This window comes from Melanerpes formicivorus, unplaced genomic scaffold (genome assembly GCF_026170545.1).
Source record: "Melanerpes formicivorus ecotype bairdi unplaced genomic scaffold, bMelFor1.0.p_v2 SCAF_38, whole genome shotgun sequence".
Taxonomy (NCBI): Eukaryota; Metazoa; Chordata; class Aves; order Piciformes; family Picidae; genus Melanerpes; species Melanerpes formicivorus.
In genome coordinates, this window is record NW_027142390.1 from 4941797 (window position 1) to 5061626 (window position 119830).

Consider the following 119830-nt stretch of genomic DNA (forward strand, 5'->3'; position numbering starts at 1 on the left):
GTGCTGAATCAGGAAAGCATTCACCCTGACAAAAGCCAAATCCCCCTCCTAGGGGCAAGCAGGAAAAGGAGTCCCTGCAGTGGTCTCTGGCCTGAGGACAAAAGGTTCCTTGGACTATAGACAAGCAGGTTAGCGCCGCCATGGATTACAGAAACAGCTGTGGGCAGCGGGGATTAGCCACCACCTGTGTGAGGAAGGCTCCAGCCCTGGGACCAGGAGAACACAGGCTTTGTGCTACCTGTCTGCCCAAGCTTGACCCTCAGAGTGTTTTCTTCATATTCAACTCACACTCTCAAAGGCAAAGTGCCTAGGCTAGGATGAGCCAGACTTGCCTGGGCCTAGGCTTGGACAACTTCAATCTCTTTTCATTTGAAGTGACCAATAGCCTCTTTGGTTCTGGGTTCTAGGAAATTACTTGGCACCAGTGGGTACACTGAGGTGGTGCAATCCCCAGGCACAGAGCTGCTCTTCATGCTTTGCTAAGCAACACCTCCTACACTAACATGTGCTTCATTCTCCAGGTGCCTGCCATGGGGCAGCTGACCTTCAAGAAAGGCTTCTGTCCTGTGGGGAAGCTGCTACACGTTTCTTAGCGCTCTGTAACCCCCCACCGGAGGTGTGTCCCCGCAGTGCCCCAGAAATCCCACCCCTTTATCCCTTCGGGGCTCAAGCTTTGTCCTCAGCCATCGCACAGACCCATCCTCCGGTAGGGGAACTGCCAAGCTGAAAACAGTCGCAGTTTTGAAACATTTTAGCAAGCTCGATGGAAAAGCTTCTGAAGAGACTAACAATCTTACCTTCCTAGCAGAGGTTGAGTAACACCTAGCAAATCCTGCCTAAGGCTTCATGCACCGAACACCAGGGTGGAAGCAAAGCACTGCCAGGCTTTGTGCTAGTCGTGTAACGCTTGTCCTGTGCATGGGATCAACAGGGTTCCCCTGGAGCAGAGCTCAAACTTGTAATTACCATTAACATTTAAGCATCCATGCAATGAACCCCAATGAAATCAGTGTAAATGGTTCTAATGTTGCAACCAGAGTGGTCCTTGAGAGATTTGCATGTGTAGATGCAAGCATGTTGTGGTGTGTGCAATAGTTCTCTTTGCCAGAGAGTTTTTGGGTTTGGACAAATCTGAGTGTCATTCACAGGATGGCAAGAGCTGGGAAGAACAAGAGCTCCTGTTGAAACATTAAACAACAAAAAAAGACTTATTGTGAGGGCAACTGAACACTGGAACTGGCTGCCCAGGAAGGTTGTGGAGTCTCCATCCTCGAGACTTGGTGAAATGTGGTGCCAATCAACCTGCTTGAGCTGACTCTGCTTTGAGCCAGGTGGTTGAACTCGGTGGTCTCCAGAGGCTCCTCACAACCTCGACTGTTCTATGATTTTTAAGTAGCAGTGGAAGGTGACAGAGTAAACATATACATCTACTTCCACCCAACTTAAGTATCACAGTATCACAGTATCACAGTATAACTAAGGTTGGAAGAGACCTCGAGGATCATCGAGTCCAACCTGTCACCACAGACCCATAATTAAACCTTGGCACCAAGTGCCACGTCCAATCTCCTCTTGAACACCTCCAGGGATGGTGACTCCACCACCTCCCTGGGCAGCACATTCCAACGACTAATGACTCTCTCTGTGAAGAACTTTCTCCTCACCTCAAGCCTAAACCTCCCCTGGCACAGCTTGAGACTGTGTCCTCTTGTTCAGGTGCTGGTTGCCTGGGAGAAGAGACCAATCCCTTCCTGGCTACAACCACCCTTCAGGTAGTTGTAGAGGGCAATGAGGTCACCCCTGAGCCTCCTCTTCTCCAGGCTAAACAATCCCAGCTCCCTCAGCCTCTCCTCATAGGGCTGTGCTCAAGGCCTCTCCCCAGCCTTGTTGCCCTTCTCTGGACACCTTCAAGTGTTTTGATGTCCTTCTTAAACTGAGGGCCCCAGAACTGGACACAGGACTCAAGGTGTGACCTAACCAGTGCAGAGTACAGGGGCACAATAACTTCCCTGCTCCTGCTGGCCACACTATTCCTAATGCAGGCCAGGATGCCATTGGCCTTCTTGGCCACCTGGGCACACTGCTGGCTCATGTTTAAGTAGATGCCCTCTAGAGAAAACTTGGTGAAAACAAGAATGTTGGGCAAAATTTTAAGCAGCTGAAGAACTCATCTTGAAGTGATACTTCTGACCCTGCTGACAATGGGCTCGTCTCTGCTGTTTTCATTATCATCTTCAAACATTAAAGATACTTTAGGTGTTTGGAGCTGCTCTCTGCTACGATAAGATAGGCACAGCAACAGAAGCTCAAATTTTGATGGAGGATGTGAAGAAATTGCTCTTTTCAATTCCTTTTTGAGAATGTCTTTAATGATTTTATTAATCATATCAGGTCAGATTGGGGACTCACCTTCCCTAGCACTGTTCCTGCTGACTGTCCTGGGTGGCTGCTTGGGGGAGAGATGGTATGTGACCCTTCCCTCAGGCTCCTGAAAACCAGCAGTTTAGGATATCAGTGGGCTAGGAGAAGAGGATTTAGCTTCTAACCTTCAGGACATGAGGTTTGCCATGGGAACTCACCAGCCAGATGCAATAGCACTGAGCCTCCAATCCCTTGTGAGCTGAAGGCAAGGTGACACCCTGCTACCCACTGCACATGAAAAGCTGCTTCTTTTTGCTTCTTCCATTCAGTCAAGAGAAAAAGACAGTGGTGGTGACCTGAATTATGGCACTTGTGGTTTTTCCTGTCGCTGACAATAACTAGGGGCATCATTAGTTTCCAGGCAACTGATTTTGTGGCTTTCCAGGGGCCTCTGGCAGTGGGATTTCTCACTGAGGACCCGGGTTTCTTCCCTCTGTAAGCATTACACTTTCACCCAAATCACACAGACTCCACTCTCCTGGTTGCAGGTTTTTTTTTTCCCCTGCTTGGCTTTGATTTTCAGATCCTCAACAGTATTTTTGTAGTATCAGCCAACATAGGCTCTCTGCTCATGGAACCCCCCAAAGGGGGTAGATCTGCAAGGAGCAGCAACACCAAGTGAAGATGGCAGAGATTAATGAATTGGGTTGATGAAGACAGCAGAAGAAGACACAGTGACAAGGTATAGCCCCACACAAGAGTATCTAAGCTTGGTGCTTCTCCTAGCCTAGACTGATTAGACTAAATGAGAAAGACAACAAATAAAGATCATCACACACCTTTAACAGACCTTCCTCTCTTTAAACCCAACAAAGCTGCTCAAAAGAGATTTGACTGAAGTCAGACAGAGTCCTCATCTCAGGTCACTGTGCTACTGCAGCAGGACCTAAGTAAAGCAACAGCCATGATGCTGCTAAACAGCACAGCTTATCCCCTGCCCAAATCTGGGCTCTCTCTCTGATGAGCCTGCAGCTTCTGGAAAGGAACAAAGCTAAAATACTGGCTTTAGCAAATGTGGCTGAGCAAAGCTCAGCATTTCTAGGAATAAGGGAAATCAAAATTTCCAGACTGCACTGTAGAAGTGGTCCCCAGTGCCCTCTGGCCCTAAAATGTAGAAATGTGGATAGGCTTCTTTTAGACTTAAAGACTTGACATTTTGGAACCAGCACGGTGGGCATTTTAAACCTGGACCTAGAGTTTTGTTCTCTAAATTGCAAAACTCCAGAAGAGAAGGAGAACTTACAGGTTTCTAGGGATAGCAAAGGTCTACTGTTTCCTCTTGGAAAGCCAGTCCCAGCAGGGGCATTGTTCACACCAGTCAGGGCACAATCCCACAGCATCTGAACCTGGCAGGCAGAGCTGAGTGCTGGCGACAAGGGCTACAGACAGGCCAAAGCAAAATGATGAACCAACCCCAGGGTCCATCCACAGAGTCTTGCCAAGAGCACAGAGACAGAACTAGAAACAAGGCTACAACATGGGTCTGAAGTCTATACAGGAGGCAGTGCCAGAGACATTATTAGGAATGAAGGGTGGCTGTAGCCAGGAGGGGATTGGTCTCTTCTCCCAGGCAACCAGCACCAGAACAAGAGGACACAGTCTCAAGATGCACCAGGGGAAGTTTAGGCTGAAGGTGAGGAGAAAGTTCTTCACAGAGAGAGTTGTTAGCCATTGGAATGTGCTGCCCAGGGAGGTGGTGGAGTCACCATCCCTGAAGGTGTTCAAGAGGGGATTGGATGTGGCACTTGGTGCCATGGTTTAGTCATGAGGTCTGTGGTGAGAGGTTGGACTCGATGATCCTTGAGGTCTCTTCCAACCTTGATGATGCTGTGATTCTGTGAATGGATACACCTATGTCAAAGCTCAGGCAAGAACTGTGGGTTCAGGTCTGAGCTTAAATGGTGCTGTCGGAGCAGAGTGTGGGGCAGAGCACAGCCTAAGTGAAGTTGGTTGGGGCCACCAAGATTTATTAGTGCCCTCAGGGCCCTGACAATATGAGATTCACGGCCTCACTGGGAGCAACAGAAATGCCTTAATCCCCTGCAAAACCCAACAGGTAGATCCTGCTCATACCAAAAATCACCTGAATTTTTCCTCATATCTTCTTGTATATCACTTGCATCGTGGTTAGGCAAGGAACTGGAGCCAGGAATCAGAGTGCTTAGATCAACCCCAGGGATGCAGCAAATGTACCAGACATGCCCAACATGAAATGGGATCTAACAGCGAAGAGGAGAGGGAAGGTAGTGGGGATCCATTATTCATGAAGGCAACTGGAGTACAACACAGCTTCCACAGACCCATGCAGTGTTGGATAAGGTTACTACAGAAACAAGGGCTGGTAATGGTACGCCAAACCTCTGCTGCTTGGGTGCAGAAAGCAAAGAGGTGTTGAGTTCTTCCCTTCCCATAACATCCTTCCCATAACACTCTCCTGGGGTATATGACAGCAGAAATAAGTTCCCTTGGGAATCTCTACTCGAGAAAGACTTGTGATGCCTGTATAGCACAGGGGGAGTGTGAGAAGCAGCTCCTCAGAAAGGCAGCAGACAAGGGAGACAACTGTAGCAGAAAAGCAAAGGAATCACGGACACGAATCAGATGGCCACAGGCATCTATCTGCTCAGCCAGCCTCAGAGGATGGGGTCCAAGAGCTTTGGTGCGAGTTCCTGGATGGATGTATCGAGAATTCCTGCCTCCCTCTGCATATCACCTGCTCCCTTCTCCTCTCACCAAGGTTGATCCTGATTTCCCCAGGAAACCTGTCTGGGCTTGGCACTTGTCTCGAATTACAGCTTGTGTTTGCTAGGCTCTACAGTTTCCCACAAAACAATGATTCCTGTTACATCTCCTAGACCTCCTTCCTTCTATTTTACTGCTTGCTGCTTTCTCTCTTTCTTCCCCTGACTCTGTTGGCCAGGCTGGCTGCAGGACACCTCATACACCGGACAGGAGAGCAAGGAGCTGTGTAACAATGACTGCCGCAACACAGAGGATGCAGCCCAGCAGCTGTCCTGAGGAATAAACATCTCTGGCTGTTTGAGGAGGAGACTGGGCTCTGGTTTTGCACCACTTGGGTTGGGAACATCCTGAGAGCATTTGCTACAAAGAGGCTCATGAGAAAACGGAGCTTAAACAGAGCCTGACTAATCGATTTGCAAAGAAAAAGGCTGTAGCCTTTAGAGCTTGTTTCCCCTAGAGTGGTGTCACCTGCAGTACTACTTAGACTAAGTATGAGCCACATTCAGCCCGCTTTTCAGGCAGCTGTTGGTGACTAGTATCTGCATCACCATAGCTGCTAGAACTTGATCAGGGCTGTGGAGCAAGGAGAGGGATTCCTTCCTGGGCAGTTGGTGGTGTGTATGCATAACACAGGTGTTAGGCAGGACAAACAGTTAGGTGTTTGCTCAGACTGGTGTATTCCTGCTTGCCTTTTGGGTCTGTTTGGTGTGTAGGGGAGAGGAGTGTCTGTTAAAAATACAATCAGATGTTGAATGTGAATATGGAACTGGACTATCATCCAGGGGAAAAACAATCCACCACTCACTACAATGTTTTTGCTTTGCCTTGAGCAGAATCAGACCTGAAATCCTGGAGCTGGTCAAAAATGAAGTATTTCTTGTGCAAGACAGAAATGTGTGCAGGCATGCAAAGCAAAGGAGATCTCTCAAGTTAGCAGGTGAGGAGGCAGCACTAGTTGTAAGCCCATGCTAGCAGTGTGGTGGCCCTGGGACTGCAGCACACTTTTAGGGGCCAGGACAGACTGCATCAGACCCTTGTGCAAAAAGAGCTCTCACTCAGCTGAGGAAGTCTCTGCAGGATCAGACCTTGTTGGTGCTGCAGGAGGTGCTAATGCCAAATCAGTGCATGGCATCACCATACTGTGCCCAGAGGGACATGTAGCTCAAGCATGCTGGCTTGGAACGTGTCCCAGGTATAGTATGGAGGCTGCCAGGCACTGCAGCCAGAAACACTTAGTGCTCACCTGGAATATGTTGTATGATATATATTTAGAAAGCCCTTTTTTCTTCCTTCCCACCCCCCCAGCCCCCCCTCCCCATTGTTTTAAATGACATTCAGCTTTTCTGATTTTCCTCCTGGTGGCTGGCCACATGGCTTTGAAACAAAAACCAACAACCAAAAACCCCAAACCATCAACCACACACAAAAAAAGCCACCACCCAGCAGTGTGTGGGCCCTGTGTCTGCCTGTGAGGCAGGTCCCATCTGGCTGTAATTACTAGCTTCACATCAGCAGAAGAGTGCAATATTTAAACACAAACGTTCAATGTTTGCATAGCAAACCTCAGGATGGAAAGCTCTTGCTAATCAGCCTGCAGGAGAGGAGGTGGGCATGCTGCAGGTGAGCACTGAGGTGGCGTGGGTTTGCAGCAAGACCTTGTGGCTCTTCGTGGATATAGAGGGAAGAGAAACGCTGAGGCTGGGAGCCTAGGAGGGCCTTTGTGCCTCAGTCCAGGTAGCTCCACACAGCCTTGCAATCCTTATTTGTTGCTTGGACAGAAAGGAGCTGCAGGCAGAAGAGATCCAGCTGCAGACTGCAAGCCATGCAGATGTGGTGCAGTACAATGCAGCTGACCCCTCACAAGCTGGCCCTCTCCTCCTATTCAATACTTGTGAGGGGGTGATCAAAATTTGAAAGATGGTAGACTGAAATCAGCACAGGCTCCCTGCCCACAGCAGTAGCCAGGAGGGAGGACAACAGGGTCTGGTGGATGTCAGCAGCTCAGTGACCAGCTATCCCCAGAGAGGAGCGCAAGCTCTGCGATGTTCCTTGAGTGCCCAAGCTCACAGAAACAGACAATGTACTGGACTGGCCCCTAAACAGTAAAACTCAGGGCACAGTAACCATTACCTACTACAGTGTGGACCTTATGTCTGCCAGAGATGCTGGCTGATGGTAAGTCCCAGACCTTCCAAGAGGCCTTCTCCTACGCACAGGGGATGCCAATCTCATCTCTCTTGTCTGGGATCTCTCCCCACTTTCCTGTCAATCCTTTGGTGAAGGAAAACAAGAAGCTAATACTTCACTCTGCTCCAAATGGGACAGTGAGTGAGAAAACAGCTTGCTCTGTTTCCAGGCACCTCAGTAAGGTGGCAGAGACACATGAGCTGCCAGCAGCATTAGGATGCAAGGATGGCCTGGCACACCTGGCCAAACGGCAGTCCTGGAGCTGCTGGTCCATGTGTCACCTTCTGCAGGTGTGAGGTCCCAAGCATCCTGGTTGTCTCAGGCAGCACCACTGAAGGGCAGGTGTTCACACCCTGCACAGCTCGGGGGGCACCACCCACCACCCTGTGCCTGCCACACAGGGGGTGCTGGAAAAACCAGGGAGCTTCTGGGGGAAGCAGGAGGGAGCAGGGGACCAGAAGAAGCTGTGCTGCTCCACTTCTGCCACCGCTGCATTCTGCACAGCCTACTTCAGCCAGCCTCGAGCTGCTCTGTTCCCACCACAGTCTGTGGCCCAAAGAAACACCGCATGGCACTGCCTTGTTTCACACTGCCTGTGGCCTGCAGAAGACCACATGGCAGTGCCCTGCTTCACACTGCCTGTGGCCTGCAGAAGACCACATGGCAGTGCCCTGTCCCCTGCCACAGCTCCTTGCAGCATGTGCACCTGCTGCCAAGAAACTTGGAACTGCTCTTGTGACAGGTCCACGATTTCAAGCCAGGGAAATGGTGATATCCCTTCTCTCTGATGTGTATTTTCCAAGTGCTTTTCCTCCCCTTTTTCCCTCTGCTCCAGTCCAATCTAATAAGTCCAGTTCAGCAGCCCTTTGGTGTCATTTCTCCTAGAATGGAATGGAATGGAATGGAATGGAATGGAATGGAATGGAATGGAATGGAATGGAATGGAATGGAATAGAATAGAATAGAATAGAATAGAATAGAATAGAATAGAATAGAATAGAATAGAATAGAATAGAATAGAATAGAATAGAATAGAATAGAATAGAATAGAATAGAATTAACCAGGTTGGAAGAGACCTTTGAGATCATCAGGTCCAACCTACCATCCAACACCATCTGGTCAACTAAACCATGGCACCAAGCACCCCATCCAGTCTCTTCCTAAACACCTCCAGGGATGGTGACTCCACCACCTCCCCAGGCAGCCCATTCCAATGGCAAATCAATCTCTCTATGAAGAATTTCTTCCTAACATCCAGCCTAAACCTCCCCTGGTGCAGCTTGAGACTGTGTCCCCTTGTTCTGGTGCTTGTTGCCTGGGAGAAGAGACCAACATCTGCCTGGCTACAACCTCCCTTCAGGTAGCTGTAGAGAGCAATAAGGTCACCCCTGAGCCTCCTCTTCTCCAGGCTAAGCAACCCCAGCTCCCTCAGCCTCTCCTCACAGGGCTGTGCTCCAGACCCCTCCCCAGCTTTGTTGCCCTTCTCTGGACACCTTCCAGCAAGTCAACCTCCTTCCTAAACTGAGGGGCCCAGAACTGGACACAGGACTCAAGGTGTGGCCTAACCAGTGGGTATTATTTGAACCTTAGCACAACCTTGCTCACCCCCTGCTGACCAGGGTTGGTACAGGATAACCAGGTTGTGACAGTAGGGTAAACAGCACCCTCACTTTGCTTTCCTGATGGGGAAGAGAAGTCATAGCTGGAGATGGCCTTCATTCATGATACCAATGTGTGATTGTCTCTTCCCAAGCTTTTCCAGCCAGGGCTCAACCTGCCTCAGCTTGCTGTTTTGTATTAGCAGAAAGCTAGGGCAGATGTAGGATAATAAATGCCTCCTCAATGTCCCAGGGGGGCTGGGGGCCTTTTCCCTGCAGCTTGTGCACCCAAGGTGAGCCAGCCCTACTGTCGTCACTGCCTCTGCCAAGCATCGCTCATCGCAGCAAACTTTCAAGCTGCATCCTGACAGACCAAAATAAATCAATCAATAAATAAATCGTCCATCTCGTCTACTGGATTCTGCAGTTTATTTCCTCGGCGCTGATGAAAAATAGTTGGATGCTCAGTAGCTTCATGAGGCTAATTATGATAAACGGCCCCATCGCTGCTAATATCCGGCCATTAATTCCCAGATGGAGCTGCAGAAAATGTCAGGAATGGAAATGTCAGCTCTCTAAAAGGACCTGGCAGGTATTGAAATGGGGACTGGAGCATCAGCAGAGGAAGGAGCAGGGGGAGAGCTGGGAGTCAGCGGGCTGACTCTAGACATTTGGAAGCTATAATTCTCCTGACTTGATTGCCCATTTTCCCCCATTTGTCAAGCAGTGCCATGACCACGGTTGCCTTTGGATTTTGTCTACTCTGAGCTCTGCTCCCAGCACAGAGGCAAAAGATATAATAATAATAATAATAACAATAATAATAATAATAATAATAATAATAATAATAATAACTATAATAATAATAACTATAATAATAATAATAATAAACAACCAGGTTGGAAGAGACCTTCAAGATCATCGCGTCCAACCCATCAACCAATCCAACCCACCTAAACAACTAACCCATGGCACCAAGCACCCCATCAAGTCTCCTCCTGAACACCTCCAATGATGGTGACTCCACCACCTCCTTGGGTAGCCCATTCCAATGGGCAATCACTCTCTCTGTATAGAACTTCTTCCTAACATCCAACCTAAACCTCCCCTGGCGCAGCCTGAGACTGAGACTGTGACTGGCACTTACTAAGTGGGTGACACTTCCTTTGGGCTCTAGAAGAAGCTAAACCATAGGCTTCAGAAATCTCCTCCCTCCTGAGAGCAGTGTCACTCTGCTCTGCCTTTACACCAAGAAGGGGGCAGGCAGGCTGACTTGCCATGGAGGGTCACACTCAAACTCTGCTTTCATCCACCTCTGGGTTACATTATTTGTCTTCACATTCATATTGACGTTTCTACAATAATCAATTGCACACAAAAAAATCAGGTGGAAAACCAGCAGAAAACACTTGGGATTCTTGCTTTCCACCAACAGTCTTTAATGTTTTCTCTGTGTATGAGAGGGTTCTTTACAGGGCACATTCAGTGCTGAATCAGAAGGTACTTCAGGAGTAGATGAATCAGCCAGATAAATGATATGAATGCCCAGATAGTAAGAGCGCTGTGTTATTGATGGCAGGAAGTCAGGCTGACACCTGGTTCAATAAATCAGCTCATGAACAAGTGTCAAGAAGGTATGTTTTGAAGCCATTCTAAATGAAAAAAAAAGAAGTGTTGGGTTGTGCTCTTGTATGGAGAGGCACCGCTCTGACATGGTGGTGTGCTCGAATGTCTGCTTCTGATGGTGTTACGCTCCTCCTAAGGCCTGTTGCTCTCTTCAGCCCACCAGCTCAGGAGCTCAGGCCTGGCTCTGCACAGCTTCTGAAACGCTGCTGTTCAGGTGAGGAGGCATCCCAGCTTTTGGCACGTTTTTTCTAGTGGGAAAAAAAATCTGAACAAGTTGGGGATTCCTTGATCAAATGCCAGTTGGCTTAAAGAAAGGCTTTTCACAGGAATCTGTTACTGTTTGTCAGCAAAGGATGGAAATGTTGCTGAAACCCAGATGATTTCAGTGCTTACCTGCTAAGACGAGATATAGCACTGAACCTGATAGATCTGGTCCAGACCACAGATTTGAACCAGAGCACCTCACACCACCCAGGAAACCAGCAGCAGAACAAGGGGACACAGTCTCAACCTGCGCCAGGGGAGGTTTAGACTCGAGGTGAGGAGAAAGTTCTTCACCGAGCGAGTGGTTCGTCATTGGAATGTGCTGCCCAGGGAGGTGGTGGAGTCACCGTCCCTGGAGGTGTTCAAGAGGGGATTGGACGTGGCACTTGGTGCCATGGTCTAGTCATGGGGTCTGTGTTTATAGGTTGGACTTGATGATCCTCGAGGTCTCTTCCAACCTTAGTTATACTGTGATACTGTGATACCCAGTAAGTGCCTTTGTGGCAGGGAGCCACAGTGTCTCCACCTCTGCCATGGAAAGTTTAATGTTCCTCTGGAAGCTTCAGGGGCAATTTCCAGCCCTTCTGAAAGTGTGCATGTCATTTCTCCTTATCCTGCAGACACAGAACCGAGCACCCCCCTGAGCTCCCTTGAGCACTCAGAACTAATTGGCTGAGGACCTCAATCCCTCCATGTTGTCTAGGAACTCCTGAGTTGTAAGACCGCTCGTAGCTCTTCAGAAGTGGCTTTGCAGTTCTTTTGGGATCGTTTTCGCCGGGGGCGGGTGATGAATTTCCTAGAAGAGAGCAGGCTCTATCTATAGCCTCCTGAGTGCTGTGCTTTGCATGTCTGAGGAGTGTTTATACGTGAATCTCTGAAATTTCTGAAGAGTGTCAGGAAATGTCGCCTCTCCGGCTACATCCTCCCTGGTACAGGCTGGGCATATTGGCATCCTCGTGAGGCAGACCCTGGCACTCTCAACCCGGGATGACTCGTGTCCTGGCTGTCAAGCACAAGAAGGAGGCTACAGCCACCTCCCTTCACGCTCCTGGGAGACAGTGGTTAGACTGATAGCTCCATTTTGATGCTTTCACCTAGGAAGATGGGGCAGTGCCTGCGCCATAATTGCTGGGGGAGCTACAGAGCTCTAAGCCTCCTGTGCATGTTCTGACAAATGACCTGTCAACATGTCAGTTCAGGCTGCTTGAAATCTGGCCATTTATCTGACTGGGGCTTCTGAGGAATTTAAGGGCCTAACCCCAGAGGATTTGGGAGACAGAGGGTGGGATATGTGAGAGCACCTCTGCCACTAACTCTCTGAAATCAAGGTCCCTGTAAAATACATAAAGACTTCTTGGAAAAAGCTCACTAGTGGCTGACCTGCAGTCCTATGGAGAAGATGGCAGCACTGCATTTGAGACAGTTTTGGCCAAATCTGCTGATCCAGTTGTGCAAAAAACACCTACTGCAAGCTTCTCTGCCCACCACTGCTGACATGCCATCATTGAGGCTTCCTTAGCTTCTCCATCAGTACCAATCCCTACCCACCCAGGTTTGGGCCTAGCAATCCTCACTGGCATCTTCCTACTTCTGGCCAGCCCCATGCTCTCTACATGGTTTCTTTGGAGAAGGAGCCTCTGCCTGCAAATTCCTTGGGGAAGCTTTCTGGCTGGGTTCACAGTATCACTTAGGTTGAAAGGACCTTGAGGATCATCGAGTCCAACCTATCAACACAGACCCCATGACTAGACCATGGGTTGATGGTGCAATCCTGAATGTGAAGGAATGCACCTTGGGAAGATGATTTACTGCAGCATGGTGGTGGAGACAAGGGAGAAAGCTAGCCAACCAAAATGTCACTGTATCAAGGTCAAAGTCCCATTCATTTTTTGAGGCTCCAACGAAAACTCTGGTTGGAAAACACAGAACTTGATGCTGGCTGCTATGAGCTGCTCTTCTGGTCTCAGCCTGCCTGAATTCAGGATAACAGACTTGCATTGAGAAAGGTATTAAAACTAGCAGGAATATAAGATGAACCTGAATGGATATTGCTTCCCCAGAATCAAATTACCTCTTCAGAAGAAAGGTGCAGGCAACAGGAAGCCAGATCTTGTCCTAACTCTTCCTGCTTTATGACTTTCTGGTGGTTTTCCATTTTGGGGATCAATCTAAGGAGTTTCTGTCAAGTGTACTGTTAACATTGTCAACATGTGGTGTTTTACTCTAGATGAATGCTGTATCTTGTGTGTGGGAACACATGTAGGTGTAGAGACAGAGAAATCTAGGCCCTTATTCTCCAGTGGCCTTGTGCTTTGAGGATCATTTGCGCCTTCAGCAAAATGTGTGGGTACGGAAACACTGCTAAATCTGAAGGGGCTTGCCACCCACGTTGAGTAGGTGCAAGTGATGAGACAAAACAACCAGCACATCATCTCTGAGGGCCACAGAAGTTGGTATCTGGGGTATTTTATTATCCCTCCTATAACTAGAGGAAGGCCTTTCTCTGCAGAAGTGAGGTTTGTTGTGATATGCTGCCTCGGCAATAGTGTTTTCTGAGCCATTGTTTTGTAACAGATTTAAGAGAGCCAAAGGGATGAAAGTGGAGGTTGGGGGAAAGGACTCTAACAGCTCATGGACAATACAAGAGAAAAGCTGGGCTCTTCTGCTAGAAAAGAGCTCCAGAGACATAATGAATCATTAGCAGCCTTCATGTATTTCCCCTTTCCAGTGCCAGCTCACATCCTAGCACTTGCTGAAACTGGCTTGGTTCTCATGTAGGGTACCTGGGTGAGAAAAGAGCTCTCTCCTTTACTGTGGGTCTGCTTATGCTTTCACCACACCAAGTGACCTAGCTGGTTGGATAGGGAGAGCAGTGTTTTCCTAAAACAGCCTTGCACTAGGGAAAATCCTGGGTCAGTCACTGATCAGCCTGCTTCAGCAGCAGTTCAGCAAGCTCTTCTTGGAGAACTCTTTTTCTTGGGAACTCAGCGTCACCCACAAGTACAGGTGGATCTCTGACCTCAAAAGAGCTCATGGCAGAAAAAGAGCTGGAAGAAATACAGCACTAAACCTCTTGTCCTGGCCCAGCTGGGCACAGCATCTCTGCTTGGACTGATATGAGAATGAGACAGCACAGAGATGTTCAGCTGGGCCAACTGCCACCACTGCCACTTTGAACCTGCCTTTTGCAAGTGATTAGGTCTGGCCATCCTGGGCCAAAGGAACACCCGTGGAAGCAGGACATGGTGCAACAACTGGAAGTGAGTTTCTGAGGAACCAGAAAGTTCTTTTGAAGTCAGGTCAGGAAATTAATTAGTCACGACAGCACATGGGTGGAGAGTGAGGTGGCTCACACACCTGTCTGCTTTCTGTTCTGGCCTGGTGGGTTTGTGAAGGCCCAGCCAGTCGAAACAGCTCAGCTTTCATCTCTTGTCTCGCTGAAGCATTTTGTACCGAACTTTGAAAGCCCTCCCCTAGGGGTCTTTTGTACCCAACTTTGCAAGACCTCCCCTAGGGGCCTTCCCAACAGGACTCAGTGCCCACTTTCCTTCTATAGGTCGTAGGACATGGTGGTGGTCATGGGTTGCTTTTCCCGCTTTGAAAGCCTGATCAGAAATGAAGCACAACTAACTGCAGGGGCAGCAAGAGCCAGGAGAAATGGATGGATATTTTTCCCATCCAAAGGGTGAAGGGTCTTTGCCATTGCTTCCTCCTGGCCAGAGGAACTATCTGGGATGTGACTCCAGGGAACTCTAGCAAGCTTGATACCAAACCTAATTGAGGCAAGCCAGCACATGCTCTATTCTTAATGGGGCATCAAGGCTTGCAGTATGGCAGAGAACCTACCCTGGAGTTTCTCCAGCAGCAGGGCTGGGGGCAGTCCAGTGTGGGGTGGCCAAATCAGAGAACACCTTGGCAGGAGGATGAGCATTGCAGAGAGAGAGCTTTCTTACCAGGAGCTTTCTTCCTTGAGGCTTTCTTTGCCACAGCCTTCGCTTCTTTGCTTAAACCTCACTTAGCCTTGCTTGCAAATTTTCAGATGTCACAAGTGCCTCTTCCACCCTTGACTCCCAGGCCCTTTGTACCCAGTGCCATCTTGGCTGATGGGGTGCCAGGGTGGGTGTCCAGGGATGGAAGTGGAACAAGTGCACATCACCTGGGTTTTACTGCCTCCCTGTGGCATGCCCCACACCCCCTCCCCCCAACCCTGGTGCCACCCTGCCTGACCTTCTGCCCTCATACAAGGCCACCCTTTGGACCAGCCTGCTGGCTGCTTTGTCCTCAGAAAGCCTTGCAAAACTCTGGTCCTCTAGCCCTGCTCTCTAGGACTTGCACTTTTCCCAGGCACAGAGGTCTACAGCAGCAGGGCTGGCACTCTGCTGACCTGGACAGGGTCAGCAGGCTTAGGAGGTGAAGGGGCTGTGAGCAGCCCCTGCCCATCCTGCTGCTGCAGGAGCCTCTGCTCTGATCTCCTGCTTCATCCTTTCCACTTCCTCTGCCCTTTGCCCTCTCTCACACTACATCTCTTTTATTTATTCTCCTAAAATCCTTTCATCTCTGCTTCTTCTGCCTCTCTCCCAAAATAATTCAGACCGGTTCTTCCTCACTCGTCCATGGGGCTAGCACTGCTCATCCCTTCCCCACTATTCCCTCCCCTAGGGGCCTTCCCAACAGGACTCAGTGCCCACTTTCCTTCTATAGGTCATAGGACATGGTGGTGGTCATGCATCTCCATGTGACACGACCCCCTAGGTGTGACTGCTCACATGGGTACATAAACTTGGTCATAGATAAGCTCCATGGTGGCCCTGGGGTGATGGTAGTGGCTAAGTGATGATTCTGTGGTGGCTGTGAGGTAGCAATGGGGACTCTGTGGTGGCTCCGAGGAGGCAATATAAGTTTGATAGTGGCTGTGAGATACAAACAAGGGCTTTGTGGTGTCCCTGTGGTGAGAGGTCTGTGATGGCAGTGGAAGGCTTAGTGGTGGTGTCTCTGAGGTGGCACTGGGGGCACTGTGGTGTCCCTCAGTGGCACTGGGGACTCTAGTGCCCCTGAGGTGATAGTACAGGAGCTCCGTGATGTCTGTGAGGCGGTAGTTGGAGCTTTGTGGTTGTAACCTGCCGGCGAGGCCGGCCCCACCCCTCGCCCCCCCCGCCAGGGAAGTGCCGCCGCCCGGCCCGCGCTGCCCCGCGCCTCCTCGGACCAGCACAAGTGCCCGCGGAGGGGGCGCCACTGCCTGCGGCCGTGCGGTTGTGCCCGCCCCCTCCTCCCGCAGCAACGACGCCGGCGTCGATTGCCGGCAGCCGGACCGGCTGGTGCGTGCTGCCCGCCGGGAAGGGCCAGGCCGGGGACTTCCCGGCGGTCCGCCGCTCCTTCGGCCGGGAACGGGACCGGGGCCTCGAGGTCTGAGGGGCTGGAACGGGGTGGAGGGAAGGAAGCCTGGGCCTGCAGGGCAAGAGGAGCCGTTGCGGTGGATGGGTGGGTGCGCAGGTGGACGGACGTCAGGGACAGGCGGCTGTGAGTGTGAGAGTGTGCCCCTGCGGACTGCCAGGACACTGGAAATGTCCGGCAGGGGTTTGGGTGCCTTAGGCACCATCAGAGACGCGGTGTCCTCCGGGGCACGGGGAGTTGCTGCCCCTGTCCTTGTGGCGAGAGGCGCAATTAGCACAAGCAGTTACTGCCCCGGGTTGCTCTTCCCGCGCCCCCATAGCAAAGGAGGCTGCCGTGCCTCTGTTGCTGCTTCATAACAGAAACTAAACAGGGTTGGGAGTCGCAGCCTAAGTACTTTCACCAAGCTGGGGGCAGGAGTTGATGTGCTGGAGGGTAGAGAGGCTCTGCAGAGAGACCTCGACAGGCTGGGCAGATGGGCAGAGTCCAAGGGCAGGAGATTGAACACATCCAAGTGCCGGGTTCTGCACATTGGCCACAACAACCCCATGCAGAGCTACAGGCTGGGGTCAGAGTGGCTGAGAGCAGCCAGGCAGAGAGGGACCTGGGGGTGCTGGTCGATGGTAGGCTGAACATGAGCCTGCAGTGTGCCCAGGCAGCCAAGAGGGCCAATGGCATCCTGGCCTGCATCAGGAACAGTGTGGCCAGCAGGAGCAGGGAGGTCATTCTGCCCCTGCACACTGCACTGGTTAGGCCACACCTTGAGTCCTGTGTCCAGTTCTGGGCCCCTCAGTTTAGGAAGGAGGTTGACTTGCTGGAACGAGTCCAGAGAAGAGCAACAAAGTTGGTGAGGGGCTTGGAACACAGCCCTGTGAGGAGAGGCTGAGGGAGCTGGGATTGCTTAGCCTGGAGAAGAGGAGACTCAGGGGTGACCTTATTGCTGTCTATAACTCCCTAAAGGGAGGTTGTAGACAGGCAGAGGTTGGTCTCTTCTCCCAGGCAGCCAGCACCAGAACAAGAGGACACAGTCTCAGGCTGCGCCAGGGGAGGTTCAGGTTGGATGTTAGGAAGAAGTTCTATACAGAGAGAGTGATTGCCCATTGGAATGGGCTGCCCAGGGAGGTGGTGGAGTCGCCGTCATTGAAGGTGTTCAGGAGGAGACTTGATGGGGTGCTTGGTGCCATGGGTTAGCTGTTTGGGTGGGTTGGATTGGTTGATGGGTTGGACACGATGATCTTGAAGGTCTCTTCCAACCTGGTTTGGTTTATTCTAATACTTGGTGTGGCACCCAGCCTCCGAACGTGCAGTGCAGCGCTGTCCTTAACCGCTGGCCATCAGTCCCGCTTGTGCCCTGTCCGTGTCCTCACCTTCGAGCAGTGGCTGTGTGGCGCTTTCCCGTGGAGCAAGGAACGTGTTTAAAAACCTGGAGGAAAATCTACTGTAAAGCCAAAGCAAATTGTTGGGAGGGAGCAAGCTGCTATAAAACTCGACATTACTTTCCACTCGCTTTTTAAAGTAGCAGAGATTTGAAGTAGTTTCATAGTTTCACTCAGGGTTGGAAGGGACCACACAGATCATCTAGTTCCAACCCCCCTGCCATGGGCAGGGACACCCCACACTAGATCAGGCTGGACAGAGCCTCATCCAGCCTGGCCTTAAACACCCCCAGGGACAGGGCCTCGACCATCTCCCTGGACAACCCATTCCAGGGTCTCACCACTCTCATGGTGAAGAACCTCCTCCTCACATCCATCCTGAATCTCCCCACCTCCAGCTTCATTCCATTCCCCCTAGTCCTATCACTACCTGAGATCCTGAGAAGTCCCTCCCCAGCCTTCCTGTAGGCCCCCTTCAGATACTGGAAGGCCACAATTAGGTCACCTCAGAGCCTTCTCTTCTGCAGACTGAACAGCCCCAACTCCTTCAGTCTGTCTTCATAGGAGAGGTGCTCCAGCCCTCTGATCATCCCTGTGGCCCTTCTCTGGACACCTTCCAGCACCTCCATATCCCTCTTGTAATAGGGGCTCCAGAACTGCAGGCAGTACTCCAGGTGGGGTCTCACCAGGGCTGAGTAGAGGGGGAGAATCACCTCCCTTGCCCTGCTGGCCACACTTCTCCTGATGCAGCCCAGGATCTGATTGGCTTTGCGGGCTGCAAGTGCACACTGAGAGCTCCTGTTGAGCTTCTCGTCCACCAGCACCCCCAAGTCTCTCTCCTCAGGGCTACTTTCCAGCCAGTCACTGCCCAGCCTGTATTTGTACCTGGGATTGCCTCGACCCAGATGCAGGACCCTGCACTTGCTCTTATATATGGGATAAGGTTTGAAGCAGTTTGTTGAAAGCTCATCACCTCGTCTGAGCTTATATGGCTTAAATGACAGGAAAAAAGAGGCAGTTTTACATGTTGGTGTCTGGATGGTGTAGCAACTGGGGTTCTGACTAACCCCAGGTAAATAGATTCCAAATAAATGACTGCTAGATTTCAATCTGTGGTTTTGCTCAGGGGGTAGATTATTTTTAAAGTATTTGTCTCTCTCTTTTTTTTTTTCTGTTGCAATTTTTAGCTGTTTTGAACTTTATTTGAAGGGAAAGAGTCCATTTTGTCAAGCTTTGGATCAAAGAATCCCAAGCAGAGGCAACAGATCAAAAAAATAACACCTCATACCAGACATTGAGCAAGACACGTGGGAGTCTTAACTTCTTGGATATGTAAAGCTTGGATTTACTGAGAAATTGTAATTATAGTTTTGCCACAATGACACACAGATGCTGCAGCTAATGTTGTGTCAGCAGTGCCATTAGAATATGCTCTCGTTGTGAATAGTTCCATTTAGCGCAGTGTAACGTATCTGATCTATCTAGGAAACGTGTTTTTCAGGTGTGAGAGAGCATGACTGAGCTGCTGGAAAGACAGGCGTTTCAGCAGTTGTGAAAATGATTCTCCAAGCTCATCGTAGCCAAAGCTAGCGTGGCGCGGTGCCAGGCTGCTGTTGAAGAGCTGGGAGATGCTCCCAGCTACAGAGGGTTAGCAGGAAGTGATGGGTTATTGAGGTGGGCAGAGGATCTGCTCTCAGGAAGGCATCTCAGGAAGGCTGCTTAGCCTGGAGAGGAGGAGACTCAGGGGTGACCTTAGTGCTCTCTGCAACTACCTGAAGGGGGGTTGTAAACAGGCAGAGGTTGGTCTCTTCTTCCAGGCAGCCAGCACCAGAACAAGAGGACACAGTCTCAGGCTGCGCCAGGGGAAGTTCAGGCTGGAGGTCAGGAGGAAGTTTTACACAGAGAGAGTGATTGCCCATTGGAATGGGCTGCCTGGGGAGGTGGTGGAGTCGCCATCCCTGGAAGTGTTCAGGAGGAGACTTGACAGGGTGCTTGGTTGCATGGGTTAGTTGATTAGGTGGTGTTGGGTGATAGGTTGGACGTGATGATCTTGACAGTCTCTTCCAACCTGGTTTATTCTATTCTATTCTATTCTATTCTATTCTATTCTATTCTATTCTATTCTATTCTATTCTATTCTATTCTATTCTATTCTATTCTATTCTATTCTATTATTTTCTTGAGGTGAGCTGAATTCCTTTTTTCCCCCCCACCTTGTCAAAATGGAGCTCCACACCTGAGGAAAGTGCTCTAAGTAGGAAAGGATTGAAGGCTGCAAATATGGCATATAGACAATATGGGGAGATTCAGGCTAGATGTGAGGAGGAGGTTCTTCACCATGAGAGTGGTGAAACCCTGGAATGAGTTGTCCAGGGAGGTGGTTGGGGCCCCATCCCTGGGGGTGTTTAAGACCAGGCTGGATGAGGCTCTGGGCAGCCTGATGTAGTGTGGGGTGTCCCTGCCCATGGCAGGGGTTTGGAACTAGATGATCCTTGTGGTCCCTTCCAACCCTGAATGATACTATGAATGATACTACGATACAACTTCCTGCCCATGGCCACAGCAGCCAGAGTATGACATTAACAGGGCTCTGGGCAGTTCGACTATTTTTCTTCATGATCCCTCAGGCACCCAGGAAATCCTTGAGTGTGGACTGTTTCACACCATCAGCAGTTGCTCTGGCACAGCTGGCTGAGAGCTCAGGCTGCTGTCACATGCTTGCTGCAAGATGAAAATTGTTCCTTTACCCAAGCAGCAACAGCCTCAGCAATCCACACCAAGCTCTGCTGCACAGGGATGAGGGTCTGGTGTCACCCTTAAAGGGAGGGTGGGGAGGAGAGCCCTGGAGACTGTATGCTGCTCTTCATTTTGCAGAGTGTGGGAATGCAGAAGGTGCCATTGGCAGAGCTGGAGTCTGGGCAGGAGTGAACCACTTTGCAATAAACCCATTTGCTGTGCTGAATAAGAGAGAGAAAGTCTCCCTTCTTGTCTTTTAGACAACCTGGAGACCTTTCCTGAGAGCTGGATGGGAGCACAAAGCCACCTGGAGCGAGCTTCCCACCACACTCTGGGAAACTTTGCTGGACACCTGGTGACATCCCAGCAGCTGGGGTAGCAGAAGAGTGGGATTCCCTTTGTGCTTAGCAGTTCTCCCATCTCTCTATCAGCTTCAGCCTGCTCAGCCAAGCAGGTTTACTCATCTGTCTGGGGAGTTGCTGGAAAACTTTGTGGGCCTGGTTTTATTCTTTATTTGGGGTGGTATGTGTCAGGCTTTTTTGCAGTTACAAACACCACACCCTCCTTCTGTGCAGCTGGGAGAGTGTGACAGATGGGTGTTCTTGAGCTGGACACTGAGTAGGGGGTTGTTTTATTTTGAGATAAGTGCTCAGGAGGGACTTTATGGAGGTGTGAGTGAATACAGAGGGAGCAAAACAGCCAAGAATTAGGCCTGCTGTGGGCAGAGTTGGTACACACACTTCCCCCATCTTGGGAACTCAGCCATCATTGGCAGCAGCCACATTGTTTTGGATCTAGGCAGAGATTGCTAGTCCTGATAAATTGGGAGTGGGCTCGATCCCTCACCCTGATGAAGGTTCAGATGAGCTTGCATCCTGGACTTTGCATTTTTTGAATTGGATGGGTTTAGGGTTCTGTTTCCAAGAAGTAAAATTAACATCAAGTCACATCTCCACCTCACCCCTGCTCCCAGGATGCTCAGGTGAAACATCAGGAGGGCCAACACAGGGCTGTTCCACCTTGCTGCCGTTCTCTATGCCGGTGCAGCAGGCACGGAAGAGTCCAGCGGTGATTCATCAGGAATCCTTGGATCTTGGCTGATACCAATCAATCCTGCTGGGCTGCTAAAATAGATATGGCCAGAGCATAAAATAGCTAATAAAAACAAAATCCTCCATGGAAAATTCATTCTTCAGGGTATGAGGTTTCAGTTGGCATGCCAAAGAGAAGCTGAGAGCAAAAAAGATTGGAGATCTTTTGAGCTTGAAGAAGGGGAGGGGGTGTTATTGATCTTGCCTCCCAGGTCTCTCCAATCTGTTTGCTTACTCTGTTTCACTTAAAGGATTCGCATCATGGTAACTTTGATTTATTATCTGATTTCTTTTCTGATTCAACCTCTCAAAATTGTGCACTGGCTTGAACCTGCAGTAATAACCCAGCACAGTTATTCCCTTTTACCTCCGGCAGGCATGTAATGCTTTCTCTGCTGCCTGTACCTGATTCATTCTTGCAGACAGGCAGCAAGGTGAAAGGTAGAAAAAATTGCCCTCTCTGATCAAGAGTGCAGGATGGGCAGAGTTTTCACTCTATTCAAGGGCAGAGCAGAGAAGGCATGACAGGAGAGGATGCTGTGTTGTCTTCTCCACATCAGGATGAAAGTCCAAACGGGTACCGTGCCACCTGTGACCTGCAAGACTTGGCAAAGTCTTTCTATTGCTTACCTATGGCAAGCTGGAAGACTCCTGTGTAGCACCCTGTGGCAGAAGCTCAGCTTCCAGAAGTGAGCAAGACAGACAAATGGGTCCTAGCAAGGGTGCAGCACACAAACTTAGTGAAGTAGGGCTGAATGAGGAGCCTTGGCCTAACTCTGAGCAGGAATTGACGAGTAAGCTGTATTGCACTTGGAGTAGCCTTGAGAGACACAGTGGAGAGCTTTGACTCACAGTTTATAGGAATAATCTTTCTGGGTGGGTGTGTATCGTTGCATCAGTGCAGGCTGGAGGGGCTTGTGTCACTGTGGCTGTACTAATTAGTTGCAGTAGTCATCTCTGTGTTTAGACAAGCCTAAGATCAAGAGCTACATTATGATCATGCCAGAAGTCCGAGGGCTGCTCATAATTAGTCTCTCTCAGTGCACAGAGGTTTTTATAAAATAAGATGTACAGCTGTAATATTTGCCTGGACTTGTGTCTCCCAAGGTGGAAGGGTAGAAGTTATTTGTAAGCTGAGATCACCAGCAAAAATCTCCCCTGCAGGAGGAGAGAGAAGGGAGCTCCTGGCTATATTTTAATATTCGTTAGGCAGTGCTTAAACATTTCCCCTGAATTATTTAAATGAAAGAGTCAGACTTTACACCTGGGACTAGCTTGTTGGTATCTAAGCTATAGACTGCTCCCACTGGAATGAAGCATGATGAGGATTTAAGGGATTTGGGTACAGCAAGTGTAGCACTTCTGTTGTAGTCCCAGTATACTCAAATACTCCTGGCAGCCTTTTGTATGCTGCCACGGATCTGGGAAGCCCCTGCTGCTTCAGGAAAGCAGTTTTCAAAGCATATGCTGCTGGTTTTCCCTCTCCAAAACCCATTTGGAATAACAAAGTGCTCTCTTTCCCCAGGGTTAGTGCGACATTGAGTCAGCCACCTGAGACCAATAGGCCCCAGGGCCCTTCGTACCAAAGCAGGGTGTCACACCTACGTTGTAACCCACTCATCTTCTTAGCAAGTCAATGATACCCAGCCTGGTGGGAAGGTGTGGAGGGGTGCCAAAAATAGAGTAACAGGCTCAATGTCTTTCCACTCTAGCAGGCTAAGGGTTGCATCACAGCATTACTCTCCTGAGAAGATGGACAAAACAAAGGATTTGAAGACTTCTCTGGGTAGGAGCCCAAACCATCCCAATACCACCAGTGAGGCTTTGTCCCAGGACTGCAGTTCAGGGACAAGAAGCTGCAACCAGGAGCAAGAAAGAGGCTCAGCCTTTAGACAAGAGACATCTTGCTCTGGTGGCTTCGCTTCAGGAGCCTCTGACACCTCGGAGGTAAGTGCAAAGGATAAATCTTTTTTTCTACTGCTGTCCTTCTGCCACAGAAGGACTTGTGTTCAAACTGGTTTGAAGACATACAGCTTTCATCCCAGGTCCTAGCCCTTCATTTTGGTCAGAGGCCTTTGTGCAAGACCATTACCCTTACAAAGTGAAGCCCTAAGGCTCTTCCTGATCATAGATATGCTGCCTTCCTCAGTAGCCAGTGCTGTCATTGTCATGATGTTGCCCAGGTTTAGGATGCCAGCATGGCAAGGCTGGCGTGAAGTGGTGACTGCAGAAGATATTTGGAAGTAGACCCCTAATAACTGCCTAATTAGCCCCCAGAACACATCTTAAGCTGACATTGGGCTGCTAACATTGGGCTGCAGTCTGCTGACAAATTTCCTGTCTGTGCACTGGGCTGAAGTTTTCAGATATTTGTGTCTGTCTCTCTGAGCCTTTTCTGACCATTACTCACAGTCTCAGTTGTCCCTAAAGCTCTGGTAAAATGGGTCTCAATTTAGGCTCTTTCTCTCTCATAACCCACCCTCCCACTGTGCTGCAACTGTGCTTTGTTATCTCTGAGACTTCTCTCACATGCTGCATTTCAGGAGGAGTATCCTCGCCCCCGTGTGCACTCTTCGTTGCTGGATCAGGCGTACGTGTGGGGCAACTGCCCTGATGGTAAGTGTGCCTTCGTGACCTGGCAGGAAATGGGGCCATAAGTCTTCAGGCTGCTTAGAGTGAGCATGCTGGGAGCTAGGCTGGTGACACTAGGTTAATACTCTGCTTTCATTCCCCTCTCAGTACCCAGGAATGGTACTGAGCTGCTTGAACATCCCATGAAAAGTGAATTTCATTTAGAGGTGGGGCAAAGTGATCTGAGGAGGTGCTGAAACCGTGCTTCCTTTTCTCCCAGGTATATCCACTCCCCCCAGGACTCCAGGGTGGACAGCAGTGTTGCCTATGGGATTTTTGATCCCATGGGCCATATGCACTGAATTTCTTTGTGTTATCATTGCCTACAGAGTCAGCAACGCCCCAGGGCCTAGGTGCCCAAAATCACAGTCTTCTCTCTTTTTGTCGTTCTGCTTCCAACTGCAGCCCACAGTGGCTTGTTCTCCCTAGATGCAAATGGTCTTTGTGTATACAGAGCTGCTGGTCCCACTTGCTTACAAGAAGTGGGTCTGTATTTTATCATGGGTGCTCAAATATAGGGACAGAGTATGGCTGAAAGGTTTGCCAACACTCTTCTGGCCGCTGTAGCACTCTTGGGGATATGGATCATAGGCTGGCAGCAGGTGGGGAGAAAGCGTGTGTGAAAGGATTTTAGTCTTGGAGAAAGATGGTGTCTATATATACCACCTTCCTGTGCTCAGAAGTGGCATTTATTTTCCTGAGTGAGGACAAATGACTGCATCCTCAAGTGAATCTTGACAAGCTAGACTCATCCTTAACAAGTGGAGACAGATCTCTATTTATGATCTGCTGCTTTTTCAGGGGGAAGAAGCTATCAAGCTGGAAATGTGAATGCAAATGAAACACTAAGTATTGACATAAATGGTTGAAAGTGCACAAAGTGCCATGATGGATGGTGTCATGGATTTTGTGACAATGAAGTGACAAAATTGGGGCAGCTGTGCTGCCTGACAACAAATATAAATCAGGGCCATTCTGTAAAGACCCCAAGCGAGAGATATGCAGGAGGCTAAGGAGCTGCATTTTAGGGATTCCTAGAAATTATCATGAGCATGCATGTTGGTATGGACACTGCAAATAGGTAAGGTCATTTTTATTCCTCCATTCTTAAGAGAGTGGTGGAGACAGAGAGAGAAGGGAGCCACTTCAGCAGCCATTTCCTTTAGACCCTAAGCAGGCAGTACATAGCTACAAGGGTTGAGGCAGAGGTCATTTAAGGAAGGCAAAAGAGTGACCTCTTAGAGGAGCCTTTCCATACTTGATCATCCTGAAACATGTCTGCCTTCAGCATGATTGGCTGTTCTGCACAACTGCCTTGAAATCAAGGGGTTGCATCCATGACACAAGCAGAAGCATGTGGGCCGTGATGGGGAGGTCAATTCAAAGCTTGATGTCCAAAATACTCACTTACAAGCCAGAACTTTGAAGTTTCTCCTTGGGAGAGTGTGAAAGTTCATCAAATGAAATGCTTTCACTCCACTAAAATCTATTTTTAGCTCAATGCTTGGCTCTGTCTAGGGAATAGTGCTCTTTAAAGCTTGCATGCAATTACTTAATTTAGGTTAAGCTTCAAATTCCCAGTTTGCTGCTGTTCTATTATTTGCAGCTTGTTTAGCAATATAAACAGTTTGGTTTATTTATGGGGTAAATGACATGGTTTAATTTCAGGCAGTTCTTTGGAATGTATACTTTTTGCTCAGTGCAGATTTGAGTAATTTTTCTTTTCCTTGCACCACTGCTGATGTGAGTGGGAGGTTCTTTTGAGCCAAAACTGAGGAGGGTTTTGTCCCCAGTACGGTGTTAATAGGGACTTCAGCACATAAATGTGACCTGAGTAGCTTGTTCTTTCCAGCAGTATTCAGAAGTCCTTTATCACCATCTTGGCCAAGTTCCTCCCAGCTATGACTGACTCTTGGTCTCAGGATACCCCAGGGTGGCAGGGGAGCCCCACCCCTTTCTGAGAGTGAAGGAAGCTGTGCACTGGAGAAAGTAATTTAACCATGGTCATGTAGAGAGTCTGTAGTGAAGCTGGGAGCAGAACAGCTGCTTGGAGCCAGGGCAGTGCCCTACCTCCCAATGGCATCCTGGCCTGCATCAAGAACAGTGTGGCCAGCAGGAGCAGGGAGGTCATTCTGCCCCTGTACACTGCACTGGTTAGGCCACACCTCGAGTACTGTGTCCAGTTCTGGGCCCCTCAGTTTAGGAAGGAGGTTGACTTGCTGGAACGAGTCCAGAGAAGAGCAACAAAGTTGGTGAGGGGCTTGGAACACAAGCCCTATGAGGAGAGGCTGAGGGAGCTGGGGTTGCTCAGCCTGGAGAAGAGGAGACTCAGGGGTGACCTTATCATTCTCTACAACTACCTGAAGGGGGGTTGTAGACAGGCGGATGATGGTCTCTTCTCCCAGGCAGTCAGCACCAGAACAAGAGGACACAGTCTCAGGCTGCACCAGGGGAGGTTCAGGCTGGAGGTCAGGAGGAAGTTTTACACAGAGAGAGTGATTGCCCATTGGAATGGGCTGCCCAGGGAGGTGGTGGAGTCAGCATCACTGGAGGTGTTCAGGAGGAGACTTGACAGGGTGCTTGGTGCCATGGGTTAGTTGATTAGGTGGTGTTGGATGATAGGTTGGACACGATGATCTTGAAGGTCTCTTCCAACCTGGTTTATTCTATTCTATTCTAATTCTCAGTGGGGGCTTCTGAGCCATCATTTTGATACTGGAAAACTGTAATGATATATTTCAGCAGGAAAAAATATCTTACTTAATGTTTCCCATTTGATGTCTGCTTGATTTCACTCACAAATCTAGTGAAGTGACTTCTGCAGGCAACCCAGGAGACAGCACAGTCCTCCTGTGTGTGTGAACGTAAAGCAAAGTGATGTCTGGATGGTTCAGATCTGTGCTTCTCTTTGCCTCTTAGTCACAAGCTTCAAGATGCCTGAGGACTTTCTAAGCATCCTGGATAAGCAAATGATTGGACCAACCACTAGGAAGATCAAGAAGTCACATTTCCCAGCGCAATCCTTTCTGCCCAAAGTGCAGATTCCCTCCCAAAGGCTTCCAGGGCAGCTCCCTCGGGCGATTGAAGTAGACAGGTGAGAAACCAGCAAGTGCTTAGAGACATTTTTACTGCATGGCCACAGCAGGTTCGGGTGCTGATTTTTGCTTTCAAGATGTGAGATGTCAAAAATCTTTAGGGAAATGCTAACCTGTAAGGCAATGCTCTTCCAAGCAGGCTGTATGTATCACAGTATCACCGAGGTTGGAAGAGACTTCAAAGATCGAGTCCAACCTGTCACCACAGACCTCATAGTATCATAGTATCATTCAGGGTTGGAAGGGACCACAAGGATCATCTAGTTCCAACCATGGCACCAAGTGCCACATCCAATCCCCCCTTGAACACCTCCAGGGATGGTGACTCCACCACCTCCCTGGGCAGCACATTCCAATGACGAATGACTCGCTCGGTGAAGAACTTTCTCCTCACCTCCAGCCTAAACTTCCCCTGGTGCAGCTTGAGACTGTGTCCTCTTGTTCTGGTGCTGGTTGCTAGAGGGAAGAGACCAACTCCCTCCTGTCTACAACCACCCTTCAGGTAGTTGTGGAGGGCAATGAGGTCGCCCCTGAGCCTCCTCTTCTCCAGGCTAAACAACCCCAGCTCCCTCAGCCTCTCCTCAGGGCTTGTGCTCAAGGCCTCTCCCCAGCCTCACTGCCCTTCTCTGGACATGTTCCAGTGTCTCGATGTCCTATCACAGAGAGTCCACAAGACAGCTCAGAAGACAATATATTTTTTAAAATAGTGTTTATTTAGGTTTTTTTTCTCATCCTTTTCATTCTCTGTTTGTTGTCTATGCTCTGTTATGTCCATGATATACTGGCACTGTAGTGTGTGTGTATAATTCATCAATTGGACTAGGTGATCCCTTCCAACCCAACTGTTCAGTTCTGTAGATGAAGTACATGCATAAGGAATGTGCTCCAAAACTTTTTACTGGTGGGGGTCCACCGTCAAAAAGTGGAGTTACAGACATGGGAACTCTTCTAGGTGCAGTAAGTGGTTATTTCCCCCTCTGATCAAAACAGGAAAAGACAGCTATACCTCTCCTTTGATATTGCTGAGCTCTTAGCCAGCAAGGGGATAGACTCCAATGAGCTGATGCCAAGGCACCATGACCCTGACAGCATGCCAACTATTGGGGAGAGGAAAGATCCTGTCTTTCCCATCTACCTCCCATTAAAGGTAAGAGAGCATGTTTGGCACTTGTGATCTTTGTCAGTGCTTATACCACAGGATGTTTCTGAGAACTGCAGGACACTTAACCATCAATTGTACAACTGATAAAACAAGGAAATGCTAGGTTTGGGCTCTGAAGGATCTCTACCAGATGCTGAACATCTCCTGCAGGGTGCCCACAGCTTCCATTAGAACTAATAATCCTTGAGGGTGCTCACTGTCATTTGTGTGCCCAAAGAAAAGGTGTTGTCTCTTATTTCCTTCTGGATGCAGCAGACAGCAATATTAATGTGTGAGACCTCTTCAGGTGGTGTATCAGCTCTGCAGGAAATGGCTAGAGGTACAGATTACTGTCTGGGAGAAGACTGTTGGTCAAAGATCAGCACAGCTTTGACACTTGGACTGTTTTCCCTTTTCATAGTGCATTTAGGAATTGTGCATTCATTTCCCTCCCATGAAGTTTTGTATCAGGTATTCTGCCTGAAGGAAGAGGCCATTTCACCCACGTTCTGGCTTTTCAGGTGTTTGATGATACGGAGTATGACTGTCGGACTCCAGAAGAGTGGATCTCGCTAGGACTGGAGCCAGGATCTCAGGATAGAAAGCCATTGCCTGGAAAAGCACTTTTACCTACAGATGATGTGCTGGGACACGGTAAAGCTTGAATGAGTTACTGCTCCAGCAAGACAATGCCTACAATCCCAGGCCCATTCAGCAGAAGGGAGCATGTAGATTCTGACACAGGCATCTCTGAGCAGCAGAAAAGCAATTAACTCCTTCTGACCAGGCTCAGGCAGACAGAGCCAGCCCAGGGATCTTGGCAGCTGTCGGTTCTGCCCTGAATGGACTATTTACACTTTTTAGAAGTAGCCTCTGACTTTTGCCCTGTTTTCTGTGCCTTAGTGTTAATGCAATCAAAATGTTGCTTTATTGATATGTAGATATTACCATGAGGTTAGTGGTTTGTATTGAACACGGTATGTTCTGCCTGCATTTCACTGGGTGTGCAGCATCAGAAGTCAATTGCAGACTGCAGTGGAAATCCAAGTAGTAAATCTGGGGCAAATTAAGTGCTGTGGACATCTGTTGTTTTCCTGTCACTCAGAGCCTTCCTAATGGAAGGTATCACTAGGTACAGCTGTACTGGTTCTTGTCCAGTTGTGGCTGCAGTTCCTATTGGCACATCTGCACTTTAAAGCATAGCAGCTGGCATGCAGGCTGACTGCAGCTCTGGGGCAGCCTTCAGAGGCTTGGCTGGATCTAGGGGTAAAGGAATCAGGAAGCTGAAAGAGAAGATGTTGGGATATGTGGGACCCAAGTATGAGACAATAGCTGCCTGAAGCAGGCATTGGTAGGATAGCCCACAAAGGACCCACAGAGGGAAGGAGAAAAATGGAAGATGCTAAGTTGTCAAACCCAAGTTCAGTGTTTAGTTGATCACAACAGCAAATATGTGAGATTAACTCAGATTCAAACTAGTAAATGGACTTAACTGTAGCCTCACCAATCTGATCAGGAAAGTCCATTTGCTGTAGTCTCTAGGAGAATAGACTAACCTTGTTTTCTAATCCTTGATTCTCTCAGAGGATCCCAAAACCCAGAAATTAATCTACAAGTGGATGGATGTTGGTGTTCTGGATTATGACAAGGAGACAGAGCTCTACTTGGTCCATAAAACAGATAAGGATGGGCTGGTACAGGATGAAGAGGGGAGACCCATTCTCAATGGAGGAGTAACTCCAGAAGGTGTGTTTCATGTAAGGCCTTTAGGGACCTAATGAGAGCCAGTCTATAATCTATGGTGGTCTTTGGTGGAGATGAGAAGGAGATCAGGAAGTAATTTACTTTCTCTCCCTGTTACCACTCTTGACATGCCTGTTAAACCAGTCCTGTAAAACCTCTAGGGAAGAGAACTCCACATGTTGATTTGACAACCTGTTTGAGGCCTTCCCTTTGGAGATACTTTTTGTTTCTTATCCTTCCTGCCTTAAATGGTGGTCTCTCTGGGCCAGTGCCATTTTGAGGGGACATGTCAATAGGTTAAGATCAAGTACCCCCCTTTTGAAAAGTTTGGAGGTGCTGCTCATTCCATGCTTCTTGTCTCTTGCTGTCCTCAGCTTTGGGCCTTCATTTTGATCACCGGTAAGCCAGCCCAATTAATGAATCCATCAAAGAACTGCTGCCCACATTGCAAGTCATTTTTTGTTCCCTGTGGACTCTTGTAAGCTTTACTTTTGTTTCCCAGGGAGAGCCCCATTGTTGCCATGTCAGTACTGGGTGCCACGAGTTTGCCTGCTGTTTCTGGCTGAAGATCCCCGGGTCTTTGCAGAGCGGGTAGCTTCCGCTCACAGCTTGCGTAAGAAGACAGAGGCACTGATAAGGTATCACCAGTATGTGGACAGCATGCCCACTGATGGACAAAACAGCATCAGTGGGAAGAGCCTGCAGAAGATAAAGCTGTTGGCCATGAATACTCCCAAACTGAAGACAGATGAGAGGTAAAGCATCAGATGTGTACCTGAGGTCTCAACCTTCAGTCCGTTAATACTGCAGAGCTTCACAGGGATACAAACAAGTGGCAGTGGTGGCAGATCTTGAGTATCCAACTGATAGGTTGTGGATCTCATCTGCTTTGCAGCCTGTGCAGACTTCCATCTTGCCCAGAGTGGCAGCAGTGGTAGGTAGGAAAAGAGCCCCAGGGACACATGTACAGGATGGGTGATCTGTCAGTACTCCCAGATGAAGCAGATATGCTTCATATGCAGATCCACTGAGCCATGCTTACACCTGCAGTTAAGTGGCCTTCAACAGCAGGAAGCTTGGACAGAAATGGTGTGGTTGACCTTGCTGTCTCCCCGTGCTTTCACAGAACAGATCACTCATTGCTGAATTGATCTGCAGACCACCAGCTGTCTCCAGAGAGCTGTTGGTGACTCTTCTGCTCATTAACAGCTGCTAAAATCAGAAGACGATCTGCACAGCACGATGTAAACACCTGGATATAATCGAGTGTCTCTTTGAGATGCAGTTTGTATCAGGAAGGCATTTTAAGAGTCCCTGGGCTGATGAATCATGAGCCATTGGTGGTGTCGCTGGGAATTAGCCATGACTGATTGCCCTGCTCAGAGACAGGAAGGTGTGCAGGTCCGCATGGGCTGCCAGCCTAAACTGGAGAGCAGCAGAGGAATTAGTCTGTGTTCGTGAGCAGAAATAGAAGTATAAAGAAAAGTACTCTGCCTGCTTTGAGGTAAAAGATGATGATTTCCTAGGGCAAGCAGGGCAAGGTTTCAGCACTTAAACACATCTTAGCTGAAGAAACTGCAGCAGGCAGTAGGCAGAACATCTCAGATAGCCCAACTTTTCCAGAGCTGACAGTGAGCTGCTTCGGTTCTTGGCTTTTTCTCCTCAATGCTTCTCCCTCTGTGCACCCTCAGTGCAGATTTTGCTTTGATCTGAAAGGACATTTACCTCTGTTATCAAATGTCCAGGTGGTAGCTTAACTGGCTGTTTCATTGAGAAGAGAAGACTGAGAGGGGATCTCAGCAATGTGTATAAATATCTGAGGGTCTCAAGTGGAGGGGGCCAAGCTCTTTTCAGTGGTGCACAGTAATAAAACAAGAAACAACAGGTTCAAGCCTGAACATAGAAGATTTCACCTCAGCATGAGGAGAAACTTCTCTACAGTGAGGGTGGCAGAGCACTGGAACAGGTTGCACAGAGAGATTGTAGAGCCTCCTTCTCTGGAGGCTTTCAAAACCCACCTGGATGCATTCCTGTGCAGAATACCCTAGGTGATCCTGCTTTGGCAGGTGGGTTGGACTCAATGATCTCTTGAGGTCCCTTCCAACCTCTGATGTACTGTGATACTGTGATTGTCTTCACAGCTCTCCTAATGCCTTCAGTAGCAGGTGAGAATAGAATAGAATAGAATAGAATAGAATAGAATAGAATAGAATAGAATAGAATAGAATAGAATAGACCAGACCAGACCAGACCAGACCAGACCAGACCAGACCAGACCAGGTTGGAAAAGACCTTTGAGATCATCAAGTCCAACCTGTCATCCAGCACTATCTGCCTGCATCAGAAAGAGTGTGGCCAGCAGGAGCAGGGAAGTCATTCTGCCCCTGTACTCAGCAGTGGTTAGGCCACACCTTGCCTATTGTGTCCAGTTCCAGGCCCCTCAATTTAAGAAGGACATAGAGACTCTTGAGTGTGTCCAGAGAAGGGCAACAAAGCTGGGGAGAGGCCTTGAGCACAGCCCTGTGAGGAGAGGCTGAGGGAGCTGGGATTGTTTAGACTGGAGAAGAGGAAGCTCAGGGGAGACCTTATTGCTGTCTACAACTACCTGAAGGGAGGTTGTAGCTGGGAGGGGGTTGGTCTCTTCTCCCAGGCAATCATCACCAGAACAAGAGGACATAGTCTCAAGCTGTGCCAGGGGAGGTTTAGGCTCAAGATGAGGAGGAAGTTCTTCACAGAGTTGTTAGCCATTGGAATGTGCTGCCCAGGAATGTGGTGGAGTCACCATCCCTGGAGGTGTTCAAGAGGGGATTGGATGTGGCACTTGGTGCCATGGTTTAGTCATGAGGTGTTGGGTGACAGGTTGGACTTGATGATCTTTGAGGTCTTTTCCAACCTTACTGATTCTATGATTCTATCTAATCAACTAAACTATGGCGAGCTTCTGGGTTAGCAAAATCCAGCAGTAAGGGAGTGAAGGGTGGTTGTTGCAGTAAAGCTACAGACCCACTACTTCTGCTCAAACACCATGGGTTATTGTGGTTTCCATCTCTTGTTCCAGGCTGTTAGGCTGCATGTGCTGCTTGGAGACAGAAGTGGCATTCGACTACGAACGCACCATGAACAGGATCGCCTTGGACAGAGTCGTCACATCCAAACCAGAGACCTTTTTTTATGTCACATTGCCAGAGAAAGAGAAGGAGAAAGTACCAGAGAAAGGTATGGGACACAGTGAAGCAGTTTGAACTCAGCAGGGTTGTAGGACCCCTCGTCTCTGATAGGAGTCGTGTTTTGTTTCATTAACTTTCAGGTTCATCATAATGATTGGGGCTCATAATGGGCAGCAGCAGGAGATTATGTGGGACTTTTGAGCATGTCTGCTGCTTTTTAGGGTGTGTTGGCACATTCATGTTCCCTCAGTGTAACACCTTACCACCCATCAGCTAGGCTGCAGTGACTGCAGGTGTACCCTTAATGGCACCAAACGCATGGCAGTGTCATTAGCTTAGCTGTCTTCTGCTCGGTGCTGGCTGCCCCCCTTTTGCTGTGGTCAGCTGTGGCATACCTCAGGTGTGAAAGAGGGCTCATGGCCCTCTAGAGTCCCAAACTGGAGGAAAATGATGGCAATGAAAGGTGAGTGGGCATGTTTCCTGCACTTTGATCTTGCAAAAATTGGAATACCTTATGGTGGTTCACAAGTGGCCTCTCACAGATGAGGTGATTCAGCTGTACCTTAAGGCCTTAGTGGGAAGCTTCTTCAAGTCCCATGTCCTTTCTCATGGAAACCTCATGAGCCAAAGCCTCAGGAGGGTCAGACACCAAGGCAGTCCCTCAGCCCCTAGTGGGAACCCGCAGAAATTCTCTCTTTAATCCAGCCCTCTGATGTTACTGCTACATGATAATGCCTGTGCATGAGAATCCTTTTCACAAGCTCTGCCCCAAAGGGAGCTGTACTCTCCTCTAAACCAGAAGCTGGGGTGCCTGTTGCAGGCAGTAACATGTTGGGGTTCTTTTGGTGCCAGGGCTCATCTCGATCCCAGACTATCCTTTCCGTGAGCAAGAAGAACATTTCCGCTTTGCCTCGCTCCTGACCAGGCCAGAAGTCATCCTTCTCCTTACACAGGTGAAAGATGAGTGCAGCAAGGCAGCTGCCATGTCACTGTTTAACTTAACCTTAACTGAGTGTGTCTGCTTGGAAGAGTTTGAACAGATCCAGATCCAGAACTTCTCTCAGGTGAGCAGGGGAAATGTGGCAGGTGAACATATGAGGCAGCCAGCAGGACTGTCAGCATGTGTTAGACAGATGCAACAGCTGCAGATCAATAACCTGGACACAGATGAGCTTGCAAAGGAGACATTGTGGGTGGGGCAGGAAGGAATCTGCATGTGTGTGTCAAATTTATTGGGATGTGAAGAGAATTGGCTGGAACAGCCATAGCCCCCTAGTTAACATCAGCCAGTGCTGACTATGCTTTCAGTCATGTGTTGAACAAGTGGCTACCGAGGGCTACAGCCCCTCTTTCCTTCCTTCCATCTCTATCATAGTATCAGTCAGGGTTGGAAGGGACCACAAGGATCATCTAGTTCCAACCCCCCTGCCATGGGCAGGGACACCCCACACTAGATCAGCCTGGCCAGAGCCTCATCCAGCCTGGGCTTAAACACCTCCAGGGACGGGGCCTCAACCACCTCCCTGGACAACCCATTCCAGGGCTTCACCACTCTCATGGGGAAGAACCTCCTCCTCACATCCAGCCTGAATCTCCCCACCTCCAGCTTCATTCCATTCCCCCTAGTCCTATCACTCCCTGAGATCCTGAGAAGTCCCTCCCCAGCCTTCCTGTAGGCCCCCTTCAGATACTGGAAGGCCACAATGAGGTCACCTCAGAGCCTTCTCTTCTGCAGCCTGAACAGCCCCAACTCCTTCAGTCTGTCCTCACAGGAGAGGTGCTCCAGCCCTCTGATCATCCTTGTGGCCCTTCTCTGGACACCTTCCAGCACCTCCACATCCCTCTTGTAATAGGGGCTCCAGAACTGGAGGCAGTACTCCAGGTGGGGTCTCACCAGAGCTGATTAGAGGGGGAGGATCACCTCCCTTGCCCTGCTGGCCACACTTCTCCTGATGCAGCCCAGGATCTGATTGGCTTTGCGGGCTGCAAGTGCACACTGAGAGCTCATGTTGAGCTTTTTGTTCACCAGCACCCCCAAGTCTCTCTCCTCAGGGCTGCTTTCCAGCCAGTCACTGCCCAGCCTGGATTTGTGCCTGGGATTGCCTCGACCCAGCTGCAGGACCCTGCCCTTGCTCTTGTTGAACCTCATGAGGTTGGCTTGTGCCCACCTCTGCAGCCTGTCCAGGTCCCTCTGGATGGCCTCCCTTCCCTCTAGCCTGTCAGCTGCACCACACAGCTTGGTGTCATCAGCAACCCTGCCGAGGGTGCACTCAATGCCACTGTCCATGGCACCCACAAAGACGTTGAGCAAGACAGGTCCCAGGACTGATCCCTGAGGGACTTCGCTTGTCACTGGCCTCCACTGGGACATGGAGCCATTGACAGCCACTCTTTGGGTGCAGCCATCAAGCCAGTTCCTTATCCATCTAGTGGTCACCCATCAAACCCACGTGCCACTGGTTTGGAGACCAGGATGTGGTGCGGGACAGTGTCAAAGGCTTTGCTCAGGTCCAGGTAAATGACATGTAAATAAGGGTCCTGGTTGGTACACAAAAGTCTCCATTTTTTTTCTGGTTTTATTTCCCCATCCCTTCATCTAAAAGGCACAAGAGCTTTGATCCCCCCCCGAAGCACTCTTGGGAGTAATACCTTTTGCACTCTGTTCTTCATGCAGTTAAATTACTCTGCTTGTGATGCCAGCAGACAGACCAGGACAAAAATTCTCACCGGAACAACGAGGGCAGCACACTGCACCCTGGACATGACCACATGGAGTAGCTTGCACAGGGTTCCACAGTAAATCAGAGGACATGTGCTGGTCCTTCCCAGTCCCATGCTGTTTCAGCCAGGCAGTGCTGTCATCCGCTTGGTGACTGGGGTTGTTTATTACACACAGCAGCTGCCTGTGGAGCGAAAGTGACACTTGGTGGTATTTTAATAAATTAAACCACTGCAGACTGCTGCTGCCCTTGGCTTCTTCCCCTCTTTCTCTTCAGCTGTCAAGAGAAGACAACGTTCTGTCCTTTACTTGCTCATCATACTGTCTACACAACTTTTTATGAGGGACCCTGACATAGGCAGGCAGCTCCAGGGATACTGCTCCATTGGAAAAGAGAACACAAAGGAAACACTGTGTATGAAAAGAAAGAATAGAGCACTCCTGGGTTTTGATACCAGGCTTGCTTTCTGTAGATCTTTTGTGAGTGAAGATGTGTTGCCAGGTTCAAATGCCACATGTGTTTTGCATGGATTTGAGGGCTGCTGTTTATCCCTACAGCTCTGAGAGAACAGTTGCCTGTCACAGCAGAGAAGGGTCCAGAAGTCCCACCCAGCAGCTAATCTCACCCTACTGCTTTCCCATCAGCCCTTGGAGGATGACACAGCTTGCTTTTTCAATTTGGCCTAGGTACAGATGTTTCTCAAGGATACTTGGATCAATACTCTAAAGACTGCAGTAAAGAGCAACCTGGGAAATGCAGGCAAAGGCTGGTACAACCTGAAACAAAGACACTGGGATGCCTACCAGATGTCCAAACTGTGTAGGCTGATGAAGCGCATCACCTTCATGTGTCAGGACTCTCTGCGGTGTCTGGTCCAGGACTCGCTGATCAGCTTCACCCAGTTTATGCTGGATGCTTGCCATGGCATCCTGAATTGGTCAAAGGACATGGAATGGGGAGATGACCTCATCAGTAGTCCCCACAGGTAAGAAAGGGAGAGGAAAAAAGGGTGAAAAGAGCAGAAGGATGTGGTGCCATTTTCTTTTCTTACTCTGGGTTTTGCAAGCAAGGTTTGCCTTTGCTCTGATGAGGCTTTAAGCTGGGCTGTTTCCCCTAGTCCTCCACCTGACATGGTTGCTGGAGTATGGAAGAGTGACACAGGGCTGGCTGCTGTTAGCAGTGATTTCAAGCTGTTGTTAGTGATACGAGGCAACCTGTAAGAACCAAGGTCTGCTTCTTTGACACATTGTTCTAAAAATCAGCCACTTCCAGCATTCCCTGGGGAGCAAATAATTACTACAAGCTTTTAAAAAGCTTCCACTCACCTGAGGCCTTTTACCTTGAAATCAGGGGAAGTCTTGACAGTGACTGCAGCAGATCCTGAGCCATGCTGATAACGTACAAGATTGGTAGATATGGAATATAACTTCCAGAAGCTGCATTTTAGGAGTATAATGGAGATGCTGGGTGCCAGGTTCAAAGAGCATCTGCAATTTTTCTGTAAAGCAGCTCCAATTCTCAACACAAATGTATGACTTTTGGGGATCTTGGTGTGTCATGATTGACACTTCATTCACCTTTGACAGGCAGGAGTTCTTAATGCCTTTACTGATAAATTCAGAACGTGGTGTTTCGTACCCTCTGCTGCACGGACACAGAGGACACAGTCTCAGGCTGTGCCAGGGGAGGTTTAGGTTGGATGTTAGGAAGAAGTTCTATACAGAGAGAGTGATTGCCCATTGGAATGGGCTGCCTGGGGAGGTGGTGGAGTCACCATCATTGGAGGTTTTCAGGAGGAGACTTGATGGGGTGCTTGGTGCCATGGGTTAGTTGTTTGGGTGGGTTGGATTGGTTGATGGGTTGGACACGATGATCTTGAAGGTCTCTTCCAACCTGGTTTGGTTTATTCTAAATAAATGTTGTTCTAAATGAATAGGATGGTTCTTGTCTCCTCTGCTTTCCCTTCCTGTGCAGTAGGCATTCTTGTACCAGCACTGGATCAATATGGTGTGTACCATTGTCTCAAAAAGCATCCCTGTCCTTCCTTTTCTCTTCTCTCTGCAGGTTTTACAGGAATCCACTCTTTGTAACAAACCTTGTGCTAGACAGCAGTGGTGTTCACTTCTTCCCCTCTCTGGAGAGCTTTGAGAGGTCCCTCATTTCTCTGTTCAACAAGGGAATCCTGGTGACTCACACTGTCCCACAGTTGGAGAAGGTGAATTCTTCTATGTCAACACTGATAGAGCTGTGCAAATCTCAGTGCTTTGCAGCTTGGCATAGACACCCCTCAGCTTGTACTGAGGGAGAGAGTTGCAGAAATCAGTAGCTGGGAATGCTGTGAAATGAATTTGGGCACAGCTTTATGCTGATGCAGTTCTGTTCTGATGGAATTTCTTCAAGTTCCCCAAGCCTATAGTTATTTTACTGGGTTGCTATCTCTGCTTTCATGCTGCAGGTTCTCTGGAGACATGTCCTAGGTAGCTTGGATGCCCTAAGATCATGGCAAGTGATAAAAGCAGACTGATGAAGGAAAGAGCACCTTTTCCAGTGCTGTCAGTCTGCTGCAGATCTCTTCTGCATATGCATCCTCCTATTTGTTACTGTCAGAGACCTGTCTCCCTAGACCCTCCTTCTTTGGGGACATCATAAAGCTGATAAAGCAGTTCCTAGCACAATGTAGAAGGATGGATTGCATGACTTCCCAAAGGTACCACTAGTGATTGGTTTGCCTCTCTCCTGAGGAGACATGGTTAGCTCTGCTAGCCCTCTCTAGATCTCCCTCCTTCCTCTTTCAGTATGTGTTGGACAACCTACATATCCCAGGCACACCCTTACTGAACTCAGTGGGCTTGCATGAACCAAAAGTGGAGAAACTGCGTGAGACTCTGCAATCTGCCATCCAAAAGGCACTGATTGTCCTCCAAGCCTATGCCAAGAGATATGAGAAGTACTTGGAGCTAAATAACAGTGATGCCCACTACTTCTTAAGGTGAGTGGATTCTGACAAAGGCTCCTCTAAGCCAGATGGCAAGCCTCTTCAGAAGTGGTTGTGTGGATGTGTGTGAGAATGTGGGCCCAGAAAGGGTCCTGCAGATATGTGTAACAAGCCATGGATGTGAGGTCTTCAGACATAGGCAATGGTCTGTGGTTTTAGAGGACATTGGTGCTGGCAGTGAGCCTCAGACAGCAGTCACAATCCTGTCATGTTTGTAAGTGTAATTGGACATATTAATGGCCTTAAAAATGACTTATCCTCTTTGGAAATCCAGTTAGCATACTTGACTCTGACCTTCCTCAACCAGTGTCTGTTCAAGCTGATAACATTCTATGGAGAGCAACAGTTTTCTTCTGTTTCAGCCTCATTGTTTTCACTGCCAGAGCTCTTTGCATCTCTGCTGTCTTTTAGCCTCTGTTACTTTAATGATCTTTTTAGCTCTCACATTTTCTCCAAACATTAGGAGTGAAGCACTTTTTCTCTTTTGTTATCCCAATATAATCAGTTTACAAACCCTATCTGACAAATTGCTGAGTCTTCCCAGAACACACTGAAGTGCCTGACCTCCACCCCAGTGGCTCCTCCAAAGTGCTTTCATTTTGTCTCTCCCTCTTCTTTTGCCTTATTAGCTCTTCCATCTCTTTCTTACACTCCTTCTCTGCAGCTGTTCTGTGGTCTTATTCCACTCCATACTTGGCTGTTCACTAAAACCTGTTGTGGATTTGAGTTTCTCCCTTCTGTTGCTTCCCAGTAATGTTCTTATGCTCTTTCCTAGTTCCATGGTTTTTTGTAGAGACATCTTCTAAGGCTGGAGGCCTGTTGACACCAATACCTGCAGTGCAAGTAGGTGTGGGCAGCCTAGCTTCCTCTGCTGGGTAGAATAGAATACAATAGAATAGAATAGAACAAACCAGGTTGGAAGAGACCTTCAAGATCATTGCGTCCAACCTATCAACCAATCCAACCCACCTAATCAACTAAACCATGGCACCAACCACCCCATCAAGTCTCCTCCTGAGCACCTCCAATGATGGTGTTTGTAACTATAGCATGAGGACACTGAAACATAGCCTTCACTGCATGCTTGTTGACCAGATAGATGGATTTCACATGGGGTGTCTTTGCTACTGTAGCTTCCCTTGCTCAGTTAAATGAGGTTTCAACGAGGCTGGTGGGAGGCCTTGAGCACAAGCTCTACGAGGAGAGGCTGAGGGATTGTTTAGCCTGGAGAAGGGGAGGCTCAGGGGAGACCTTATTGCTCTCTACAACTACCTGAAGGGTGGCTGTAGCCAGGAGGGAGTTGGTCTGTTCTTTCAAGCAACCAGCACCAGAACAGGAGGACACAGTCTCAAGCTGCACCAGGGGAAGTTTAGACTGGAGTTGAGGGGAAAGTTCTTCACTGAGTCGTTCGCCATTGGAATGTGCTGCCTGGGGAGGTAGTGGAGTCACTGAACCTGGAGGTGTTCAAGAGGGGATTGGACATGGCACTTGGTGCCATGGTCTAGTCATGAGGTCTGTGGTGGCAGGTTGGACTTGATGATCTCTGAGGTTTCTTCCAACCTTGGTGATTCTGTAAAGCTAGCCCATGTGCTTGACTGTGGTACAAAGTCCCCTCACTTTCTCTGTAGACATCTCTTTGGTGAGATGGTCTAGAAGGCATTGGAACCCTCTTAGTCTGTGCTGCATATGTTCAAATAGACATGTGGGCAACCTGATCAAGTTGAAGATGTCCTTGTTTATTGCAGGGGGATGGACAAGATGACCTTTAAAGACCCCTTCCAATCCAAACCAGTCTATGAATCTGTCTTTTAATAACAGCAAATGTACTCAGGATCAATTTCATGTCTCGATCCTTTGGGCAGACCCATCTGGACATCCTGGATGTTCAAATACTCTGAAGGTTGATGTTACTTTTTTCTTCTTTGGTGGTGTTTTTACTTACAGAGACTATGAAGAGCAATGTCCATCTGGCCAGGAGGTGAAGAGCATAGTAGACACATACTTGTCTGAAATGGAGAACCTGGTCAACACATTACCTCTTTCTATTGTCATTGGTCCCTTTCATGTCGACGTAAAAGGTGTTAAGCAAAACCTGTCCAAAAAATACAAGGCACTTGCCACTTCCATGTTGGACATACTGGCTAAAACCCTCCATTTGCAGGTGGAAAGTGTAAGTTGCTTGGTTCTCTAGATACCTATCAGTGTCTTGTCCTTCTGCTTTTGAAGTCACTGTGCTTGTGAAATGCCCAAAGTACAGCAGCTGAGGCCATGTTAATGAAGAGATTTTAAAGATTGCATTGGAGTGACTATTAAAAACAAATGACTAGAGGGGAGATAAGCAGACTTAACCAAATCAAGGACTGTATGCTCTTAATAAATTATATTCCTGAAAGCTGTAGCTCTTGAGATATGAAGTTCTTCAACACCTTGTCATCTTCTAAAACTGTGGTGGATTGAAAAGATCTGCCTAGTAGGTAACCAGAAGATAACCTGCTTGCTCTAAGGATAACCAGAACACAGAAAATTGCATCTGCCAGAGGGTTGTCCAAGTCTGTTATTGTCATCATTTCAGCCACACACATGTGGTCCCTCTTCCTCTTTTTTGGCAGTCTCATTCCATTTGAGCTCAAATGAGATGGATGGAGAAAGACTGTGGAAGGAAAAAGACGAAACGGGACTGTGTGATTCATCACTTCAGACTACCTTCAGAATGGGAAGTGGGTGGATCATGGAAGGTTTTCCAGTTTGCTCATTAGCAATTAATGACTTTTTGATGGCCTTTTCTCTGCTATGTCCTCCTGCAGATCTCTGGTGTATATCAAGATGTCAGCTGCAAAATGCATAGGAAACCAGAGAGTATCGAGGAGCTGGTTGAGCTGCGGGAGTGGATGAAGGGAGTCCCTGAGCAGCTGGCTGTGCAGGAGGTAGGGAATGATCTCCTTATGGGCAGGGGACACCAAGGGAAATAAGGAAGAAATTTGTCAATGCAATGTATGGTGTTTCAGAAGTAGAATAGAATAGAATAGAATAGAATTTAACCAGGTTGGCTTTGAGATCTTGAGTCCAACCTATCATCCAGCACTATCTAATCAACTAAACCATGGCACCAAGCACCCCATCCAGTCTCTTCCTAAACACCTCCAGTGATGGTGACTCCACCACCTCCCTGGGCAGCCCCTTTCAATGGCCAATCACTCTTTCCATGAAGAGCTTCTTCCTAAAATCCAGCCTAAACCTCTCCTGGTGCAGCTTGAGACTGTGTCCTCTTGTTCTGGTTGCCTGGGAGAGGAGACCAACCCCCACCTGGCTACAACCTCCCTTCAGGTAGTTGTAGACAGCAATAAGGTCTCCCCTGAGCCTCCTCTTCTCCAGGCTAAGCAACCCCAGCTCCCTCAACCTCTCCTCATAGGGCTTGTGCTCCAAACCTGGGCAAGGGGCTGCAAATCCATTCCCCCTCTTCATGCAACAGAGAAGGGATGGCAACTCCACCACCTCCCTGGGCAGCCCATTCCAATGACAAATGACTCTCTCAGTGAAGAACTTTCTCCTCACCTCGAGTCTAAACCTCCCCTGGCGCAGCTTGAGACTGTGTCCCCTTGTTCTGGTGCTGGTTGCCTGGGAGAGCAGGTTGTTCTGAGCAACCTGATGTAGTGTGAGGGGTCCCTGCCCATGGCAGGGGAGTTGAAACTAGATGATCCTTGAGGTCCCTTCCAACCCTAACAATTCTATCATTCTATCTCATTTTCACGTGGTGCCTTTGAAGAGCATTAGTCACACAAGCTGAATGTGATGTACACTGCTTCTCTGTTGCATGAAGAGGGGGAATGGATTTGATGCTTCTCTTGATGCAGCCCAGGATGTGATTGGCTTTGTGGGCTGCAAGTGCACACTGGTGGCTCATGTTAAGCTTCTCCTCCACCAGCATCCCCAAGTCCTTTTCTTCAGGGCTGCTCTACACCAGGGAGCTGGAATCAGTATGGTCTAAAGGTGTTGTATTTTCTTTTTTTTTTCTCTCTTTCTCTCACCCTGGGCAGAAACTGATGAAGAAAGCCTTGGAAGGTTATGAGATCCTGGAGGAATTCTTTTACATTCTTCCTGACGAGGATTTCAATGACAAGTGAGCACAAGGTGTTTCTCCCACTGTCAAAGTGGAACACTTTGCAGCAGTTGCCATTCCTAGTGCTTCAGGGGCTGTGTGTCTTATCAGGGAGTCCAGCAGAACTTTTAAGTGCCTCTCAGGCTCTATGAACACTGTATTCTTGATGTGAAATGTAGAGAGAAGAAACATGGGCTCGTGGTGTCTTCTGGCCTGGGCCAAGGCAAACTGGTAGCTGTTAACCTGTTCAATGCATTACAATTCTGTTGTTTGTTTGGAGACGTTTGCAAGGTCTCAAAGTGCACAGTTCAGTCTCTGTCTGGAACTGAATGAACACTTCCAAGGTAGGAAGACTGCCAGCATTTTCACAGGAGTAAAAAGGAACATGAACCCTGTGTTGTTAATGCACTTCTTTTCTATGCAGTCTCTTCTTACTTATTATCTTTGGCTATATTGTTCATATTGAGGCCTGTCTGTGCCCCAGTAGTAGAGTCAGGTCACAAACAGAGTGTTACAAGTTCTAAAGTCAGCTCAGCCCAGGAAGCACCTCTCATATGACATCTGCTTGGTCCAGTGTGCTTACAACATGAGTGAGTCTCTGCAGAGTGCTCCTGAAACTAGAACTGTGGGATGCACAGTGCAAGGACCCCACAGAAGCTGCAGGTAAGCAGCTCAGCTCTAGGATAGCTTAGTACAGATAGAGTAGAATAGAATAGAATAGAGTAGAATAGAATAGAATAGACCAGACCAGACCAGACCAGACCAGGTTGGAAGAGACCTTCAAGATCATCACATCCAACCTATCATCCAACACCACCTAATCAACTAAACCATGCAACCAAGCACCCTGTCAAGTCTCCTCCTGAATACCCCCAGTGATGGCAATTCCCTGGGCAGTCCATTCCAGTGGGCAATCACTCTCCCTGTGTAAAACTTCTTCCTGACCTCCAGCCTGAACCTCCCCTGGTGCAGCCTGAGACTGTGTCCTCTTGTTCTGCTGCTGGCTGCCTGGGAGAAGAGACCAACCTCTGCCTGTCTACAACCCCCCTTCAGGTAGTTGTAGACAGCAATAAGGTCACCCCTGAGTCATAAGGTTGCTAACCAGACCTCATGCAGAACTAGTAGGCACTAGCTGCATCCCCAGGCACTGAGGGCACCACAGGTGTGACCCGGAGCCTGATGCTGCAAAGCTCGCATCTGATAGAGCACCCAAGCTAGCAAATCCAACAGGGTAACAGGCTACAGCTGAGCAAGAACCAAAAAACCTGCCTTGGCATGAGCAGCCACTTGGTGCAACCTTTCCTGTTACCTGCATTGCACTCCCCAGGGCACTCTGCAGAAGCCTTGCTCTCCAGGGTTTGACTGCGTCTGGGGTAGCTTGGCCCCTCACTGCCCTGCTTAAGAGGAGACTGCCTTTTTCAGGAGCTCTGAAAAGCCACAAACCAAGACTGACCCCATTTTTTTTTTTCAGTTCCTTGTGAATACATTCAAAGACAGACATTCCCTGTGGATGCCAACTGTTATTTTGCTGTCTCCTAGCTTTTCAGCCATTTGCTGGATTTGTTCCTTTTAAAAAGGCCCTCCACTTCTCCCAGCCCTCTCCATTTGAATAGACTAGTCACAAGGGCTGCATATCAACAAGAAAAGCTGGGGAGGGGGTGGGGTGGGGAGAAATTGTTTTGTTGAAATCACATGTGTGTCTGTTGTTGTAAAGCTTCCTTGTTTAGTGGGAGTTGACTTTGTCATTCTGGGGTTTTCAACATTTCAAACACACGCTCAAAAAGCTTCTCTCTCTCTTTTTTTTTCTGTCTTGCTTTGTCTGTTGGTTATATCATGTGAGTGCAGGTGGGCTGCAAGTTACTGGCCAGTGAAAATAGCCAGGCAAACTGAGTCCATTCACCTCCAGCACCAGAGGGATGAAGACAAATGTCGCAAATTGCAGGCTGAGAATTGGAAAGAATTTCAAGGCTACCTGGAAGAGATGCAGGTATTGAGCCACTGACCATAAACCATCCAGAGAAAGGGGGCCTGCATGTGATCAGCCAGGTGGGAAACTGTCAGAGGAGATTCTAGGCAGATGAATTTTTAGGTCAGTGTATTGCTGGACCAAAAATTACCAAAATACCTTCCCTTTTGGTGTTGGTTGGTTGGTTAGTTTGGGTTGGTTTTTTGTTTGTTGTGGGCGAGGTTTGGGAGGGTTTTTGTTTGGTTGCTTTTTAATTGGATTTGGTTAAGAGTTTCATTGTTGGGTGAAAGACAATATTCTTTGTAGAAGTAGTGATATTTTTCACTGGGAAGGTGTTCACTGAGGTGTAATATCCCAGTTCCTGATGCTTGGGTAACCCATGCCCCATCTTTTACTTTCTTGAGTATTCATGGGGAGATTGTCTCTCATGACGTGCTACCATCAGGAGGGAAAATACAGCATTCAGGCATAGAACTCATCTTGGGTGAAAGACCCTGAAACAAGCAAAGTTTTGGAGCTGGGATACCTCTGGTTTCTGCTTAAACAGTCTGAGTTTTGTCTTTCACTAGAAACTCCTAAATACAGGCATAAAACTTCTCTATTGGAAAGCCTGCAATCCATGACCTAGTTTATCTTGGACATAGCCTCCCCAAATGACAATACTCCCAACACTGGATTAAAACAAAAACCAGCAACCCCCCCTCAGACAAAACCAAAACAAATAAGCAAAAGAAAAGCACCTAAACAAAACAGTAAAGTTGGTAGAGAAGCTTTGGATGTGTGTTATTAAACAATTCTTGGAAACAGAGTGACCTAGTAAGAGCTACCATTTTCACTCCCCTGATTCTGTAACTAATGGCAGTATAAATTCAGTAGCAAGAGATTTGGGCAGAGACTTACTGCTTCTGCTCCTCAGGGATTAACTATTGTCACAAAGATGAAAAGCAGCTGGTCATCACATTTGTGCTTTCAACCACCTGGTCACCGGGTATTGCTTCTCCTCACCACTTTCATTGTGGTCTAAACAGAAGTGGAATTGGATTGGGGGAGGTGAAATTGTAAGCACACACAAAAAAAATCTTTGTGTAACAAAGAGCACACTAGAAAGTTGAGATCTCCAGAGGCAGCACTCGGAGCCCCATCTCATGCTTGCCTTTTCTCTTCCAGCTGACAATTGGCAGATTTGCTATCCAGGAAAACGTTAACAAAGCCCATGAGTTGGCTAACAAAGCAAGGGAGATCAGGGAGCAGCTGAACCGGCTTCAGAGTTTGGCAATTATCTACAACAACAGGGAGAAACTCCTTGGGATGAAAGTTACTAATGTAAGTGTCAGGTCCTGTACCTACTCTATCCTGGGTGACAGGTAGAGCAAATAAGAACACATAGTTCCTCAGGAAGGAATCCTTCATGCTCTTTTGATTTATATGGTGAGCTGCTTTGTGGTCCTGTGCAGTGACCACACTGCTCCATCGCCCCACTGTGCTGCAGAAGAGCTGGTCCCAGGTGAATGTGGAAGGCTGTCCAAGCACGTGATACTGTGGTGGCCAAGAGGGCCAATGGCATCCTGGCCTGCATTAGGAATAGTGTGGCCAGCAGGAGCAGGGAGGTCATTGTGCCCCTGTACTCTGCCTTGGTTAGGCCACACCTTGAGTCCTGTGTCCAGTTCTGGGCCCCTCAGTTTAAGAAGGACATCGAAACACTTGAATGTGTTCAGAGAAGGGCAACAAGGCTGGGGAGAGGCCTTGAACACAGCCCTGTGAGGAGAGGCTGAGGGAGCTGGGGTTGTTCAGCCTGGAGAAGAGGAGGCTCAGGGGTGACCTCATTGCCCTCTACAACTCCCTGAAAGGTGGTTGTAGCCAGGAAGGGGTTGGTCTCTTCTGCCAGGCAACCAGCACCAGAACAAGAGGACACAGTCTCAAGCTGTGCCAGGGGAGGTTTAGACTTGAGGTGAGGAGGAAGTTCTTCACCGAGCGAGTCGTTCGTCATTGGAATGTGCTGCCCAGGGAGGTGGTGGAGTCACTGTCCCTGGAGGTGTTCAAGAGGGGATTGGACGTGGCACTTGGTGCCATGGTCTAGTCATAGGGTCTGTGTTGATAGGTTGGACTCGATGATCCTCGAGGTCCTTTCCAACCTTAGTTATACTGTGATACTGTGATATGGAAGGCTGTCCAAGCACATGATACTGCCACTGGCACTCTGGGTGTCCACACTCAGGTCTGAGTGTTGATAATGAGAAGGAGTTGGATGGAGAAGCTCTTGAAGCAGCAGTTAAGATGCATCAGATTCTGTAAGGCAGTTCCTGCAGCTCCACAGCTGTGAATGAGAGTGGTTGCGCAGTGGTGCGCAGGCAGCTGGCTGGGCTCGAGGCATAGCATCTTCTCCTACGGCAACAGCTTATATAGTTGCAAACACTCATTTTGCCTGTGGCTGTTCAGCTGCCAATGAATCATTGTCATCCACATCCAGCTTAGTCTGGCTGCAGGGTAAAAGTGGAGTTCACGTGTTGCTTTCCTACCTCCCAGTCCATGGTACTTTTTCTTCCCTAAAAGGATCCGAGTTTTGATACTAACTGTGTGTGGGCAGCCCATCAAAATCTCCTCATTTTGCAGCAAAGCATTTGTAGAGGTAAGTGGAGAGAGTGCTTTCCATGCCAGACACACAGTGCAGGCACAGCTCCACTGGATGCATTTTGGCATGAAGGTGTAAGGCCCAGCTCTGCTCGTCACTGTCCCTTGGAATCTATAATGTGGTCCCAGGAGAAGGTATTCTGATATACATGTTTCCTCATTGCTTGCTTGAGATTCAGAAAAGAATTGTACCCTTTTTTTTGGCCTTTTGACAGGCAAAACTGTTGTCCAGAGGAGAAAACACCTGTGGCTTATGCTTTGTTTTTCCCTCTTTCCAAAGTGCAATAACCTCTCCAAGATGGTTAAGAAATTCCAGCCATACCACGATCTCTGGACTACAGTGTCAGACTGGATGCAGTGGTGTGAGAGCTGGATGAATGGTTCTGTCATGGAAATTGAGGCTGAGCAGCTAGAAAAGAATGTCAGTGAGTCTTCAAAGACAATGCAGAGATGCAAGAAGCAGTTCAAGGATTCACCAGGTAGATGTGCAGTCTGGGGCAAAGACGGTGGCGCATACCAGCGTTTTGATGTGAGGCATGTGGCAGAGTGCCCTGAAGAGGGGCAGTCAGGATGTCACACGCATGTGTTGTGTGTATTAGAGCTGAGAAAATGCTAGCAAAGTAATTTCCACTTTTATTTCTTTTTTTCCTCTTTTCTGGAAGTCTGATGATTCACATCTAGATGCTAGTTTGCTGCTTGAAGCACCAGTTTGGCATGGAAACAACCGGGCTGCAGATCCCTTTTATACCGAGTTCCCAAGACAGTACTAAAATAAAAGCCACCCTCTTATGCTGCAGTTGATGTTTACTCATTTATAAAAAGTAAAATAATCCAGACTAGTTAGAGAACATAGCCCAGTGGCTAGACATGTGGGCTTAAGCCCTTACACGAGTCAGGCAGCAAAGGAACTCAAATCTAGGTCTTCCAGGTGCTGTTTTCGTAGCCAATCTCATTTTCTCTGCTGGCTGATGAATTTAATGGCAAGTCAGAAGAGATCCTGATTATTGTTATTTATTTATTTTTTTAATTAATAAAATTAAATTGCAAAATCTAGACATAATCTGTGGGATGTAAGAACTGTTTTCTTTCCTGCCTGAATGGGTCGGAGTGGCTGGAGAGCTCCCAAACAGAGAGGGACCTGGGGGTGCTGATCGACAGCCGCCTAAACATGAGCCAGCAGTGTGCCCAGGTGGCCAAGAGGGCCAATGGCATCCTGGCCTGCATTAGGAATAGTGTGGCCAGCAGGAGCAGGGAAGTCATTGTGCCCCTGTACTCTGCTTTGGTTAGGCCACACCTTGAGTCCTGTGTCCAGTTCTGGGCCCCTCAGTTTAAGAAGGACATTGAGACACTTGAAGGTGTCCAGAGAAGGGCAACAAGGCTGGGGAGAGGCCTTGAGCACAAGCCCTATGAGGAGAGGCTGAGGGAGCTGGGGTTGTTTAGCCTGGAGAAGAGGAGGCTCAGGGGTGACCTCATTGCCCTCTACAACTACCTGAAAGGTGGTTGTAGCCAGGAAGGGGTTGGTCTCTTCTCCCAGGCAACCAGCAGCAGAACAAGAGGAGACAGTCTCAAGCTGTGCCAGGGGAAGTTTAGACTCAAGGTGAGGAGGAAGTTCTTCACCAAGCGAGTCGTTCGTCATTGGAATGTGCTGCCCAGGGAGGTGGTGGAGTCACCATCCCTGGAGGTGTTCAAGAGGGGATTGGACGTGGCACTTGGTGCCGTGGTCCAGTCATGGGTCTGTGTTGATAGGTTGGACTCGATGATCCTCGAGGTCATTTCCAACCTTAGTTATACTGTGATACTGTGGTATGAAATTTAGGTGATTGCATCCAGCCCTTGGAGGTCACACAAAGGTCTCTTAAGCATGGCTCCTAGTAAAGCCAGAACTGAGACTTCAGTTGTGGCTTAACTTCCCATTCCATGATTGTCAGAGATGCATTGGTCATTCCTTAGAGCTGGTTCTAAAATCTCCTGCCAGATGGCTTGGATTGAAATATATTTTGCAGTGGGAGATTTTTGATTCATCCTTTTTAACTTGAACTTGCTCTTAAACAATGCCATGAATCAGCCCCAATGGAGGAGGTGATGAGTGGATGGGTGAGTAACTATGAATCATTATGGTAAACAGAAATACTAAGAATACCTGCTCGTATTCATTGCAATATTCCATGGCACCTGGTAAAATATACGCTTGTCCTTGAGCCTGCCTTGGCTTTGCATACCACCCAGCAGGGAGTGTGAAGTGCTGCGACCACCTGGGGTGCAGTAAGAGGAGGCTCATGTTGCAGCTAGATGTATCATAGTATCAGTCAGGGTTGGAACGGACCACAAGGATCATCTAGTTCCAATCCTCCTGCCATGGGCAGGGACACCCCACACTAGATCAGGCTGCCCAGAACCTCGTCCAGCCTGGTGTTAAACACCTCCAGGGATGGGGCCCCAACCACCTCCCTGGACAACCCATTCCAGGGCTTCACCACTCTCATGGTGAAGAACCTCCTCCTCACATCCAGCCTGAATCTCCCCACCTCCAGCTTCATTCCATTCCCCCTAGTCCTATCACTACCTGAGAAGTCCCTCCCCAGCCTTCCTGTAGGCTCCCTTCAGATACTGGAAGGCCACAATGAGGTCACCTCGGAGCCTTCTCTTCTCCAGACTGAACAGCCCCCAGTCCCTTCTTCTTTCCCTGTCCATTGCTTTACTCACAATAGCACAAGCTGAAAAAGGGCAGAATGTGAACAGTGCAAAGATGTGGGCTTGCAGAATGCCCCTAGAGAGCAAAGCCCTTTCTTTAACTTTGCCTTTCCTGAAGCAGAAGTACCTTTGACTCTAGCATGGCCACAGGCTGACAGGGCCTCTCCTGCATGGTTTCCTTTTCCATAGCTGACTGTGATCCCAGCCTACTTCTACCTCCTATGAATAGCATCCATCTTCAATTTAGGATGGCCTGAGCTGAGATGTCAGATAATACACAACCCAGTCTTCTTATTAAGGGAGTGAAGATCTTGGAACAATGACCAGAGATTCTAAAGCATTGGCAGATGGGGTTTCATCATGCTTGGACCCATATTAAGGACTTAAATCTGTTGGCTGCTCGTCTTTCAGTGAGCTCTAGGCTAAGGCACACTTCTGCTTAGCATGGACTTGCCTGTAGCAGACTTTTGGCTAAAAGGCAGGTCTGCTTCTGGGACTGGGCTTGAATCCTTGCTTAGCAGCCATGTACAGAGAGCCTTTGTGTCCTCATTACTTCAACCTGCCTTTTGCAGGCTACCATCTTGCTGCATACCTACCCCATAGCCAAGCACAGCAGGCTGTAGACAACTTCCAGGAAATTCTTTAAAACAACTCACCCTGTTGTTGCTGATGTTCTTCTGTTTTTCTCCCTGAAAGCCTGCCAGCGTGTGGCCACGGAGTTTCAAGGCAAGATGGAAGAGTTCAGACTGTACGTGCCCTTAATTCAAGCGCTGTGCAACCCTGGTATGAGAAACCGGCACTGGGAGATGCTGTCAGAAGAAATGAACGTCAGGATCGAGCTAGAGCCTACCTTGACACTTAGGCACTGCTTGGGCATCAACCTGATGGACCATATCGAGAGCATTACCAAAGTAGCTGAGATAGCTGGCAAGGAATACGCTCTTGAGAATGTGAGGAGAGAGGGACCTGCTTTGGTTATTTTTCAGATACCTTTCTGTTGATCTGGCAGTCATTGCCTTGGGTGATGTTCCTGTTGTCCCAGAGCATTAGGCATGTTCTGCAGCACAAGTCAAAAGGCTCCTGCCCTTAGAGAGGGGAGCAATGGCCATGCAGCTGAATTTAGCCACCAAGAAGTCATTTTGCCCCGCACAGAATTTTAGCTGTTGTATAATGATGCTGCCTGCTGATACATGTATCCACTGCTTGGGTCTCACACCTCACTATGGGATTAGTGGCTGTTTCAGTTAAAATACATTGATTGCTTGCATTCTGCCACTCAAACATGACACTAGGGAGATTAGAATTAGAATAAAATAGAATAGAATTAGAATAGAATTAACCAGGCTGGAAGAGACCTTTGAGATCATCGAGTCCAACCTATCATCCAATACTATCTAAGCTGTGACTGGAAACAGAGCTAACAAGTCAGAATACAGAATGAACCAGGTTGGAAAAGACCTTGGAGATCATTGAGTCCAACCTATCACCCAACACCATCTGATCAACTAAACCATGGCACAGAGATGCTTCAGTGACTGACAAGATCCCTGTTCAGCACAGGGCCTGGGCCCTGCAGGGCGTGCCTCTAACTTAGGCTTCAGTGCTTAGGATGTCTGTGATGAAGTTTGAGGCTGGCTGGGACATTCACTATGAGGAGCCTCCTCAGGCCAGTGAGGCTGCACAGAGCTGTTAGAGCAGCTGTGGCGTCCCACATGCGTGGTCAGGGGCCCTTGCTCTTTCTTCCCACCAGCACATCTTGCGGTCTCCTGCAGCTGGCACACTGCAGGCTGAGCTTTCTGGGTAACTGAAGAAGCTTCCCCAGGAAGTTGCAGCTTCCCTAGATCCCACACTGCCTTCTCCAGGGTTTTCCCAGCCCTAACCAACCTCTCTTCCTAAGTCCCTGCCAGACCAGAGTCAAGAGGTGCTTCCACCAGATGGTGTTTCTGATCAGGTGCTTCCCATGCACTTGTGCCCAAGCACAAGTCCTTTAACACAGTAAACTTAGAGGGAAGGGTTGCTGGCTCTGGAGATTCATAGGTTAGATAGTCATTCAGCTTCAGTTCACCAGTTTAGATGTGACCTAAGATGGTCTTGACTGACACTCATTACCTTCTGGCAGTTTTCACCCTCTGAAATCTCAGGCAATTTCCCAAGGATTAGCTACCTCTTTCACAAAGCCATCATTAACCATAATCATTAATAGGCACTTTGCTGGCAGCCTCAGTGCATATAGTAATAACATAATTGGGCCTGGAGGTGAAATTGGCCTTTTTTTCCTCAAGATGTTCCTTTCAGGACAGCATTGAGGTGTTGAGACCATGGGCAGTAAAGAGGAAATGTGCTGCTGCTGTGTCCTACGTTAAATACGTAGCTGCTCTTTCCAGTGGAATCCAAGAGCAAACATCTGTCACTTGCTAGAGAGGGGCATTGAGAAAGGTGGGAATTGGGATAACTGTTGCACAGGTAGTATGTGAAAATTGAATTGCTTGTCCCTCTGTTGCAGGCACTTGACAAGATGGAGAGTGAATGGAACTCTGTTTCACTTACTGTGGTGCCTTACAAAGAAACAGGTACCTTTATTCTGAAAGACACTGATGAAGTCTCTCAGCTCCTAGATGATCACCTTGTCATGGTTCAGAGCATGTCCTTCTCACCATTCAAAAAACATTTTGAGGAAAGGATGAGTGCATGGGAAAATAAGCTGAAGATGACACAGGTACTGATTTCTTACCCACACACCTGTGGTGAAGACAGGCGGCTGGGCTGTGCTGCCATGCTTAAACATGGAGCCAGTGCAGTTGCTGCCAGGGAGGTGGGAGGACAGCTACCAGAAGAATCTAATTCTTCAGGGAGGAAGAGGGCCTCTCAAAGCCCCCTGCCTTTAGTGAAAGAGCCTTATTCTGCAAACAGCAGTGAAGAAATCCCAGCTCTTTTGCTGTTTATTGCAGCACTTGATGGGACCAGGACTCTCCTGTTGTTGTGAATAGTCCTACTGGCATCTCTAATCATATTATACTAAGTGAACCTTCTCACAGGCCCTGTGAAATCCTGATAATCATTCACAGCATAGGAAAGCATGTGTAAGACTGCTGTTTAGAGCAGGATCTGGCAGACCATGCCAGTACTTCTCCATCAAACCACAGCCTGAGTGTTTGGCATCCAGCACAACTCAACCTGCAGAATAGCATTTTGCTGTGGGAGAGAAATTCCAGTACAAGTATCTGATTGGAGAACTCTGTGTAAATGCTGGTGTTTGATGCATGGCAGCATTGTTATCTGTTACTCATGACTACCTCATTCCATTGGTTGGTGCTTACCATCTGGGTGTGCTTGGGTCATGGGCTGCTGGAGCGCTAGCCTTGGCTCATGAGAATACAGAAATGCTGCTCTAAGCCTTAAGGCAGCTGAGATTTGTGGGTTTGGCTGTGATGTTATCCATGTTTTCACCCATCCTTTCCTGTCTTTGGCCCATGAATCCCCTTCTGGGAAGGGGTTTACCAGGGTGAGCTGATGGAGTGTGGCAAACCCTGTTGTCTGTGTTACTGGAAAACCACACCTCTTGCTACGTGGAGTGGCTGCTGGTGCTCAGGGAACAGTAGACTGCACCATGTGACTCAGGCAGTCTGAAAGGGAGTCAAACACTTGGGCTGCTTTGCAACGTTGGACAGGTTACTTGTATTTTCCAGTCACCCATGGCTGAAAATGGAGGAGGAAGATGTTATTCCCAGCTAATTCTCTTCTCTTTTGAATATCTGACAAACAGGGTTTCCTGTTTAATACATAAATGTTTAGCTTTTCATTCATTCCCTTGATTCTGAGTGTTGTTTTAGTTCTGTAGGTAAAGCTGGGTCTGAAGTACATCAGGCAGGAGAGAGAGAGGGGCTATGACAGGACTGCAGAGTCTGGCATATTTTATTTGTCATTCTTACCCCCAAAAAAGGCTCCTTTCACAAAATAACACCCTGCCCCCCCCCCCCCCATCTTCCTGTATGCTCATATCATGCTGTCTTCTCTGGAGCACAGCAACACTAGCCACAGAAATTTGACCTAGCCCCACAAAGTCCCTTAGAACTCTAGTATTGGCTTACACATTTCTCAACTACTGTCATTAAACTAGTGGGTGTTGATTCTGATGCCTGCTAACAACAGCTAGCAAAGGGATTGCTAGGAAATTGGTATTTATTTGAGAAGGAAATTCCAGCTCCTGACACTGCAGGTAGGTTTTAGAATTGTAGAAGGTCTTTCTCTTCCTGTAAACACATTCTGGTGCAGTTTGAATGGTTATGTCAAACATATTCATAGCATGGTGTCCTCATATGCTCTTCTTGCTTCCCACTAGGATGTCCTAGAAGAATGGCTGAACTGCCAGCGCTCTTGGCTCTACTTGGAGCCTATCTTTAGTTCAGAGGACATGAAAAAACAACTGCCATGGGAAAGCATGTGCTACCAGGACATGGATATGGACTGGAGGAGCATCATGAAGAGTGCTAGCGAAAACCCTGAGGTGTGTGCCTTGATGAATGCCAGTGCCACTCCTTGGAGCTGTGCTCACGCAAAGGTTGCCTTTGAGTCATTGGTTTTGTAAAGGTGTGGGCATGAGCAGTGCTCTGTAAATGGTGCAGCCTTGGCCAGGCCAGCATGCTGGGTTTCTTCTCTTGGAACTTGGCCTTTCACTCTGATGTGCAAACTGGCAGAGTCATTCCCTGTGATGCCTTGCACCAAGCTCTCCACCCCACCAGATACCTTCTCCTCAGCACACAGACTCTCTGCCTCCTATGACTCTTGCAGTCAGCCCTGTTATAACCCTAATCCATAAAATAAACTCCTTCCATTCCTCCTCAGGACTGACTCTTGAAATTGTGCAGAGCCATTGTTTTCTCTGGTTTCTGTGTCCTGGTAGCAGTGTTCTATGCTCTTCAGTTCTCTGGTCTCTACTTCCCAGGACTCCCATCACCACTTGTATTCCGTATTAGAAACCTTGGTATTTAGGGGAACCCAGAAATGTGCTTGTCACATCCATAAGCTCTGTTTCTCCTCCTTGCCCACAAAGTTCACACCTCTGCAGATCCCTCCTGTGAAAGTACCCCTGTGAATGAGTCATTTAAATCCTATCAGTAACTTTACTGGGCAGCCTGATTATCTCCAGTGCCTTGTCTCCCACATCCTCAGAATCCTGATGCTCCTTCTGTTCTCCATTCTGTTTATAGGTGATTTCTTTGTGCCCTGATCCTGTGCTGCTAGAGACCCTGAGAAAATGTAATGAACTGCTTGAACTTGTGCAGAAGGGGCTGAGTGCATATCTGGAGGCAAAGAGAGGTGCTTCTCCCAGGTAACCAGAGGGCTGGATCAAATTATGGTTCAGGTAATATGAAAGGAGAGGCTCTCTCTGGATCACTTTGCCAAGAAAAAGCAGATCAATCTAAGCTTAGTATATTGTCATGAGACTGCAAACATGAGCAAGGCTGTGTCTTTCAATGCTGCCATCTGATGGGGAGAAAATAGGCAAGCACAAATGCTGGGTGTTGAGGGCAGCCTGTTAGCATCGTTGTGGAGCCATGCCTCAGGATTTGTTTAGAAAGGGTGGGGTGAAATGAAAACCTCCATCCAGCTCCATCACTTAGTATCATAGTATCATTCAGGGTTGGAAGGGACCACAAGGATCATCCAGTTCCAACCCCCCTGCCATGGGCAGGGACACCCCACACTAGATCAGCCTGGCCAGAGCCTCAGCCAGCCTGGTCTTAAACACCTCCAGACATGGGGCTTCAACCATCTCCCTGGACAACCCATTCCAGGGCTTCACCACTCTCATGGGGAAGAACCTCCTCCTCACATCCAGCCTGAATCTCCCCACCTCCAGCTTCATCCCATTCCCCCTAGTCCTATCACTACCTGAGATCCTGAGAAGTTCCTCCCCAGCCCTCCTGTAGGCCCCCTTCAGATACTGGAAGGCCACAATTAGGTCACCTCAGAGCCTTCTCTTCTCCAGCCTGAACAGCCCCAACTCCTTCAGTCTGTCCTCATAGGAGAGGTGCTCCAGCCCTCTGATCATCCATGTGGCCCTTCTCTGGACACCTTCCAGCACCTCCATATCCCTCTTGTAATAGGGGCTCCAGAACTAGAGGCAGTACTCCAGGTGGGGTCTCACCAGGGCTGAGTAGAGGGGGAGGATCACCTCCCTCGACCTGCTAGCCACACTTCTCCTGATGCAGCCCAGGATCTGATTGGCTTTGCGGGCTGCAAGTGCACACTGGGAGCTCATGTTGAGCATTTTGTCCACCAGCACCCCCAAGTCTCTCTCCTCAGGGCTGCTTTCCAGCCAGTCACTGCCCAGCCTGTATTTGTGCCTGGGATTGCCTCGACCCAGCTGCAGGACCCTGCCCTTGCTCTTGTTGAACCTCATGAGGTTGGCTTGTGCCCACCTCTCCAGCCTGTAGGAACACTTCTATTGTTTAATACTGCTTTAAACCCACTTTGCATGGAAATGACTGACTCCTGCACATGTAGAAGTCTCTCTCTACAGAAGAGTAGGTGTCTGGACCACGGCTGCTACTCTCCTATGCAAATACAAAGAGATCAGTGAGCAGTTAGAAACGTTGTCTTTAGCTTGGTCCTCATCTCGCCAGGATTTAGTTCCTGATGCTACAGCAAGGAGAGCCTCCCCTCATGCCTCATCCTGTGTTTCTAGGTTCTGCTTCCTTTCGGATGCTGAGCTGCTGGAAGTACTGTCTCAGGCAAAGGAAAAGGACCCCACTGCTGTGCAACCACACCTCTGATGGGATGGAGATTTTATTATAGAGATTATTTTTTTTTCTAAGTTTAATTTTAATAATTTTTTTCATTATTTTTACATGGTTTTAAGTGTTTTTTTGTTGGTTTTTTAAGTTTCTTTTAATTTCTTTTAATTTCATTTTTTTGGGTAAATTAGTTTTGTATTTTTTTCTTTTTAATTCTAATTTGAGTCTTTTTATTTTATTTTGAATGTATTTCTTTTATTACTTATTATTTTTCCTTTATTTGTTATTTTATTTCATTTTTTAGTTATTATTTTCTATTCTGAATCATTTTGTATGGTTAATATTTTTACTATTTAATATTTTCTTAATATTTTTACTTTGAATGTAGTTTTTTTGTTCAATCCTTAGTTAATTTCTTTTTCTTTTTTAATTATTTTTTATACCCTTTTAATGGAATTTTTTTTCACTGTATTTTATTTTTTATCTCTATTTTTTTAATGATTTCTGGTTAATTTTTTGGTTCATTTTAATCTCATTTTTATATCTTTTTTCCTAATTAATTTTCTTGTTATTTTTTTATTTTATTGTTTTCTTTTTATTGTTCCTCTTCTTTTCTATTATTATTCTGTTATTTTGTACTCTCATTTTTTGTATCTTGAGTTTTTGTCCTTTTGTTCTTGTTTTTTCTTGTACTTTTTGTATCTAAGTTGCAGTATTTTGGGTTTGGTTATATATTTGTATTGTTAAATTTCGTTGGTGCTTGTTTTCTTTTTACTATGTTTTTTTTTTTTGCATTATTTGTATTTTGTATTATTCTGGGGTCAGAGTGCCTGAGAGCTGCCAAACGGAGAGGGACCTAGGGGTGCTGATCTACAGCCGCCTAAACATGAGCCAGCAGTGTGCCCAGGTGGCCAAGAAGGCCAATGGCATCCTGGCCTGTATTAGGAATAGTGTGGCCAGCAGGAGGAGGGAGGTCATTGTGCCCCTGTACTCTGCATTGGTTAGGCCACACCTTGAGTCCTGTGTCCAGTTCTGGGCCCCTCAGTTTAAGAAGGACATTGAGACACTTGAAGGTGTCCAGAGAAGGGCAACAAGGCTGGGGAGAGGCCTTGAGCACAGCCCTGTGAGGAGAGGCTGAGGGAGCTGGGATTGTTTAGCCTGGAGAAGAGGAGGCTCAGGGGTGACCTCATTGCCCTCTACAACTACCTGAAGGGTGGTTGTGGCCAGGAGGGGGTTAGTCTCTTCTCCCAGGCAACCAGCACCAGAACAAGAGGACACAGACTCAAGCTGCTCCAGGGGAGGTTTAGGCTGGAGGTGAGGAGGAAGTTCTTCCCAGAGAGAGTCATTCGTCACTGGAATGGGCTGCCTGGGGAGGTGGTGGAGTCACCATCCCTGGAGGTGTTCAAGAGGAGGAGATTGGACGTGGCACTTGGTGCCATGGTCTAGTCATGGGTCTGTGGTGACAGGTTGGACTCGATGATCCTCGAGGTCTCTTCCAACCTTAGTTATACTGTGATACTGTGTTTTTTTCCAGTTAATGTCTAAGAAGGAAATAGAAAGGTATTATATTAGCTAAGGAATACTTTTTAAAATGAATTCCTATTCACTTAAAACCTTAACTATATTACATGGAGCTCCTTTGAAATGCCTAGGCACACAAATAGAAAGGTTGGATCTAAAAGGAAATGTTACAATGTGAACTCATTACTAAGTACTTACACCTTACTACAATTACTATGTACTGAGTACCTGTAAATACCAAATGCTCACCATTCATTATGCTTACCAGAGAAACTTAGCAAAACTCTAAATAGCAAATCTCTTAAGGACATTGCAATCAGAAATGATGAAATTAGCACTGTTGCTTTAAATCAGAGCAGAGCTTTTGGTAGACTAGAGTCATACCAAAAAATCTTCACATTTCTGGGGGTGGGGGTAGGGGTGGCTTGAGGGCGGCCAGCAAGGTGTGCCCTAGTTGCTATTGTTTCCGTTTTGGGGTCTTAATGACTTGCAGCCTATCTTGTCTGAGCAACCATTGTTCCACCCATACTGGAGTATCTGTTTTCCATTTTAATTTGAGGGTTGGTTGCTGACTAGTAGCTGCTACAGAGAAGGAGCAGTAACGAGTTTTGCTCCTAACTAACTTAAGGCATCTCAGCCCAATAGAGCAACTGGAAGGGTCAACAGGTACGGTCTTACAGTGATTGATTTGCCATTGTTAAAAGCTAATTCTACTGGCTCTTTGCTAACCCAGGTTGTTTGGATACCTTTAACCCATGACTCCAGCATTTGCCATGAGCAATGGCTAGTCACCATTCCCTTTATGACGAGGTATAACGATGGCATCGTCTCCAGTATCCACAATCAGTGAAAATCATATGAAAATTGTATACTTTGTCCACATGGGTGTCTGACAGTTACAATCTGTTCCAGTTTTCCCTTTTGGATTTCTAGGGCCAATGAGATATTAGGCATACTGGTGGAACCAGAGCCTTCGGATCCTGTTAGAAGTTTTAGGCACTCGGGACTCAGATGGTATTAGCTGAGCAATTTCTGTCCCAACAAGAGTGCTAACAGGAGGGGTAATGGTATAGAGCATAATTTTCATAGCCCAGTCATAATCAGAATGTATTGAACCAGGAATTATAAGGATGCCCTGTCTAGAGGTATACAATCTGCCAATGAGCAGAGCACAGGGTCTGTGACCCAGAGGACTGTGCCGATGGAACTCGACAACGCTTTGTGGATTCAAAGGTGATATGCAGCTGTTGTCAGGTCCGCTACACGCTGCCAGAGGTGGCTGCAGGGGGCAGGGGGGAGGTGGTGGTGTTGGTCCAAGCACCCTGGTTTGGTGTCGTCATGCGGTGTGTACTCGCGCTGCAGGAGCAAATCCCTGCCTACGACAATCTGGAGTGAAATGATTAGGTCTGTGACAGTGAGCACAGCACTTTGGAGTCTGTCCAGCAGCCAGACAATTTGATTTAAGGTACCTAGGTTTCCAGAAGTACAATGTTTTCCACCCAGGTTGTTTCCCTTGTGCGGTCGTCATACTGGTGGTTCCATGACTGCTTCTCAATGCCCTCATCCAGATCATCAATGAAGATGTTAAAGAGCACGGGGCCCAGCACTGATCCCTGGGGCACACCACTGGTGACTGGCCGCCAGCTGGATGTGGCACCATTCACCACCACTCTCTGGGCTCGGCCCTCCAGCCAGTTCCTAACCCAGTGCAGTGTGCTCCTGTCCAAGCCATGGGCTGACAGCTTGGCCAGGAGTTTGCTGTGGGGGATGGTGTCAAAGGCCTTGCTGAGGTCCATGTAGACTGTGTCCACAGGCCTCCCCACATCCACCAGGCAGTCACCTGATCATAGAAGGAGATCAGGTTGGTCAGGCAGGACCTGCCCTTCCTAAATCCATGCTGGCTGGGCCTGATCCCTTGGCCATCCTGTAAGTGCTGTGTGATTGCACTCAAGATGACCTGTTCCATGATCTTGCCTGGCACTGAGGTCAGGCTGACAGGCCTGTAATTCTGAAGATGCAGGTGCATGTCCTGTTGTCCCAAGATCACTTTCTATGTTTATAGCTACCAGTGTCCTGCTTTAGTTACATGCTGCAGGCACAGAACCGTTTTGCTACACTGCTAGCTGGCTCTGCACTTATGCTGAGCATGGCTTACCACCATGTCAGGCTCTAGGCCTACACTGCCAGATTGCTCAGACTGCTCGTCGCTGGCATTGCCACACACCTCTACAAATGCTTGGAGAACATTGCACAGGTAGGCAAAGCAAGCATTCTGGTGCCCTGGGCCATCTTTGGGAAGCTGATCTCATGAGACCTTGGAGGCATGGTGAGGTCTGGAGGAGTGTCCACACTCTGCTGTGTGGATGTGTATCTCCTGGGAATCTGTAACTGTACGTAGGTAGGCATTGCAAGGTGCTGCCTGGCCTGGAGTGGAATTCAAGCAGCTGATCTTTAGACATTTCAAAGCCAGCTGTCTGCCCATAAACTGAGCACCCTCAATTGCCTTTTACACACTGAAGGGAAAATAGGCATTTGCAAAGGGCCACTTTCAGAATTTCACTTAGATACCCATCTTAGGAGAACACTTCCTCTGGAGACATCTGTCCATCCCACTGTGGAAGGCAAAAGAAATAGCTCAGACTTAGCAGGCACTTGCTTTGGGTAGAATTCCTCTCTTGCTGACAGCCTCAGCAGGGACTAGGGGTGAAGAAGTCTGAACTGAATTAAGTTTCTGCCTTCATCCCTGCTTAGGAGCTGGGCTTACCCAAAAATAGCTGTATTTTTCCTCTTTATTATTCCAAATAGACTTCAGACTCCATGGCTAGTCACAGCTCACACCACAATACTCAGGCACTAAAGCCAATCTCCTAGTCATTAGCTTGGGAAAATAGAAAGGAAATTGAACTAGAAACCTGGTGCAATGCCATTGGAATAAATAAGGGGACTTCCAGTGATATGCTGGGGCACTGGAGAAGCTGTTAAATTTTATTCTTAAAAGCGGGCATTGTGACCTCCAGGGAAATGATTTGAATCTACCGAACTGAACAGGAATTGTTTGAGTCCTAGACAGGCAATGAGAAATCTTCCTCCTCCCTATAATTTGATTTGCTTCACTCAAGTCAAACCAATGGGAATCTCTTGTTTTCTTAACAAGTTGTTCTCTGGTTTTGGAGAGGTCATTTTGCACATCTGTCACACACTTGATTAGCACTACTGACAACCAAAGTTTGGCACCAAAGTTTTAACAAGCATACCCCACTGCAGCCTGGCTCTCTCTCAGTGGCAGGAAAACAGGGACAGAAAGGAAATCTTCCATTCACATCTCCTGTTGCACTTCTTCCATTAGCTACGCTTACAGGAGGACCGACAGATCACACACGTGTGCTCTGCTGAAGGAGAAGAGGTGAAGCTGTGTGTTCCCATCTCCCCCTGATGATGTGGACCAATGGCTGCTGAAAGTAGAGAGATCCATGAAAGCCAGTGTACAGGACAACACAGAAAGAGCAACTGGTGCCTATCCAGAGGTAAGCGTTTGGTCATGGCTGGTCTCTGATGTCTGGGTTCCATCCTTGCCATAGAGGTCACCAGTGGTGGGGCTGATGCATCTGTGATACTCTTATAGCTTTAAAATACAACCTTTAATCCAGCTGTGTGTGGGTCAAGTGCAGACTGCACAGCTGGGCAAGCAGTTAATGGTCCAGAAGAGTGCAGACTCTGCACGCTCGTTTATCAGCCGCAGAAATGTTCCCAGTAGCATGGAACAATCCCATATGAATCTTCAGCTACAGGCTGGGGTCAGAGTGGCTGGAGAGCGGCCAGGTAGAGAGGGACCTGGGGGTACTGGTTGATGGTAGGCTGAACATGAGCCTGCAGTGTGCCCAGGCAGCCAAGAGGGCCAATGGCATCCTGGCCTGCATCAAGAACAGTGTGGCCAGGAGCAGGGAGGTCATTCTGCCCCTGTATACTGCACTGGTTAGGCCACACCTTGAGTCCTGTGTCCAGTTCTGGGCCCCTCAGTTTAGGAAGGAGGTTGACTTGCTGGAAGGTGTCCAGAGAAGGGCAACAACATTGGTGAGGGGTTTGGAACACAAGCCCTATGAGGAGAGACTGAGGGAGCTGGGGTTGCTTAGCCTGGAGAGGAGGAGACTCAGGGGTGACCTTGTTGCTGTCTACAACTACCTGAAGGGAGGTTGTAGACAGGCAGGGGTTGGTCTCTTCTCCCAGGTAACCAGTACCAGAACAAGAGGATACAGTCTCAGGCTGCGCCAGGGGAGGTTTAGGCTGGATGTTAGGAAGAAGTTCTATACAGAGAGTGATTGCCCATTGGAATGTGCTGCCCAGGGAGGTGGTGGAGTCACCATCACTGGAGGTGTTCAGGAGGAGACTTGATGGGGTGCTTGGTGCCATGGTTTAGTTGATTAGGTGGGTTGGATTGGTTGATGGGTTGGACGCGATGATCTTGAAGGTCTCTTCCAACCTGGTGTATTCTATGTGTTCTCTCCAAGCAACTTCCTCGTTATAAGGATCTGCTCTCTTTAGTCTTCTTGAGCTCTCTTGTCTCATCCATTGTGCTAGAGGCTGCATCAGGGGCTGCATCTTGGCTCTAGTTCTTGTGTTAAAGCTGGGCTGATTTTAAAAAATTGATTTTATTGGGTCTAGGGAGGAAGAAAGGCTGAAAAATGAGAAATTAGGAAAGTTAAAGCAGGCTTGAAAAGGGGAAGTACTCCTCTGAGTCTCAAAGATTCATCTCAGAACAGGAAGATACAGAAATTCTAAGCCAGATACTGATACAGAAATTCTAAGTTGGTTTACCACTGTTTGTTTTGTTGTTGTTTTTTTCCTTTTGAAAGACTCCACGTACTACATGGGTCCTGCAGTGGCCTGGCCAAGTGGTCATTGCTGGCTGCCAGATTTTCTGGGCAAAACAAGTGTCTGATGCTCTGCAAACTGGAGATTTGTCCAGCAGGCTTTTCCCACAGCTGAGTGCTCAGGTATGAAAATGAATATGAGAGTGAGATTTGTGCCAGGTGGAGACTTCTCAAGCATCAGACCTTAGATAACTTATACATACAGCCAGAGCAATGCTTTTGGAGAAGCAGAGATTGATTCCCGCATAGCACAGCTGAAAAACAGGTGAAAACCAAGCAGGTTCTTATCATCTTAATCATTAGAATATTTGTCATCATAAACCTCAAATACTGTGCAGCACTGATAATGTGATCATTACCTGAAGACAGAATACAAAAGGTATTCTCCTCCAGGATTACAGAAGAAGTCAGAGATGGAGGGAACCCAAAGTGATGGACAGTAGAAATCAAAGTGAAACTGCGTCATTCGTATCTGTTCCTTGCATCTAATTGCGCCTGAGAAGTAATCTCTGGGTCTCTTGGCAGCTCTAGCACTTGGATTTCACCTGAACATGATAATGGTGGAGGCAAAAGTTGGCTCTGAGCAGTATTTGCTTTCTGAGCAGTCATTTGTGTCTCTGACAAGAGAAGAGGCAGAAGCTGCCTGAACATGGCCTGTGATCTGGACTTTAAGTTTAGTTGCATTGTGTTAGTACAGCCTGGGTCTTTGGGGTATGGACTGCTTCAGAGGCTTTCTTCTCCTTACCCAGCTGGGTGCTTTGGTTGCCATGGTTGGTGGAAAACTGTCCAAGATGCAGCGAGCAGTCTTGTCAGCTCTTATTGCGACTGAGGTCCATGCCAAGGATGTTGCAGCCTATCTGATTGAGAAGAATGTGACAAGTGTGAATGATTTGGAGTGGATCTCCCAGCTCAGGTAGAGAGCATAGCTATTGAACCTCACCTGGCCTCCCTGGCTAGTCTTCATTGTCCTTACCCATCAGCCATGTCAATGATGAACAGAAACAAGAGTTTCCTTAGTCTGTAAGCAGCATTCCTGAGTGGCCCTCAGCACCTCTATGAGGAGTGGGATTGAAGTCTGCTAAGGATGCCAGTTCTAAGGCATCTGAGACAGACCTGGTTTTGATGGCATTCGCTGTGGCAATACAGACTAAACCATGATGTTTCACAGCCTCACTGTGAAAGGGCATGCTCCTGATCAAGGAGAACACCCAGTTTTGGGTCCTGTGAGAACTGTCCACCCTGTTGTGTTACCTCACCTATTCTTATCTTGGGAGGTGGATCCCTTAACATGCAGGTCTCCAGACCTGCAGGCTGTAGTCTTCTGAGTTGTTCTACTGTCAGTCAGCCAGCATTTATCTTTTTGATGTCATGTTCACTCATTAGATACTGCTGGATGAAGGGGGACCTGTACATCAGAGCACTCAGTGCTGAATTTATTTATGGCTATGAGCATCTGGGGAGCAGTGGCTGCCTGGTTATCACACCCCTCACTGACAGGTGAGGAGATTGTTTTCTGGGTAATATGTGGGATTTTTTTTTTCCTGGATGAACAACCCTCTGTCCATTCCAGTCTCACTCACTGCTTAAGATGTGTAAATAGAAGCTGTACAGTAAAGGACCACCTGAGATGAGGGCATAGGAACACCCTGGCATTGCTTCTACTGTATTCCTAGTGATCAGTGCTCAGGCATTGCTTTTGCTCTCCTAATTCTTAATGAAGTGTTCTGACTCATATACAATTGCTACCTGATAGCTAAGGAGCTCTTCTATGAACCAGTAGATGGGGGGCATCTAATACTCTAGAATAGCATCAGTAATGGTTTTACCCTTTTGTAACTGTCTTTTATCTGGAGAGAGAATTTGTAGCCAGTGGCAGAAGGATTTATCCATGCAGGCCCCCATGAATACTAATCAAGGCCACATAGATAACTCCTTGCAGAATGCTGCATATCCAAGCAGTTCCACATAACAATAAAGGATGGATTCCTGCTTGTCTCCAGCTGGATAGATCATGTGTCTCCCATACTGAAAGCAGTAGTAAAAATGCTTTCCATCATCTGCTCTCTCCTTTGTTGTAGGTGTTATCTGACACTTACAGCAGCTCTGCACCTGAAATTTGGAGGAGCACTTTCAGGACCAGCAGGAACAGGCAAAACAGAAACAACAAAAGACCTTGGCAAAGCACTGGCAATCCAAACAGTAGTGTTCAACTGCTCTGACCAGCTTGACTTCATGGCAGTGGGGAAGTTTTTCAAGGGACTAGCCAGGTACAATGAAAATGCTGCAGGTCATTAGCGAGGATGGATAGGATACATGGATAGGATACAGGGATAGGATACAGGGATGCTGGCCACTGGGAAGTGGTGGAAATTTTTCATAGCAGCTCAGAAGAACAAACAGAGCCCTAGCAAGGGGGTACTGTGTTCCAGAATGAGCAAAGTTACAAAATTCCTGTCAGCAGGGAGAGGCAGATCAGCCAATCAAATTAAAAAAGGGATAAAAAGAGATCCTGTTCATTTAAGGCAAAATTCAAATGCTTTGCACCAATCCACTAATCCACTGTTAGACACCTGTGCAAATGTTTGCAGCTCTGGCCTTTGTTTTAATATCACACAATTTGGACTGAGACCCAGCCCACAAGCTGCTTAATCTTAAGGAGAGAATCTGCTGAGTGTATCCAAAATTGAGCAGCCAAGAGAGACTGCTCTAAGCCCTGAGGGATCCTCTCAGAGAAGCTTCTCTCTTCTCTACATTTCAAACAGACCTGCTCCAATTAGTCTGTTGCACACTGGTGAATCTGAATTAGTTACTCCAACAAAAGCTGACATTCTTTTCTCAGATGTTTTCTTTGTAAGTAATTTAACTTACCGTGCCTTGTGGGAAGATCACCTTCCTCATATACATGCTTCCAGCTTTATATGTAGTCTTCCAAGCTCTGAAAAGTGGATTCAAGAGATGTCTAAATTGTATCTGCTACAATTCTGGCTCAGGTAGAAAACAAGAGTTCAGTGTGACACCGCTTTCAAGCCCAAATCTGTAACACACAGGATTTGTCCCGTGCTGTAGGATCAGACATTGCCATGGCCTTGTGTGGTGGTTTGAGCCTTAACTGGGATTTAAGGGCTCAGATGGGGGCAAGACTGGGAATCCCTCCCCTGTTTTCCCCCTCCTCTTTCCCAATAGAGAGAAAAAAATAAAAAGGGAAGGAGGCAGATCCACAGAGAAATAATTTTGGAGTCGGTTTGGAAGTAGAGAGGGAAAAAAATTTTCTTTAAACAATATATATTACAATAACAGGAAGGGTTCACAAGGGTAAGGAACAAGGATGGATGGGGAAAATAAGAATACAAAACCAGTCCTTTGAAGAGGCGTTGGATGTAGCAGGGAGAAGGATCAGGCCTGACCACGTGGTAGAGAAGCAGGAAGCCAGCAGCAGTAGCTCTCATCCAGGCAAAGGCAGGGGCCGAGAGAGAGAGAAATGGCTGCAGTGTCTTCCTTTGTGTAGGCTTGCTGGACAGGGAGGGGGAGTGGAACAGACTAACTCAGTTCCCCAGGGGGAAAACACCCTCCAGGGAGAGCAAGGCTCTCGCAAGGCCTCCCCGCTCCTGCTTTCAGGATGGGCGTAACCCATCACACCTTGCAGGGACCATGCAGGTTCCCACTCATCGCATGGCCTGAGCTGCTTACTCAGGATGAGGCGCTGCAGCCTCATCCACTGTACCAGTACATTGCTGTGGGATGTTGGGGACCTTTTAGGTTTGCTTCTTGTCTCTGTGCTGTCTCCCCAGTATGGAGATTTGTAATTTCTAGATCCAGCTGAACATTTGTCTGCAAGTTTGCTTCCATGTGATGTTTCTGACTTCCCTTATTTTTCCTTCCCTGCCCAGCACTGGTGCATGGGCTTGCTTTGATGAGTTCAACCATATTGATATTGAGGTGCTGTCTGTGGTGGCCCAACAGATCACAACCATTCAGAAAGCACAGCAGCAGAGGGTATGTAATGAACATGTGAATACAAAGGCAGACCAAAAACATCTCCACTTGAGCTAGTCTAAGCAAGTCCCTTCCTTTTGCATGCTTCAGTGCTCAAGGGTGGCTCAGACCTATTTGAGCTTGGAGAGGCATGAGTAACACCCTAGCTGTGGCACATCATATCATGCCATTACATAGGCAGCATCCTGGGTGGGTTTTATAACTTCACCCTAATCTGTGCTGCCACAGTTGCCCACACTCTCAAGTGTCTCAGCTTAAGCTGCAGTGCCAACAGACTTTGGTGTGGGAGACGCTCCAATACAGATCCACCAAGCTGATACAAGTTGAAGCTGTGATAAAGGCAGCCAGTATTCTACCATGAGCTGCTCTGCACTATGTTTGTCTAAATGTGTTATCCAAGCTTTAGTGGATTCAGAAAACCCAATATGTGCAGCAAAATGTATGCTCACACAGACACAGGACTGCACCATTAACTGAATTGCTGCCTTTGCATGGAGACTCAGCTGTCAGCCAGTCTAGCAGGCAGCTTCTGCTTTGCTCTCTGGAGACTCAGAGAGGTTAAGACCTGAATCTCCTTGACTTTGGCTTGACTTCTGCATTACTTTATCCCCCATCTGAAATTACTACCTACACAGCTTTAAAAAGGATTTAGGTTTCTCTTTGCCCTCCCTGCCATGAATTAATTCAGGTCCAAACGCTGCTGCAGAATAAATGGAAGGATGTTTGTTTACAGCAGGATGGATAGAAGTCTGTTCACGAGCCAAAAGGGAAAAAAAAAAGTATCCTATCTGTAAATCTTCCATGAGCCCAGTGTCTTAAACAGGGAAAACTATTGCTGGTAATACTGGATTCCTTCAGTGGGTCCAGATCGAGTCACTACAGTTGTGGGCAGCTCTGTGTGCCCTTGGTTGATAATTTGACTACTGAAAGCCATGAGTTTCCTCATGGAAGATTCTGCTGCATTGTTTAATTTGCAGATTAGGGTCTCTTCTTTGAGGATGATCCTACTTTTAATTTTCTAGGTGGATTGCTTTGTGTTTGAAGGCACGGAGATCCCCCTGGTCCCATCCTGTGCAGTCTTCACCACAATGAACCCAGGGTATGCTGGGCGCACCGAACTGCCTGACAGCCTGAAGGTAAGGAGGGCAGACTGCACACACAGAAAGAAACAGGTGCTGGATGCTACCCCAGACCATCAGGGTGTCTGTGACAAAGATGAGGATGTGATGCTTTTGGAAAGTTTCTGAGGTGATTTTAAGATTTGAAACACATCTGTAAGCAAATGACACTCCTCAGATTGCAGTCTGCAGGGATGCTGCCCTGACAGGTGCCAGACATACCCTGCTGTGTCCTCTAAACAGTTTTGTGATAGATACTCAGACTTTTTTTCTGGTTGGTGGGAAAAATAAGAAACAATCAGTGTTTTGATCTTGTGTTGGAACTGTTTCAGGCTCTCTTTCATCCTGTGGCTATGATGGTCCCAGATTACTCCATGATTGCTGAGATTTCACTCTACTCCTTTGGATTTAATGAAGCCAAAGTCCTTGCAAAGAAGATCACCACAACTTTCAAACTATTGTCTGAGCAGCTCAGCAGTCAGGTAGATGCCTTAATGTCCATGACTGTTTTTAAATGTGAGGCTTTCTCAGCCTAGGCACAAAGTACATGGATGCTTCTCTGGGTGCCTCACAAAACCCTATTCTTCCTCTATCTCACTCCTTTCTAATTCTCATTTCTTCTCCTGTGACTGGACTTGCATTCACCTTCAGTCCTAGGTAGGGTTGCAGTGGCAGGACAATTGAGCCAGGCAGCCCTGCCTACTTCTCCCTCCATCTAGAATTTTTCATCATCCAGCTGTTCTCATCTTTCTCACTTATAGTCTGTACAGCTGAGGACTGGTTAGTTGTCTGAAGGATCCTGAGAGCAGACTTGGAGAAAAGAGCAGTTGTTCTGAAGGCATAACTCTCTGTTTTTTCATAGCTGCTGACTGAGTGCATGCATAGGTTCACTCTTTTTTAGGTGATGCTTCTGCATCTGATTACATTGTTTCCTCTATTCCTTTTCCAGGACTGCTATGACTTTGGGATGAGAGCTGTGAAGACTGTCATCTCAACAGCTGGCAACCTCAAAAGAGAGAATCCTGCTATGGATGAGGTAAATGTCCTTATGCTTCACACTGTTAGGGACTTATGGGGCCTTTTCTGCAGCCACAGTCAGGATCTTTGAAGTTCTGATGTTTTAAATCTCTGCAGGAGCTGATCTGCCTGCGGGCCATCAGGGATGCCAACGTACCCAAATTCCTGCAGGATGATCTCAAGCTCTTCAATGGTATTGTCTCAGATTTATTTCCCAAGATCCAAGAATGGCCTGTGGGTTATGGCATCCTGGAAGAAGCCATTCCCAAGTCTTGCATCAAGCAGAATCGGAAGGATGTTGATGGTGAGGGAAAAGACTCCACAAGCTCCCACTGGGCCTGGGCTTTTAGTCCAGCACCCTGCCCTAGGGAAGAGACAGCTGGTCCCAGACCCACTTTGCATCATCTTCCTTTACAGGTTTTGTAACTAAGTGCATGCAGCTCTATGAAACCACTGTGGTTCTTCATGGCGTTATGCTGGTGGGGCCAGCAGGTTCTGGGAAGACAAAGGTATGGTTGAAACATAGTGCTGTCCCCAGAAAACCATCACCCACCTAGTGATTCAGGGAGTGGAGCTTCATAGAAGATCCACACTACAGCATTTTCAGTTTCTCTGAGGCAGAAATCAGGACACAAAGACTCTGCCTCTTAATATTGATTTATAGCCATGGGGAAGTGTATTACTAGCTCACTCCTCTGAGTTAGGAGATTAGATCAAGGCTTATTAGCTCTGCTGCAGATTTCTAAAGCTGAGGCATACTTTGACATCTTGAGATGTTTCAGGCCTCTTAGATGGTAGATCTAACTTCCTCCCTCCCTGCATCTGGAATGCTTCATTTCTGTGAATACAGCAAGGCATCTCCTTACTATGACACTACCCTTCACCGTGTCTCCTTTCTCACTGCCTTTTGAATGCAGTTGCTGTGAGAGCAATGCCTTTGTCATAGTGGAGCCGTGGCAGTTAATTCTCTTGCACTCCTGCTTTTGCAGAGTTATGAAGTCCTGGCAGCTGCAATGACATCACTGAAAGGTCAGCCTGCAGCCAGTGGTGGGAATTACGAAGCAGTCAGCTACTTTGTGCTGAATCCCAAATCCATCACAATGGGCCAGCTTTATGGAGAGTTCAGCTTGCTAACGCATGAGTGGTGAAGTACAAAACCTGCTTTCCTTCCTTCCAGACGGGAAACGCTTTTCTTCTGGGCTTGAGCGTCTTCTCTTCAAGGCTGAGAACTGTGTAGGATAGTGGCATAAACCCAGAAGCAATCAAGTCCTTATCCTCACCAAGCTACAATAGCCAGTCACGGCCATTTAAGCTGACATCCTTCATTGTGTGTGCTTGGCCCCGCTGCCAGCACATGCCCAGACAGCTACTGCAGCTCAGCTCACAGCATTAGCTGTCTAACAAGGAATAATTCAATTGCTTTGGAGCACATCCCCCTGCTCTAAGACACAGCAGCTTAAAAACACTTGCTTTGCTTCTGAAGAAAAGTGACCTCTCTACTGTGCACTTGAATTGTTCTGTATAAACACACTGGTGGCCTTGAATGATGAGGAATGACTTTCACCCATAGAGAGGCATTTCATTCCCGTTACCAGGGCTCCTGCTTGCTTACATGGTTTGGAAGCAAGAGCCAATAGCCCATTTGCCCTCTTGACAGGCAGATCCTACAGCTTATGCTTCCATATGTGACCTGAGTTTGACTTTGCAGCTCACTTTATCCAGAAGCTAAAGTGTGAGAAGCAGTGTGAATCTCCCTTTGGCCCTGTCACCCACCACTTGCTCAGGGGCAAAGCTAAAGACTGTGTCCTGTAAAAGAAGGGAAATGAAATAAATATGAACATAACTACCTCTAGGAAAAATGCAAGCATTACTGATGCTGAGACTTGGAGTTTCCCAGCCTGGGCTCTGGTGTATCTTTACTGAAGGACATTTCCTAGGATATTCCAGTTAAGCTTGGCAGTTTATTTATGATGTGACTCTACCCAAGGGCAGCACACAGACACATCAACATGACAAAAAGAAAAATACAGCAGCCATGTAAAATGTATTTACAGACAAATCCATCTGTTTTAATCAGCTGAGCTTTGGAACAGACTGTTTTCCCTTGATCTCAGTAACAATACCCTGGAATTCACCAGCACTATAAAAATTACAGTTCTTCAATAATGGGAGGAGAGTGCAGGGTCTACACAGAAACTGAACTCCAGGTTTCCACATACAGATCAAATTCTTGCTGTCAACAGCCAGCATTTCTTGTGTCTGCTCTCCTGTTCACCAGCCCCAGCACCACCTGGGTTCACAGGCAGCTGAGAATGGGGAACTTCAGTTACCAAGAGGGTAGGAGTCATGCTCTTTACCCTGGATTCCTGTAAGTTACCCAACTGAAGCATCTGAATTAGCAGAGTAACTGTCCTGAGGCTCCCTTCACACTAGATAGAGAAAAAGAGGCACCTCCAGTGAGCAGATAACCCACCTGTGACCTGAACTGGATGCTAGCAAGGCCTCTTTGCTTTTCACTGAGGAGAGAGATATTAAAGGCAAGCTTGGCATTTTATAGTTAGCTGACACAAAGTCCAGATCCTAATGCCCACAGAAATTGTTTCATGATGGTGCTTAGGCTGGGATGTACTTGTCAGTGAAATAAAAGTGAGACAGCCCTTTGTGCAGCTCACCAACAAGTAAGGCACAGGTATGCTTGGGCACATGAACCAGAGTAAGATTCTGGCTCTGTTGCCTTATATGGTTGAAGGTTTGTCATTCTTTTCAGCAAAACCAGAATAGACCAAGCCTTGTCTTCCTCCCACCTTTCAGGACAGATGGGATTCTTTCCTCACTCATCCGGCGTGGAGCTGCAGCCACTGACACCAACAAGAAGTGGTACGTGTTTGATGGGCCAGTTGAAGCTTTGTGGATTGAGAACATGAACACAGTGCTAGATGACAATAAGAAGCTGTGTCTTAGCTCAGGGGAAATCAGCAAACTGTCACAGGTAACTTATCCCTCCTGCTTTCGCTCCCTGTTGTTTGTTTTCCTCCCTCCCTCCCTCTTGGAACACATTTGCCTTTGACTTTCCACTTGATGCCTCTGATGGACTTGTGTGGCAATAAGTGTCTCAGTAGAAGCCCTGTGTTGGCCAGACCCCTGCTGAGCTGCAGAAACACAAGAAAAAGAAGGCTCCTGCAACAAAGGGAAAGAATAATCTTCTCCAAATTATGCCAAAAGATACAACAGAAGCACTCGAGTCCTTATCCTCCTTCCTTCCCTTTTGCAGTTTCCAGAGCATGACCATGATGTTTGAAGTCCAGGATCTGGCTGTTGCTTCCCCTGCCACAGTCTCCCGCTGTGGCATGGTTTACCTGGAACCCAGCATCTTGGGGCTGGAGCCTTTCATTGAGTGCTGGCTGCAAAAAATCCCAGGCATCATGCAGCCCTTCTCAAAGCAGCTAGCAGCTCTCTTCAGGAGATTCCCCAAGGTGAGTTGCCATGCTGTTGCAGCCTTTCCATGACTTGGAGCTTGTCAGAGTAGGTATCAGCCAGCCCAGACTTAGCAAGACCTGGATTTAAATACCATTGTGGGAACACTTCAGACTACCAGTTTGCAAACTCCTGGGTTTAGTAAGTGTTGTTTGCTGTTCCCTACAGATGTGACTTAGTCTTACTGGTCATTATAGTGTGCTTTGTTTCATTTAAAAATTATCTTCTGGACAAAATGATCCCTAGTACAGCTCTGTTGCTCACAACAGAGTAACTCCAGGGAGAAAGTTGTAAGAACAGATTCTTCTTATTTCTACTCTGCTCCTAAGTAACTACTGAATAACCTGGAATCACAGAATCAACCAGGTTGGAAGAGACCTCCAAGGTCATCAAGTCCAACTGATCACCCAGCCCTAACTAATCAACTAGACCATGGCACCAGGTGCCTCATCCAGTCTTTTCTTAAACACCTCCAGGGATGCTGACCCCACCACCTCCCTGGGCAGTGCATTCCAATGGGCAATCTCTCTTTCTGTGAAGAATTTGAGCTGCAAAGGAAAGCTCTGAAGAGAGCAAGCCACGGCACAAAATGCACAGCGCTGTTGCACAAGACCAAAAGGCAGGCCCAGAGGTTTCTTTGGGTTAAGACCGGATGAAGAGGATTGACTTGCTTCTTTCCAGTCAAAACAGTGATACTTGGGGGACAGTGGGAAATGACAACATTCTCAGCCATATCCACCCTGGTAAATGTAGTCTACAGGGAGGCAAGGAGAAACCAGAACCCTAGAAGGTAAAACCAAAGTCAAATGTGTTGGGTGATAACACTGACCTGTTCCTGCCTCTCCTTACAGGAGGCCATCAGCTTTGTCCAGAACTCTGTGAAGGAGATTATTGCCTCAACAGACAGTAACCTTACAGGGAGCCTTCTCATGCTCTTGGAATGTTTGTTTCAGCCTTTCATCCCCACTGAGGTAGGGTTTTACCATCTGTATCATTTATGCCTGTAATTCTTAAGTGCACTAAGTCATGCTGAGGGTTCATCACCAGAAAACTAGGTGCTGGTGCAGAAAGGACATGCTGTAGCTCATAAATGTGGCAGAAGGTAACACAGTGTCCTGCAAAGCACAGGTAAACCTGGAATGGTTATGCTTTGCCCACTGAAAGAGCAAAAGAAAAGCTCCATGCCTACCAGCCTGGAGGGAAGAGATTTTATTTATAGCAGAAGGAATTAGATAAAGTGTGGAAAGCAGAGCTCAGAGCTGAGCAGTGATGCACTTCTGATTGCAGGTCCTTTGAGAATTAGTATTGAAGGATGCTGGACAATTTTCAAATTAAAAACTAAAGAGTAAATTCTTCTCACAGCCCCTGCTGAGTGACATGAGTTCAGCAAGTGGAGTCCCTCAAGTACCCCAGTGAAACAAGAAGTTTTAATCCACAGACTACATTAACAGGCCTGTGAAAAACCAGCACATTAAGAGGAGTTTGCCTTTTGTGTACCTTAATCATGCCTGAGAATTTGACTCCTGCTCTTCTCTGGTTCTCAGGGAATTAGGACAATCTCCCAGGAGAAAGCAGCTCGTATTGGAAAGCTGGTTGGGCCCTGGTTTAGCTTTGCCTTGATCTGGAGTGTAGGTGGTACTGGGGATTTACAGGGTCGTGTGGCCTTCAGCTTGTGGCTGAGGGAGAAGATGGCAAAAGAAAAGGTGAGTAAAGGCAAAAAAAAAAGATCCTCTGTCACAGAGGAACTAGTAGTGAGGAATGGGAGTCAGAGCTTCTCAAATGCCTGGAAGCTTTGGATGAGCTTCCTCTTGGGATCTGCCTCAGACTTCAAGGGACCCCTGAAGCTGGAAGATCTGGGAAAGAGTCCTGACCTGGGCAGCATCCCATTAGTAAAGTCTGCCTTGCAGTAGTGCAGACCCTCCTGTCAATGCAGTTTTGGCAGCCAGGTTCACCACAGCTTTGTTCTCACAGATCCAGGTGCTTTTCCCAGAAGGAGGACTGGTTTATGACTATAAACTGTGTGATGCTGGGCTTAGCAGTGCTGAAGATGATCTGGATGAGGAGGTCATTAGAGAGGTAAAATATTTCACTTTCAACTCCAAGCTGGGAAATCCTTTGGGAGGACAGGACCAGGAAACAACACAGTCCTGAAGGCTTTGGTAGGATTTTCTCATAAAGGGCAAATAAAAAAGGCCTGTAGGAACCAACTGGGAATGTTGAACTTGAAATAAAACTTTTCATTAAAAGAAGAAGGCAGTTTCTTGCCCTCTTGTGAAGCAGATCTTTCCAATCTGAGACAAGGGCTGGTGTTACTTCAGACCTGAATGCCTCTGCCAGTGCTCAGCAAAGTGAGGAGGCTTTACAAGTGTGGCTGCTGGAGGAGGACAGGGAGATGCTCAGATGGAAAGTCCTGTCTGTGTTAAGAGAGCAGTGCACAACAGCAGGAGAGCTGTGTGCAGCAGAGTCTGGAGAAGGAGCAAGACAGACAAACATGCCATCTTTTTCACAGGAGACATCAGTGCAGTAGGGCATGCAAGGCCTGTCTGACTGACAATCACTACCCCCTGGGCTGAAAGAAACAAAAAGTGTGGGGGAAATTCTTCCCCTTCCTGAAATCAGAGTAGAGAGACCTACAAGAGCAGCAGATGCTTAGCAGAAGCTGCCAGCATGGTCTCGGTGGGAAGGCCACATGGGGTGGGCAGTAATGTGCATTTTCTCAGTGTTCTCCAGCACATCCCTGACTAAGCCTCAATCTCACCTATGTAGTGGCCTCAGGGAGCTTAGTCTGGGACTTGATTCTAGCACAAGTCATCCATGTCTTGTTCAAGTACAAAACCTCCTTGAGCCTCTGAGTACAACACAGCTGATGGCACCAAATATGAAGATAGGATCCCAGCTAAGCCCTCTTTGGCCCTCTGCCATGGGGGTGCTTACAGGGTGGGTCAGCCTAGGACAGACTTGGAGTTTTTGCAGATATCACAAGTGCTCCATCCCTCTTTGATCCTGGTTTTCAGAAGGGAGCACAGGTGTGTTGCTGCTGGGGCAATCATTTCTAACTCTTGGGCTACCTCTGTCCTAAGAGAGTCAGACACCCACAGCATTGCCATACAGGAAGGTATGGCTAGACAGAAACCCACATCAGAATCTGAGCTACCACAAGCATTGTGTTAGGAAAAACACAGCAAAAATCATTTACCCATAGGGAAGAGGTACAACTGCCCCCTCTAATCACACCCATACCTTTCAGGTGTGCTGGGAGAAGTGGCTGGACTCTACAGCAAAGTTCACCATGGTTCCTAATGCCAACTTCTGTGACGTTATTGTGCCCACGATGAGCACAGTCCGAACGGCCCATCTGCTGGAGCTGGTGCTCACAAACCATAAGCCAGTAGGTGCCCTGCCTTGTCTTCAGTGCTTAGATTCAACCTTGTTCTCATTAATAGGAGTACCCTTTCCTTCCCCCCTGCAGTCAGAACTTAACAGCTACCTGATACTTTGAGATTATTTCCCATTCCCATGGCACTGCACAAAAGCTGTGCCTAAGCCACAGGAGTTCTGCATTCAGTCTCCAGGCACTGTGCTGGTGCCCCAAAGGATTATCAACACTCAGTTGCTCTATCAAGATGCATCAATTGCTAGGTAGCCTATCACCACCCCTCTCTACCCATTTCCTATAGTTCTGGTTCATGCTTCTCTGGCTGGATTCCTCCCACACCAAGAGATGTGTTGAGCAGCCGTCCTTCCTGAAGCAGTGAGCCTTCTGTCCTCTCCCAGCTTTTGAATGCCTGACTGCTGATTGTGCTTCTAGGTTCTCTGCATCAGACCCACAGGTACTGGGAAGACTCTGACAATTGCAGACAAGCTTTTGAAGAACTTGCCTAGCAGATACATCACACATCTGGTGATGTTTTCAGCACATACCTCTGCTAACCAAGCCCAGGATCTCATTGACAGCAAACTGGATAAGAGGCGAGTTTCCCTTCTGTGTTTGCAGAGGCAGTATCTCTGAGCTCAGTGTTTCTGTCAACTTGGCCATTTAATTTTGTCCAAAGAGCTGAAGGGGCCACGAGCACATAGAGCTGTGGATAACAAATAGGGGAGACAGCAAATCTGAGGTGGGATTGTGAGAGCCAGTAATCATTTCGTGCAATGACATGAAAGTGAGAAGCATTAGTGAGGGTTTGTAAAAGTGGCTTCAGTTGTGGTTATCCCAGAAATGCTGTATTTCACAGCACAGGTGTTTGCAAACCCTGGTGTGGGATCTTTATAGAAACTGAGAAGGGAGAAAATGTGGCTGCTGACTCCCAGTCCCACACCCCGTGTTTGACAACCTCCTTTTTGCCTCTCTAGTCAGCTAGTGGCTTGAAGTTTAGAAGATATTCACAGGCTCAAGCTTGGATTTTCTTTGCACCCATTTATTTATTGGCACAGTGCATAAGTATCACTGTACACTAGAGATTGGAAGGGACCTCAAGAGATCATCAAGTCCAACCCCCTGCCAAAGCAGGATCACTTAGGGTAGTCTGCACAAGAATACAGATAGGTCTTGAAAGTCTCCAAAGAAGGAATAGAATAGAATAGAATAGAATAGAATAGAATAGAATAGACCAGACCAGACCAGACCAGACCAGGTTGGAAGAGACCTTCAAGATCATCACGTCCAACCTATCATCCAACACCACCTAATCAACTAACCCATGCAACCAAGCACCCCATCAAGTCTCCTCCTGAACACCTCCAGTGATGGTGACTCCACCACCTCCCTGGGCAGCACATTCCAATGGGCAATCACTCTCTCTGTGTAAAACTTCCTCCTGAGCTCCAAGGAGACTCCACAACTTCTCTCTGGGCAGCCTATTCCAGTGCTCCATCACCCTCACTGTAATGAAGTTTCTCCTCATATTGGGGTGAAATCTATGTTCAGGCTTGAACCTGTTGTTTCTTGTCTTATTACTGTGCACCACTGAAAAGTGCTTGGCCCCCTCCACTTGACAGCCCCCACTCAGATATTGATACACCTTGATGAGATCCCCTCTCAGTCTTCTCTTCTCAAGTCTTCTCTTCTCAAGCCCCAGGGCTCTCAGTCTCTATTCACAGGGGAGATGCTCAAGTCCCCTAATCATCCTCATGGCTCTCTGTTGGATTCTTTCAAGCAGGGCTCTAGACAAGATTGCACTCATGTTTGAAAAGAAGCCAGTGCCTCAAACATTTCTCCAGGTCTTGTCTGGACAGAGGCCCATAAAAAGGGATCTACAGCATAGAAGGATAGCTGAAACTGCAGACCCAGGAAGAATCTGGAGAAAGGAATGCTTCTGGATCAAGTTAGGAATGCCTCTGCGATAGGAGCTGTCCGCTGACCTTAGGCAGTTTCTGTCCTTGCAGGTGGAAGGGTGTGTTTGGGCCTCCAGCTGGGAAGAACTTAATCTCTTTTCTTGATGACTTGAACATGCCCATGCCGGAGGAATATGGTGCTCAGCCACCCATCGAGCTGCTGAGGCAGTGGATGGACCACCAGGACTGGTACAACAGGAGACAGATCAGTTAGAATAGAATAGAATAGAATAGAATAGAATAGAATAGAATAGAATAGAATAGAATAGAATAGAATAGAATAGAATAGAATAGACCAGACCAGACCAGACCAGACCAGACCAGGTTGGAAGAGACCTTCAAGGTCATCGCATCCAACCTGTCATCCAACACCACCTAATCAACTAAACCATGCAACCAAGCACCCTGCATCCTCTTGGCCTCTTGTTAGATACATGTACCTGCTGTGGAGATTTGTGGTGAGAGGTTATAGCCACAACTTAGCATTCACTCCTGATTTTACATTCTTCAAGGTACTTTCAAGAAGCTGGTAGATACTAATCTTGTCTGTGCCATGAGACCTCCTGGAGGGGGAAGGAATGCTGTCACTCCACGCTTCACTCGCCATTTCAACTACCTCTCCTTCACTGAGATGGAGAAGAGCAGCATAAGGACTATCTTCACCACCATCCTTGGCAGCTAGATGGGTAAGTTCTGCAATCTGCTGCCACCTCCTCATCTTGCAAGTCAACCCAACAATAATGGAGGTTGGAAGGGGAGGAATTATTATTGATGAGCTGATCAAAGTGCTGGAAGCTGCATTAGCTGCTTGGAGATGCTATTGGGAGAGTGCAGTTTGAATCATAGCAAATAGAGGGCTCAAACACACTTTAGACTCAGAGCCAAACTCTGCTGCTGCACATCAGCAAGCTTCAACTTTGGCTCTCACAGTGTTTAATAAGGTGTCCTATAGCCCAGGTCTTTGAGAGAGGATTTTGTTTGTGATAGATGATGCAGATATCCTCAACCTCAGCAGGTAAAGCTGTAACTCAATTTGTTTTGTCTTTTCCTAGATGCACTCCTAGGAGAAAGAAGTTGCAGAGACCCAGTGCATAAGTAAGAGCAGGAAGATAAAAGAGGAAAGAGACTGTGAAGAAAACAAGTTGGTGGGCACAGCATGGCATAGCTTACCTGTGCTTTCAGGAGGCAGACACTTGCCCAGACAGCAGCCTTCTGTGGAAGCAGAGCCTTCTGTTACTCTCCATCTGCTGCAGCCTGTGGACAGCTGAGCAGAGTGGATCTAAGATGGTGCTACAGCCACCCAGAAAAAAAGGTTCATTAGGAGTGAAATGAGTCCTCTTATATTTGACAGGGTGGGAATTTAGGATCATCTTTGCAAATGTGTCCTCATCTACAAATCTGCCAGTAGGAAGCAGTGAGAATAGAGAGCTATGGAGAAACAAAGCAGAGCTTTCTGAGTGCCTCAAGCATCAGTATCCAGCTATGAGCTCCAGGGCACACTGAAGCCTCGAGCTGGGATTTTAGAAGAAATTAAAACATGTGGGAAATAATGCAAAAGAATGCAAAATGCTAGTTTGTCACAGGGCTCTGCTTCCCCAGGAGTCTTTGTAATGAACCTCAGACATTTATTTTGTGCTCTAAAACTGGCAGCTGTATCTAAATCCTGCCAGACTGTTGCATAACAAGTTACTCCTCAGTGGCTTTGCGTTTGCTGAGCTCAATGAATTGCAAGGAGGTTTACCTAAGAGGGCACTTGCACCTTCTAGCTTCAAAGTGGCTGAGATTCCACTGTTGGGAGTGCAGTGAGGGAGAAGGAAAAGCTGTTTGGAGTATTTCAGTTAGGCACCAATTCCTTGTCAGGAAGTGTCTCCTCTCTTCCTGGGGCCTGTGAAGTCTTAACGCCACACAAGTGTCCCGACTTTGGTTGGGAAACTCATTGGCAAACTCCACTGCAGTGAGCTGCTGTTTGGTCAGGTCTCCACACCATCTCTGTCTAAGCAAGCAGAAGAAAAAAGTGTTCCTGGCCAAATACTGGCAACACCTCTGCCACTCAGCACCACCTGTCTGCATGGCTAGGACGTTCTCAATCCAGCATCACCACCTTGGCATCTCTTCACCTTTCTCTGTCCCTGCAGCAGGAGCACTTGCAGTCAAAGACTTGAACAAGCCCCTGGTGGATGCCACAATCTGTGTGTATTTGACCATCACAACCCAACTGCTGCCTACACCAGCAAAGTCACATTACACCTTCAATCTGAGAGACCTCTCCAAGGTGTTCCAAGGCATGCTCATGGCTGAGCCCAGCAAGGTTGAGGTGAGTCCTCCCATCAGCACAGCCATGCCACCAGAGGAAGACCAGGAATGTTCCAGTTAAGGCCTCAGCTTCTTGTTGAAGCTTCATTTTGGTACTGTTCAATGAATGAGGTGACCTTCCCTTTAGCTGTATTGTCTACTGTCAGTAGTAAACAGGCCCCTCCTATCACCCCAGCCCTTCCTTAGCACAGAAGCAGGTGAGTGGCCACATAGTATCATAGTATCATTCAGGGTTGGAAGGGACCACAAGGATCATCTAGTTCCAACCCCCCTGCCATGGGCAGGGACACCCCACACTAGATCAGGCTGGCCAGAGCCTCATCCAGCCTGGGCTTAAACACCTCCAGGGACGGGGCCCCAACCACCTCCCTGGACAACCCATTCCAGGGCTTCACCACTCTCATGGGGAAGAACTTCCTCCTCACATCCAGCCTGAATCTCCCCACCTCCAGCTTCATTCCATTCCCCCTAGTCCTATCACTACCTGAGATCCTGAGAAGTCCTTCCCCAGCCTTCCTGTAGGCCCCCTTCAGATACTGGAAGGCCACAATTAGGTCACCTCGGAGCCTTCTCTTCTCCAGCCTGAACAGCCCCAACTCCTTCAGTCTGTCCTCATAGGAGAGGACATGAAGTCAGTAGGATGTAGTCAGGCCATTCAGAGCTGGATGGAGCTGTAGGGGACTGCACAGGGGCAGAGGTTACCAACTTGTAGTAATGGAGGCTTCTGCCCCTTCAGCTCTCTTGAGGGCCTCTCTCTGGCTCCAGTCTAGCCAACAGAGATCGACTTACCACAGGAAGTGCTTGGGAGCCTGGGTTTGTGTTACACTGGAATAAAAGGATCTTTCCAAAAAACCACAAGAACTTCTGAAAACAGGGGGGAAGATAAGGACAAAGAAGATGAAATTTAAATCTCTCAAAGAAAACCTGGCATGTGGACAAATAGAGGGGGGGGATTAGCTGAAGCTGTAATGAGCTCTCTGCAAAGCAGCTGTTTTGACAAGAGTTGATTTTGAAAGGAGAAGGGAATGCAGCTTCCTCCACCCGCCCAGTTCTCTCTCCACTCCAGCTGCCTTCTAGCAGGAGTGGAGCTGGCCACATGCTGGGCAGGAACCAGCTTTCCTGATGGCAGGGCTCTTAATACTTCTCTGCTTCTCTCATGGGGGACTTTTTGCTGGGATTTCCAACCAGGACAAGATGCAGCTGCTGAGACTGTGGTGCCACGAGAGCTGCCGGGTCTTCCGCGATCGCCTGGTCAGCAAGGAGGACCAGACCTGGTTTGACAACCTGATGAAGAGCACGATGGAAGACTTAGGCACCACTTTTGAGGAAGTTGTCCCCTCCCAGCCAGTTCTGTTTGAGGACTTTATGGAACCAGGTGCCAGTGCCAAACTGTAGGAAGAAATGCTCAGCCAGGAAACGGTAAGGACTCTGGGAATCATGATGATGTGAGCTATGCTCACATCTACCAAGTGTTCTTCAAATGAAAGGTAACAGTTAATAGCAACCATGGGGCTGCTTAAATTGAAGTTGTATGGAGTCACAAGCCTGCCCAGGACTCTCCTGTAAAATCCTTCCCCAGATGTGGGCAGTGGCTGTGTCTGGCATGATGGGAAGTTGAGGTGGAACAAGCTGTCTCTGCATTACCGTCCTGGGTGCAGCCTGCTATGCCAAATCTCCCAGCTGAGCTGCACTTGGGACTGAAAAGTGAAATTTGCTGGAAAGAAACGGCACATTACCCCCAAACAATGCTACTTTTGCCATTAAAGACTTCACAGTTGACCTTCACAAGTGATTAATGTTACTGCCAGATTCCCTGTTGGAGAAGATACCATGAGTACTTTGGTAGCGATAATTAAGCCAAGGCAATGAGCAGTGCAGTTTGTGCTCATTGCTGGAAACAGATGATTATCCTGTTGTCTCTTCTCTTGTGATAGCTGTGTGACAAGGACTGGTAATTAACTGAGCTTTCAAATCTCTTCTGCAAAGTAGGTGTGCACAGCTGAGACAGCCAGACTTAACCAAGGTGTTGCACAGCCCACAGATGAGCACGGGACCTTGGTGTCTAGAAAGGGGTGTCAGCACTGCAGGAATTCCAGATGGTGTTGCTTGCTGAGGGGGGAAGACCAAATCCCAGATGCCTTCATGCTTCATCTCATGTTCTGGCCTGAGGGTGCCATTATAGAGAGACCTGCAAAGGGCATGAGAGACTCTTCCTGCAGCTGTTCTATGTGTCAGCTGGACTGGGAGTGGAATGTGTTTTTGCCAGTGGTGTTTTCTTCCAGCACCTGCCCTTTCCAGCCAGGATCCCCATCACAGGACACAGCATCAGGCAATGATCATCTATAGAGTGAGGAAGCTCTCCCACAGGGAAGCCTGGGAGCAGTATGGGTCAGGCAGCCATAGCTATCTAATTTTGAGCTGTGCCTTGGTGTTTCTCCAGGCAAACAGCAGCACTGGAATGGCAGACTTTAGTCAGTTGCCTGAGTTAAAGGTCACCGTTGGCAGCTGTTGCCATTACCTCTGGTTAAATTCAACCCAGTCCAATGGTAGTTCCCACAGGAGCATGGATCAAAGACAGCCATCACCTCCCCACAAGCAGCTCCCAGGGAGCAACTGAGAGAGGCAGCTGCACCCAGACCCTGCTGAGCACCAGGCACTGCCCTGCTGAGGCCTACCTGTGCTGACAATCACCCACCCCTTCACAGCTGCTTGTATCTGGTAGCCACAACAGATTGTTTGTGCCCACAGCTGAAGGTTGTGATTGAGGATTGCCTGCAAGAATACAATGAAGTGAACACCCCAAAGCTGAAGCTTGTGCTTTTCCTGGATGCAGTACAGCACATCTGCCAAATCAGTGGCAGGCTCCAGGGAATGCACTTCTCCTGGGTGCTGGGGGAAGTGGGAGGCAGTCTCTCACCAGGCTGGCATCTCACATGTAAGTAATGCATTTCTATACACACAATGTGGAGCAGCTCCATTGGGGCTGCCTCTAGCAGCTCTTTTTTCCCTGACCTTCCTGCTACTGGTTACACATTTTTCTGGTTGGTGGCTCTTCAGATTTAACATTCAAGAGCTAGGGCTCAGTTAACATGCACATCTATGCTAGAAAAATTGGACTCTTTTGCCTGCTCATAGCTTGGGTTGCTGCTGTGGGCATGCAGCAAATGGACAAAAGCAGCATGGTCTGTGTCAGCTCAGTGGTCTGTGCAGCACGCAGCATTGCAGAGGGAAAGATAGAGGCTTCTGCCTGGGAGCTGGGCAGCAGGAAGGCAAAGACAGGAGCTACTTGTGACAAATCATACAGTGACCCTGACAGCCTGGCAATTAGGACAGGTGAGTCTTGGGAGCCAAGGGACCTGAAGGGGGAAACTTGAAGAGCCAGGGACCTAAGCTGAGGAAGAAAATTGTTCTGAGTAGTTCCAAATAGAGGATGCGAGGCTGGCAAAATGCAATCATGATTCCCAGGTGCATGACAAAAAAAATCCACACTGAGTTGTTCCCTCTGACCTCTGAGGCACTGAGCCCAAGAAGCAGTGTGACTATTAGCTCCTGGAATCGTACTGCTGGTTTCTGGCTAGCTCAGGTGTCTGTGCTTCAAGAACAACATGCGCTTAAGTTGTTGGCTGAAGGCACACAACTCAGGCTCAGAACTCACTGCAGGAAAACAAGCTCCTTGAGTCCTCTCCTGAGTCTGCAACATACACTCAGGACTGACAGAAGAGGAGATTTTTCTCTCTGATGTAACTCCACAGACTTCTCTTTTCTTTAGGGCAGACTATGAGTGTTTCCAGAGCGAGCTTTCCAAAGGCTATGGCATAGCTGAATGGGGAGATGACGTGAAGAAGATCATGATGGAGGCAGGCCTTGAAAGTCTACCCAAGGCATTCCTATTTGTAGACACACAGGTATGAGAGCATTAGCATGGGGGACTCCATTTCAGAAGTCAGAAACACATCTCTAAGCTCAATAATTCCCCCTAAAGAGGATTGGAAAGCTTGGTATGAACCAGACACAACTGGTGTTTCTTAAGTAGCCCACCTCCGTTATCTTGCAGAGGGACCTCGACAGACTGGACAGATGGGCAGAGTCCAATGGGATGGCATTCAACAAGTCCAAGTGCCAGGTGCTGCACTTTGGCTACGGCAATCCCATGCAGAGCTACAGGCTGGGGTCAGAGTGGCTGAGAGCTCCCAAACAGAGAGGGACCTGGGGGTGCTGATCAACAGCCGCCTGAATATGAGCCAGCAGTGTGCCCAGGTGGCCAAGAGGGCCAATGGCATCCTGGCCTGCATTAGGAATAGTGTGGCCAGCAGGAGCAGGGAAGTCATTGTGCTCCTGCTCTGCTTTGGTTAGGCCACACCTTGAGTCCTGTGTCCAGTTCTGGGCCCCTCAGTTTAAGAAGGACATCGAAACACTTGAAGGTGTCCAGAGAAGGGCAACAAGGCTGGGGAGAGGCCTTGAGCACAGCCCTATGAGGAGAGGCTGAGGGAGCTGGGATTGTTTAGCCTGGAGAAGAGGAGGCTCAGGGGTGACCCCATTGCCCTCTACAACTCCCTGAAAGGTGGTTGTAGCCAGGCAGGGGTTGGTCTCTTCTCCCAGGCAACCAGCCCCAGAACAAGAGGACACAGTCTCAAGCTGCGCCAGGGGAGGTTTAGACTTGAGGTGAGGAGGAAGTTCTTCACCGAGCGAGTCGTTCGTCATTGGAATGTGCTGCCCAGGGAGGTGGTGGAGTCACCATCCCTGGAGGTGTTCAAGAGGGGATTGGATGTGGCACTTGGTGCCATGGTCTAGGCATGAGGTCTGTGTTGATAGGTTGGACTCGATGATCCTCGAGGTCCTTTCCAACCTAAGTGATACTGTGATGCTGTGATCTTACAGAGGTTTCCCTAGGACCTAAGGTGGTGCCTTTGTTGCTAAAGGAACTCAGTGGGCTGTTTCTCCTGTTGCTCAAGGAAGCACTCTGCAGCTCTATCCTAGGGCTTGATGGGATCAAGGCTTTTAGACCCAGCTGCCTGAAGCTACTAAGCACTACACTAAGCACTGGTACCAGAAGTCCTAAGTAGCATCATTCTATTTCTTTTCAAATGTACCATTAGATTTAGGCCCTTATGCCTGTTGGTTCCCCAGAATAATGTTGGCTTGTTACTGTAAGCTGCAACTTGCTAATGACTGGGACACCTTCTGGGATTCATGGTTGTGGTCCCCATAGGATTTTTTTACTGCCTTCATTATCAAAGGAACCAAGTCCCTTCTGGCAGCGCCCTGAGCAGCAAGATGAGCATCTGTCAAGTGCTGCCTATTATTACATCCTTTTCCCTGCAGTAAGAAGCTTCTGTGGGAGAAGAGGGGCATGGGAGGCTGCATTTAGTCAAGTAGATGGTTGCTGTGTAGCTCTGATTTAGCAAAGGTGGAAAGGTGAGTGTAGCTCTGGAGGGAGATCGTCCCACAGGCTGTGACACATCCCTACAATTACTGCAGCTCCCACGTCGATGAGCTCTATCCTAACAATTAGGTATTCTGTGTTGGAGGAGTGAAGACCCAGAGCAGCCTGGTTGCAGTCACTGTGAGGCAGGCAGCAAGGCCCTGAGCTCTCTCCCTAAGGTGACAATGAATGGGCTGAAGGAGGTTTGGCTTCAGACACACCCCATACCCCCCCACATGGCTGCACATGGCTGTTGAATTGGAAATTGAAAAGAAGGCTCCAAGAGACCTTCCAGCAGCCTTCCAGCACCTGAAGGGGTGACAAGAAAGCTGGGAAGGGACTTTCTGCAAGGGCTTGTAGTGATAAGGTGAGAGGGAATGGATTGAAGCTCAAGGAGGGCAGATTTAGACTGGATATTAGGAAGAAATTCTTTAGAGTAAGGGTGGTGAGACATTGGAACAGGTTGCCCAAGGAGGTCATGGATGCCCACCTCCCTCAAGGTGTCCTAAGCTAGGTTGGATGAGGCCTGAGCAACCTGGTTGAGTGTGAGTGCCAATGGTAGGGGAGTTGGAACTAGATGGTCTCCAAGGTCTCTTCCAACCCAAACCATTCTATGAATCTGTGAAATGCTGGACAAGGGTCAGAGGATGCTTTAGTAGAGCCAAGTGATCACAGAAGTGATTTCTGATGACAGAGGCTAAGGATCTCCATGGTAGGTGGAGATGTGACTGTTTTGACTCAGGAAACTGCTTTTTTTCCTCTTTTTCCTATCCTCTGCTTAGATTAAAAATGAATCCTTCCCTGAGGACATCAACAGCCTGCTCAGCTCAGGTGACATTCCCAACATTTACAGCCTTGCTGACCAAGAACAGATCATGACAGCTGTGAAGCCTGTTGTGCAAGACCTAGGGCAGCAGCCCACCAAGGCTAATCTGATGGCTGCCTACACAGGACAGGTTCACAGCAATATCCACCCAGTCCTCTGCATGAGGTACAGCTCAGGGATAGGACTCCCTGCTGTCACTGTTAATTATTGCCCACCTTGTCCTTTGCCTTGCACCACAGTATCATGGGATTTCTGTTTCCAAGCCCCTGACTTTAGAGGAGTGAGGTTTTGTTTTCCACCTTCCCCTAGAACCAGATCCTTTTGTTGTTTCTTTTTTTAGCTTTGCTGCTTTTGAGGTAATAATATTAAACTTTTCAAACTTCATGCATGATCTAGACTAACTACAAGCTTCCTTCATGCACCATTGAGCTGTCTGCACAGAAATACCCTGCATGAACTTGGGGCTCAGTTGCAGCATGGTTTCTTGTTCATCTGGTGCACAGTCCGTTAGCAGTTAGCTTCTTTGCAGGAGGGCTGTGAGAAGGTACAAGACATTCTCAGTGCAAGTACAAATAGAAGAACCAGGGCCCATTATTTGTGTCTGGTGATGCAATCTCTGCCCTCATCTGCTTGAAATAGATTTCAGATCACACTTATCTCTTACCTCTTATGTGTTCTTCCTAGGGAGGGTCCTATAAAACATCACTACACTACCATCTTAATGCTTCCAGAAGAGTACCCAGGACTTCCAAGGAGTGAGCTGTGACATGCAGTTCACTGCCTAAACCTTCATTCCTTCTTTCCTCTCCCTCCTTCCTTGAGTATATTCCCTTCCTTATTTCACTGTAAGCACCAGGGATGGTTCTAGGGAAGTAGGAAAGCTATTTTGTCCTTGTATTTATAGCTAGTCATAACATCTCTCAGAGGGCTGGAGCACCTTCCTTATGGGGACAAGCTGGGAGAGTTGGAGCTGCTCAGCCTGGAGAAGAGAAGGCTCCTGGGAGACCTTGTAGCAGCCTTCAAGTACCTGAAGGTTAATTACAAAAAAGACAGGAGGGGACTTTTTTTAAGAGCTTATCATGAGAGGGAGAGGGGAAATGGATTGAAGCTTGAGAAGAACAGGTTTAGACTGCATATTAGGAGGAAAATTCTTTACAGTGAGGGTGGGGAGACACTGGACCAGGTTACCAAAGGAGGTCGTGGATGCTCCCTCCCTAGAGGTGTCCAGGGCTGGGTTGGATGAGGCCTTGAGCAGCCTGGTCTAGTGGGAGGTGTCCCTGCCAATAGCAGGGGGGGTGGAACTAGAAGATCTTTAAGGTGCCTTCCAATCCAATTCTATGAATCCCTTTTCTGCATGTCTTTCCCTCAGCCCAGTTGGAGAAGTTTTCCATGCATGCTTGAGACAGTTTCCCTCTCTTGTGAGCTGCTGTACCATCAACTGGTTTAATGAGTGGCCTGCTGAAGCCTTGCAGTGTGTTGCCTCCTCTTTCTTGCATGAGATTCCACATCTTGATGGCAGCACTGAAGATACTGATGGGATGGTAGGTGCCACACTCAACAGGCAAAACGCAGCTCCTGGATGCTCAGTGTGCCACATCCATAAGTACATAAAGACAAGGGAGACAGGACATACTTACAGACAGGTTTTACCCTGTAGCAGAAATGTTTCATGGCAGGATGATTCAGCTATAGCACAGTTAGCTTTCATAGTATCATAGTATAGTGTCATAGTATCAGTCAGGGGTGGAAGGGACCACAAGGATCATCTAGTTCCAACCCCCCTGCCATGGGCAGGGACAGCCCACACTACATCAGGCTGGCCAGAGCCTCATCCAGCCTGGGCTTAAACACCTCCAGGGACGGGGCCTCAACCACCTCCCTGGACAACCCATTCCAGGGCTTCACCACTCTCATGGTGAAGAACCTCCTCCTCACATCCAGCCTGAATCTCCCCACCTCCAGCTTCATTCCATTCCCCCTAGTCCTATCACTACCTGAGATCCTGAGAAGTCCCTCCCCAGCCTTCTTGTAGGCCCCCTTCAGATACTGGAAGGCCACAATGAGGTCACCTGGGAGCCTTCTCTTCTGCAGACTGAACAGCCCCAACTCCTTCAGTCTGTCCTCATAGGAGAGGTGCTCCAGCCCTCTGATCATCCTCATGGCCCTTCTCTGGACACCTTCCAGCACCTCCAGATCCCTCTTGGAATAGGGGCTCCAGAACTGGAGGCAGTACTCCAGGTGGGGTCTCACCAGAGCTGAGTAGAGGGGGAGGATCACCTCCCTCAACCTGCTGGCCACACTTCTTCTGTTTCAGCCCAGGATCTGATTGGCTTTGTGGGCTGCAAGTGCACACTGAGAGCTCATGTTGAGCTTTTTGTCCACCAGCACCCCCAAGTCTCTCTCCTCAGGGCTGCTTTCCAGCCAGTCACTGCCCAGCCTGGCTTTGTGCCTGGGATTGCCTCGACCCAGATGCAGGACCCTGCACTTGGTCTTGTTGAACCTCATGAGGTTGGCTTGTGCCCACCTCTCCAGCCTGTCAAGGTCCCTCTGGATGGCCTCCCTTCCCTCCAGCCTGTCTGCTGCACCACACAGCTTGGTGTCATCAGCAAACTTGCTGAGGGTGCACTCAGTGCCACTGTCCATGGCACCCACAAAGATGTTGAACAAGACAGGTCCCAGGACTGATCCCTGAGGGACTCTGCTTGTCCCTGGCCTCCACTGGGACATGGAGCCATGGACAGCCACTCTTTGGGTGCGGCCATCAAGCCAGTTCCTTATCCAGCTAGTGGCCCACCCATCACACCCATGTGTCACCAGCCTGGAGACCAGGATGTGGTGCAGGACAGTGTCGAAGGCCTTGCTCAGGTCCAGGTAAATCACATCAGTTGCTCTCCTCTCAGCTATTGATGTTGTCAGCTGCTCATAGAAGGCCACCAGACTTACATATGTATTGAAATGGACACATCCCTTTATCACCCTCTCTGTGGCATCAATGCCCACACATCTATGTAAGCTCTGCTGTGACTGTAGACCTAGGCTGGTTGTAAGCCCCTTTGCTCTCTGAGGGCATCCCATTGACTTGTCTATCACCTGTTCAGTGCTGAATAAACTTGTTTGTTGCCTTTCTCCTTGTAGATTCAAGTATGTGTAGAAATCCATGAGAGTGTGGCAAAGAAATGCCAAGTGTACCTGGCAGAGCTGGCCAGACACAACTACCTCACTCCTAAAAGCTACCTCCAATTCCTCAGCAGCTTCAGGTCCCTGATTGGAAAGAAGAAACAAGAGCTAATAACAGCCAAGAACAGGATGAAAGATGGCCTGGATAAGGTTTGTCCCTCACACCAAGATGAGATTTGGGCCCCCTTCACCTGCTGTAAGCAGTGTATTTATAGCTGCAGAGATGCAGTGAGCTGCCCTTCACATCTCTGTGCAACAGGAGGAAACTATTCCTTCTGCCAGGACCAGCCTTTGTGAAGTCTGAGTCTGTAACAGCTCTAAAAGAATGATGGTCCCCAGTCTTTGGAGACTACAGACCTCTTTGTAGCTCATCATCTCTCTCTCATTACACCTTTTAACTGAAAGCCCTGTAACAGCAGACATGTTCTGCTGACCAGTTGCCATGAGCTTTATGAGGTAATGCCCCCTGTGTGCAGGCACCATGAGGCACTGCTCTTGATCAGCACAGCACAGTGCCAGATTGTTGCTTAAGCAGGAACCAGGGCAAGACCTTAGACTGGGCAGGGAGTACCCACCAGCACAGCCCTTGCCTGAGGCTTTTCATGGCTGCTGCCTGTGCTCTCACTCTGCTCTGCTCCGCTCCCACAGCTCCTGCAAGCAGCAGACGATGTAGCAAAGATGCAGGAGGAGCTGGAGTCTGCCCGCCCTCTCCTGGCACAGGCAGCCAAGGACACTGTGGCAAGCATGGAGCAACTGCAGGTACAGCTGTGGGACAGCCCAGTGTGACTGCTCAGACTGGGCACAGGGCTTGGGGAGGCCTTGCAGGGCTTGTACAAAATCCTGCTTAATCTGACACTTGAAAAAGCCTCAGACTAGCACAGCAGGTATTTGTGCAGAGCAGCACTGCCAGGGAGGATGGCCTTCTGCTGGGGTAAGGGCCAGTCAACCTACCAGCCCCTTGCTGTCAATGGCTCCCATGTCCCTGTCCAAAGCCACAACCCAGAGGGTCAGGCAGCCAAGCTACTAGCTCTGTCTCCTTACTGCTTTAGATCTTTGCAAGCACAAAGTAGCAACAAAACTAACAGCCCTCAGGTGACCTGGGCAGGCTGTTGTTGCTGAAGGGATCATTCCCCCACATCCCATCCCCAGCTGTAGCCTGCCCCTGCTAGCCCACTCCTCAGGGATCATCAGTGTCACACACCACTGCAGAATAAGGAAGTGTCCTGTGTTGACTGTCACCACTTTCCCTTCACCTTGCATTCCTCTCTGCCTGTCTGCTACTGTAGGATGGCCAGACTGAAACAGATGGAAGGGAGACAGTAACATCATACAGCTCTGCATGCAAAGAGGAAAGTCTGCCATCTCCCATGCTCCCACATAGCAGATAAAGATTGGGATGTAGTCCACATTCCCCTTACACCTCCTGGCAGTGTTTTAACCATGGGGGTAGACAGAAGTGACAGTTTTAGAAACAAAATCCTCAGCCTAACTCTTATTCCTCCATCTCCCAACACATTTGCATTTTTATGCCTCCTTCCCCTGTGCCAATAAGAAAAAACTGGGATCATTCCTGCAGGACTAATGCCATTCCAGTCACAGCCAGAGCTGCACCTTGTGGATAATCTCTACAGGCTGACAAAAGCCTCCTGCTAGTATGTAGCATCCCATGTGGAAGCCTCTCCTCCAGTTAAGCCCCAGCATGTCTCTGCTGGAAGAAAATACATGACCTGCCAAGAGAGCTGTGATCCTGGCAGTGCTGAGCCATGCCAAAAGGGTGCTCTGGCTCTAGCATGCTTCCAAGACTGTGTCTGGTGTTGCAGGGGGACAGAGATGTGGCTGAAGAGACAAAACATCACATGCAGGCTGAGGAGACGAGGGCCCAAGCGAAAGCTCAGGCAGCCCAAGCCATTGCAGATGATGCTCAGAAGGGCTTGGCCAAAGCTCTCCCAGCCCTGGATGCTGCTCTTGCTAGCCTGAGGAAACTCAACAAAAATGTTACAAAGGTAACTGGGTTGTGGGGAAGTGGCATAGCTGGGTCTGGTCCTGAACAGCCTCTCACTTGGCAGCAGTTTCCCTTCTACAAGTCTGCAGCATCCTTAGCCTTTCCCAGCATCTTCATCTATCCCCCTAGGCTCACAGGCTGGGCAGGTGCCATGCAGCTTTGCTCCTTCAGAAGTAAAAGGTTTTAAAGTGCAGAGAGACAGCCCCATGTTCTAACTCATGCCAGAGTGTGTGTTGAGAGCTCATCCACAAGTGCCTGGCCATGGGGGTAGGTGGCAGGCAGTGTCACAGTGCAACCCCAAGTAGTGACTGCAGAGCACGTGGACAGATCTGTCAGCACAGGGCCTGAACTGGCAGCCTCTTTTGAAAGGGGATCCATCACAGATGGAGAAGAGGAAGAGGCAGTGGCTTCCAGAATGGCTTGAATTAGGCTAGTCAGAGAAAGGAAACCAATCCTGAGGCAAGTGTCACAGCCTAGAGGCAAGACAACAAACTCAGTGGGTACAAGTTGTCAGCACACAGGGTGTAAGAGCCAAGGAAGGGAGAGACAGGCTTATTGCTCTTCAACTGTGAGCAGCAGACCTTTTTATTTCCCACAAAACTCCTTACCCCAGAAGGTGGGGAAAGACACAGAGTGCCACTCCACTTCCCACCACCACCCATCCTCTTGCAGAGTTGGCTTGAGAAGTCTCCTGTCTCCACAAGGCTTTCAGTGCCAGCTCCCCAAATGCATCAATGTTTTACATGCCCTCAACCCCCCACCCACTTGGAGAAGCTCTCCATTTAAGTGCTCTGCTTCTTCTAAGCCCAGCTGATGGGCTGTGACCCAAGTAACCTGCCACTGGAGCCTGGGTCACCAGAGTTCTCTCCCAGTCCAACCAAAAGAGACCACCACTTCAATAGCAGGGAGCAAGTGTCCTTTTGACCTACTTCTTTGCATGGGGCAGCTTCACCTGTGGTTGCCTGGAGGCAGCTGCTGCCTTCTTCTCCAGCTTCTCCACCACCTGCCTCAGCCAGTCTTGATTGCAGAAAAAGTACACATAAAGGTTCCTCTCTGTCTGCAAGAGAGGGTTCTCCAGAGACCTGCACTTCCCCTTCAACTCATTCTGGAGGTCTGTCAGCCTTTGGTAGAGGTTGTCCTGCACAGTGGTCAGTTGCTTTATCAGATTGGTGATCTCCTGAAAGGCAAAGCAAATACAGTATCATGGTAGTAGATATACATGTACACAGTAGTAGTAGATATACATGAATATGCAGAAAGAGGGGGACTTCCTCCAGCCTGTGAAACATCTCAGCCCACCAGAAACAAAGTACCCACCTGGCTCAGGCCTCCAAACATGTCCAGCCCAAGGCACAGAGTTGCCTTGCTGGGCCACCTTGGCTAAGGTATCCCGACCTCTCCATTTAACAGCACACATGAAACAGCAAGAGTCTCCTTTGTCCCTCAGCCAGCCACTGCCTCACTGGATAGCTTTTGTGACAGGGCAAGGATCAGGCAGTAATTCTCCCCCCTGTACCAAGGGCCCTGACTCACAGCCCTGTGCCACCCAGCCAGGCCTGGTGCAGCAGGAGGGCTTGCTTACCCGAGGGGAGAGCTGCAGCTGGTTGGAGCTGTTGTACAGCAGCCGGTAGAGCACCCCTGTGGAAGACTCCAGGGCAGGGAGCTGGGGCATAGGAGCTGCCAGCTGTGCTTCCAGGACCCTCTTGTTCTCAACCAGCTTGGAGCACTGGGCTGCTAAGGCTTTGTAGCTGCGGAACTGCTGCTTCTCCTGATCTTTCCCCAGCAGAATGTCCCAGAGCCTGCAAGAGGGCACAGCCAGACAGTGGTGTGAGCGGTGTGCCAGTGCTGAGGCAGAGCAGGGCTCAGGGCAGATTGTGTGCTGTGGGATGCAAGCAGCTGTGGGACAGTAGTGAGAGGACCACCACTCCTCCTAAGCAGCTGTTGTGGTTTGAGCCTTCACTGGCATTTAAGAGCTCAGATGGTGGCAAGGCTGAGAGCTCCTCCCCTGCTCCCCCTTCCTTTTTCCCTGATAGGGAAAAAAAGAAGGGAACAAAAAGGGTGGAAAAAGGGGAGGAGGTAAATCTACCAAGAAATAATTTGGAGTCAGTTTGGAAGTAGAGAAGTATTTTTTTTTCCTTAAACAGTATGTAGATGTAAATAACAATAACAGGAAGGGTTCACAAGGGTAAGGAACAAGGATGAATAGGAAAATATACAAAATCAAGTTTGGATGGCTTTGTATGTCCCCTGATGTACATGGATTGCAGTCCTTTGGAGAAACATGGATGCAGCAGGGAGAAGTCCAGGCCTGACCACGTGGCAGAACCAGGAAGCCAGCAGCAGCTCTTGGTCCTTTCGCACAGGCGAGGCAGGAGCAAAAGGGAGGAAGTCTTTGCCGTGCCCTCCCCTGTGTAGTCTTGCTGGACAGGAAGGGGGAGTGGGACAGACTAACTTAGACTCAGGGGGACCCCTCGGGGTGGGGGAAAGGAACCAAGTCCACCTGGATCAGGTTTCCTTAATCCCTGGGGAGAGCAGAGCTCTTGCAAGCCTCCCCCTCCCAGGACGGGTGCAACCCAGCACAGCAGCTTATGGCCTGGAGGTCTGAGAAGAGCACCGTAAAAAACAGGCTGGCCCAGGAGCCAGCTGGGGACTGCTTGCTGGCACACACCAGCACCAGCTATTCCAGACCAGTGCAGGGAGGAACAAGAAGCTTGTGTCAGTGCAGGACACCCAATCAGAAAAAGTTGTTGCTCCCAAACACTTTGTGCTTCCTTCTGGCTCAGCTGCCCTCCGTGGCTGAAGACTTGCCTCTACACTCTCCAGTTTTACCTCCTAGGAAAGCCTCTGGTCTCCATATTCATTGCCTTCTCCAAGCCCTTGCTTTGCTGCATCAGCCCATGCCAGCCAGTAAGAAGCAGATGCCACCTTCTGGAGAGTCTCACACCACCATGGAGTCAGGGTGACTGCACTGGCAGAAGAGCACTGCTAAACTGCCAGGTAGCTTCAGTCTGCAGATAACTCTCCCCCTGCCACTTCCTCCACCTCTAGTTTGTTTTTCATGCACACACAGAGGCCCTTACCTTACAGCAGTGTGTTCTTTGGGGTCTATCCATGTGCGTGGAACATCCTTCTGGGAGGAGCAGGCATCTTTGTAGTAGGCCTGCACCTCCTGTAGCATGGTCTGGGCTTCCTTCATGGCACGCTCCATCTCTTCCAGCTGAGCAGCCTTCTGGTCCAGTTCCTTTCTCTCCGCTTTGAGCTGCAGCTGCAGCAGATCCAGGCGGCTGTGCTGGCTCAGCAGCCACGCCGCTGCCACCTCCTGCTTTCTGGCAAGGTGCTGCAGGTGGGCATCTTCCAGGCTAAGCTGCCTTTGCAGAACGGGCAGGGCAGAGGCCTGGGCCTCTGCCCTCAGCAGGGGTGGCAGCTGGTGGGTCAGGATGTGCACAATGTCACAACGCAGGGCTTGAAGCTGCTTCTGGAGAGTGGCTGCCTGACCCTGGAGCTCTGCCTCAGCCGCTTGCTGTGCAGGGGGAAGACAAGAAAGGCTGGAGTCAGGATGCTCCACTAGCACTGCCTGGCTCTGCCACCTGCTCCTGGCAAGTCCAGCCATGCTCCAGTATGCAGCTGGTGGGACTGTGCAGCACAGACAGGCCCTGCCACAAAGGGCAGTGGAGGAAAGGGAGCACTGGCCCTACCTGGTTCTCCTGGAGAGTTTTCCAAGTCCTCTGGGTCCACTCCAGTGCAGCACAGTGGCCTTCCACTTTTGATGACATGACTATAGCCTCCCTCTGGGCACAGATATGTGCTGTTTCCATTCGGATCAGCTCCTTCCAGCAGCTCTCTCGGTCCTGCAGTTTCTCATCTCCATCAGTCCCAAGGCCCTTCAGCATTGTTGTCCACGTAGCATCTGTGACTTCCTGGCTGCCATCTCTCTCTTCCTCATCCCCCATGCTCAACATCACACTCTTATTTCTCCTCTCCACTAGCAGCTCTGCCCTTGAGCCTTGGACCAATGTTTTCTGACTTGCTGGCATCTCCTTGTGTGGTATCTTTGCACCCTCTTGATAGAGAGCTCTTCTTCCTTCTGGTATTTCCCAGTCTGAGTCCAGCCATTCCTGCAGGGTGCTCCCTCCCTGTGCACTTGCTTCCTCAGTATTTGGAGCCTGGACAATCCCTGGTAGGGCCTGCTGGACAAAGCTCTCAAATGCCTTGGTGGCCTGTTGTTCTAGCTCCAGGTAAGGGCCAAGATCCATCTCACACAGCAGTGCTGGTGGACGTCCTTCCCCCATGGCCCTGTACCACTCTGCCATCTGCTTTGCATCCTTGCTGATCTGGCCCAGGACAGCTCTTGTTTGGAAGATCTCCACTTTCAGGTCCATCCAAGCCTTCCTCAAGTCCTGTGTCACTGTTTTCTCCTCCTGCTCCAAACACCTCAGCTGCTTCTGCATTTTGGCTGTCCAGGCCTGCAGCCTCCTGTGCCGGCAGAGCTGGCGGTCACGATGCTCCTGAAGCTCCTCAAGCTCCTGCTGCAGGGCCTCCAGAGTGGGATCCTGATTATCAGGTATCATACCTGGCAGCTGGTAAATCGTCTGCAATGCCTGCTCAAGGGCATCCCCTTCCAAGATGGGCTTGCCTGCAGCCAGCAGGGCATCATAGGCCTCCACCTCAGCTGGGGTGAGCACATTCTCCTCACCCACCGTGCTGCAGAACCACTCAAGGAACTGCTTTGTCTGAGGACAGTCAAAGAGCCACTCAAAGTCCTTCTCACAGAGGGTGTCTGCCTGGGGGTAGAACATCCTCAGTGTCACCAGAAACTCTGCTGCTCTGCTGACTGTGTGCAGTGGGAAAGCTTCAGAGTGTCTCTGGCTGAGCATGGCAGGGATGGCCAGCACTGTAAGTGGAAAAAGCAGGAGTCATCTGTGAGAATCCCAACACCCACAGCTGTCTCAGAGGTGTCACAGCAGCACTGTTAGCAGCCTGCTTGAGAAGAAACTCAAGCAGTCCCTCCACAAGTGCTGAAGACCAGCTTATAGGATGACACACAAGACAAAGCCCATAGAGCAAGGGAGGAAGCCTGCCCAGGCCCAGCTTCCATAGAGTTTCCTCCCCAGGGCCATACAGACCAGCATGGAAGATGCACTCATCAGAGCACCAGGACAGGCTTTGTCAACCAACCTATGGTTTGCTTCATGCCCTTTCTGATAAGCAGCTTTTCCTGTAAAACCTTTTGGTTTTCCTGCCTGTGCATTGCATCCCCTAAAGGTCCTGCCTCTGGTCCCAGTTTCCCTGGGGCCAGCTGAGGGATGAGCAGCAGTCTCAGTGAGAACCAGGCCAACCCACTTGTCTCCGTTTGGGTGTCAAAGGTATGAGCAATGCAGCAGCCTCCTCTTGGTGTGAAGGTGGTGATTGAAGCTGTCTGCATCATGAAAGGAATCAAGCCCCAAAAGGTGCCTCACTGGTGTATCTCTGGCACCAGACAGGGTCCACATCCATATCCATCCCAGGGGGATCTCCCTGCTTGGGGAAATTAGCAGAGAGCAGGAAGGGCCCCTGCTGTAAGCAGCTGAGGCATTCACTTCCCACTCTGGCTCTCTGCTGGCATCCTTAGGGGCCTTACATCCTCCACCACACAGAACACTAATATCTGCCATAGAAACCTTTAGGGTCTGTGGGACAGGTGTGATTAGGGTAGTATTACCTGGCTAGTGAGCACAGTCCTTGCTGCCAGAGTTCTAGGATCACAGAGCACCACCTCTTCTCTCCCTCCAGAGAGGCACCACTGCCCTTTTGAAGGGTCAGGCAGCTGTTCCTGGTTTGCCCACTAAGGGCTTTTCCCACCCACCTGCTCTCCTTTTGCAGGCAAATGAGCTAGGTACTAGTGTGGGGTTCCAGAGAGGAATGGCTCTTAGAAGGAGGTTCTTCCCATTCTCCCCTTTTCTGCTGCCTCACTGAGCTGTCTCCAGTGCTTGGTGGCATGGGCTGAACTTGCCAAAACAGCCACAAACTAGATGAGCGAGAAAAGAGATTGCTGCTGCTCTGGGGAGCTAGGTCAAGCGGTGTTCCCTGCACCAGAGCTGGATGCAAAGGTGGGCAGGATGCCACAGGGACCTTGCCCCACCCTGCTGCCTTTCAGGAAAAGCAGAACAAGCTGGAGGTGGCCAAACTGGGTAACAGGGACTTCCTCTGCAGCCTGGAGAACGCCATCACCTCTGGGAAGCCCTTCCTGCTGGAGAACGTTGGTGAAGAGCTCAATCCAGCCCTTGAGCCGGTCCTACTCAAACAGGTCCTGCCTCAGCTTGGCAAGGAGGGGCAGTGGGTAACTGGCTGGGCTCTAAGGGGTCATCTGGCCAGGGTGCAGTGGGATGTGGTGGGCTTGTAGTTCTCTCTCTTGGCAGAAAGCATTTACATGGATGCTGCCATGTCTCAGCCAGGGCTTGAACATACTGACAGCCTTCTGCACACCCTGGTCCCCTGCCAGCAGGCATCTCTGCCTGGAAGGCAGGGCCACTGAATGCAGCTGTTCTCTTCAGGGTCAGGTCTTCAGGTCTGCTGGGTGGCTCTGAGCTTCTCTGTCTAAAGAGCTTTCAGCGTCTCTCCTCAGCATAGCAGGATGCCTTCCCTCACAAGAGGTGGCTGTCCTAGCCTTCCTGTATTTGTCCTCTGATACAGACCTACAAACAGCAAGGCAGCACTGTGCTGAAGCTGGGGGATAAAGTGATCCCCTATCAGGAGAGTTTCAAGATGTACATCACCACCTGCTTACCCAACCCTCTCTACAGCCCTGAGATCTCTGCAAAGCTCACCATCATTAACTTCACCCTCTCACCCAGGTACCTGCTTACCCCATTGACTGCCCATGCCCAGCTGCCTAAGCAACTGAACACCTCACTCCTCACAGTCCCCACACCCTTCAGCTTGTTGTCCCCCACCTCTCACCTCCAAGCCTTTTGTTGTAGTGGCTTGGAAGACCAACTGCTGGGAGAAGTGGTGGCTGCAGAGGAGCCTGACTTAGAAGAAGCTGGAAACCAGCTGATGGTTGGCAACACTAAGATGTGTCAGGAGATAGAAGATCAGATCCTGTACCGGCTCAGCACTTCCAAAGGAGATCCTGTAGGTGATCTGGAGCTCATTGAAGTGCTGGGGGCATCCAAGATCAAGGTGGGAGAGATCCAGGTCAGAGGTGGAGGTGCTCTCCCCTTGCAGCTGTATATACCCTGCCAGCACTGCACTGCCATGAGATCTCTTCTGTCCTTCAGGCCAAGGTGATGGTGGCAGAGCAGACGGAGAGGGACACGAATGCCATCCGCCTGCAGTACGTGCCCGTGGCTGTCCGCTCACAGCTCCTCTACTTCTGTGTCTCAGACCTGTCCAATGTGGACCCCATGTACCAGTACTCACTTGAGTGGCTCCTCAACATCTTCCTGATGGGGATCAGCAAGTCTGAGAGAGCAGGTACCTACCCAGATCAGCCTCCACTCTTCCTCACCCCCCGTTCTGGTCTAGTGGCAGCAGAAGCCAGGACGCCTGCAGAGCCAAGGCAGAGGTGGCCTCTGGCACTGGCTCTTAGCAGAGCTGCCCCTTGTTGTGTCCATGAGGGAAGATGTGGGTGCAGCCTGCCCTCCCTCCTCTTCCCCACCTCCTTGTGTGATCAGGCAGGAGGGATGTTAGTGCCAAGGCACAGGCAGGGTACACTCCATCCTGGCAGTGGTGGGGTTCTGCTTGTCACAAAATCACCTCAGTGCATGAGTCCTGGCTGCTGCTGCCAGGCCAGGGGAATGCTCCCTGCCCAGCAGTGCATGTCAGCCAGGCTGGCAGTGGCTGGGCCTGTGTAGGCAGCCCTGGTGCAGTGTGGGCTCCCTCCCAGTTGCTGGGTCTGGGTTTTCTTCTGCAGGTCGAGCCCACAGCCTCTGTTTTACAGGGCTCCTGTATCAAGTCTGTGTTTGAGAGCAACTAACTTGAGAGCAGCAGGGTGTGGGTGTGACCCTGTGACCAGGAACCAACTGTGACATGGAAAGCACCCTGCATGCCACCCATGGCAGCCACCATCCCTGTCTGGTTGTTGCCTTTTCTTGCAGACATCCTGCAGGACCAGATTGTGAGCATCAACAACTACATCACCTCCAGTCTCTACAGCAAGGTGTGCTGGAGCCTCTTTTTGAAGCACAAGCTCATGTTTGCTTTCCTGCTCTGCATCTGCATCATCATGAATGATGGACTCAGGTCACCTTGGCCCCTTGACAGGATTCCAGCAGGACAACTCAAGCCCAGCCTGTTCAGCTCCCTACAGTGGGCTAGGATAGAAAAGGAGCCTTGTTCTGTGGAGCTGAGGGCAGGCTTGGCAGAAATGGGCAAACCCAAGGCTGAGTCAGCCAGGGGATCCCCTCTGTGTTCTGGATCAGTGGATTCTTCTCCCCTCAGGCCTTCCTCACTGGAACACTGCAGGACTTTGCCAGGAAGTCTGCCATCTCTACTGACACTATCTCCTTTAGCTTCAAGGTCAGTAACTCAGCCAAGAACTCTGGATTTTTCTAGTCTACTGCTGGGCAGCCCCAAGGGCAGCAGCCCCAAGGGCAGCAGCTCTAGCCCTGACCTGCCCAAGAGGTGGAGACGGTGCTGCACAGCTGCCCATGGCCCCCACCGTGCCCTTTGTGCTCAGATACACTCACCCACACTGCCAGACTCCTCCACAAGGCAAGCAGAGGCTTCACTGCCTCTCCAGCCCTGCTCACATCCCCCTCCACAGGCTGCCCCCACGGTCTCACACTGCAAGATGCCAGAAGACACAGCCTAGACCATCTGAGAGCCCGGGCAGGCTCTGCTTCAGCAGCTTAAGGGGTTTCTCGGGGCTGAGCCTGCAGGGACACACCTTTACCAGGGCTCTGGGCCCTCTCTCCTGAGCAGGTGATGAAGGAGTCAGTGAGCTCACAGATCCTCCCAGCCACGGCTGCTACATCCATGGCTTGTTTCTGGAAGGTGCCTGCTGGGACCCTGCTGCATTCCAGCTGGTAGAGTCCCGCCCCAGGGAGCTCTGCACAGAGATGGCTTTCATCTGGCTGATCCCTGTCCCCAGCCAAGCCTCCAGCCACGGGCACCTACCTGTGCCCCATCTACAAGACTCTCACTCGTGCAGGTAGGTGCCCTGGAGACAGATTTCCAGAAGCATGGGGAAGTGTAGAAGCAACGAGGAAGAGAGCCCAGGAGGGGCAGCAGGGGCTCCACCTGCCAGACAATGACATGGAGTGAGGCATTGCTGGCTGAGACCGGCCAGGGGTGAACAGATTTCTCTGGCCAGGGAGACAGAGCAGCCAGGCACTGCAGCAGTGCTGCTGGCCAGGCTCTCCTCAAGCTCACACTCAAAAATAGACACCTAGTATCAGTCAGGGTTGGAAGGGACCACAAGGATCATCCAGTTCCAACCCCCCTGCCATGGGCAGGGACACCCCACACTACATCAGGCTGGCCAGAGCCTCAGCCAGCCTGGGCTTAAACCCCTCCAGGGATGGGGCCCCAACCACCTCCCTGGACAACCCATTCCAGGGCTTCACCACTATAGTATCATAGTATAGTAGCATGGGCATGGGACAGGGGATCTTGCATGGGGTCTCTGGGGCAGGATGTGACAGTCAGTGAGCAGCAGCACCACCTTCTTGCTCTTGCTTCCCCCACCACAGGCACACTCTCAACAACAGGCCACTCCACCACCTATGTGACTGCTGTGGAGATCCCTACAGCCAAGCCACAGAAGCACTGGATCAAAGGAGGCACAGCCTTGATCTGTGCCTTGGACTTCTAGATTGAAAATCCACCCACCCCAGAAATCATCCCAGCTGAGGCCTAAGCTGGGCTCCTGCAGGGAGGTAGGCAGCAGGAGCCACTCTTTCTGCCCTCTGAGATGTCAATAAATTGAGCTTTGTCTCCACCAGCATCACACTCCCAGGGTGGGTGTGCAGTACTCCCACTTCCTTGGAATTTTTGGCAGCACCAAAGAGCTGCCCCTGGGCACAATAGGGCCCAGAGCAAGCAACCCAGCTGCACACCCCTCCTCCTCCCTTCCCACACACACCCCTCCCTGGGCTGGCTGTTACAGGAAGTTTTATTTCTCCAGCTCCATCCATTATTTACAGCACTTGATATCAGACAGGGCAAGGGCCAGAAGGAGTTTCTTTCCTTCAACAAATACCAAAAGATCAGCTTCATTCCACAGTAGAGATCTGTACAAACTTGCACATCTGCAAAATTCAGCCTCCTCCTGGGGCAGCTGCCTTTGGCCCAGCACTGCCTCAGGGCACCTCTGGAGAGTGTGAGGTGCTGACCTCTGTGATTTGCATCAGGCTGCTGGGGACAGGCAGGAGAAGACCATGTACATGCTGGCAGGCAAGCAGCAGGCCCAGCCCAAGTGCTGCAGTAGGAAGAGTCTGCTGCTGTCCACACCAGGGAGATCTGGGGGAGCAGCCCCCAAGGCAGCAGGAGCAGCTTTGGGCTCTCTCCACTGCTTCTGGCCACCACCATCTCAGCTTGACATTACAGCAATTCTTGTTGCCTCTTCCCCTGCTGAAAGGCATCACCAAGGGTACCATGACTCCACCTCCAGCACCCAGCCTGGTGCTGTGCCCAGCAGCACTGAGGCTACCTTCTGAACTTGGTCTGTTCATAATTCACAAGGGTTATCTGGGGACTGGGCTTGGAGCAGCACCATGTGACCCACAGGCACTGCCAGGGCCACAGAGCTGGGTCCTAGGAGCGCAGCTGTGGCAGCAAAGCCACTCACCACCCCCCAGCAACACCCCAGAGGGACACAAGGCCCAGCTCCAGGGATGAGCTTGCCCATCCTGAGCACCCACAGCCCAGCAGGGAAGCCTGGCTGTGCTGCCAGCAGGTGCTGCCATCCCCAGAAGAGGGCAAGGCAAGGCAGGATGCACCTGGCCAGCTCTGGGAACTGGGCAGTGCAAGGGGGTGGGCACAAAATAGGCTCTGTCCAGGAGCCATCTCAGTCATGTGGGCCAGAACCCAATTTAAGGTGGGGGAAGGGAGGGAGAGGGATTGAAACACAGACAGGAATGTCCAGGGGAAGTGTAGCACTGAAGGCCTGGCCACAGCAGGACACAAGCCACAGCCAGCTGTGGCTGGCACAGCCTCACAGTGGCAGCGCCAGCGTTGCCACAGTGCCAGACCCGCCCCCAACCAGGCCAGCTCTTCCCTCCTGCTGTAGGCCTCAAGCCACACACCGAGACACAGGCTCAGAGCCTCTGGGTGCTGTTACAGTATCACTTGTGGCAGCAGCTGAGCGCTGGAGCTTGCCTCCTGCTGCAGCTGCAGGGACTCCTCTCGAGGCGAGTTCCTGCCTTTCACAGCTCAGGCTCAGAGGAAAGCCCAAGGTCTCTTTGTCCCCAGGCTCCACCTCGGCCAAGGGCTCGTCGCTGTGGTCCCTCTTCCTTGGGCAAAGGGTAACACAGATGCGAGTGCCACCGCCCGCAGCCCCCAAGCCCAGCTGCTGCTCTCAGTCTCGGCCGGCAGGCTACTGCCGCTTGGCTTTGTAGGGGCGGGAGCGTTTCCGGCGGTCCGGCTTCCTCTGCTTGTGCAGGCGCCCGATGCTGACCCCCTGCCGCCTGCGCACCGAGATGTTCTGCTCCACCAGGCTGGCCAGCATGCCTGCAGGGCGAGAGGCAGGTGGAAGGAGTGCTGACACTGCCCTGTGCAGGGGCACAGCCCTCCCCCTCACCCACAACACAGTGGTGGGCTGCTCCTCAGACTGTAAAACGAGGAGACAGGCCACAGATGTGTGCCTCCCCACACCAAGTGCTCCCAGGTGCCCTGGGCCTGGCTGGAACAGTGAGCAAGGGCAGGGTCAGCTTCAGAGAATGTTAGGAAGAAGTTCTGTACAGAGAGTGATTGCCCATTGGAATGGGCTGCCCAAGGAGGTGGTGGAGTCACCCTCATGGGAGGTGTTCAGGAGGAGACTTGATGGGGTGCTTGGTGCCATGGGTTAGTTGTTTAGGTGGGTTGGATTGGTTGATGGGTTGGACACGATGATCTTGAAGGTCTCTTCCAACCTGGTTTGGTTTATTCTAAATAAATTCTCATTTCATTTATTCTAAATAAATCTTAGAATGCTAGGGGCTGGAAGGGACCTCCACAGATCATCAAGTCCAACCCTCCTGCAAACCAGAACCACTCAGGGCAGGCCACACAGGAACAAATAATCCAGTACCCCCAGGTCCCTCTGTGCCTGGCCACTTATCTCCTGTTTTATGAGTAAAATATACAAACATGAGCTGCCCCAATTTACAGAGAGTGTTGCAGTAAATTACTGAGCCATAGTTTGCCAGGCTCCTGCCTGCTGCTCTGCCACACTCAGTGCAGCTCCCTCGGCCAGATCTGAACCCCACGCTCCATCCCCCAGGCTGCACAGCAATGCTCACCTTCCTGGGCCAGCATGGAGATGAAGGTACAGATGAACTCATCGTAGTTGTGAGTTCTCCTCTGGTCATCAATCTACAAAGGGATGAAAAAACCACAAATGGATGGCAGGAAGAAAGGAGAGCCAAAGGCTAATGCACACACAAGGCTAATGCACCACAAGGATCATCTAGTTCCAACTGCCCATGGCAGGGGGGTTGGAACTAGATGATCCTTGTGGTCCCTTCCAACCCTGAATGATACTGTGATAATGGAGAGCAAAGAAACAGCAAGCCTGGCCCAACCCACAAGCCAAAGAGATCAGAGTAGGAAGGGACCTGTCGCCCAGCCCAGCCCAGTGCACACTGAAGATTACCTACACCCTGGCTCAGATTCCAGCATTTTCCACACAGGGCAGCTGGGGGGTGAGGAACCCTGCCAGGCCATGGAACAGAGACTCTTCCATTCCTGCAACTGCTGATGCAACTGCAGCGCTCCAGCATCCTCTTCCAGCCCTGCCCAGGAGCTCTGCCCCATAGGGCTGTTTGGTAAGGGGAAAAAGCCCCCAAGCACTCCCCATCACCATTCTGAGCTGAACCATTCTCCCTTCACTGTGACATAAAGACACCCCAGACAGACACTGTTAGGGAGCTAATCTGGCAATGCAAACAAGCACTGACAAACACCTTGAACTTCTTCCTCTTTTCCACCTCTTCCTTCAGGCAGGCCTCATAGTTTGCAATCTCTGCCTCCACACACTTCAGCAGTGCCAGCAGCTCCTGCAGATCAAACATGAGCAGATGGATTCCCACCACAGCCCAGGAGCCAGCAGGGTGAGCTGCTGGTGTTTCTCTCTGCACCAGGAAAAGGAGGATTCAAAGCACAAAAAACAAAACACTTGCTGGGGAACATAAAAAATTTGCAGGGCATTTCTGAGTCAGAGGTTGATCAACCAGCCACCACTAGGGCCAGGCCCAGGGCAGGTGAGTTCTACCCCAGCCTGACCCAAGCACAGGTTCTCTGGGGCACGCAGAAGTGTTGCATGCATGCCTGAGAAACGTCCCAGGGCCTGGTTATTCTCAATAACAGAGTCAGAAGACTTCCCCCTTGAGCAAAACAGTTCCTAGCAAACTTCCCTTCAGAGTCCTTGATGTGCTTGTGCTGCCTGAGCCTGGTCCTAGCTCTGTCTGGACAGCACAGAGGGGCAGAACTGTTACCAGCAGGCTGGGATCTGGGGGCACAGGGTCCCACCAGCCTCTGGCCCAAAGGAAAGTACAGCACACAGAGCATCTCAGCCACAGGAAACCAGCAGCTCTGACCACTGCCAAGGCAAACATCTCTGAGATAAGAGGGCTGGAGCACCTCTCCTCTGAGGACAGACTGAAGGAGTTGGGGCTGTTCAGTCTGCAGAAGAGAAGGCTCTGAGGTGACCTAATTGTGGCCTTCCAGTATCTGAAGGGGGCCTACAGGAGGGCTGGGGAGGGACTTCTCAGGATCTCAGGGAGTGATAGGACTAGGGGGAATGGAATGAAGATGGAGGTGGGGAGATTCAGGCTGGATGTGAGGAGGAGGTTCTTCCCCATGAGAGTGGTGAAGCACTGGAATGGGTTGTCCAGGGAGGTGGTCGAGGCCCTGTCCCTGGAGGTGTTTAAGCCCAGGCTGGCTGAGGCTCTGGCCAGGCTAATCTAGTGTGGGGTGTCCCTGCCCATGGCAGGGGGGTTGGAACTAGATGATCCTTGTGGTCCCTTCCAACCCTGACTGATACTATGAGATGGCAGGAGACACAGCAGCTGCAGTGCCCCATGCCCAGAGGCAGGGCTGCGGTGCCACGCCAGCGGGGCAGCGTGCACATGCGGTCTGGTCAAGGCCATGCTGCTGCCTCTCTGGGTGAGCACAGGGAGCTCCACCTCCCCAGGGCTGCCACAGCACAAAACTCACCTTGGGAGAATACTTTTCCCCCCCAGGGTGATCACTGGTCCTGCCAAGTCCCACCTTCTCTTTGCTGTCACTGGCCTCACTGCCCTCCTTCTCGTCCAGTTTGACTGCGACTGGGGCCTCTTCGCCGGGTTTGATGGAAGCAGGGGAGCCTTTCCCCCCGTCTGTGCAGTGCAGAGGGGACAGACGCTTTAGGAGCCGCGGCAAGGACCGGTACCCGCTCCCAGCGTCGGGGGGTGCTGCTGCGCCGTCCCCAGCAGAAGCCGGCAGGCCCCTACCTGCAAGAGCCAGCGGGCAGAACACGCCGTCCTCTGTGAGGTGCAGCAGGCCGGTGCTGATGGCGGGCCCCAGGTCCCTGACAGCGCGGTTGTAGCGCATGCAGTCGACGCGCAGCAGGCCGTCCTCCTCCCCGAAGAGCACCTTGGAGATGTGGGAGGTGACTGGGCTGGAGGGCCGCGTGGGGTTGGCCGAGCGGATGGGGGAGCGCAGCGGCGAGTTGAAGGCGCTGCCAATCTCGGAGGCGGTGTCAGTGCTCTCGTTGCTGGGGGTGGGAGAGGGCTGGGAGTGGGTGACGACTGCCACAGCGGCGCCCCCGCCGCTTGTCTTGATGGACAGGGGAATGGAAAGGTCCTTTTGAGACTCCTTCAGCTTCTCAGCCAGGACATTGATGGTGTTGGGCTGGAGGACAGAGAGCTGGCCGTCCGCAGGCCCCGCGACATGCTCCTGCTTTACCTGCCCTTTCCTTTTGTACCTGCCCGGAACACAGGGAAGGTGAGCAGCTGGTGGAGAGAGGTGGGAGCTTGGTGCAGGCACTGCCAGCTCTGCACTCCACACTCCAGGCTGTCTGGGGATGAAACAAAGCCTGACACATTTCTAGGTCGTCGCCACTCCACTAGCTTCTTTGGCAGCACCCCAACCACTGAAGCGCTCAGCTGCATGTACTCCTACACAGCTGGGGGGCACAGGGTACTGTGTGCCCCTGTTCTTCCAGGAGCCCCAGAAGCCTCTCACTGGGACCCCACCTTCCTGACCTTCACAGCAGTCCAACAGTGTCACAGGAGCTGACTCAGCAGTCAGCACTGGGGAACAGCAGTCCCCCAAAGCCTGCTGCCAATACACAGGTACAATTAGGGCAGCCACAGAGGAGCCTCACAGCATCCAGCAAATGGACACAAACAGCAGGCAAAGAGGAGAGCAGCTCTAGCTGCACACACAGGTGCAGGCTCTATCTGGGAGCCACCACTGGCTGTTCTGTAAATATCAGCTCCCTGCCCTCAGCCCAAGCTCTTACCTGATGGCTGAGTTGGTGTTACGAACTTCTTCCTCATCATCATCATCGTAGTCGTCCTCATCGTCCGAGTACTGCTGGTGCTGCCGGACCGGGACCCGGCTGCGACCCACTCCTGCCGCAAGGTCTTCCTCCTCCTGCAAAACATCCTTGCTGATGGCCTGCCAGCGACAGGGCGAGGAAGAGCCTCAATCCAGCCAGCCACTGGGGCCTGCCCCTGCTGAGAAGAGACAGAGGACTCCTCCCTGCTTGCTCAGCTGACCCACGTTAACCTCTTTTGCCAGGTCAGGCTGGGTTAGCACCAGGGTGGACAGGCTGCAAGGCAGGGGAAGGGCTGACAGCTGTTGTCCAAGCTGGTGAGGGACTTGGCTCCAGCCAGGCAAGCTGCTGGCATGGGGCTCCAGCCTACCTGCATGGGAGACTTGGCGTAGTTGTGGTTATCCAGGAAGGCTGGCAGCCTCTGCACGATAGGGTTGGGGTTGGCTGGAGGTGCCCCGTTGACAGTGCTTGCTGACATCTTTGCCACCGGTTTGGATTTGTTGGGTGGGCTCTGTGTGGCCACAGGGTGGCCCTGGCTGGCAGGCTCATCACTGCCCTCTGCCATACAAAGACAGCATAGCCTTTCACGATCAGAACCATCACTTTTTACTCAATGTCCTCTGCCACCCCTTAACCATCCTCTTTTACTCCACCAGACCACCAAACCCACCTTCCATTCCACTTCCAGCTGTCGCCAACATCCACAAGCTTAAGCCCTTCCATTTTCTATCTCTATGCCCCTCCAACACCCCTCCCAGGCAGCAAAGCATCTACCACACTCCAGCACAGTGCAAATGGAACTGGGCTTGGAGAAAAAGTTCCCCAAGCTGCAGGCCAGCCAGTTGTTGCTGCTGTGCTTGCTCCACAACCGGCAGTGTCACTGGTAGGGGGTTCTACCTGCATGGGTACTGTCTTGAGGTGCAGTCTTGCTGCTGGCTGGCTTTGCCTCTTCAGGAAGCTGAGACTCCTGAGACTTCTGGGTCTGGATCAGCTCAGGCTGAGTTACTCGGATAAGCTTGAAGGCAAATGACAGACAGAAAATGAGTGCTGGACAGACCACATTCAAGGTCTGAACTCATGAGAGTGAGCCAGCCACCAAGCACTCATGTACACAACCAACTGACAATAACCATGGGTAACCTCCCAGGTGAGCAGCTGAAGGCCAAGCAGTGAGGTTGGTTATATCCTCTTTCTAGAGGGCACTTTCCAAAGCCAAACTCCCAAGGCCACCACAGCTGAGGGTGACACCCTGAAAACAGGGCTCCTTCCCACCCCAGGCTGTCCTGGGCCGTCCTACCTGCTGCAGGGCCTCCAGCACAGTCTGGCGGTTCATCTTCAGGACGTGCAGCTTGGACTCGTACTTCATCCTCCGGTCAGGCACCACTGCCATCAGGTTGAAGCGGATGTCATGGTATGGCTCCCTGCAGGGACAGCAGACACCAGCCATGAGCTGGGGGTAGGAAGACCATCTACCAACAGAGAGGGGTGCACAGGCTGCAAGCCACGCCATGCACACCTCCTGCAGGCTCTTTCCAGGCAGTGCCTCCCCTGCTCTGGTGTTTAACACCCACACACAGGAGGCCTTTCCTCTTAACCCGAGTCAGTCTCACACTGCCTGAAGAAGCACACTGAGGTTACTTCAGCTACAACATAAAACACCCTCCAAAGAGTCACAAGTTGGTTGAGGCAGGAAGGGACCTGTGGAGGTCATCTGCTCCAACCCCTTGCTCCAGCATGGTCACCCCAATTAGATGTCCAGGACAATATCCAGATAGCTTTTGAGGATCCCCAAGGACAGAGACTCCACTTCTCTGGGCAACCTGCACCAGTGCTTGGTCACCCTCACATCCAAGGGGCTCAGAACAGAACCAGAACCACCATTCCCTCTCCTATGGACACAAGCTGAACAGTATTGCATCTGGACCCTCTCATCCTGTGCAGCCATTTGGAGGGACTCCACATTGCACAGAGTGCAGCTTCTCTGTGCTCTGAAAGCAGGCAAACTGCAGGCAAAGGAGGCAGCACACCTGCACCTCTCCCCAGGCATCATTCCCCACCCCCACAACTCATCACACAGAGTCCACCAGGGACTGCACTGCCTGTGCCAGGCCTGGGACGTTACCCTGCAGTGGCCAGGCCGATGCGCTCCATGATGACTCTCCTGGCTTTGTCCGTCCATTCCTCGTCATCAGCCCACGGCCCTGGGGGGAGACAGAGCTGCAATCAGCAAATCACAGAGTGGATCCTGCTGCCCCTGTGACAGGCAGTCTCATGGCTCCCTTATATTGCAGGGAGCAAGACAAGAAAGGGCCCAGAAGGAGCACACTGTCAGCCCACACATGGAACCTCCTGCCTCTGTTTCTGAATGGAAAATGTGAGCTAGCTGCAGGGCAGAAAGGTAAGCTTGGAACCCTGCAGACCACAAGAGATTCACTGACTCAGGGCTCACAAAGCCCAAGGAAATCCCAGATCCTGCTGGGACTGCCTGCCACTGGATCTGGTGCCACGCTCAAGTACCCCAAGCAGATTAAGCAGGAACCTTACCAAAGAACAGAAGCAAAGCCCTAATGGGGATAAAGTGTCTGAAAGACAGAACTGAGTGGCTGAGTGGTGAAGGAAGGGAGTAATGCAAGCAGCCTGTTGAGATCTGTGTTGGGACCTTGGGCCTCAACACATAGCAATTCTTTAGCACAAGGAGGGGACACATTCTGCTTTAATACCAAGTTATTCCAAAGCTGCAGAAGGACCTTGTCAGCCTGAGCAGCAGGGGAGGAAAACGGCAAGGCTGGAGAAAGCAGTGCAGTGCATTTAGAAGTGACTGCCTTCTAGACACCCTTCCCAGGGCACAGGCTCCAAAACAAGCTACCCAAACGGAGGGCCCATCTGGGGGCCATGGGAGCAGCTCTCCACAACCAACCGTCAGCCAGTGCTGCCTGACAACAGGGGATGACACAGACGTTTGGACAGAGCAGGGTGCCTGTCTGGCCGCGCCAGTGAGCAGGGCCAGGCGGGCTCTCACCGTGGTCAATGGGGTAGACCTTCAGGCCGTCCAGCTCGAAGAGCCGCCCCTTGATGGGGACGTAGCTGACGAAGTGGAAGGCCTCCATGGTCCGCACGGCGCTGATGCCGTTCTGCTTCTCCGGCAAGTGCCGCGGCTCCGGCCTGCGAGGGCGAGGGGCAGCAGGTCAGCGAGGAGCCTGCCACCTCCCCTGAAACAGAGCTGCAACAGACCCCCTGGCTCACCTGGCATGGCTGTTGTGGGCCTTGGCCAGCTCTGGGGCGTTGCCAATGGCATAGCCTTTACTCTGCAGCAGAGAGCGGGAGAAGAAACGACTGAGAACCACAGGAAACAAAACGCTTCACCCAGCACCCGGCTCCTCGCTCCCTGCATCCGTGCACAGGACTGGGAGAGCAACCTGCAGGCACAGCCTCTGCTCTGCAGAGTCAGAAGTAAAACCCAGGGTGGAAAGAACAGACCACTTCTGCTGAAGAGACTTCAAGGCAGGTCTGAAGGTAGGGGAGAGGAAACTGGATCACAGATTTAGAGAACACAGCTGGGCGAGGGAGTAACCTGACAGAAGGCTCAGGGCTGTGCCCAGCATCAGGGCACCAAGGCTCTGAGCAAGGCAAGGCAGGAAGAGGCAATTCCCATGCAGTGTGCAGCCACAAAGGGCTGGAAAAGAGCCAGCTTGTTAAAGCATCACCGCAAAAGGGAGCACAAGTGCCACCCAGTCACAGCTCCAGCCCTACCTCGGGGCTGAATCCTTTGGTGAAATCCTTCATGCGGCTCAGCGTGGGCCCCAGGTCAACATTGTTGCAGTTCAGGAGGACACTCAGCAGGGCATGGGTTGCACAGGAATTGGGGATCAGCTGGAGGGTGACACAAGGACCATCTTAACCAGCAGGAACAAGGACAACCCTTCAACAACTCCTCCGAGACAACAATATTCATTTGAAAAGTAATCATGCAAGAACCATTTGTGAGAGCAGCAACTTGACTTGAGGGATATGGAGGTGCTGGAAGGTGTCCAGAGACCAGCCACAAGGATGAGCAGAGGGCTGGAGCACCTCTCCTATGAGGACAGACTGAAGGAGTTGGGGCTGTTCAGTCTGCAGAGAAGGCTCTGAGGTGACCTAATTGTGGCCTTCCAGTATCTGAAGGGGGCCTACAGGAAGGCTGGGGAAGGACTTCTCAGGAAGTGATAGGACTAGGGGGAATGGAATGAAGCTGGAGGTGGGGAGATTCAGGATGGATGTGAGGAGGAAGTTCTTCCCCATGAGAGTGGTGAAGCCCTGGAATGGGTTGTCCAGGGAGGTGGTCAAGGCCCCGTCCCTGGAGGTGTTTAAGCCCAGGCTGGATGAGGCTCTGGCCAGCCTGATCTAGTGTGGGGTGCCCCTGCCCATAGCAGGGGGGTTGGAGCTAGATGATCCTTGTGGTCCCTTCCAACCCTGACTGACACTATGATACTATGACCTTGGCTCTCAAAGGAAGGGAGGAGGTCAGTCTCATTTAACAAGCCACAGTATGCCCCATGAGCATCTGTGCAGAGCACAGGCCACAGGCAGACGAGCAACACCCACCGGATTTCCTTCCTGGAGCTCTGGGCAGAGACTCCCAGGAAAGAGAAGCTGCCCTCAGCACCAGCAAGAGCAGTGCAGGCTCTCAGTACCACGTTGTTTCCCTGAGGTGTCACACAAGACACCCACCCCCCCCTTTGCCCTGGCCTGCAGCCCACCTGGTGAGCAAAGAACATGTTATTAACGATGTCATCGTCGATCACCGACGTCTCGTCCACCAGGGTAGAGACCTTCCGGCGGGACCTGCGCTCTTCGATCCACTTGAACAGGAAGATGAATCCATACACAGGGCTGCAGAGAGAAGTCAGCAGCTGCACCCTTTTGGAGAGAGCTGCTCTGCCCAGTGACAGAAACCCTCTGTTTCAAACCACAGGCAGAGTAAAGAGAGAGAGGAAAAGCAGAATCACCACTCCCAGCTTTCTGGAAGCAATCAGCCCTGCTTCCTCAGGCCACATTACCCAGGCTGATGCTCTGCTCTCAGACAAGCTTGAAAACTTTGGGGTTTGACAGGTCTCAAGATGCTCAAGACAGAAACAGGAGACAAAATTCACCTCTGGACACTGATTGACCACCAAATGACTCCTCCTTTTCAGTGTAAGTTGTATTCATTGCAAGAGGAGTTCAGACAATGGCTTTTAAGACAGTGAGTCTCAAAGATACCTCAAAGCACAAAGGGAGAAAATCCACACTACAAGTACCTGTGTGGCACTGCACCTCTCCACAGGGAGAGAGGACTCCCTTGAACTATGAGGACAGACTGAAGGAGTTGGGGCTGTTCAGTCTGGAGAAGAGAAGGCTCCCAGGTGACCTCATTGTGGCCTTCCAGTATCTGAAGGGGGCCTACAGGAAGGCTGGGGAAGGACTTCTCAGGATCTCAGGTAGTGATAGGACTAGGGGGAATGGAATGAAGCTGGAGGTGGGGAGATTCAGGCTGGAGGTGAGGAGGAGGTTCTTCCCCATGAGAGTGGTGAAACCCTGGAATGGGTTGTCCAGGGAGGTGGTCGAGGCCCCGTCCCTGGGGGAGTTTAAGCCCAAGCTGGCTGAGGCTGTGGCCAGCCTGATCTAGTGTGGGGTGTCCCTGCCCATGGCAGGGAGGTTGGAACTAGCTGATCCTTGTGGTCCCTTCCAACCCTGACTGATACTATGATAAGTATGCTCCCCACAAGACCTCAAGGCCTCACTGCCCCAACCCTGCTGAGGAGCTCCTGGCTCATCGTTTTCAGTGCTGTCCTCCATGACCAGTGAGCTCACACCAGCCCTTCCCAATTCCTGGCCACGAGTTCTCCAGCCCACAGACACAATGCTGCCAAACCAAACTCACACTTCACTCCTGGTACTTACCCTTGGCATTTGCTCTGCAGATCATAAATCTCTTCAACTTGCACTCCCTTGACCCCTGCAAACAAAGAGCAGAAGCTGGTGTAAAGCCCCCCAGAAAGGGCATGGGGTAATATGAAGAATGGAACCAACTTCCCAGGAAGGTTTCTTGCACTCACCAAAATCTTCAACCAGGAGTGTGAAGAGACCTGGAAAGGAACAAAACTAACAGGTTACTTGTGGCTGAAGAAAGCAGAGAGGAAACCTGCTGCCAACAGTGCCCAGAGCTCCCATATGGTCCCTGGCCAAGGCAGGCAGAAAAACCATAGCATAGCAGCACCAGGATCATGATGACTCCTTAGCAGAAGAGCTTTTGAGCTTTGTCTCACTACAGAGGTGCTCCATCTCCCTTCACCCCTCCACTCCTTTCATCCTCCTTTTCCTCCAGGGGATCTGAACCAACCCTCTCCTGCCACAGCTCAGTGATGCCAGACCCCCCTTCAGCATCCCGGCCCACTGCCGATGACCTGCCACGAAGCAAATCCCCACCATGAACAGCAGCAGGGAGTCCTCAGCAGGCTTTTGGTGGCTAGGTCACAGGACACTTAAAAAGAGCACTCCTGTTCCTATAGTGGAAGTCAGCCAGCAAAGGGAAAGGCAGCTCACAGCAACAGGGCCCCAAAAGCCTCATCTGCATCTCCCTCTCTCCCGGGGGGCCGAATCCAGGAGCCTGTCTCCAGCCACTGCAAAATTCCCATTGCAGGACAGAACCAGAGACAACAGCAAAGGGACAGCAGGAGTGAGCAGCAGCCTTCCCTGTGCTCTGCAGCAAAGGCAGTCAGCCCAGTTTCAGTCTCCTGCATGCAGAGTTAAGTGAACTTGAGACTGGAATAATAAATCCACTGCTTTTGCTCCCACACAAAGGCTGCTGAGAGCCTGGGAGGAAGCCCAGGGAATATCAATAAGGATTAAATCCTGAGAAGCATCCCTGGAAGGAAAAGATGTAAGGAACCTGATGGAAAGTGGTTCAGTCAAGAAAGGAAGGGGCCAAGAGGCTTCCATAACCAAACTCAAAATGACTAAGACAGAGAGAAAACTTCTAGGAGCAAAACCTCTTCATCAGTTCAGCAGAAAACATCTTTCTTCCCAAACTGCCAGTGGGAAGAAACACAGCAGGGAACTGAGATGCTTGAAACAGTGACAGCCTCCTTGCTGTGCAGCACCACCACAGCAAACCCTGGCACCTTCCCAAGGGAGATGGGCTTTGCTCAAAATGCTTTGATGCTCTGGGGGGTTGTGCCACACAGGTGACATCTAGAGAGACTTCAGGCAGTGCCACAGCCTCAGTGCCACCTTTGCAGCAACCCCCTCAGGGCAAGTGATCCTTGCATACCACAAGGGTCTTCAGGTCCTCACCTCACTGGAGCCATGGCTCTTGTTCCACCTAGATGGTGTCCATGATGGAAACAGGAGTTGCTGCTTACAGCTTGAGTCTCTCAACTGCCAAAGCTTGTGCAAAAGTCACAGCCTCACTCCTGCACTCTCCAGCTGCAGCAACACGTGTGAGATGGGATGTGAACCCTGTCCCAAGCTCTGCCTTGCAGCCAGGAAGGATTTGCATCAGAGCAAGACCTTGCAAACACAACCACAACTGCTGAGAGCAGTGCTGCTCCTGCAGGAACCACCAGGAGACCATCCAGCAGGACACCCCAGCTAGCTGTGCTTTTCCTAGCAGCTCTCCAGGACCATGCTTCCACCAGCAGGGCTGCACAGGAGGAGATGGGAAGTCAGCCGTTGTGTGTTTCCCTCCTATCTGATCAACATGACCAGCCAGTCAGAGGATGAAGCCAAACTTCTCCAAGCACACCATGAAAGAACATGAAGTGAGGGAAACAAGCTGCAGCAAGAGAAATTCTGACTCTCCACCCAGCAAACAATAATTCCTTATTGCCAGTGGTCAGCCCTGGGCCTGGGGCACAGGAATCTTCTTCTTGGGTATCTTCAACTGGACACAGCCAGGAGTGACCTGAACTGCCTTTGAAGTTAGCTCTGCTTTGGACCAAAAAGTTCCAGGGTCCCCTTCCAACCACAGTTTTTCTCTCATTTCAATAGTTCATGTAACTTCACTGCCCACAAAAGGCAGAGTCCTGCTGGTGTGATCACTCCTGAACACATGAAACCCCCATCCCAGCTTTAGTCAGGTGGAAGAAACATTCTGGTGTCCACAAGCATACACAGCACTACACCAGCAGCCTGGAGGCTCCCAAGGCTCCTCCCTCCACCCAGCAGCCACATCCACAGCCCACATCTGGCTCCACCAGCCCTTCCTGATGGTAAAGCATCAGGAGCTTTCAGTCCAGAGTCCTATGGCAAGAGCCAAGTGGCTTATAGGATGTGCTGAAGGCTGAGCCCAACACAGAGGCCATTCCTAACAGTGATCTCAGCTCTGACCTCTGCCTCCAAACCTGCACACGTGTGACACTGCCCAGCTGCAGTGTGCCAAGAGCCTGCCCCTGCCCAAGCGGTTTACCTTCCATCAAACCACCTTCCCTCGTAGGTATGAGAATGTGAGCAATGCTCTGTCTTCAGCATGGTCATGATGTAGCAAGGGAAGGACAGGACTGGCTTCTGCAATTTCCAAGTGCCAGTGAAAAGAAGATAAAGACCAGGGAAACCTGGAGGGAGTGGGAGACTAAGAGCAGACAGGCTCCTCTGCAGAGAGCAGCAAGAGGAGTGCGACGCCAGGGGCTCTGTTTTCTTACAGCCTCAAACCATCACACTCCCAGAGGGCAACCCCAAATCACACTGTGTCAACTCTGAGACCATCAACACCCAGCCAATGCCACAGCTCATGCTGGCTTTGGCCCTCAAATCCTAACCCACAAAACAAGCTCTGGGACTCCCCCCCAGACACCACCTTCCCCAGGACAGTGGGAAGGGGATGCCCCTGACAGCACTGCTGCTGGCTGCCCAGGCACCACACCGGGCTCTTCAGCAACTTTCCTGGGCTACACGGGGGAGACAGCTTGCTCTACCCACTCAGCTGCAAAGCAAAGAGGGGATCTGACATGCAAGGAACAGAGATGCCACCTTCACGTGCTCCCAGGTGACAGAGGTTGTCCTCACTGCCTGCGAAGCTCTGGGGGAATCTCCAGTCAGGACTTGTTTCTGTAGCAGGGGCACCCATACACACACCCCTCCCTGGATTTCAGTGCTATTTTGGAGTGTATTTGCAAACAACAAGAATGCTTCCTGCTGCACCCTCACGGCATTCAGATGCCTTCCACAGAGAGCCCTGAGTTTGTCAGATCACACACGGAGAGGTGTCTGGGGAACCTCAGTCTCTGTAAGTGCTACAGAGCCCAGGCCCCACTCTGAGCCTCCACAGTGCTCCTGCAGCCCGTCCCTGCCTTCACCCCACACAGACCCATCCTCCTGACACCTTTTCTCTTTGTCCTACACCTCTCCCTAGCCTCTCCCTACCCCCACTCCCCGCAATGCTGCGGAGACCCCTTCCCCCCAGGCCCCACACCCCTCCTGCTCCACACACCTCCACCCCTTCGCCGGGCGTGCCAACCCTCCGCCCGCACCCCTAAGCGCTTCCTTAGCAGCTTCTCCACCACGGGCCCCCCTCCCCCCGTTCTCCCTAACAAGTCCTCATTCCCTTCCCACGCATTCCCACAAACCCTATCCCCTGCGCCCCTACTCGGGGCCTGCATTCCATGGGCGCTACCCCCGGCCTGTCCCGTAGAGCCCCGGTCCCGTCTCGCGCCCTGGCGCCTCCCCGCTGCTCACCGGGGTCGCTCTCCAGCTCCAGCCAGCCTTTATTCATCTTCCCGCGGGCCAGGCCGCGCCGCCATGTCCGGCTCCGCCACCCCCCCGACTCCCGGCCCCGCCGTCGCCCGCCTCACTACGTCATCGCTGCGCGACAGCGCCTGACGTCACGCGCGCCGCGCCACGCCACGCCACGCCACGCCACGCCGGCCCCAGGGGAGTGGCGGCGCCGCCAGCGTCCCGCGGCGCGGGGGGCGGCCTGGGAGGCTACGGCATCTCCTGCCCCGCCCTGCGGCTTCATACCCTGGGAGCGGAGTGTGGCAAGCGTTGGGGGTCGGGCCTGGGCCTCCCCGTGAGGCCTGGCGTTAGGGAGCCGGGCATGGCACGGAGCATGGACCTGTCGTGAAAGACCCGGGTGTGGGAGTGGGTCTGGGCTTGTCAGGAGGCACCTGGGTCTGGAACTGAGCTGGGACCTGTTACGAAGAATGCAGTGGTGGAACTGGGCCTGGACCTGTTGTGAGGCACACAGGCCTGGAGCTAGAACTAAGCCTATCGTCAGGGGCTAGTCTGTAGCATGTTGAGGTGTGAGGGCTTCTGGTGAGGCTGGGGCCAGCCGTACCAGCCCTGACTCTCCCAGTAGCTCCCCTTAGGCCACCTCGGAGGCTGGGAGGCTCCCAGGGTGAGCAGGCGCCCCTGCGCTGCATTTCCTTAGGAAATGGGCTAAAAATAGGAGCTGTATCTGGCCGCGCCTGTCCCCCTGCCACAGCTTTGTTCTGTGTCTGTTCCCACGCGCACCCCCTCCCCCAGCGCTCCCCTCACCCCGCTCCCAGCCCTGAGACAGAGCTTGGCCAGCAGCAACAAAAGCCAGGTAGGGATTGTTCCCCCCATGCAGAGGAGGCCAGCAGGCAGCAGGGCTGTATTTGCCCAACAAAATTGTCTCCTTCCACTTCCCAGCCTGGGTGAGGATGTGCTCATTCATTCAGCCCCTGGAAATGTCTAGGGACCCAGATCGCCTCTCATGGCTGACTGTCGTGAGAGATAAGGCTGGAATGTGAGTCATGCAGAAACCTGCTTGCATGCCTGACAAAAGCCATCCTGCTCCAGCTTCACTCACGGAAACCTGCCCAGGAGGTACCCAGGCTCTGCTACCACAGGGATTTACTAGACCCTTTTGGGTCTGTCCCTGTAAATCGCTGGGTAAATCCCTGTGGTAGCAGAGCCTGTTTTCTTCTAGTCTTTGTTCCTGCTCAGTCTGAAACGCTGGAGTCACCTCCAGCGCTTGTCACAGCCCAGCTTGGGTCAGGTCCTGTGCACAGCAGAAGTCCCCAGGAGCTGCTTCCCTGCCTCCCAGCAGCAAAGGCAGTCCAGTCCCTGCTCTGCAGTGCACAAGAGGTTGCTCAGAGGCAATAAAGTGCAGGGCTTTCCCTGGTGTGGTCCATCGCAGCTGCTTCAGAGCCATTAAATCCAGGCCCTGAGGCAATCAGACTTCTGGCTCTTTATTTCTGGCTCTTCATCCAGGCCCCTCCTTGTCTCTACTTGTTGCTTGTTGTTCTGTGCCCCCCAGGTCTGCGATTAACCAAATCCACTTGCTTGGTTTCAGCCTGGTCTATGAATTAGTGCTACTGGCTCTGCTCCCCTCCCAGTGGGACGTGTCCCAGCCTGCCACCCCCACCACAGCTTGCCCCCAAGCAGACACCCTGAGTTTGCAGGGGGGTGGGGGCAGTGAGACAGGCAGTTGGAGGAGAGGGTAGGGATCCACCGCTCGTCCCCACAGGTGTGCTGTGGGGCAGGGCAGTGCTGCCAGGGACTTTGCTCCCATCAAGGTTGCTGCAGCGGGCCGCGGTGCGCTGCTGCTGCAGCACGAATACACGCACGGGGGAGGAGCGATGATGTCATGACCTGGCTTTGTGCGATCTATTTAGGGGCTTTAATTATTATTATTATGCTTATTCTTTCCCGTTCCTTTGCTTCTGAACAATGCCTGTGCCGGCGGGGCCGCGGTTCACACCATTGTGTGGGGCTGCCCTGCCTCCGGAAGGGGGAGATCATTATCACTGCGGGCTGACCGTGAGTGAGCTCACGTCGGGTGAGGAAAGCGAGCGAGCACCTTGCTGGCAGCGTCTGGGTGCTCTCCATGCACCTACCCCCAGCTACTGCCCTTGGGGGAGGCCCTGGGTACCGCTTTAACTTCCCCAGCCCAACTCAAGCGTCCCCAAACCAGCTCTGTTCCACTCACACCCGCAGGGTCACCAACCACCAGAAACAGGCCTGGGTTGGAGTGCAGTCCCTGCTGACTGCTGGGGTCACCTTCTGTATGTTCCCACTTCCGCCTGGGCATAGAGACAGCGGTGGGATCAATGCCTGGCCTGTGTTTACCTAGGAACCAATCTAACAGCCGTTT

The 119830-nt window shown here is 50.0% G+C and overlaps 3 protein-coding genes across 5 annotated transcripts; 1 reads left to right on the plus strand and 2 right to left on the minus strand.

The window, feature by feature from the left end:
- The first annotated feature begins 23165 nt into the window (after nt 1-23165).
- On the plus strand, nt 23166-102024 carry DNAH1 (dynein axonemal heavy chain 1). Its single transcript, XM_068157921.1, is given in 66 exon segments — nt 23166-23377; nt 23974-24046; nt 26981-27155; nt 28147-28303; nt 28819-28951; nt 29882-30043; nt 30543-30795; nt 33099-33256; nt 34060-34271; nt 36614-36912; nt 37992-38142; nt 38723-38916; nt 40867-41092; nt 41727-41846; nt 42957-43039; nt 44864-45005; nt 46152-46307; nt 47893-48091; nt 51000-51253; nt 52807-53019; nt 54643-54807; nt 55511-55632; nt 56992-57068; nt 60781-60815; nt 61908-61984; nt 61986-62085; nt 63412-63552; nt 64179-64342; nt 64813-64926; nt 65508-65696; nt 67317-67422; nt 68445-68558; nt 68873-69022; nt 69490-69576; nt 69675-69861; nt 69975-70066; nt 70547-70701; nt 72369-72546; nt 72836-73030; nt 73883-74002; nt 74576-74734; nt 75003-75107; nt 76279-76419; nt 76840-77000; nt 78414-78571; nt 78875-79048; nt 79415-79453; nt 80498-80676; nt 81864-82094; nt 83424-83529; nt 83532-83610; nt 84445-84580; nt 86880-87088; nt 88293-88464; nt 90059-90250; nt 90749-90859; nt 91921-92103; nt 98236-98385; nt 98772-98932; nt 99059-99275; nt 99359-99554; nt 100178-100461; nt 100464-100602; nt 101004-101172; nt 101174-101232; nt 101774-102024. Coding segments are annotated over 66 exon segments (10155 nt in total). The 5' UTR covers nt 23166-23182; the 3' UTR covers nt 101896-102024.
- LOC137450918 (HAUS augmin-like complex subunit 3) lies at nt 92666-96976 on the minus strand. The gene is made up of 4 exons (XM_068157919.1): nt 95798-96976; nt 95183-95622; nt 93685-93901; nt 92666-93279 (listed from the first exon to the last, which is right to left on the minus strand). Exons 1-4 carry the CDS (start codon nt 96974-96976, stop codon nt 93028-93030), a joined length of 2088 nt encoding a protein of 695 aa, XP_068014020.1. The 3' UTR covers nt 92666-93027.
- A 153-nt stretch (nt 102025-102177) lies between the features above and the next one.
- Nucleotides 102178-117561, minus strand: BAP1 (BRCA1 associated deubiquitinase 1). Of its 3 annotated transcripts, none has more exons than XM_068157924.1 (17): nt 117451-117561; nt 113835-113864; nt 113680-113734; nt 112497-112629; nt 111511-111630; nt 111004-111065; nt 110780-110922; nt 109883-109961; nt 109058-109181; nt 108658-108775; nt 108131-108318; nt 107725-107858; nt 106712-107184; nt 106491-106597; nt 105185-105277; nt 104522-104594; nt 102178-103751 (listed from the first exon to the last, which is right to left on the minus strand). In XM_068157924.1, exons 1-17 carry the CDS (start codon nt 117485-117487, stop codon nt 103618-103620), a joined length of 2103 nt encoding a protein of 700 aa, XP_068014025.1. In that variant the 5' UTR covers nt 117488-117561; the 3' UTR covers nt 102178-103617. The 3 variants fall into 3 exon arrangements, with proteins under 3 accessions (XP_068014025.1, XP_068014024.1, XP_068014023.1); XM_068157923.1 differs by having other exon boundaries at nt 106437-106597; XM_068157922.1 differs by having other exon boundaries at nt 105185-105352; nt 106437-106597.
- Between the last annotated feature and the right edge of the window lie 2269 nt (nt 117562-119830).

Coding starts and splice junctions, on each gene's coding strand:
- LOC137450918 (XM_068157919.1), bottom strand. CDS start 96,976: ATGCTCAGCCAGAGACACTCTGAAGCTTTCCCACTGCACACAGTCAGC. Junction 93,902..95,182: donor AAAGAACACACTGCTGTAAG/GTAAGGGCCTCT, acceptor GCCCTCTTGCAG/GCTCTGGGACATTCTGCTGG. Junction 93,280..93,684: donor AGCTGCAGCTCTCCCCTCGG/GTAAGCAAGCCC, acceptor TTTGCCTTTCAG/GAGATCACCAATCTGATAAA.
- BAP1 (XM_068157922.1), bottom strand. CDS start 117,487: ATGAATAAAGGCTGGCTGGAGCTGGAGAGCGACCCCG. Junction 112,630..113,679: donor CTGCAGAGCAAATGCCAAGG/GTAAGTACCAGG, acceptor TTCTCTCTGCAG/CCCTGTGTATGGATTCATCT. Junction 104,595..105,184: donor AAAAGAGGAAGAAGTTCAAG/GTGTTTGTCAGT, acceptor ATCCCTTTGTAG/ATTGATGACCAGAGGAGAAC.